At 43.6% G+C, this 103030-nt stretch overlaps 5 protein-coding genes across 5 annotated transcripts; 2 read left to right on the top strand and 3 right to left on the bottom strand.

Annotated features, from left to right (window-relative positions):
• Positions 1 to 429: 429 nt before the first annotated feature.
• On the bottom strand, positions 430 to 11024 carry LOC115113290 (nuclear factor NF-kappa-B p100 subunit). Its single transcript, XM_029640801.2, has 24 exons — positions 10734 to 11024; positions 9804 to 9873; positions 7930 to 7972; positions 7719 to 7791; positions 7344 to 7384; positions 6887 to 6985; positions 6445 to 6599; positions 6130 to 6242; positions 5779 to 5937; positions 5504 to 5608; positions 5297 to 5382; positions 5020 to 5158; positions 4723 to 4842; positions 4385 to 4579; positions 4130 to 4271; positions 3894 to 4008; positions 3565 to 3772; positions 2983 to 3152; positions 2781 to 2883; positions 2346 to 2557; positions 2128 to 2209; positions 1875 to 2038; positions 1416 to 1527; positions 430 to 1230 (listed from the first exon to the last, which is right to left on the bottom strand). The coding sequence occupies exons 2-24, from the start codon at positions 9818 to 9820 to the stop codon at positions 1154 to 1156; spliced, it is 2730 nt and encodes a 909-aa protein (XP_029496661.1). The 5' UTR covers positions 9821 to 9873; positions 10734 to 11024; the 3' UTR covers positions 430 to 1153.
• Positions 11025 to 26318: 15294 nt separating this feature from the next.
• LOC115113288 (glutamate dehydrogenase, mitochondrial-like) lies at positions 26319 to 47565 on the top strand. The gene is made up of 13 exons (XM_029640799.2): positions 26319 to 26889; positions 35392 to 35472; positions 35597 to 35652; positions 36674 to 36737; positions 38086 to 38180; positions 39831 to 40010; positions 41113 to 41250; positions 41490 to 41627; positions 41831 to 41911; positions 43584 to 43707; positions 44627 to 44718; positions 45519 to 45581; positions 46452 to 47565. Exons 1-13 carry the CDS (start codon positions 26487 to 26489, stop codon positions 46569 to 46571), a joined length of 1635 nt encoding a protein of 544 aa, XP_029496659.1. The 5' UTR covers positions 26319 to 26486; the 3' UTR covers positions 46572 to 47565.
• An 11798-nt stretch (positions 47566 to 59363) lies between these two features.
• On the top strand, positions 59364 to 63325 carry LOC135565571 (glutamate dehydrogenase, mitochondrial-like). The gene is made up of 4 exons (XM_065012850.1): positions 59364 to 59512; positions 60419 to 60510; positions 61311 to 61373; positions 62221 to 63325. The coding sequence occupies exons 1-4, from the start codon at positions 59392 to 59394 to the stop codon at positions 62338 to 62340; spliced, it is 396 nt and encodes a 131-aa protein (XP_064868922.1). The 5' UTR covers positions 59364 to 59391; the 3' UTR covers positions 62341 to 63325.
• A 140-nt stretch (positions 63326 to 63465) lies between these two features.
• On the bottom strand, positions 63466 to 66460 carry LOC115113289 (RNA-binding protein cabeza-like). Its single transcript, XM_029640800.2, has 3 exons — positions 66315 to 66460; positions 64963 to 65190; positions 63466 to 63765 (listed from the first exon to the last, which is right to left on the bottom strand). The coding sequence occupies exons 1-3, from the start codon at positions 66382 to 66384 to the stop codon at positions 63647 to 63649; spliced, it is 417 nt and encodes a 138-aa protein (XP_029496660.2). The 5' UTR covers positions 66385 to 66460; the 3' UTR covers positions 63466 to 63646.
• Positions 66461 to 74053: 7593 nt separating this feature from the next.
• On the bottom strand, positions 74054 to 89235 carry LOC115113287 (synuclein-like). The gene is made up of 5 exons (XM_029640797.2): positions 88834 to 89235; positions 81148 to 81189; positions 80873 to 81000; positions 76607 to 76645; positions 74054 to 75486 (listed from the first exon to the last, which is right to left on the bottom strand). The coding sequence occupies exons 1-4, from the start codon at positions 88952 to 88954 to the stop codon at positions 76607 to 76609; spliced, it is 330 nt and encodes a 109-aa protein (XP_029496657.1). The 5' UTR covers positions 88955 to 89235; the 3' UTR covers positions 74054 to 75486.
• Between the last annotated feature and the right edge of the window lie 13795 nt (positions 89236 to 103030).

Raw genomic sequence — 103030 nt, 5'->3', positions numbered from 1 at the left:
AACTGAGTGCCCTTGCCTCAAACTATTATCTATAGGCTTTAGCTCAGCGGGCTAACAGTCTTGTTCCTCAGAGGACACGGTTCAAACTCAGTTGGTCACATTTAGCAATGTTAGCTGTCAGTGTAATTCTACAGGGACCATGACAGGGTAAGGCATGATATGTGCAGTCATGCAGAACGTCACAAATCACTTTTGGGTGTGTCTCTTTCCCCCAGTGTAAATATGTGAGGTGGTATGGTGAGAGACCATGGATAGACAGAATTACAAGCCAGAGTAGGGCTTCTGTGATATAAAAACAGGGGTTATAATGTCACACCCTTTTACACTTTGGCTTAGATATTCTACTTCAAGAGTAGGCCCTATTTCTTTTCTGCTTATCAGTCAACTTGGTCTTAAGTATTTGTCAACAAAAAAAATATAGTATACTGCTTCATGTAGAGGTTTTTACTGGACCCCATAGACGCTGCATCTGAATGCAACTTATTTCTTTCATTTCCCATTAGCTGTACATATTGTCAATAACACATTAAGATTTTGCGCTCTGTGAAATATACTAAAATGGTTTGTATGTTTGGGGCAGATGACAAAAATAAACATTTTGAAAAGATCCATTTGTCAGGAAAAAAAAATGCATTTGATTCAACATTGACAAGTTTTCAAAACATTATATAGCAAACCTTCCACATACATTTGAAATAAGGCTGTATAATTATATTTGGTTGAATGTTAAACCAAATGAATACACAGTATTAGTAATATTGTCAGCCAATAAATATGAGTTAAATTGATAATTCCATTGATCAATTTGATGTTGCACATTTAAGAATTTTCATTTATACTGGGACTTTTTGAAAGGCACAAATGGACCATACATTTTTTTTTTTAACTTTCAGTCACCATCAAAAATAACGGAACAAGATAACGCCACTTAAAATTGTACATTGAGATTTTCTTCCCTTCAGCTCGTTAGGAAAATTCAAACTGGTTGACTGTCAGTCATGGCAGAGAGAGAATTCTGCATTTATCAGTAGAGGCTTGGGTATGACATCAGATTCCCAATGTGCGTGCTGAACAGTTAGTCATATCTCCATGATGAAACGTTGGGGTGAAACCTCCCTCACACGAGGGTCTTATCCCTCACCCTTCCTGCTGCTCACTGGTTGGCCACGGCTGGCTCCTCCATCTCCTCCTCCATTGGCTGACTAGCAAAGCCACTGTCCACTGTCTGATCTGATTAGCAGAGATAAATGCTTATTTGGTCTTATTTTATAAGGCATAAACAGTCAAATAGAATACAATTATCTGTTTTTGGAAAGGAACTACATACAGTATGTATTTGCAAGGTCAAGTGTATGGTAGAGAGATCATGTTTATGACTATATTAGTGGTTCTACAATGTAGGATGAGTTCAGTACCTGTGTTCTGTTTGTCCTCTCTCAGCTCAGCCTGTCTCAGCAGTCTCACTCCTTCAGTCAGACCCAGAGACTGTAGAGCTTCCACCAGGCCTTCCACTGGACCGCCACCCAACTACACACACAGAGAGATACTGTCAGCTTGGGCACTATTAGCCAAATACTCATCAAGCACAGTCTTGCCGTTCTAAAACGGCATACTCAGGGCTCGATTCAATCCATATCACTGAAGATCAGCACGATTTAAATGTAAATGTAGTGTTCCAACATTCGGAGGCTGTAGCCGCGGTAAACACCGCGCATGTCGGCTCAATCAGAAATTACCTTTAACTTTCAAGTGCGCTACAGTGCTGAACTCTCGGCGATATGGACTGAATTAAGCCGTTAATTAATGCATACTTACCCCTAACTAGACTGCCTGTGCGCATGCGCAAACGTGCATTAAAAGCCCCCTTTGCTCACCTGGTAATTCTCCAGCAAGTTGTGACAGGGCAAGGGACTCTCCTGATATAGGTGTGCCAGTGAGAGCATGTTGAGTTTCTCTGCCAGCTGTCTCCAGGGCACATCGTTCAGACTGAGGAGCTCACACAGCTTACTTAGCGTCTCACTGTCTAGCTGCCCTCTTTCTGCGGAGGGGAATGGGAACAGCAGTTAGATTACTAGGCAGACCACAGGTAAATGTTCAGAGTCAAAATGGTGATATGAAAGTTCTTACCTTCCATGCTGCTCGGTTTAGGCTTTTTACTTGATTGTTGACTGGGCTTGGGACTCTGTCTGGTGTCTAGAAGGTTTCTCACCTGTAGCAAAGGAAGCTTTTATGTTAGCGCAATGGCAAAAAACTCAGCCTCTCCATCCACACCACAACCAGTACTGTTTGGAAATCACTTTTTCCCTGACACAAACGTTGGGTTGATAAGGCTAAATCAATCTCACCTTATGACATTTAGCCAGGTCAAAGGGTGTATGTCCTGTTGCTGACCTCTTACGAGGGTTGACTTGATCTCCCTCTGAAAGTGGTGTTGTGTTCGGTAGCGGTTGGATCGCCGGCTCTCTGAAATCTCTTACTGGTCCATCCTCTTGCTCCTCATCTGACGAGGAGGAGCTGAAGAAGAGCGGCTCGTCGTTCTCCAGATTCTTGTCGGCTCCTGAGGAGAGACGGGAAAGTCGTCAGCGTTCTGTTCACGTTCATTTACTAGCCATTTAGCAGACGCTTTTCCAAAACAAAAACACCCCGGCGATCCACAAATTACTGCTCACGCACTAGAATCTGGACTTTACTGTAGCCCCTTTTCAAACAGACTGAGATAAAAACATCCCATGGATATGACATGCATTGGATGGTTAGCAGGGGGTATGCATGCATCTCACCTGCAGCAATGAGCATGGAGCAGAGGGGGGGGGAGCTGCGACTGGCGGCCAGATGGAGAGGAGTGTTCCCTCCAAACGTACACATGTTTACATCTGCTTTCAGCTGTAGGACAGGAGGGGACGTGCCAGGTTAGATAACAGAGTCGGAGTAAGAATAGTATGAGTAGCACAGTTTATATAAGGTGTGTGTCACGACGGGTACCTCTGTGATGAGAGTGCAGGCCACTTTGAAGTAGTTCTCTCTAACAGCCAGGTGGAGGGCGGAGCATCCACTCTTCTGCTCCGGGGCGTTGATCTTAGCCCCGCCCTCCACCAGCAGACGCAGACAGCGCTCTCCTCCCTTACAAACAGCCAGGTGGAGAGGATGGAGACCTGAGAGAGAGAGAGAGAGATTAATACAATGTACTACATCAATAAGCACATACTGCTCAGCTGTAGTTTTTCCAACTTAAGGCCGGGATTCAATCCAACCGCGCTTGTAGACAATGAGTCTTCTAAAAAGGCATTGTTCCTGCACATGTCGGCTCAATCGGAAATTACCTTTAAAATGCTAAGTGCGATATAACGGAGATCTAATGCGGATTGGATTGAATCCCAGCCTTAAATGAACAGAAATACTACAGCTGAGTTTATTACTTCTGAGACTAAGCAGCAACCATAAAATGCCTTGTACACCATTGCTTGATTGGTAATTCACATAGAGTTAAAAAACAGACGGGCCATTTATCATGTTAAAGTCTCTCATAAGCGGAATAAACCCCTTCTTTCCACCATCCCAAATCACCATGATAGTCGGCCATGTTGACCAGGTGGAGGTAGCGTTCTCCTAGGTGGCCCAGCAGGACCCGGAGTGTGACGTCGTCCCCGGCCAGCGCTGCCAGGTGCAGGGCGGTCCGGCCGTCCCGGTCCAGCAGGGTGGGGTCTGCTCCGGCCCGGAGGAGAACATCCACCACCTTAACCTGCCTGGTGATCACCGCCAGATGAAGAGGAGTCTTCAGAGAGAGAGATGGCGGACACAGTCAGGAGGGAAGACAAGGGCACGTTGGGAATTATCGCGTCGACACTGAACAGCTAGCGGTCTTGTCCAGGTGTGAGAGGAAGAAGGACGAGTACCTGGCCGAGGTGGTTGAGCTTGTTGAGGACTTTGTGTTGCTGGATGGTGAGGAGTGTATGAACCAGCTGCTGGGTCACAGCTGACTGCTGGTGAATGATGGCCAGGTGCAAAGGCCTGTGGGGAGACCAAACACACAAGTGAGGCACAGAAAACACATGTATACATAATGAAGGCAGACATTCAACTCGGATATTTAAAAACAAAAGATTTACTGTGAAGCCAGAGTTCGACTCACGTGTCTCCGTTTTTATCCTGGACCCCACATAGGTGTCTCTGCATTGCCAGAAGGACCCGGACGTCCCCAGTGGTGCAGTACTGTAGTAGAGCCCCAGCTGTCTTCTTGCTCATCTGAGTGGCCCTGCTCTGGAGAGTGGCAGCTGGACACAACAGGATTGTCTCATTAGCACAACACAACTCTAATGACTATTTTGCCAACAGCTAGCTAGCTTTAGTTTCCCCCTTCCCCAGCACTGCTCTAAATGTGGCTTACCAATCTGGAAGAGCTGCTGTTGTAGTGGTGAGGATGTCTGTCCTGGCGTCTGTCCGGCCATCCCTCCTGCCTGTTGCTGCTGGGTCCCCTCAGCCTGGGCAGTGGTGCCTGACATCTGGGCTCCACCGCCCCCAAAACCAGAGAATCCACCCCCCATCCACCCCGTTCCATTCATCTGCTGGTTAAACTGGAAGCCTGTGGATAGGAAAGAAACGATTAAGTGCCGATGACATAGCTGCCACAAGGGTTAACGGATGAGGCCAGCGTTTCATCTAATAGCAACGAGACGAAGGGCCGACAGAAACAGGAGTTCAAGTATGTACATCTAGGTTCCTCACCGCTACCACCACCTGCTCCGCCTCCGAATCCTCCGGCCCCTCTCCCTGCACCCCCAGCTCCTCTCCATTGGTCATTATAGGAGAAGGACTTCTGCTTTTTACGCTGCACCTCCTCTTTATCTAGGTTACACACACACACATAGAGGAGCGATGGAGAGAAGAGAGGGAGAGAAAAGAGAGAGGGGGGGGGAGAGAAAGAGTTGAAAGGGTTTGATTCAATCCAACGGGGGTCTCTGGCTCTGCATTTCGACATTCTTCTCCCGTACTAAAGGGATTGTGAGTAGCAGACTAACTCACCTTGAACTCGGGGAACGTAGGTAAACTGCTTGGGGTCGCTGCAGTCGCCGCCTTTCTTCCTTTTCAACTGGAGGAATACAGTGACTTGACGCTCGATCTCGGCGCTGTGGTACGGCGGGGTCTTAAACACAATGGCGTACTGCACAGGTGGGGAGCAAGAGCAGCGACATCAACAAGAAAGTTATGAGTAGGATGACACATGATGCGACGTCAACTGATTCCAAATACTTAAATCCTCACCGACACACACACACACGTCTGAGTAAAGACTCTGTACCTGCTTGTGGACATCAGTTGGAGAGAAATCACCAAAGGCCTCCCAGCTTCCATCATCCTCTTCATAAAAACGGATCTCAATGTCATCTGGAAAGTACACCAAAATATGATAAATGAGTGAAATTGTGTAAATTGTTTTCCACACAAACTATTGTAAAATCAGTGCGGGGTGAATCGGCCCCCATATAGGTAGGAGTTGGTCCTTCACCTTTCTGTACTTTGTCACACAGTAGGAAGATCTCATCTCCTCCCAGCACAGACCCACTGGTCTTATCCATACGGGAGATCTTCAGGTTCGAGGCATTGGGTGACTCTGAGTAGAGAAAACATCAAGTTAATTACTGATAACTTGAAATAAAAATACCCCAGGGTGGGTACTGGGTATTCACGTTGAATAACGTGGATTAGTGCTGGACTGGAACAAAAGCCTGCACACCCAGGACCAAGTTTGAAGAACACTGAGTTGAAGGGGGCTGTACTCACTGCTGTCATAGATGGGGTTGGAGACCACCGGCTTCAGGGCCCTAGAGAACCCGCCGTTACTGTCCTGGAGGTAGGCCGTGAACTTTAACCTCACTATGTTCAGGTCCATGATCTTCCCAAGCTCCTTGGCTTCTCTCCCTATGGCTTGTTCCTCTGCATCTGTGTGAGGTAGACAGAGAGAGGGCGTGTTTTGTTGCAGTTTTCACAAAGAAATGTATTTATGTGTGTGTAAGTCGTGCATTAAGATTTGCACAAATATGTTGGTTGCACATAGTATATCTCAAGTTCGGATTCCTTAGTAGATTTCCTCATTTTAAAAAAGGACAGTGGCATAGGGTTTCAGGCTCTTACCAGTAAAATGATAGTGCTGCCCCCCTTGCCTCCTCTTCTCATCTCTTAGTCTCTTGCACAACACTTCCCCCACCCCTCTCTTAGTGACATGAAGGATGCCCAGGTTACTGAACCTACAGAGAGAGAGAAATGGAAACTGGAAGTTAAGAGAGATGTTGACATTCGCCAGTCATGTTGCAGCTATTGTACACATATTCCATTCACAGACCATGTTAAATTAATCCAAGCGGTACACATCTAGCTTGTTATTATTATTACTACTACAGTCTCAACACAATAAGATATGACAATGCTAGACAACCCATCAGTACTCACTGTGCTGTGAGGTCGTTTGGGCCCACATCCATACTGCATATGCCACTCTCCGTGCAGCACTGCCTCCCCACCAGACTGTGAGCGTGGACCTGGGGGGGGTCTGAGTGGGTCACTAGCTGCACCTCCACCCTGGCAATCCCCACATAGTTAGACACCTGGGGGGTTAGACTATTATTAAAGAGAAACATGTCCATGCTCTATAATGATAGACTTTCTCTCAATACTCTATGACACTAAAACAATTGTTTTTATTCATAACATGCGTCTCAAATAATCCTAGCATGTCAATATATCACATATACACTTTCGAAAGCTTATCGGGCTGAAAGCAAGGCATCTCAACTCCCTTGAACCAAGACGCCTGATGAAAAGCAGACCGAGCCAGTCAAACTAAAAGACAGCCAAGTATCCAACCCTGTGTACTAACAGTACAATAGCTGACCTTGACAGTTGGATAGGTCCTCCTGTTCCTCTCGCTTGAGGCCCCTGGGAGCCCACCGTGGGACGGACCCTCACACTCATAGCGGAATCTGAAGCCTCTCTGCAGACACAGGGGGACAAGGAAGTCAAGGGATAATCCCCAAGAGCAGTGACAGCGCTTACTGTAACTTTATAAATCCTGGACTTTCCAACCCACCGTCATATTCTAATGCCATTAAAGACCGGAGGGTTATTTATATTTGTACATTCCATTCTAGTTCAAAGGGCATCTTCTCTGGGAGAGTCCAGTTCGATCTAACGTACCGATATCATTATTTTTTGTGGTGTGAATCAACCCGATTATGTAAATGTCCTAGTTTCACAATGAAAAGAGGGAGGAGCTTCTGTTCAGTCTTATGCACTTATTTGAACAGAAACGACGACGTCATTCCACTGTTTCGAGAAACTCTTGAGCTCACCTGTTTGGGCTCCTCGATGATCTGAATGTAGGGTCCATGAGCTGTGACAAAGAAACAGAGTCACTGTCACTGGAAGGGGGTGGCTACATAGAGGTTCACATCCAAGCCCTTCAAATAAACCAGGGCAGAGAACCCACCGAACAGAAATACACAGACAGCACATGCATTACATAGTGTAAGAAAAACAGTTTCAAGTGTGTACGACGTCATAATAACCATGCAGAACATGTGCGCAGTTCTGAAAGTCATATAAAAAAAACGTGTGGTGAGATCACTTCCACTTGAGTGCACAGTACCATAGCCACATCAAGTTGCATCACTACGACTCGCGTATGCTGTTACCATGTGTACGTAGGGTAGAAAGTAGAAACTCACCGGTCTCCGGTACATAGGGCTCGATCTTGACATCCACAGGGGGCATGAACTCATAGGACAAATTCATCATCAGCTGGGGAGATCACACGTGTTGTTATTGGCGCGTTGTTTTACCGCTTCATTTCTTTAACGCTAACATAGTGTCTCATTTTATTTTTTTTCTAACACAGCCAGCAAAAAAAAAAACATGTCAATATACTGTAGGTCTTACCTCATTTTCAATCATTTTCATGCTGTACTGAGCTTCATCCATTCTGAAACACGAGGAATACAAATGACAAAATGTACTGGCTTGCAAGTCTTTCCTCCTTTCTGTTCATGAACAACTAGTCACCCGACCTGTCAGTTATGTACTGTAGAGACGTAACAGACAGGAAGCGGTTTACTTCAGTACTACTCAATGCTCACTTGACTCAAGTGTAATTTTTCCCTCCCCCCACTCAAAAACAACAATAAAAATAAAAAAAAATTAAAAGATAAACGTTCAATCCCATACACTGGGATACAACCACTCAAACATTGTGGTTTCACTTTCTCATAATTTACAGTAAGTGAACAAGGAAGGGTGTTGTAGTGTTCTATTCTTTCCCCTCCCCTCCCCTCTACCTCGCACATCACTTCAAGGAAGTTGAGTGGGGGGGTGAAACAGAGGAAAGCCCCCAGAATACCAGCTCAGTGCTGCCACTGATGTCAGCTTGATGCACTACACCAGATACAAAAGCTTGATGTTTGATGCTTGATGTTTTTTATTATAAAAAGGCCTCAGCCTCTATATTTGTCTCTTTCCCTCAGATAACATCCAACCTTTAGTGTTCCGCCTCTTCAGCTTCCTGAAGGTTTTTCCTTCAGTAGCTACCATTCTAAATTGACTCGCAAGCGCAGAGAAAAGTTTTTTTTATATTATTTTTTTAATCCTACTGAATTTAAGTACTATAGAATAAGGCTACTTGGATAAAAATCCTGACTTAAACTGATGTTAAATGAGGGTCGCTCTGGATAAGAGCATCTGCTAAATGACTTGCCTGAAACAGTCTTCCGACTCTGAACAATAGGGACAATCCCTGCCAACAAAGGACCTTATTCTAGAATAATGAAACCTTCAGTATGCATCTCATGTGCCCATCAGGTTCTACATTCTTTGTCAGTTGCTTCCACTGACTGGGCCGTGTTCATGTTGTAGGTATATATATATATATATATATATATATATATATATATATATATATATATATATATGACATGTGTAACATTGTCATGCAAACTGTCAGTGTCATGATGATGAATTGACAGTAAATCTGAGGTTTGATCAATGCCAGCAGTGACATCTGCCATCTAGAACAGAAACTGTGGTTGTCACAATACTAGTATCGCGATAAGGAAGGAAGGACAGGAAACAAAAACATGAAGCAGACTTCATTTCTTGAGGCTAACGGTGCCAATTTTGTCCTAAAACAGTCCTAAAAACTGCCTTATGGTTGTCACCCAGAGTCAATTGTTTATTTTGCAAAAGTAGGTTTTAAAAAAAGGACCACAAGAGTGAAATCTGCTTTGTTTTTCCGCCAAGGAAAACCTGGTATCGTAGCATCGCAATAGAGGTATCGTGACAACACTAAACAGAACCGAGCCCTTACATTCCGAGTGGCATAAGAGAACGACGTGTGGGTGTATCAGAAGACTCAAGAACGTGCAATTGTGCATGACCGGATGAATACGGCAAAGACTACAACTAGATAAAAGTTGGCAAACACCACCGCAGCAGCAGGAAGATGAACATAGCCACCATTAACTCTCAATACGTTGGATAGGCCTACTCCACCTCAGCTATCAAAGCTAGAAAACAGCAGAATTAGCCAAACAGTAAAATTGTATGTGTGTAACTTAATTTTACACCAAAACATGCAACCATTTCACAGTCCATTCCTTAAAAAAAAAAAAAAATAAAAAACAGACCTCAGGTCCTTGAACTGGACTCATAGTCCCAGTCTGTTCAAAAATGACCCCAATCTTACTGGAGAGAACAATCAGCTGTCAAAGACTGTAGAGGACAACAAAAGCAGCACAACAAATCACAGCAGCAGTACATACCTCAGTGCTCCAGACATGATGCCCCTCAGTGGATCATAGATGATGATATTTCAGGCTCACTGTCACCTCCCTGCAATAAAATGAACCTGCTGTTATTAGTCCATTGGGTATTTCCTGTGGGTGTAACGTCATCCTACTGTCTGCCCCTACAACCTCCACTAGTAGCTAACTGCACAGCAAGTATGTGTGTGTGCTCATATCCAAATGGTACAGACTAATAACAGAATTTCCAGGCCCTGCTTGCTGAGATGGGGACAAACCCGCAACACACTTTTCCCCATGAAACAATCCTGAACAAATTATAATGCAAATCACAGACAATCAGTTGGATGCAAAGTCTTTATTCGGCCATTAAAGTTGTATCATAAACCATAATTTATACAATAGCCACAACTTTCTAGCAAGATGGGCTTCTTGACAAACGAGTTTGAGTGACAACAACTGTCATCGATTTGGGAAATTCCACAATAGGAGTGTCACTGGGGCTCCCTGATTTTTCACTTTAAAATATATTTATTCGAATAACAGTGCAGATGCAAAGTTGGGTAACAGAATTACGGTTTGTGCAATCATCCTGTTACGTAACTTCGCATCTGCACTGTTATTCGTGTACGTGTTTTCGTAAAATGTTCTGTAGACATTGTTAGAAGTCGTCCTTGTGCATAAAGTTGTATTGTTTGTTTAACTTTGCAATCATTGGTTTTTATTTGACATACATCTAAGTGAGAAAAAAAAAACGAGTCTCCGCATCAATGTTACCACGGAATGGCCCCATTACCCTTGCATATTATAAACTATCACTATCCACTGTTTTTAATGTAACGTTATATGATTATAAACCTGTAGCAGGGAACAGACTACAATAGGCCACAATACACATCAAACTGCATTTTGGCCCAACAGACAATAACTGTTAATGCAATTCCGTACCTTTGAACTCCTTGAACTTGATCCACCTCTACGCAATGAACAAGACAGCACAACAGCTGCTGTTGTAGTCGATCAACCCGATTGTAGAATGTCACCGCGTACCCTCAAAAGCACACTGCACACAGTGGTATTCACTTCAGTGTCAGCTGAAATCCGGGATTTGCTCCATGCATTTCTGTTCCATGTATTTCTCCATCGAGTCAACCGTTGATTGTATCCAATCTATCTGGTTAGTTAGACTGTTATGATCGCCTGATCGCATACCGTCTATCAGTCAGCCGGAAAGCCCCGGAGTGTTGGGGGAATTCCGCAGACACACGTGTCAAACTCGAGCTACCGATTGGTTGTGGGAAGTGACAAAATCATTTATATATACACTGGATGACTAATAGGGGGCACTGTGTTGAAGCCACTGACTACATCTTGGCAGCCCCACCATTGTAAAACATATTTTGGAAGCTATAGAAACGCTTTTATTTATGTCTACATTCGTTTTTGCCACATTTATTATATTACAAACACCTTAATACTTTTAAATTACATTGTGAGCTAAACATTTTTTTTTTTTTTTTTAAATCTATCCTTAAAGTATCATTTTTTAGATTACGAAGGTTACTTTCTCCATTACAACAAAACACTTAAATCCATGTAATTTTGTCGATGAAACATTTCATTGAAATACTGTAGAATCCCATTCATTCCTATAGAGGACTGCTCCTACTGGGTAGTGCCAATATGGCCGAACGGTGGTTGTCAAAGCCTCTCAATAACCCAATACATAGCATTAGCAACTAAGTGATTATATACATGAAGGGAAGTGGCTTGCCTACAAATTCCCACCTTCATTTAAAAAGCTATAAAATGACGTGGCTTGCATTCAAGAGGTGCAAGGAAGAACACATTGAGGTTTGTATGTTTCTGTAATAAATGTTGATATGACCAAACAAAATATGCTACGGCACTATACTGCAAAATTTGTACACAGAAAATGACTTTGTATTTCACACGAGGCAAAGTTATTAATATTCCAACCAATTCATACAAAAATAAAGTCAATTTACATATCAGACTAGTACTTTCTGGGATTGTGCCTGAATACCCCAAAGATCTGTGACTATGATGACTGCACTGCTACATGTGTTCTCGATCAGAACCAAATATCAAATCTCGAGCAGTCTGGTAGGGTAGTTCAAACACAGCCCTTGTAGATCAGTCGGTAGAGCACGGCGTTTGCAATGCCAGGGTCATTCCCATGTAGAATTCCGTGTAGGGATCAGTATGAAAATGTATGCACTCACTACTGTAAATTGCTCTGGATAAGAGTGTCTGGTGAAATGATATGACATTTGGAGTTGAATCAAGTGAGTAGAGATGACTTACAAATCTAGCAGTAAGAAGACCCGGGCAGTGGGGACACTGCTCTCATCAGATGGTAAGGAGGAAGGTGTGTCTGAGAATGACAAGTAAGGAGTAGAGCATCTCAACCAATACCTGCACTAATCTGTTGCTGTGAGAAAGAAATAATACTGACGGTGAGACCGTCACAAACTGCAGATGAGAAAGAGATATGATGCATGGGTTGAAAGACATTGGGGAAAAAAAGAAAAAAAAAGTCCACCAAATATTCAGACACCTTGACTTTTTCCACATTTTGTTAGGTTACAGCTGTATTCTAAAATGAATTTGTTTTTCCACCTCGTCTATCTGCACACAATACCCTATAATGACAGAGCAAAATCTGTTTTTATTTTATTTTTATGTTTGCTTCTCCCATTAAGAATGATGGACGACACTGTGTTCTTGGGGACCTTCAATGCTACAGAAATGTTTTGGTACCCTTCCCCAGATCTGTGCCTCGATACAATCCTGTCTCGGAGCTCTACGGACAATTCCTTCGACCTCATGGCTTTGTTTTTGTTCTGACATGCACTCTGGGACCTTGTATAGACAGGTGTGTGCCTTTCCAAATCATGTCCAATCAATTAAATTTACCACAAGTGGATTCCAATCAAGTTGTAGAAACATCAAGGTTGATTCATAGAAGCAGGATGCACCTGAGCAACATTTTTTTTAAATAAAAAAATATCTTCATCCCCAAAAATTGATTTTATTTTGTCATTATGGAGTATTGTCTGTAAATTGATGAGGAAAAACATGTATTTAATCCATTTTAGAATAAGGCTGTAGCAGAACAAAATGTGGAACAAGTCAAGGGGTCGGAATAATTTCCAAATGCACTGATAAAAGCAGGAGAATTAAATTCAGGATGAGTCGCCAGGCAAACATTTTGGTGCCTTGCCCAACCAAAAAAAATACAAGTATTTTTAATTTTGATCCTATTGTATTTTCCTGTGACCCACCAAATAAAGTAATGTTTCTGGCCACAGCCCAGTCTTCTGTAGGAATTGCAACGGCCATGAGTCACACGAGTAGGCCCCAACCCACCATTTGGCAAACAAAACCTGTTGTAGCTGCTCACCAGTGTACTTCTGGGACAAGAGTGCTAAGGTCTGTCTCCAGGCTGGTGCTGCTATGTTTGGCACAGGAGCCCCAGGGGGGGTGGAGTAGAGCTCCAGCAGGCCTGACGTCATACTCTCCCTCACCAGCAGCACCCTGAACTCCCACACAGCATCTGCACAGGAGTAGGGGGCGGCAGCTCACGCATTAAGCATGATCTAAATAGTTAAATAGCTAGTTGGATTATGTAATGCATACAAGTAGAACGATTTCTAGCACTTTGCAAAATGTTTAACAAAGTTACTGTAAAAATCCCTGTAACTAATTTTTACTTGTCCTGGCTTTACTTTTGTTCCTGTTGATGCGGCTGCATTGCAGCCAGGTCAATGCAGCTCCCCAGAGCACCACTGCCCCCTGCTGTCTATCCCCCTGCTCTACAGTCAGCACAGCCTTCAGTACTCCGCCAAGGCTTGCAACACTGGGAGACACAAACAGAGCCAGACACACAGGCTGCTACTGTCTCACTCATGTAGTGATGGCTGTAATGATGTCTCATGTAATAATGTCCATATAACCACCTTCCATATCAAAGTCAAACAAAATGCATATCAGACAAAAGGGATAGATTCAGACGTGTGTGTATATTCTGGTTTGAGTGACAGCTGTGGTAATCTCTGTCCATGTGACCATGCTATGTGGTGTGCATATACATTATGCAATCTCCTAGTCTGAGGCGTGACCTGTGACCTATGACCAACTTAGTGTGTGTGACTCAGAGCAGTGTCTGTGTAACTGATGTGAAATGGCTAGCTAGTTAGCGCTGGTGCGCGCTAATAGCATTTCAATCGGGTGATGTCAATCGCTCTGAGTCCTGAAGTAGTTGTTCCCCTTGCTCTGCAAGGGCCGCAGCTTTTGTGGAGCAATGGGTAGCGATGTGTCAGGTAGGGGAGACTGTTCACCCGATTGTTGATGTGTGCAGAGGCCATTTCCATCAGTTACACAGTTCGAGCCCAGGTAGGGGCAAGAAGAGGGACGGATGCAACACTGTTACATCTGCACCAGTGTGTCTGGCCTCAGAGTCCTGAGACGGGTGTAGGGGATGGCATTAGGATTCTGAGGGACGTGAGGAGGAACGGACACCAGCAGGGAATCTCGCACAGGTAACCACAGCGACCGGCCATTCACACGCTGAGAGACTGCAGAACACAGAAACATTCAATCAACTCTAGATGTAATGTGGGATTTTTGTGACTCAACGGTCAAAGATTAACATGTGCAAGGGGCTTTCACAAATACTGTCACGTAAAGACACACCCTCTGACACGCATTCATTGTTTCATCCATCACTTATCAGAAAGCTATTTGGATGATCACACTATGCCAAGTGCAGAAAGCAATAGGGAGTGAGTGAATCTACACCATCAATAAAGAAAACTGTGATATTAGAAATTCTACAACTTCTAGGAAGGGGTGATAAATATGCCACAAGCTACATTTTAAAAAGGCACTTGAGAAATCATGGTGTAATTCCCCATCTAGTCACCAGATTGGGCGAAGGCCTAAAAGGTGCCCAGGTTGGAATAAGTACTGTCCAAAAATATATATAAAAACGCAAAATGTAAACTGTTAGTCCCATGTTTCATGAGTTGAAATAAAAGATCCCGAAAATGTTTAATACGCACAAAAAGCTTATTTCTTGCCAATTTTGTGAACAAATTTGTTTAGATCCCTGTTAAGTGAACATTTCTCCTTTGCCAAGATAATTCATCCACCTGACAGGTGTGGTATATAAATAAGCTGATTAAACAGCATGAGCATTACACAGGTGCAACTTGTGTTGGGGGACAAAAGACAAAAAATGTGCAGTTTTGTCACACAACCAAATGCCACAGATGTCTCAAGTTACGGGAGCTTGCAATTGGCATGCAGATTGCAGGAATGTTCACCAGAGTTGTTGCCAGAGAATTTAATGTCCATTTCTTTATCATAAGCCACCTGCAATGTCGTTTTACAGAATCTGGCAGTACGTTCAACCAGCCTCACAACCGCAGACCACGTGAAACCACGCCAGCCCAGGAACTTCACATCCAGCTTCTTCAGCTGCGGGATCGTCTGAGGCCAGCCACCCGGACACCTGATGAAACTGAGTTTGCACACCAGAAAAATGTCTGCAAAAAAAAAAGAAACCTTCTCAGGGAAGCTCATCTGCAAGATCCTGAGGCCTATAGTCATGCCATTCATCTGCCACCATCACCTCATATTTAAGCATGATGATGCACAGCCCCATGTTGCAAGGATTTGTATCACAAGAGGTTGATGGCACCTAAATTGGGGAGAACGGGCTCGTGGTAATGGCTGGGGTTGAATTAGTGAAATGGTATCAAATACGCCAGGTGTTTGATGCCAGTCCATTGCTCAGTTTTAGGCCATTATTATGATCAGCAGCCTCCACTGATCCGTCTACAATTCCTGGAAACTGAAAATGTCCCAGTTCTTCCATGTCCTGCATACTCACCAGACATGTCACCCATTAAGCATGTTTGGGATCCTCTGGATCAACGTGTATGACAACGCGTTCCAGTTTCCACCAATATCCAGCAACTTCACATAGTCATTGAAGAGGAGTGGGACAACATTCCACAGTGATGAGTAGCACATCTCCAGGTGAGGTCTGTTGGGTATGACTGCAGGTCAGACCTAGGGGCAGACTCAAGCCCTGGGTCCTGCTGCCCGATGGAATATCAGCTGCTGCCCTCTCAGTGACTCAGAACACAGGTCCTCATCATTGCCAACTGCTTGCTCATTCTGGGCAGGTGAGCTCTCCAAAGGGCCCAGGACAGCCCGGTTCTCTCTCTAAGGGAGATCCGGTTTGGGTCTCAGGACCTTGGAGTCTGGTACCATGCTTGCTGGTACTGGGCACCTCGCCGGGCTCGGATGAGGCGTCAACCCAATCTCGACTGTCAATTCCATGGATCCTACCCTCATACATTTCTAATGTTAATACAGTTCTTAATGTGGATTGGAAGCCTAGAAGATGTGTGAATTCACCTTGGAGGGGTTAAATACTGTAACGTCTGTGGAATTTTACTTTCTCTCTTCAAACAGGGCACATTTGTCATAAAAACTTCCAAGGAAATATGATAAAAGCACAATACATTTAACTTTTTCATCAAGTCAACATGAAATTTGTTTTTAAATGTATAACACACGAGTCAGCAGAAGAGGTGATTTGAACAACACATGGTAGAGCACCCATGTTCTGAAAACCCAGCTTCACAGGGACTAGTGCAGCAGAGGTATACAGCCCCACACCTGGCAACAATAACAGAGGTCATTTGTCAGAGACAAATGTACACATTCCTGGCATGTGAGGTTTTTTTTCCTGTGGAAAAAAAAAGACAAAAAAAGGCAGTGTAATTGGGAAACTCCACAGAACTCACCAATCAGAAGATGGGCGTTGTGAGCACATGAGCCAATGAGACACTAGAACCGTGCTCTTTGAAACCACATCGAGATTCATTGCAGCCCTCAAACTACAGAATGGTGGGGTGAGAGACAGGAAAATATGAGAGCGAGAGAGAAGAGAGAGAGAGAGGGAAATGAAAGGATATACAAGTGTGGTCAATGAAAAAGTATGTTAAGACTTAGAGAGAAGGAAGCGAAAGTTATGAAATGACTGAAGTGTGCCTTCTGATTATCAATGTTATGAGTGTGCTTATACTACAGAAAAACTGCCAAAGTTTGTGTGCAATGTGTTCCGAACTCATGAAAATAAAAATAGAGCACTTAGGTCACAAATACATGGAAATGCCAAATTGTATCTAGCTAGAGCAAAAACAATGGCATTTTGTACTGGGGAGTGCCCTAGTCTGATCCCTTAATACCATTCAAATCCATTTGCTGCAGGTTAAAACAGGTTTAATATCTCCTGGAGTCGCGTCCTGAGGTGTACTTGTCTTATTTCATTAAACGTCACCACTTCCTATAGTGATGTGAAAAGAAGAAGCACCTCTCCCTGACCTCATGACAATACCATCACGACCCAGTTAATATAATATGCACACACAAACTGGCCCATCATGTCTCATACAGTCATTTGGCCAAGGCCAGTCCTTTAGTAGTCTTACTGGTTGACACACTTCTCTTCCAGAAGCCCCTGGGAAAAGAGCTGTGGTTGATCATTGCTAGATTTCTAATTTAAGCAAGCGTGGTGGACTGTGTGTGTGTGTATGTCCGACCCTAGGGGTGATCTTATCTATTTACTCAGGGTAGAGTCTACAGCAAGGGGGTCGGTATTCCCTACACAACTAACACCAGTTTAGAGGTAGTAAGGATTTACAAAATGAAACAGCTTTGTATAGCAAGGATGCAACATGCTACCTACTGTTTGATATCAGGTTGCATCAGCCAGTGCTGGGTCTTTGGAGCCCACTGAGGCTTGCGGTTGGACACACTCAATCTCAAATGATTAGTGATAGATCTACATCCAGACGTCAGATTGGGAGTCACCGGTACAGATGTGACACGACATCCTTCTTTCCTGCCATCCTATGGTTTCAGGAGGACACCCATAAAACACACCAACGTGCATTGTCTAACTATAAGGGACACGGTCTGCCTTGGTGTTCATTCCTAAAAATTGGGCTGTAGTGGTGTATGACTTTTACAGTCTCTACAACTGCTAAAGTCTGCAAAATAACAAAATGTTTTTTTTAAAAGCAGCATATGGAATATATTCTCCATAGTGCTCTTCAACGTTACTCCTGTTCCATGGGTGAACCTGCTGTCTTTCAAAGTGGCATGACACTTTTTGAAGGCGGTTTGGGGTCAATTTGATGGTGCTGCAGGTCAGAAGAAAAGACCCAGAATGTGTATCCCAATCCATTTCCTTTTCATAATTCAGTATTTCCTGTATAGCCCACGCCCCTTGAACACACCCCTCCAACTCATTAATATATATAAAGTACCACTGTATGAGTCATAAAACCCATAAAAACTAGCAGTCAAACAGGGAAATGGTTACAATAGTTTTCCCACCATTTATTTTTCCTATAGGGGAGTTTAGAAACACTTAAAAAGGGCTGTGTTTCATGTAGGCTTTCCCTGGCATGACATTATGTTAACCGTGTAAATCTCTTTAGGACAAGGTGGCTTTTATCAATATATTCACCTGTATCCCCCCCCCCAAAAAAAAAAAATGATATAATGCAAATTAGCAGTGTTGTGTTTGAGACCCCCTAAAGCGAGACCAATTCAAGACCAGAGCAAATCGAGTCCGAGTCAAGACCGAAGGAGGGGGGGGGGGTGAGTGCGGGAGGGGACAAGGATCCAAGAGCAAGTCAAGACCGAGACCAGAAAAATGCAAGTCCAATTCAAGACCACGATTGTAATTTCGTCAAATCGCCAGCATAAGAGCTCAAAATGTCCAGTATTTCTGTGTTCATATTTCAGAAGAACATACGGATTCTTTAGAAATTCAGAATGGTGAGGGGGAAAGAAATCCATGCTGAGGGAAAAAAGAGCCAATATACTAATTATTACTCATCCAAAACACAGTGGGGAACAATGAAGTCCTTCTACACCTTCAGAGAAGGGCAAATTACATATTTTTTTAATAATTCTAATAATAATTCTAATTACATTATTTTTTTCAATGGCCTTCTGATTTAATCTATTCAGTTTTTGTTGGAAATGAAAGGGTTAACACTGATGAGAAAAAAAGATCCAATCAGGATTTCTCTTTGGTGGTCTCTGGGGAGATAAATCTAGCTAGCTAAGTCAGCCATTGGTTAGGCCATCAGAAGCTAGATAGAAGGCATCTGCCATTCAACTGTATTAGGGAAACATTTTGGAATGACTGTAGAATCAACCAATCACATTTTTACTTGTAATGGGTGGGACCATTTTTACAAAACATTTATGAAAACGTCTGCCTTCTCAAAGAACAACAGGCCACTGAGCAATAGCAAGCAGTCGTTTTCCCACAGCACACCAACATCAAAACCTCATCCCAACTGTAAAGTATGGTGAAGGGAGCATCATGGTTTGGGGCTGCTTTGCTGCCTCAGGGCCTGGACAGCTTGCTATCAGATTGAAAAATGAATTCCTAAGATTGTCAAGATATTGTGCAGGAGAATGTAAGGCTATCTGTCCGCCAATTGAAGCTCAACACAAGTTGGGTGATGCAACAGGACAACGACCCAAAACAGAAGTAAATCAACAACAGAATGACATCAGAAGAAAATACGCCTTCTGGAGTGGCCCAGTCAGAGTCCTGACCTCAACCCGATTGAGATTCTGTGGTATGACCTCAAGAGAGCGGTTCACACCAGACATCGTAAGAATATTGCTGAACTAAAACAGTTTGTAAAGATGAAATGGTCCAAAATGATATGGTTGAATCGTCAGCATACATGGACACACATGCTTTGTTTAACGCCAGTGAGCTGCCCTGTGGTACACCACACTTTACATGTTTGACATTAGAGAAGCTTCCATTAAAGAAAACCCTCTGAGTTATATTAGATAGATAGCTCTGAATCCAAAGACATGTTTCTTCAACAACAGGTTATGGTCAATAATATCTAAGGCTGCACTGCCATCTAACAGCACAGCTCCCGCAATCTTCTTATTATCATCAATTTCTTTCAACCAATCATCAGTCATTTGAGTCAGCGCAGCACATGTTGAGTGCCCTTCTCTATAAGCATGCTGAAAGTCTGTGGTTAATTTGTTTACAGAGAAATAGCATTGTATTTGGTCAAACAATTTTTTTCAACAGTTTGCTAAGAGCTGGCAGCAAGCTGATAGGACTGCTGTTAGAACCAGTAAAGGCTGCTTTACCACTATTGGGAAGCAGAATGACTTTGGCTTCCCTCCAGGAATGAGGACAAAGACTTTCCTCTAGGCTCAGATGAAAGATAGGCGTGGTTATAGAGTCAGCTACCATCCTCAGTAGCTTTCCATTTAAGTTGTCAATGCCAGGAGGTTTGTCATTATTGATCGATAACAATTTTTTTCACCTCTCCCAACCTTTGAAAATTGAAACTTACAATGCTTTTCTTTCATTATTTGTTTTTTTTGTGCATAAGTACGATTGCTCACTGTTCGTTGTTGGAATTTCCTGTCTAAGTTTGCTCACTTTGCCAATTAAGTAATCATTAAAATAATTGGCAACACCAAATGGTTGTGATGAATAAGCCATCTGATTCGATGAAAGATGGAGTTGAGTGTCTTTCTGCTCATAATTTCATTTAAAGTATTTTTTTTTCTCCATAATTCTTTATATAATTAATCTTGGCTCCATAATACAGTTTCTTCTTCTTTTTGTTGAGATTAGTCACATCATTTCTCAATTTGCAGTAAATCAGCCAGTCAGATGTGCAGACAGACTTATTAGCCTTTTGCACCATCTCTTTCAACCATACAGATTTTCAATTCCTCATTAATCCATGAAGCCTTAACAGTTCTAACAGTCCGTTTCTTAACAGGTGTATGTTCATCAATAATTGGAAGAATCCATTTAATAAAATGTATCAAGTGCAGCATCTGGATGTTCCTTATTAATCACATCAGACCAACATTTTTTTTAAAACATCATCCACATAAGAGTCACAGCAAAATCTTTTGTATGATTGCTTATACACTATTTTAGGCCCAGCTTTTAGATGTTTGGCTTTCCTGGATATTAGCCAATATATTATGATCACTGCATTCAATGGGCACGGATGCAGCTTTAGAACAAAGTTCTGCAGTATTAGTAAAAATGTGATCGATACATGTGGATGATCTTCTTCCTGTAGTGCTTGTAAACACCCTGGTAGGTTGATTAATAACCTGAACCAGATTACAGGCACTGGTTACAGTAAGAAGCTTCCTCTTGAGCGGACATCTTGAGGAAAACCAGTCAATATTCAGGTCCCCAAGAAAGTAGACCTCTCTGTTTACATCACATACACGATCTAGCATTCACACATTATTTAGACACGGACTGTCAGCACTTGGTGTCCTACAGCAACATCACAAAAGAAAAGGCTATAAATGTGCCAGGTGAACCTACAACCACAACACTTCAATAACACTTGACTTAAGATCTGCTTCTCTAAGCATTATAGGGATATGGCTCTGAATATATACAACACCTCCCCCATAAGCATTTCTGTCTCTCCTATAGATGTTATATCCTTGTGTTGCTACTGCTGTTTCATCAAGTCAATTATCTAAGTGAGTCTCAGAAATGGCTAATATATGAATGTTATGATGTTAGCAAGTTATTGATTTCATGAACCTTATTCATGAACCTTATTTCTAAATCTCCTTCCAAAATCATGGGCATTAATATGGAGTTGGTCCCGACTTTGCTGCTATAACAGCCTCCAGTCTTTTGGGAAGGCTTTCCACTAGATATTGGAACATTGCTGTGGGGACTTGCTTCCATTCAGCCAGAAGAGGTGAGGTCGAACACTGATGTTGGGAGATTCGGCCTGGCTCCGCAGTCTGCGTTCCAATTCATCCCAAAGGTGGTCTATTGAGTTGAGGTCAGGGCTCTGTGTAGGCCAGTCAAGTTCTTCCACACCTACCTTGAAAAAACATTTCTGTATTGAACACACTTCATGGGCAGAATCGTCTAGAATGTCATTGTATGCTGTAGCGTACAATGGGACCTAGCCAGAATCATGAAAAACAGCCCCAGACCATTATTCCTCCTCCACCACACTTTACAGTTGGCACAGTGCATTGGGGCAAGTAGCATTCTCCTCGCATCTGCCAAACCCAGATGGTGAAGCAAGATTCATCACGCCAGAGAACGCGTTTCCACTGCTCAAGAGTCCAATGGCGGTGAGCATTCCACATGGTGATCTTAGGCTTGTGTATGGCTGCTCTGCCATGGAAACCCATTTCATGAAGCTCCCGACGAACAGTTCTTGTGCTGAAGTTTCTTCCAGAGGCAGTTTGGAAATCGGTAGTGAGTGTTGCAACCAAGGACAGACTATTTATGCGCTACGCACTTCAGCGGTCCTGTTCTGTGAGCTTGTGTGGCCTACCACTTCACAGCTGAGCTGTTGTTATTCCTAGAAGTTTCCACTTCACAATAACAGCACTCACAGGTGACCGGGGCAGTTCCATCAGGGCAGAAATTTGACGAACCGACTAGTTGGACAGGTGGCAACCTATGACGGTGCCACGTTGAGAGTCACTGAGCTCTTCAGTAAGGCCATTCTACTGCCAATGTTTATACATGGAGATTGCATGGCTGTGTGCTCAATTGTATACACCTGCCAGCAACAGGTGTGGCGGAAATAGCCAAATCCACTAATTTGAAGGGGTGCCCACATACTGACTGGGATCAATTATTTCCTCTTCTGGCACACAGCTTCAGGTTAGTCCTCATTGAGGAAGATGTACATTCCTCCCAAGTTCTTGGCTCTTTCCAGAACAGCTACGTTGTCCTTGAACCTCAGGAACTGGACCACTATCGGGCCTGTCACCTGGGTTGGTGGTGGGTTTTCCAGTCCTGTGGGCACACTCCATTTCAATCTTCCTGTGGTCCATCTTTAGTTTCTCCAAGATTATTTACCTCACTTTGTCCCCAGACTCCATCCAGGGCTCGTGGAGATTCTGAAATTCCGTTGTTGTTGTTGTTCTGCCTGGACTGTCCCTCGAGATAATCTGATTTCTCTGTCATTGTTATCATGAATTCACATACAGAACTGATGTCCTCGCTCAATGATTTACAGATTGCTGTCATCTTGCCATAAAAACAGGAGAACTTTTCAGGTCGTCTTTTATTAGTTGACTCCACTAGTATTTGGACAACACAAAATAGTTCTACAACTGCTTGTAGAACTATTTTTGTTTGTTTAAAAGATCCTTCACCTGTGATAGAGAGACACCACTGTCCTCAATGATACTCCCGCCGGCTTTGGTCATGGTAGCAACGTACTCCTCGCCATTCCAGAGGAGCAGGTTACAGGGAAGATAAGAAACAACAAACGGCAGGGATCTAGACAGCCACAAGCCCAGGACACGGTCCCAGCCACAACGGCTAACTGCGGCGTGGGCTGCGTTCAAGCCCTCAAGAAAACCCTGCTAGCTTGATAGGCAGCTAGGCTAGCTATTTTTATTTTTTATTTTACCTTTGTTTAACTAGGCAAGTCTTATTTTCAATGACGGCCTAGGAACAGTGGGTTAACTGCCATGTTCAGGGGCAGAACGACAGATTTTTACCTTGTCAGCTCGGGGAATCGATCTTGCAACCTTTCGGTTACTAGTCCAATGCCCTAACCATTAGGCTACCTGCCGCCCCTGAACATGGCAGTTCCTCAGACCCGGCCTTGGTCGGCAGTATCACTGGACAGATAGAGAGCCGAGCAACTTATGCCAACCGCGTTGTAGGATCCAAATTCAAAAAGGCAGCTAGCTAGTTACGAAACTTTTTCAATAGACTTTAAAAACTTTCCAAAACAACAAACTGAGCTCTCCCTCGTTCAATGATGTGCCATAAAGAACCTCAGAATCGAGGCAAAGGTAACAATATCTGGATTAACTATCTAATGTTAGCTAAATGTAGTTATGAATAAATTGGCAAAATGTCTTTAAATTGACAATTCTGTGAACCTGTTAGCAAAGGTGTCAGCTAGAGATGACGTGCAGGAACTTGCAGGGATTTGTAGTTTTGCATGATGTCTACTTTGATGCTAAGTAGCATTTTTGAATCAGAGTAAATAGAGACGAATATATTGATAAAAGTCACCTTGTCAGAGTAAGATTTACATGGTTATCAAAACGTCACACCAGGGTAAGCCTACACAAAACACAGACCTTATTTTAAGTGTTTCTAAAAATCCCCTATGGAAAAATGAATGGAACCATTTCCCTATTTGGCCGCTAGGTTTTATGGGTATTATGACACCTCCACTGTGGGGTTCTATTCTACAAATGCAAATTAACCCTCTATGCTACCACATAATTCACTGTACAGGATTATACAAAAGTATTGACATTTAGCTTTAAATTAACATCAAGACAACAGGGCCATGTTCAGTAAGAGAACGTTGTGGAGGTTGCAGATAGAAATGCCAAGACTAGAGCTGATGTGATTCCTTATTATCAGTGGCAATTTTAGCATGTAAATCTAGGTGGGGCAAACTCAACATATTTTTTTATTTTATTTTTACCCCCAATTCTCCCCAATTCTGTGACATCCAATTGGTAGTTACAGTCTTGTCTCATCACTGCAACTCCGGTACGGACTCGGGAGAGACGAAGGTAGAGAGCCCCTAACCCGGACAGGGCTGGGCCAACTGTGCGCCGCCCCATGGGTATCCCGGTCGCAGCTGGCTGCAACAGAGCCTGGACTCGAACAAGGATCTCTAGTGGCACAACTAGCACTGCCTTGCCACTGCGCCACTCAGGAGGCCAAACTCAACAATAAACAATACATTAATTGCACTATAACGGTGACAAACAGTGCCTACATAAAGCTGTTCCATAAAGATGTTCTTTTCATCCCCATGGAGTGAATCCTTACCACCGCTACAGCTGGCTATCAGCGGATCCTTGTCGAAAGAGTTCATTCAGCCTCATTTACTGCCTTTTTAAAAACATAGCTGATAAGGCTGACTTTCTTAAACAAATGTGGTTTCTACTGACAATTGAGATGTACAAACTATGGCATAAGGGAGCAATGAGCAATGCGTAATTTTGATTAAGACATTAATGAGTGAGCTAAGACGGACAGAGTCAATGTAACAATTTGTTTAGCACTTTTGAACGTACAGCGACAGAATTCAGAACATGGGCCGTTCTTACAGTATTCTCCCTGTACACCAAGTCAGAACCGTAGTATAAATAAAGGGGGCCTATAAGCAGACAATGAAATCTCTTCCAATAGTTGATGATGACATTTCTCTAAAGCAGGCTATAGGCTACATGTGCAACACCAAGTCAGAACAGTAGGCTAAGTTATGAGGGGAAAGGGACCAAATTATTAGGGTGAGGCACATGGGCTACTAACAGCTTACTACACAACATAGACTTAGTATTACTTTCTTTGCTACAGTACACATATCACATAATTTATGCAGTAGCATACATGACATTTTCGGACCCTTGTTCTATGCTCACTTGAACAGGAAGGTGGTGCAGAGGTCCTTCTTGTGGGCAAATTGTCATCAACTTTGTCATTCTCTGGATTTATAGTGCATTCAAGACAACTGGGAACTCGTAAAAATAAAAATAAAAGTAAAATCATGACATCAGTGATCTTCAGGTCGGAGCTCTTGAAAGACTCTTGAGTTCCTGACTTGGATAACCGTTTTACCCAGTCTGAGCTCATTTTTCCGAGTTCCCAGTTGTGAGTTTACAGTTGTTTATTCAACCCTTTCTGGTCCATGGGGTTGCATGTGAATGTGTATCCTTTAAAGCTTGAAAAAGACTTGAACCACACACCCTCTCTACTAAATAGCAGGCTAGTGATTGCTTTGCAACATTTGCAGTTTGCCACTGACTCCAAAATATGAGTGACATAACACTGAGCCAATCACAGCGCAACTAGAGAACATAACCAACCCCTCCCTACTCTTTGTATTTTTCTGCTGGCTGCTCCACCACCACAGATTGGACTGAGCTAGCCTGAAACACCTGCATTTTGGAACTGCCTTACTCTAGAAAGCAAAAAAAGATACCATGTTTTTATGCGATTTCAATAACTCAAATGTTTTTTGTTACACTGTTTGCAAACTGATATGTAACACCTTGAATGCCAAAATAGCATGCAAAACAGACAAACGACTTATTTTTTGCTAAACAGGTGGGGCTCAAAACATGTGGGGCTCTGCCCTGTAATGGGGTATTCATTACGCCGATTCTGTTGGGAAAAAAACGTTTCTTAACCGAAAGCAAACTGAACGAAACTGGGTGGAAACTACCTGAATTTGTCCAAAATAAATGATTGTGCTAGTTGCAAAACGGAACGTTTCCAATTGTTTGGCTAATGATTCACCACTACACACCTGCGGAACGCTTCCCAGGGAGCGGAAAAATGTGTCGCGGAGACGCGCATTACTTCGCATGCGCGTTCAAGTGGAACCCTCCCCAGTGAGGTGCGCATACACACAAACACGCCTGTTCTCTTAAAGAAGCGGAATGCACGACTGCTGTCAGATCAGTACGAAACAGGACCAGAAGCGGAGCAGTTGTCTCGTTACACGTTTGTTTTCCCCCTACCCATTTCATTGTCTTCCCCTCACTTTGCTTTAAGTTTCATTCGTTACTAACGCCTTAACTCAGTGAAAAATGTACAGGTATTTCGGAGAATTACTTACTCGTGGAGCAAGCAGTGCTCTAGCCTCGGGATGTGTCAAGTCGGCTCTTCCAGTTTCCGCGTCGCTGATGCGGATGCGCCACTACAGCGAGGTCGCAGGAGAGAAAGATGCAGATGACCCCAACTTCTTTGGAATGGTGGAGGGATTCTTTGACCGCGGTGCAAATATCGTTGAGGATAAACTGGTGGAGGACCTCAAGAACAAGGAGACGCCAGTGCAGAAGAGACACCGAGTACGCGGAATTCTCAAGATCATCAAGCCCTGCAACCATATACTGAGTGTATCGTTCCCTATCAAGCGAGACGATGGCGAATGGGAGGTGATTGAGGGATATCGTGCCCAGCACAGCCAACACAGGACCCCCTGTAAAGGAGGTAAGCCGGCGAATGGGTGGTGCTGAAGCGGAGTATAGCTAGCATGCTATCTAGCCTATCAAGCTGAGAAGCGGGTAGCTGCAAACAAATGGCCTAAGGTTTTTAGAACTAACCCAACTGGACTACACCCTGTCAGTTCCAATTGGAACAAGCGTGCTTAGTTCTGCCCACTATGGCTCAACCTAGCGAGATCCCATTGGCTCGATCTACTATCGTCTGCATAACAACGCTATTTAAAAACAACTTAGAAAAAAAACTTTTCATAAAGATTCTAGTTTTGGGAACATCAAACTGTATTGCGATCAAATGTTTCATCGTTGAGAACATTTGCAGAATGTCGGCCAAAATCCATCTCGTTTCATCTTCTCCCACTTCCATATTTGGCAGTGAGTGGAAACGCCAATTGGATGCTTCACATTTAAACATCCAGTGAAATATCTGTCTCATTGTTCTGTCTGTGATAGGGCGGCTGGAGTACGGGCGAGTGGGTGTGTCGAAAGCGCTCCACTATAGAGGGAGTTATTTTATGCTGTCCAGGTTTGAACCGGGCAATGGCCCATGTCATCTGGCGAAAAGGGTGGGTGTCAACCAGGCAGCACGGTGCATCTTCCAGAAACAAATCTCTTTTGTAATAAAATAAATGTTTGAATTTTCATTTGGAAGGCAGATTAAAGAACTTATCAAAAGCGGTCACTTTTGCATGGGAACACAGAATCATACTAATTACTATAGTGCTTAATTATTTAACGTTTGGTTTTTGAGAGGACATGGCCACCTGACAGAGCGGGGCACCAAATAAGATGTTCAGTTTAAAAAAGGTTAAGGATACAAGAATATGTACATATCTGGCTGTGTTGGCAAAATCATTACATATCCCATCTAGCCAGGCTGGGAGAGGCTTCCTGTTGTCACAGTTCCAAGACAAGTCATGCCGTGTTCAAAACAACTGGGAACAGGGAACTCGTAAATCTTCAGGCCTCTTTTTAGAGCTCTGACTTTCAGACCTAGAGATCACTGACCTCAGGATTTGACCTCACATTTTTCTGCGTCCCCAGTTGTCTTGAAAGCACCATAATATCTGAAAATGTAGCTAACACGTGTAATAGGCTGACCACACCGCTCGCACATGCTTTGCAAAATAAATTTAGAAGTCTGTTATTCAATTATTGCACCCACACTGCTCGTGAGTGTCTGCGTTGCCAAGGGCTAAAATAGAACTCCTTTCTATTTCTGACCTAGATCGTGCTGCAAGTCCTGTCTCTCCCATCTCCTCATTGGTTTATAGAAGCAGGTACCCACATGCCATCTCCTCATTGGTTATACCCACGTGGGTGATTGAAAGATGAACTGTGTTGCTGGTTGTCGTGGTAATACACTGAAAGTTTAGACGCCAATCACCATATAAATTCAAGGATGAAAAAGCCAGGAAGGAGGAAACATGACTAGAAACGATTCGATTGACCGTTTTTATGTGTGGATTAACCTCTCTAGGATATGTGGTTCGCCAACAGCCAGTGAAATTGCAGGGCGCCAAATTCAAACAGAAATCTCATAATGAAAATTCCTTAAACATACAAGTATTATACACCATTTTAAATAAACTTCTTGTTAATCCAGCCACAGTGTCTGATTTCAAAAAGGCTTTACGGCGAAAGCACACCTTGCGATTATGTTAAGTCAGCGCCTAGCCACAGAGAAACATACAGCCATTTTCCAAACAAGGAGAGGTGTCACAAAAGTGAAAACTAACATTAAAATTAATCACTTACCTTTGATGATATTCATCTGATGACACTCCCAGGTCTCCATGTTAGACAGTAAATGTTTGTTTTGTTCGATAAAGTTCATCTTTATGTCCAAATACCTCCTTCTTGTTCGAGCATTTAGTCCAGTAATCGAAATGCACAATGCACACTCACAAATAAGACATTTTTTTTCATCATAAATCTTCAATAATATTCCAACCGGACAATTCCTTTGTCATTAGAAAGGAAAGGAAAGGGAACGGAGCTCACGCGCGATAAACAACTCAAGGCTTTCAGCCTGACCACTGGTTGAAACCGCTCTTATTCGCTCCCCTTTCACAATAGAAGCCTGAAACAACTTTCTAAAGACTCTTGACATCTAGTGGAAGCCGTAGGAAGTGCAATCTGACACCATAGACACAGTATATTAGATAGGCAAAAAAAACTACAAACCTCAGATTTCCCACTTTCGGGTTGGATTTTTCTCAGGCTTTTGCCTGCCATATGAGTTCTGTTATACTCACAGACATTATTTTAAGTTTTGGAAACGTTAGTGTTTTCTATCCAAATCTATGCATATTCTAGCTTCTGGGCCTGAGTAGCAGGCAGTTTACTCTGGGCACCTTATTCATCCAAGCTACTCAATACTGCCCCCCGTTCCCAAAGAAGTTAATTGTCGGAGTAGAGGACATTGTGCATTTCAGGTAAAATAACAACCGAATGTTTATATCCCAGGACAAATTAGCTAGCAACAGCAAGTTAGCTTGCTAGCTAATTTGTCCTATTTAGCTAACTAGCTAAATTGCCATAAATGTTTAATGCTTTTTGACCTGTCCCCAATTTAATGTAATTGGTTCAGAGTTTGTTTTGATATTTTAACCTGTGTGTCGTGATTGCATTTGGTGTAGGTGGACAAAATACATTTATGCACGATGGCGCATGCGCTCAGCAGGTTTGGGTTCCATGTTAGCCCTTGGCAATGCAGACCCTCGTTGGCGCAATAATTTAACATAGATTTCTAAATGTAAGCGACGCGAGCGGTGTAGTCAGCCTGTTACCCATATACCTGGATGAACTCTTCTCCTCTGTCATGGATGCCATGGTTGCCCTTAGCTAACCAACTGCATTCAATGTTGGCTGGCTAGCTAACATTAGGCTTTAACTAGCAATGTAAATGGCTTTCTGAGATACCAATAATATTACTACACAGGTTGTAGAAAAGGCCCATGGAGTTGGTGGAAGAATCCCTTAAGTCATGGCCACTTGCTCAGCTGGGCCAGGGGAACTTTAATTAGGTCAGGTGGAAATGTCAGACAGATCTCAACTCATTAAAAAGAGAAAATCGCCATCGCCCGATCTCGCTGCTTTCTCTTCCTTAACTCCGTCTAATCCAAACGTTCTGTGCGTCCATGAATCAACAGACTACCCAGTAAATATACCACTTCATGGTTAAAGGAATTCCTGCCTCAGTCTCATCCATTCCTGTCACCTGACCTGTGACCACCTGTTCACCTTCACTGTCAGTCTTCCTACCTGTCCACTAATCTTTCAATGGTCCTTCGAGCAGGATGATAACTGAACCAAAGACGGGTGAAAAGGAAATGGAGAAGGAAGAATTGTCTGATTCCGTACTTGATCAAGTACAGAATCTCCTGTCCAAAGGGGATTCAAGGTCCGACAATGGGCAAGTAACAGAGCGGAGGTTATCCAGCACCTCCCGCCACAAGCCAGGTCCAGTAGTAGTGAACTATGGCTTTCGCAGTCTGGCGCTAACCCACAAGAGCCCACTCTAGGACTGCGATGGAGCTGCATACCAGATACCGTGGGGCACAAGCACTGCTCAGCCCTGAGTACGGAAACCCCCACTCTGCGCACCATCTATCCGAACCTGGCCAGTCAATACAATCCCCTTGGGTATATCCTGCCATACACAACCCAGGCCAAAGTCTTAGTCCAGGACCTGTGGCAGACCAAGAGGGACTGGGATGAACCAATCCACCCGGCTGACCTAGTAGAACGATGGATCTGTTGGGAAACAGAGTTATCGGAACTCTCTGAAGTCCAAATGCCAAGATGTTATGTACCACCCTGTGTTGACCAACTGGGATCATGCTTGGAACTGCATGTGTTCTGTAACGCTTCGGAGTGCATCTAAGAGTGGAGGATAAGGCAGGCCACACCCATGTCTCCTTTGTCATGGCCAGGTCCAGTGTCGCACCCAAGACGCAGCTGTCAATGCCTAGGCCGGAACTCAGTGCTGCCCTTTCCGGAGCCCAGTTGGCCTCTCGGAGTCAGGCAGGTATAAAGTGTTCGTCGGAACTCGCATTGCGGAAACCCAAGACCTAACAGAAGTCCAGGACTGGGGGTATGTTGACAGCATAAACAATCCTGCTGATGACGTTACTCGTGGTAAAACCCTTAAGGAACTGGCTCAACCCCATCGCTGGAACTTGGGACCACCATTTCTGTCCCAACCAGAGAACGAGTGGTTGACAGCTCTGTCGTGCGGCCCCTCTGCAACCAACTGAAGCTCATGAGTTAAGGAAGTCCGCCCAATGCTACAGCGGAACCAACAACCGCTCTCCCTGACCTAGCACAATACCTAACACTGCCGGATCTGATCGCCGCCACAAACCGGACCTCAGATTGGGTGGCTTCCATACCCACCTCCCTCGCGGCAGAGACACTACTCCTCCAGCATGCACAAGCAGTTTGCTTTCCTGAGGAGCTGAAAGCCGGTAGGGAAGTGGCTAAGGACAGCCATCTTCTCTCTTGCCCCAGAATATGACCAAATCCTCGGTGATCAGAGTCGGAGGGAGGCTGCACATAATGTTAGCCAGCGAGCCAGCCAGCTAATGTTAGCTAGCTAGCTAACAGTACGCCTTAACTTGCAATAAAAACTCTCTGACAAAATTAGAATGTATAATATCTGAAAATGTAGCTAGACTCTTACCCGTATACATGGATGAACGCTGCTCCCTCTCTATCATGGATGCCATGTTTGCCCTTAATTTGAAGATGTAATCTGGAGATTTTATACGACAGCCGCCCGTGTTCTCTTTTCGACTCTCACCGCATTGGCAATCATACTCTGATTCAAACAAGCATTCCACTGATTTCAAAACTTGATCAACTTCCTCCATGACAACACTGTTGATAGCTGTTTCTTCCCCATCACTGACATCAGAAGACTCTGCAATGTTTGATTCAATGGAAATGTTTTTACCTAAATCGGATTTCCTCGTTGTCTGATTCATTCAGAGTAAGAGAGTCAGCAAGGCATGATCATCCTCCAGAAAATAGTCCATCACAACATTTTCCCACTGCACTGATCTTTGTCGATAACACCTGTTAAATTCAGTTGTGAGCAGCAGAAACACTTTTGCATTTTTGTATGATATCTTTTTTTTAAAGCTGTCTTACGCGGCCTCCTGAGTGCCACAGTGGTCTAAGGCACTGCATTGCGGTGCTTGAGACGTCACTACAGACCTGGGTTCGATCCCAGGCTGTGTCACAACCGGCCATACCAGGAGTCCCATAGGGCGGTGCACAATTGGCCCAGCGTCGTCTGGGTTAGGGGAGGGTTTACGTGGCTCATAGCACTCTATGCCTCTCCTGTGAAGTAGGGACGTGCCTCATACGCCTAGCTTCTGAAACGGGTTGCATTTTGTCTTGTGCTCTTTCCAGGGGTCACTCGTAAACAAAGGGGGAGAACAGATTACATATTGTCCCTGGTGGCCTTTATGACCTAGTCATATAATGAAACCCATTCCAGCTCTGGTGACCAACTCAAAGGCAGGAAGGGTGATCCTGGTTCCTGTGTTAATGTGTAATTGTAAATCACCCCCGTTGTGCATGGCCTCCCGTGGGCCCTCGTAACAACACCACATTACCTACAAAACCGACACACACCAGAGAGCGAGGGAGAGCAGCACAATCACCAGATGGTGCCACAAAGTAGTATGGGTTGCACCTCTGTCACTAGGTCGCATCATTGCCATTGTTATCAACGTTCCACAGACGCTGCAGCCACATTGGTGTCCAAAAGTAGAACGGGGGCTAATGACTGTTTCGCCTAGTGATGTAGTCGAGTCACTAAACTAGAGTCCAAATCAATTCCCAAGTCCCCTGTACTCAAGACCAAGTGACTCGACCATTGGTGACTGACAAGTCATAGTCCCAGTGCTCGAGTCCTGGTCTGAGTCACTGGATCCACATGAACTCAAAATAAAGTCAGATATAGTGTAGTGGTAAGAGGAATTTTGTCAAATTGTTTTGTCTTTCCTTTCTTTCTGTGCCACCACGTTTGCATATAGACTACTGGTAATGTTACCAGGCCCACATTCAGTTGCAAAACGTTCTTGAACGTTACAGGTAGAAATACCATGAATAGAGCCAACGTTATTCCTTATTCAACATGTCAGAAGTATGCTTGTTCTACATAGCATATTTCTATCTGAACATTAGTCTTGCTGACCGCACCCCAGGTTGTTAGCTATAGCTAGCTAATGAGGTAACATGACTGAACAAGGTGTAGCCTAAACCAATGATTAATAGTCCAGTCCGCAAGTAGCTTACTTTTAGAACGGACCACGATATGCTTTATGAATGTAAAATGCAGTGCCGCTATTATGGGTCATATATTTTGAACGTTAAGGGCTAGAATCAAGACGTTTTCTCTTAGGAAAAGATGAAGACTTGGCTACAGAACCTGGCCATGAAATGTAAGGGGGAGGGTTGAACGCGACTACAAAGAGTCTACTTTTCTATACTTAAGGGAGAGAAACATAACTAGACAGTTGTTTTACTATTAAATCCAATGCATTTTTTTTGTTATTAAGTATAGCAGCTGGTGTTTCTTAACCAGGCGAAGGGTAGCTAACTAGAAGGCTGGTGGTGACAAATTTTAGTCACAGATAATTTAGTCTTGTTTTAGTCAACTAAAATGAAATTAAATATACTTTTTTTTTTCTGGATCTATTTCAGTTAGTCTCGTCAATCGCCATTGAAAAATAGGTCTTTGGCGATTTATTTATTCACTGTTTTTGTTTGACGTGATCAACAGTGCGTAGACTTCAGTACATTAAGGTATATTGTACTGAACATATCTACTTTACAATGGTTTACTGTGCTGAATTGTCTACAATGGGAACTCATAGTAGTCACAAACCACAGTTGGGTCACTTGTCCATATGTCAACTGACATGCAGTAGGTGTCTGCCTATTGCCTATGGCAGATTGTTAAGAATGAAATCTGATTTGTTGAAGGAAAGTGGTGGTGATTAAACTAATCACACCAAACCACAATTATTTCCCCAGGGGAAATGCATTAATCTCCTATCAATTCTAAATCCCGTTTGGTCTTATTTTGTATAGAACACCTTTCCCAAAATCTGTTCTCTGCATCAAGTTTTAACCATTAGCTTCATATTGCACTAATTAGAAATATCCAACTTTTTATGCAGCTATTAAAAGCTTCAGTGTCTTCAGAAGTAGAAGGGTTTGTGAGGTAATATGTGTAGTATATAGTGGTAGTCAGTGAACAAGACAAACCTACCAGGACCACACCCAGTTTCCATCTCACTATGTTTTTCCTCTTTGTGGAGGAGAGGAGTGGAGGGGGCCTGGCCTGCGGTCTCAGGAGTGAGGGAGTTTTTTTAAGCTGGCCCCGGGTGGGTGGAGTTTGCACTGGGTGAAAAGTGATTGATGGTATTAGCTTTAAAACCTGGTTGCCTTCCAGGCGTGAGAAGGGCGCCCCATTCAAAGCATTATGGTGAAGTCTACTCAACAAAGTGACGTATATCAGACACATGGAGTAGTGATTTAGGATTCTGAGTTTTTGCATGCGAAAGTGTTTTGTTTTTGATTTAAAAAAAGGGGGGGGGCTTTATCTGCCTTCACAAGGAAAACTAGTTTGAAAGTTTAAGCATACACTTGTGTTTCTGAACAATGCACCATACTGCCTGGTTGACAATAGGACCGGGCGGAGCAGATTACTGTTTGAGAAGGCCGCTCCTACCTCCCTGCTTTTGCCCGGTCGCATTACAGGCCATAGCCTAGTGCAACCCGGTTCAGCCTAATTGAATCCCCTCAGTGAGTCATAGCGCTAGGCGGTGTGTGGTTTCTACCTCCCTCAAATGCAAGCGTCTCCTCTCCTACGGAGCTCTAGTGTAACTCTCAGACACTGGGCAGCTGCAACCATTTTGTGCATTTCCTAAAACTGCCTCCCTGCGATAACTACAAGAGGCCTAGTATGAAATGGAGTATTTGGATTTTGTAAAATAAACTAAACGGGGTCTTGTTCCAGAGCTGACTGGGCTGGCATAGACAAGGACTAGCCTACATTGGACAAATTGTGCCCTCATTTTCTCTCCCGCTCATACTCCTCTAACAAGTTCATTTTTTTATGAGTGGTTCTAAGACCGGTTAAAAGCTTAGTAATCAGGGCGCAAAATTACCCCCCTAGCTTGTGATTGTGTGCAGTAGGCTAATTGCATTAATCCACCTCCTTGTGTTGGAGAATACAATCCCAAACTGATGAAGCTAGTGGGATCGCTGGTTTTATTGTACAGCAACTTATTAAGACGTATTGTTTTCATCATGCAGAAAGTATAAAGTTAAAGTATACCATTTTCCTAATATTCTTATACACACGTACTCTAGCTAGAGGTGAAAATGGGAAAACGCAACTTTTTTTCAGCCATGTCTGATATCACAGGTTTCGCTCTACTAACTCTGTCATGTTGTGTTTTTCCAGGTATCCGTTACAGCACCGATGTGTCTGTCGACGAGGTGAAAGCCCTGGCCTCGCTGATGACATACAAATGTGCTGTCGTGGGTAAGGGCTTTTTCTAAGCCTACACAGTATATTCTAGACACAAGTCCTCCAGACATAAGTCATTTTTTATATGGCCTATTGTTGTTCTTTCTGTTGCAACCCCGTCCATTTAAATCCTTTACAGATGTGCCGTTTGGAGGAGCCAAAGCTGGAGTGAAGATCAATGTAAAGAATTACACTGTGGGTATTCGTTTGTTTCTGGATTCGCCAGAGTATTTGATGACATACTTATTGTTGATGTCCTTTCACCCAGTCACGTGTCACTTTCACATTAGCTTTAGGGTGTGTTCCCTTTCAACAAGGCCATTTGGTCTTTTATTGTGAAATGGTTTATCTGTGATTCTCAGAGCTTAGCATACAGGCTCACATTACCAAGTCATCTAAACCAGTGATTAGAGTGTTGTCAAGGCATTTAATTTTTACCTCACTTGGTTCGTTGCTCTGTATTTACCCCTGGTGCAGGATGTTCTATTATGTGACCATTCAGTGGAGTTTGTTTTCGCAGTGATAGGAACAAGGATGAGGGAATCCTCCACCTTCAATTTTGACCCCAAAATAGCTGAGATTACTTATAGAAAATATGCGTATCCTGCACTTAAGGTTCTCTTTTGAATTTGCAAATGACTTGATTAAGTGCAGGTTGTACATACTCTATCAGAAGTTATTAATATAGTGAATATCTTGTGTAAAATAATAGATCGCCCCATTCAGTGTTCTATAGAGCTCTACACAGGAAGCTGTTAGTCAGTGGGATCTCGCTCCCCTTCCTGTTGCCAGCCCAGTGCTGACCCATCCCGTCTGTTGTTGCCAGTGGCCCTAGGGCTCCATTAGGCATTGGCAGCTCTGCTCTGGGGGAGAACTGCTGAGCCATCAGCTGGTAGACATCATGACTGGGACACCCACCCCCCTCTTATCTGCTAGGCTGCTGGTTCTGAAAGTTGAAGAATTTTAGTCACTGATACTCAAGGGCTTTCTGTCCTTGAGCCAGGTGGATGAGTGTCACTTGGTGTTCTTTTGAATAAATTCAAGTAATCTCGCTTTTAATTTAGTCGTATTAACTTACCTGAAGACTATGTTGCTTCTTAATATTTGAGTAGGAAGTTTTTGTTCTGTGATAGTAGTGCCTTTACTTCTTTTGTCTGGCTTTACTACCAGTGAAATATGCAATGCCCTTTATCATACTGTTATACTCTGTGTGCAGGACAATGAACTGGAGAAAATCACCAGAAGATTCACAATTGAGCTGGCCAAGAAGGGTTTTATTGGTGAGTAGTGTCCAGGGGAACATTGAAGGCTGCTGGTGAAAGATAACTGGCGGTAACGTCTATGGCGCATGAACACATGGTCCCCTGGAATGGGTCTGGCTTCCCCCTAGCGCATACTGTCAGAGGCAGGGTTTCATGAGCCCAAAGTGCAGTACACACAAATGGCCACGATGCGAGAGGGGTTAAACAAAAGGCTTGACAAGGCATGAAGGCAGCTTGACCTTCCAGGAATCACAAGGGGAACCTCTCAGGATGGGAATACAGGGAAAACGGGTACACCAGAAACTATCTAAAACGCAATAATCGACTAAATATTTTTTTGGGGTTTTGACATCGCAATTAGAGAAGGAGTTCACATTAACATAACAATTCCCCATCACTACCGAGGTCGTCCGCTTGTTTAAGAGTTATTTTAGGGTTATGCATTCAATGCTTGAAGTGCCTGTGACCTATTAGGGGCTTCTAGCATGACAAGTCCACATCGTTTCAAAAGGCAATAATTGCTCTCTTTGTCGCTATTTGTTATCCAAAGCTGTAAATGTGGTCCACATGGTCACTAATCAGCAAGGTATCAGACCAGTCCAGAGGAGCCTGTTATTAAAAGGCATCCCCAACATTCTCCCATAGAGGGAGGAGGGGACTGTTTGTATAGCTACATGTTTTAGAATAGACTGACGAGTTTCAGAAGAAAGTCCTTTGTTTCTGGACATTTTGAGCCTGTAATCGAACCCACAAATGCTGATGCTCCAGACACTCAATTGGTCTAAAGGCCGGTTTTATTGCTTCTTAAATCAGAACAGTTTTCAGCTGTGCTAACATAATTGCAAAAGGGTTTTCTACTGATCAATTAGCCTTTTAAAATGATGAACTTGGATTAGCTAACACAATGTGCCATTGGAACACAGGAGTGATGGTTGCTGATAATGGGCCTCTGTATGCCTATGTAGATATTCCATTCAAAATCTTTCGTTTCCAGCTACAATAGTAATTTACAACATTAACAATGTCTACACTGTATTTCTGATCAATTCAATGTTTTAATGGACAAAAACAAGGACATTTCTAAGTGACCCCAAACTTTTGAACGGTAGTGTGTGTTTGTGTGTGCTTAAGTGGTGTGTAACCCTGCATGGCAACCATACCCTCTGGTACTGTGTCTTCCGTACACTGCCATAGCTTCAAAGTGGGCCATGAGTGCCTCTATTGTTTCACAGCAATATATTTAGATGGTTCTGCATGTTTCAGTAAGAGTTTGTTGGTGTATTGGTTGTTTCTTCTTTACTGAAGCCATTTTAGTTATCCTGTAAGTTTACTTTAAAATGACATTATTTTGTCTTTCTCCTGTCAGGACCTGGCATTGATGTCCCTGCCCCTGACATGAGCACTGGAGAGAGGGAGATGTCATGGATCGCTGACACCTATGCCAACACCATGGGCCACCATGTACGTGCTCCCTGTATAAACTCACTGCCCTCTCCAACAATAGACATTGAGTTTTCCCCAGAACTTCCTATCAACTAAGTTAAATGGCTTTTAACAATTACTGTAAACCACTGAAATGAAGGAAAATGAAATGCGTATACAGGTAACTACCAAAATACAGAAAAATGGCAACACAAAAGTGTCTTATTGGGGTGTTGGTCCACCGCAAGCCGTCAGAACAGCTTCAATGCGCCTTGGCTTAGATTCTGCCTGGAAGGGATGCAACACCATTCTTCCACAAGAAATTCCATAATTTGGTGTTTTGTTGATGGTGGTGGAAAACGCCGTCTCGGGCGCCGCTCCAGAATGTTCCATCAGTGTTCAATTGGATTGAGAGACACGCATACACCCATTAAACCACCTATGCTCCTTTGAGACCCGCTTTCAACGTCACCGAGATCTCCTCTACTAGCAACTGGCCATTTTTATACATGACCCTAAGCATGATGGGATGCTAACTGCCTAATTAACTCAATAACTACACTTGTGTGGAATAACCTGCATTCAATATACTTTGTATCCCTCACTTTCTCAAGTGTTTGCTTTATTTAGGCTAGTATATATGTAACTTTCTCAGGTGTTCCTCTGCTTTGCCTATTTTATCACCATTAATCTGTTCATGTCTTATCACCCTGATAACGAAGCGATTGTTACACAACCGCAGACCACAAAGCTGAGCTTATCTGTGTACGGTTGCTAAGTTGTGATTATTCTGTTTGCACACTAGCCATCCCTATTGTCTTTGCTGAGTAAACTTCTCCACTATGTCACTGTTTGTTTTCCCCTATCCCTTTTGTTGATTAGCGTTTTTCCAGGAAGTTCTGCTGGCCTCGTAACCCCCGCTCCTTGGCTCCAGACAGTATTCTGAGATCCATTTCCAATTGCCCTGGCGGTAGAGGAAGTGCTTTGACTTTCCATAAACTGACACTTCTACCAGTATTTTCTTGTCATAAGGCTACTGTTCCAGTTCTAATGACAGCGTTTCGAAAGACGAAGCTCAACCAGTCTCTTGCTGTAATGCATGCTCATATATGTTTTGTTGATTGTCAGGGAAGAGGTCAGGGAGCACTCCAAAAGGTAAAGCATTTCAACTGTACACTACAACTTCTACCCTATAGCCTAGTCATAGAAGTTGGTCTCAGTCTAAAAACAGCACTATGAAGAGACATGTGCTCTTGTGCTGTCTAGGATTAGGCTTATCACAGTTTGAGGACAGGACAGTGCTGTGGACGATACCAGTATTGTGATATTTGTTAGTATCGTGGAAAGGAAATGAAACACGAAGCGGATTTAACTTCTTGAAGAAAACCGAGAAGATGGCACAGTGTGACTTTTTTGGGGGGGGCATAGTCATCGACTGCAGATTGCTAATTAGATTTGTTTCTGAGTCAAATATTTCTTTAGTGGAGTCTCGCTAGATCCTTATCTTTTCCCCTTGAAAGAATTTGTCTTCAGTAGATCCCAACATATGTTGTCTACACTGTCCAGAGTACCTAATACAAGGTTTACAAAATATGTATAATCAAATGGCCGACTGAGGAATTAGTTTTCTTTGGTGAAGTTGCTAATTCCACCACTAACCAACCACACGCTCCTCTCCTCTGTGTCCAGGACATCAACGCCCATGCCTGTGTGACTGGTAAGCCCATCAGCCAGGGGGGCATCCACGGCAGGATCTCAGCCACCGGGCGTGGAGTATTCCACGGCATCGAGAACTTCATCAACGAGACGGCCTACATGACCCAGTTGGGCCTGAGCCCCGGCTTCGCCGACAAGACCTTTGTCATCCAGGTACACAGACACGGCACTTATTGATTAGGAATGGCATTTCAAAGAGTCTTTCATCACGTTTCAAAGCAATAAGAGGTTTGGCTCTGCACCTAACAGTGTCTTCTGTTATGGCAGCGCTGTTTTAATGCAAGGTATGCATCTACTTCAGCACTGCTTATATGTCTACAGAATGACTGTACCTTTTGGCACTGAGACCAAGCATTAAGCCTTTATGTTCCACATATAGATTCCCTCCCTCATGTTGACAAGATATCAGCTGTACGTGATTCAGTGCAAAATTGGCCAGAGAATCAATTCCTCTGTTCTGCAGCCTTCTAATGTAATTATGGGAAATGTCATTAGGAAAACATCTTGGAGGCAAGATTTAATTCGATCCAGATGCCTTTTTTAAAAAATGTGTCTGTAATCTAACGCATACTTATCCCTTGAAATCCATACCTAACGAGCATGTTTCTGCTCGACCTGGAAAGACCGGGGGGAGGGAGTGCCGTCAGTAATCTAGGTTGCTGACTTGTCTTTCTATTGGCCGCTGCTGTAGTGGAGCTGCCTACTTTCCTCATGTCATAAATAATTGATATCTGAGTGATGTATGAATGTGTTCCGGATGTTAAAAGGTATTGGAATATCTACTCTGCTTGGTTGTCATCAGATCAAGCACAACATGTATTTTCGTTTTGGTTAGAGGTAGCAACATTCGAGAGTACTATTGGATGGAACCCACGAGGTCGGTATAATCACGAACAGACGGGATAATGGCTCGTTAGCAAGGTGTTCCATTTGGATGTGTAGAGGACTGTCCTCCCTCCCTACAGTAGAACACATTGCTACTGCTAATTACAATCTCTACTGATTACTGTGTCCTCATTAGCGTTAGCGAACAATAAACTCATTGGACCAGAAGACGCTACATGACATGTTTACTGTGCCAACCGAGCATGTGTCTCATGAACAAGAACATAAACGTAAATGGACATTTGGTGCAAACAAGCGGAACAGGCTTAGCAACTCGTGAATGATCTACCACAGGGCACCCAGGTTGGAATCTCTTTGGCCCGTTTTCTCTCTTTTATTCTGAAGCGTGTCCTTCTTCCTCTCCTCCCAGGGTTTCGGTAACGTGGGCATGCACTCCATGCGTTACCTGCACCGTTTCGGTGCCAAGTGTGTCGGTGTTGGAGAGATGGATGGAAGCATCTGGAACCCCAATGGCATCGACCCCAAGGAGCTGGAGGACTACAAGCTGGTCAGTACACAACTCCTAGCTACGGTCAATAGCCTGCAGGTTGCCCGACCTCTGGCTGTTCCCTGTCCTTGTGGGGAGCACAGCGGAGCGTACTGTCTAAGGCTGCCACCTAGAGGACGTACAGTGTCCCTACACTCTGAAAGTCCCCCCCCACAGCCATCTGAGAAGGATGGCAAGTGGTACTGTCTACTTTATCTCTCTGTGTCTCATTCTCTCTCGTCTCTCCTCCTTCTCACCAGCAACACGGCACCATCGTGGGCTTCCCCAACTCTACACCGTACGAAGGCAGCATCCTGGAGGCCGACTGTGACATCCTGATCCCCGCCGCCAGCGAGAAGCAGCTGACCAGGAACAATGCGCACAAAATCAAAGCCAAGGTCAGACCAGCATTGGGCGATGTGCAACGATTCCACATGAATGTGTTTGTTCCAGTCAGTTTGACCCAAGCTAATTGGGGGGTGTTTAGTCATGTTTATGTAGGTTAGGTAAAACGTACACAATCATCACTAACAGTAAAAACACATTTGTGGAGGGCTGGATTCTGTATGTTGATAGTATTTAAATCCTCTGTTTGTTCCAGATCATTGCTGAGGGAGCCAACGGCCCCACCACTCCGGACGCTGACAAGATCTTCCTGGAGAGGAATATCATGGTGATTCCGGTAAGAGGCTGCAATCATATTTCAGACTGCATATGAATTAATTATCCACTTGTGTAGTTGGGAAATATTTATCATGTTTGTATATTATTTATACCTCACATGCGTAATAAGACTGTAGCGTGTATGCTAACAAATTCTATTAAGTTAATTATCTGACTCCATAAAGATGATTTAGCAATGTGCAAGAGACTGTAGTTGAGTTAAAGTATTAGAAAGGTCTGGGAATGGAATTCTAAAGGCTAATTGATTTAATTACATTGTAAAATGAATGAATTCACATACAAGGCTTAAAGGGATACTTTGGGATTTTGTCATTGAGGCCCTTTATCTACTTCCCCAGGGTCAGATGAACTCGTGGAGACCATGTGCTAGCAGTTTGGAGTTGCTAACTAGCTCTAAAGCAATTGCTAACTAGCGTCAGCGCAGTGACTGGAAGTCTATGGGTATCTGCTAGCATGCTAGTAGATTCCCAGTTTTCAGCTGTACTAACATAATTGCAAAAGGGGTTTCTGATGATCAATTAGCGTTCTTAAAATGATAAACTTGGATTAGCTAACACAACGTGCCATTGGAACACAGGAGTGATGGTTGCTGATAATGGGCCTCTGTACGCCTGTGTAGATATTACATACAAGATCAGCCATTTCCAGCTACAATAGTAGTCATTTACAACATTAACAATGTCTGCACTGTGTTTCTGATCAATTGATGTTATTTTAATGGACAAAACATGTGCTTTTCTTTCAAAAACAAGGACATTTATAAGTGACCCCAAACTTTTGAACGATAGTGTAGATACAGGGCCTCATTGCCAAAATCCCGACATATCCCTTTAAGTTACAAGGCATTACTAATATTTCAAAGCATTATTCAAGGCATGAGAGGGAGAGAATGAGACAAAGAATCCATTGCTTGTGCCTTAGCTCATGGGAGAGGGAGACTGAGAGAGAGACGTCATAGCCTGAAAAGCCACGCCCCAGGCATCCCTGGGGTGGCGAGAGAAAGAGGGCGAGTGTATCTCACCAGCGCAGGTCAGGAACAAAGAGAGACACAATGAAGCCAAGACCCTTTTTATAACCATTTGAATATGTTTATATTTAAATCTGAGTTAACTCAACAGTAATCCTATTGGTCAACTTCCAATCAGATAGCAGACCTACCGGATGTTTTCACAACAGAACCTACTGCTTCACAGAGATGTAAGAAAATGGGGAATGGCAAGGGCAACACGGAGAATGCTGAATTCTTGAGAAGACAAACCCTCTTACTTAGAGTTGATAGGAGTCCCTTCAGGGGCTGGCACGCCCTACACCTGTAGCAGGTTCCATTAGATTCTGTTGGTCCTGGAGACGTAGATATTTTTAGAGTCGGTATCACAGACCAAGATCAACAACAGAAAAATACCCTGGAAGTAGGCCAGGTTCGGACATGTTAAATATACATGAAGACTGGGATTTCAGGAACATTGAGTTGGATTGCATACCTCTGGGTTCCAGAGTCTGACTCTACTTCTTTGAGTGGAGATGAATCATAGTCCAGGGATATTTTAAGACCATGCATACAATAGCAATTATCATACATTTGATTTAGAAATCAATATAGTGCGGATAGTTGCTTCATCTGTCTCTGTGACTTCACAGCTCTTGATTCGCCCTCTCTCTTGTTTATTTAGGACATGTACCTGAATGCTGGTGGAGTGACTGTCTCCTACTTTGAGTGGCTGAAGAACCTGAACCATGTCAGCTACGGTAGACTGACCTTCAAGTACGAGAGGGACTCCAACTACCACCTGCTCAGTAAGTCTGACATTTCTCTACCTGTAGCAAAGCACTCGCTTCTACTAATTTCAGCCTGCTCTCTGTTATGTCACAAAGATGGATTGTTGTTGATCTTGTATTATACTAAAGTGTAAATCTTTAATTACTTCCCCGTGTCAACGGGGAGATTTGTTAGAATGGGAATGAGAACTATTCGAAATGTCAAACCCGAGACTGATTAAACACAATGTTTTTTTACAGCTGTGACTCATGTTGCACATAAAAAATGTATTGGACTGCAGAGTAGGCACGCAGACACACACACACACACACACACGCACAGCACACAGAGTACAGCCCCTCCGTGCCTGGTGAGCGAGAACATTATTGTCAGTCACTTTATGTAGGGTTTCCAGGAAGAGGTGGATGCTGACTGTCTGCAGGCCTTGTCTAACACTCACCCTCTTTCTCTCTTCCCGGTCTATCAGCAGCATCAATGAGGCAGTCTGATATTGTGCACATGCATTTTCACACAAAAGCCCCTCAGAACATGTATGTAAATTCGGTTTTCAGTACATTGCAGTGGAGGACTGAGCTGGGGTTAAGCTTGTCGCTGAGTGGGATGGTTTCTGAATATTTCAGAAGCTAAAGCCATTCCCTAGTCTCACGAGAGTGGCAAGACTGGGCAGTGTTGGAGATGTGGAAAAGAGCTCAGAATAGATACGGCTGTGAATTGCCAAACCATAACGTTTTTGTAGAAGGAGAACATTTATACAAGATTATTAATGCTGGTGAACTAACGATAAAATTACCTAAAAGTGAATATGTATAAGCTGTATCCTTCATGATGGTTCAATGAGGATTTAGTCAGATTCATATCCATATTCACTACAACATAATATACATCATCTAGTCATATATATATATATATATATGAACTGTCTGTGGTCTCCCTCAGTGTCCGTCCAGGAGAGTCTGGAGAGGAAGTTTGGGAAGCACGGAGGAGCCATCCCTGTGGTTCCTACCTCTGAGTTCCAGGCCAGGATCGCTGTGAGTACAACCCTCCCCACACTGGTCTTTCTATGATCCTGGATTACTCTCCCTTCAATCAAACAATATTTTATTAAGATATGATATACACTATATATACAAAAGTATGTGGACATCCGTTCAAATGAGTGGATTTGGCTATTTCGGTCACACTCGTTGATGGCAGGTGAATAAAGTTGAGCACACAGCCATGCAATCTCCATAGACAAATGTTGGCTGTAGAATGGCCTTACTGAAGAGCTCTGACTTTCAACGTGGCACCTTTCCAACAAGTCAGTTGGTCAAAAGTATGCCCTGATAGAGCTGCCCCGGTCAACTGTAAGTGCTGTTATTGAGAAGTGGAAACGTCCAGGAGCAACCGACTCAACCGCAAAGTGGTAAGCCACACAAGCTCACAGAACAGGGCAGCTGAAGTGCGTAGAGCGTAAAAATCATCTGTCCTTAGTTGCAACACTCTACATGGCCAAAATGTAGCACTACATGACCAAGAGTATATGGACACCTGCTGGTCAAACATCTCATTCCAGAATCATGGCGGTGAGCTCTACATCACTCCAGCCGACGCTTGGCATTGCGCATGGTGCCCTTTGGGTTGTGTGCGGCTGCTCGGCCATGGAAAACCATTTCATGAATCTCCCGACAAACAGCTATTGTGCTGACGTTGCTTCCAGATGCAGTTTGGAACTCTGTATATCACAGTTAAGCTGCATTTCTCCAGAGATGAGTAAGGGTTTAGTTTAGTGGGCTAAATGTGAGCTCTGAGCCCTATTTTCAATGTATTTTTCTCTGTTTGATTCCAGGGAGCTTCAGAGAAGGACATTGTGCACTCAGGACTGGCCTACACCATGGAGAGGTCTGCCAGGGTAAGAGGCCGATTGCTTACATGATTATCTGGGCTAAATGGTTCCTCACAGGTCCAGGGACAGGGATTTTATTCAAAGGAAATGCTGTGTTAATCCAACACAAGGTCCTGAGGCATCCCATTACTCCTGTTCGGGGGAAATGAAGTCTTGAAAGTTGAAGTCATGCTTCAACGGTCCAGTGACAAGCTCCATTTCTGTTTTCACATCTCATTACCCAAACAGCACTAAGCTCATATTGCCTTTTCACTGCTATCTTGCCACCATTTTTTTTGTTCCTCATTCATGCTCATAAAATAAATCGCTCTCGAACATGGTACACACACACACACACCCACATCCTCTCTCACCGGTTTGCTGTGCATGCGAGCAGTGGTAACTGGAGCAGCCAGGGCTTTGTTAGTCTCTCATCATTGCTAAGGCCCAGCACTGATGCCAGAGAGAGCAGAGATAGGATGAAGATTCAGACCGTTACCCTGCTCCCCTCTACCATTAACACACTATCTATCCCACAAACACGGATGACTTTAATGTCACGTCTGACTGAGGATCCAGCCTTTGTGGAATGACATCCCCCTGCATCATATGGGGTTGCCTATACCATCTCCCAGGAAATGTCGTACTCTGTGCAGACATACTGCATGAGAGTCTGCTGGTTTGTTACTTGCTTATTGCTCCCTGGGGGTTATTTCTTTAAAAGTACACAGAGATGCTTCATTATCCTGTGGAAATGGATCACTGCATTGATAATGGAACAATAGTGGTGTATTGCTGTAGGTAAGAAATGGAGGGGAAAATAATGATTACTTGAAGGGACACGGAGATGAATATCTTGGTTGAGTTTATATTCTTTGTTTTCTCTCCCCTTTTTAGCAAATCATGCGCACCGCTAACAAGTACAACCTGGGCCTTGACCTGAGGACGGCAGCGTACGTCAACGCCATCGAGAAGGTCTTCAAGGTGTACAACGAGGCTGGTGTTACCTTCACATAGGCGGCTCCTCACCACCCCGCCCGCCTCCGTCTGTCTGTCCGTCCACCCGAGCAGACCCAGGCCCCACCCCCACCCCCCCAACAATCACACAACATATCAAGTGTTTACATTTTACACATGACCATTAGCTTTACTCGTTGTATATGTAAAACCAGCCAAGCAATATGCACATTCTTTTGCGTTCTCATGTCTTCAAGAGAACCCATGTTCTAGCTTGCCTTAAATCCAGTAGGGCTGTTCTATGATGCTACTGTGTCTATGGTAATTTTTTTCCTTTACTGTAGAAACCTCATTTATTTTCTCAGTCATTCTATGGACTCCAACCCATTTATTCCTGTTACTATACTCTTATGTCAGTAAACACCAAAAATTCTGGTTTACAGCTTTCACGGGATACTGCTTTTATGAATCAGTGTTGTGCTTTTTCAGCATCTGTTATGGATCTACAGACAGATTTGAGTAAGTTAGTCAATATAATAGAATTTAGAGCGTATCAGAAACACACTTAAAGCCTTAATTGCACCGGTTTCTCCTGTGGTGAAATGGAGCAAATGTTTACCTAAATGGAGAAAGTTTTCTTACCTACACCAGAATGTTCTTTCTATTTAAAGTCTCCCAATAAGACTTCAGTGCGTTTATAAAGCAGTGCACAACGTGTGCTTCTACACTATTCAAGATTATATCATAAAATACATTTGTTACAAATACAGACTTATTACATGTTTGTAAGTAGGTTGGCACAACACTAAAACGCTGAATTCCAGAAGATTGTTCTGTTCACCGTTTCGGTGTCTTTGCCTTTGTTCTAAACCTGAACGCTTTGTCTTGCCTCAGAATTGGACCCATATCAGAATGGTTTCTGTGCTGAAGGCTACTGGAAGGGGAGATGGGAGGGAATATGTGAGAACGGCCTTGATTGACTGCTTTGGGATTCTATGTAAGAGAATTTGTACTGCCTTTTTGTTGATACAGAATTAAACTTTAAAATGCTCAATTGTTTTTATATAATTGTATTCATTGATTCAAACCATAAACCATGATTCCCCATGGGGTATGCAAAGATTTTTCCATTGAGGTAAATTCTGCGTATTTTGTATATCAATAGCTAGGTTTTGGTTGCGTAATCCCCACTAACTATTTCATCCAACATTAGCCTACTCAACAGACTTTTGAAATAAACATTTTTATTTATTTTTCAAATATAATACATAACATTAACATTACACAATGTAGCATAGTGATAATAATAGATTATGATGGTAAAATAATATATTCTTCATAGGCTATAACCAGAGGTCTGTCAGATTGACTGACAATGAGAGGAAGATAAACCACTTCAAAGTCTGACTCAGCCGAAGATACTTTTCCCAAATGACAGCACTTGGTCTGCGGCGCTGTTGTCCTTAGATTTGTCGTCACTCTCACCAGACATCTCTCCTGCAATGTCTCCCAGTGTGTCTGTCAGGTCTGAAGGATAAGCAGAGTTTAGCAGGATTGTAGAATTTATAGATAAAATGACCGGAGGTGGTGAGGCTACAGATGGAGCTCAACATGAATTATTGTCTAAACAGCATCAGCAAAACCAGCTGCAAAGCTTAAATCAGACAATAGATTTACATTTGAGGCATTTAGTAGAATATATTGTTGAGCTGCATGAGGCAAATGGTGGTCACACCAGATACTGACTGGTTTTCTGATTCACATCCCCATCTTAAAAAAAATATATATATATTCATCCACCTTGGCGTTTTTCCTATTTGTTGCATTACAACCTGCAATTTAAATGGATTTTTATTTGGATTTCATGTAATGGACATACACAAAATAGTCCAAATTGGTGAAGTGAAATTTAAAAAATTACTTGTTTCAAAAAATAAAAAAATAATGAAAAAGTGGTACGTGCATATGTATTCACCCCCTTTGCTATGAAGCCCCTAAATAAGATCTGGTGTAACCAATTACCTTAGAAGTCACATAATTAGTTAAAGTCCACCTGTGTGCAATATAAGTGTCACATGATCTCAGTATATATATATACACTGCTCAAAAATATAAAGGGAACACTAAAATAACACATCCTAGATCTGAATGAATTAAATATTCTTAAATACTTTTTTCTTTACATAGTTGAATGTGCTGACAACAAAATCACATAAAAATGATCAATGGATATCAAATTTATCAACCCATGGAGGTCTGGATTTGGAGTCACACTCAAAATTAAAGTGGAAAACCACACTACAGGTTGATCCAACTTTGATGTAATGTCCTTAAAACAAGTCAAAATGAGGCTCAGTAGTGTGTGTGGCATCCACGTGCCTGTATGACCTCCCTACAACGCCTGGGCATGCTCCTGATGAGGTGGCGGATGGTCTCCTGAGGGATCTCCTCCCAGACCTGGACTAAAGCATCCGCCAACTCCTGGACAGTCTGTGGTGGATGGAGCGAGACATGATGTCCCAGATGTGCTCAATTGGATTCAGGTCTGGGGAACGGGCGGGCCAGTCCATAGCATCAATGCCTTCCCCTTGCAGGAACTGCTGACACACTCCAGCCACATGAGGTCTGGCATTAGGAGGAACCCAGGGCCAACCGCACCAGCATATGGTCTCACAAGGGGTCTGAGGATCTCATCTCGGTACCTAATGGCAGTCAGGCTACCTCTGGTGAGTCTCCAGACTCTGTCACGTCTGTCACATGTGCTCAGTGTGAACCTGCTTTCATCTGTGAAGAGCACAGGGCGCCAGTGGCGAATTTGCCAATCTTGGTCTCTGGCAAATGCTAAACGACCTGTGGACGTCGGGCCCTCATACCACCCTCACGGAGTCTGTTTCTGACCGTTTCAGCAGACACATGCACATTTGTGGCCTGCTGGAGATCATTTTGCAGGGCTCTGGCAGTGCTCCTCCTGCTCCTCCTTGCACAAAGGCGGAGGTAGCGGTCCTGCTGCTGGGTTGTTGCCCTCCTATGGCCTCCTTCATGTCTCCTGATGTACTGGCCTGTCTCCTGGTAGCTCCTGGTAGCACTACGCTGACAGACACAGCAAACCTTCTTGCCACTGCTCGCATTGATGTTCCATCCTGGATGAGCTGCACTACCTGAGCCACTTGTGTGGGTTGTAGACTCCGTCTCATGCTACCACTAGAGTGAAAGCACCGCCAGCATTCAAAAGTGACCAAAACATCAGCCAGGAAGCATAGGAACTGAGAAGTGGTCTGTGGTCACCACCTGCTGAACCACTCCTTTATTGGGGGTGTCTTGCTAATTGCCTATAATTTCCACCTGTTGTCTATTCCATTTGCACAACAGCATGTGAAATGTATTGTCAATCAGTGTTGCTTCCTAAGTGGACAGTTTGATTTCACAGAAGTGTGATTGACTTGGAGTTACATTGTGTTGTTTAAGTGTTCCCTTTATTTTTTGGAGCAGTGTATATACAGTGGGGCAGAAAAGTATTTAGTCAGCCACCAATTGTGCAAGTTCTCCCACTTAAAAAGATGAGAGAGGCCTGTAATTTTCATCATAGGTACACTTCAACTATGACAGACAAAATGAGAGAAAAAAATCCCGAAAATCACATTGTAGGATTTTTAATGAATTTATTTGCAAATTATGGTGGAAAAAAAGTACTTGGTCAATAACAAAAGTTTATCTCAATACATTGTTATATACCCTTTGTTGGCAATGACAGAGGTCAAACGTTTTCTGTAAGTCTTCACAAGATTTTCACACACTGTTGCTGGTATTTTGGCCCATTCCTCCATGCCGATCTCCTCTAGAGCAGTGATGTTTTGGGGCTGTTGCTGGGCAACACAGTCTTTCAACTCCCTCCAAAGATTTTCTATGGGGTTGAGATCTGGAGACTGGCTAGGCCACTCCAGTACCTTGAAATGCTTCTTACAAAGCCACTCCTTCGTTGCCCGGGCGGTGTGTTTGGGATCATTGTCACGCTGAAAGACCCAGCCACGTTTCATATGCAATGCCCTTGCTGATGGAAGGAGGTTTTCACTCAAAATCTCACGATACATGGCCCCATTCATTCTTTCCTTGACACGGATCAGTCGTCCTGGTCCCTTTGCAGAAAAACAGCCCCAAAGCATGATGTTTCCACCCCCATGCTTCACAGTAGGTATGGTGTTCTTTGGATGCAACTCAGTATTCTTTGTCCTCCATACACGACGAGTTGAGTTTTTACCAAAAAGTTATATTTTGGTTTAATCTGACCATATGACATTCTTCCAATCTTCTTCTGGATCATCCAAATGCTCTCCAGCAAACTTCAGATGGGCCTGGACATGTACTGGCTTAAGCAGGGGGACACGTCTGTCACTGCAGGATTTTTTTTCTGGTGTCCTTTGACAGCTCTTTGGTCTTGGCCATAGTGAAGTTTGGAGTGTGACTGTTTGAGGTTGTGGACAGGTGTCTTTTATACTGATAACAAGTTCAAACAGGTGCCATTAATACAGGTAACGAGTGGAGGACAGAGGAGCCTCTTAAAGAAGAAGTTACAGGTCTGTGAGAGCCAGAAATCTTGCTTGTTTGTAGGTGACCAAATACTTATTTTCCACCATAATTTGCAAATAAATTCATTAAAAATCCTACAATGTGATTTTCTGGATATTTTTTTCCTCATTTTGTCTGTCGTAGTTGAAGTGTACCTATGATGAAAATTACAGGCCTCTCTCATCTTTTTAAGTGGGAGAACTTGCACAATTGGTGGCTGACTAAATACTTTTTTGCCCCACTGTATGTATTCACACCCTTTGCTATGAAACCCCTAAATAAGATCTGGTGCAACCAAACACCTTAGAAGTCACATAATTATTTCAATAAAGTCCACCTGTGTGCAATATAAGTTTCACATGATCTCAGTGTATATATATATATATACCTGTTCTGAAAGGCCCCAGAGTCTGCAACACCATTAAGCAAGGGGCGCCACCAAGCAAGCAGCACCATGAAGACCAATGAGCTCTCCAAACAGGTCAGGGACAACGTTGTGGAGAAGTACAGATCAGGGTTGGGTTATAAAAAATATCAGAAACTTTTAACATCCCACGGACCACCATTAAATCCATTATTAAGAAATGGAAAGAATATGGCACCACAACAAACCTTCCAAGATAGGCCTGCCCACCAAAACTCACGGACCAGGCAAGGAGTCCATTAATCAGAGAGGCAACAAAGAGACCAAAGATAACGCTGACGGAGCTGCAAAGCTCCACAACAGAGAATAGCTGTCCATAGGACAACTTTAAGCCGTACTCTCCATAGAGCTGGACTTTACGGAAGAGTGGCCAGAAAAAAGCTATTTCTTTTAGAAACAAATAAGAAAACACGTGTTTGCCAAAAGGCATTTGGGAGACTCCCCAAACATATGGAAGAAGGTACTCTGGTCAGATGAGATGAAAATTGAGCTTTTTGGCCATCAAGGAAAACGTTATGTATGGTGCAAACCCAACAGCTCTCATCACCCCGAGAATATCATCCCAATAGTGAAGCGTGGTGGTGGCATAATAATGCTGTGTGGATGTTTTTCATCGGCAGGGACTGGAAAAATGGTCAGAATTGAAGTAATGATGGATGGTGCTAAAAACAGAGAAATTCTTGAAACCTGTTTCAGTCTTCCAGAGATTTGAGACTGGGACAGAGGTTCACCTTCCAGCAGGACAATGACCATAAGCATACTGCTAAAGCAACACTTGGGTGGTTTAAGGGGAAACATTTAAATGTATTCTTGAATGGCCTAATCAAATCCCAGACCTCAATCCAATTGAGAATCTGTGGTATGACTTAAAGATTACTGTACACCAGCAGAACCCATCCAACTTGAAGGTGCTGGAGCAGTTTTGCCTTCAAGAATGGACAAAAATCCCAGTGGCTAGATGTGCCAAGCTTATAGAGACATGCCCCAAGAGACTTGCAGCTGTAATTGCTGCAAAAGGTGACTCTACAAAGTATTGACTTTGGGGGAGGGGGGGGGGGGGGGGTGAATAGTTATGCACGCTCAAGTTTTCTGTTTTTTAGTGTTGTTTCTTGTTTGTTTCACAATTAAAAAATATTTTGCATCTTCAAAGTGGTAGGCATGTTTTGTAAATCAAATGATACAAACCCACCCAAAATCTAGTTTAATTCCAGGTTGTAAGGCAACCAATTTTTATTTATTTATTTCACCTTTATTTAACTAGGTAGGCTAGTTGAGAACAAGTTCTCATTTGCAACTGCGACCTGGCCAAGATAAAGCATAGCAGTGTGAACAGACAACACAGAGTTACACATGGAGTAAACAATTAACATGTCAATAACACAGTAGAAAAAAAGGGGGAGTCTATATACAATGTGTGCAAAAGGCATGAGGTAGGCGAATAATTACAATTTTGCAGATTAACACTGGAGTGATAAATGATCAGATGGTCATGTACAGGTAGAGATATAGGTGTGCAAAAGAGCAGAAAAGTAAATAAATAAAACAGTATGGGGAAGAGGTAGGTGAAAATGGGTGGGCTATTTACCAATAGACTATGTACAGCTGCAGCGATCGGTTAGCTGCTCAGATAGCTGATGTTTGAAGTTGGTGAGGGAGATAAAAGTCTCCAACTTCAGCGATTTTGCAATCTGCTCCAGTCACAGGCAGCAGACTACTGGAACGAAAGGCGGCCAAATGAGGTGTTGGCTTTAGGGATGATCAATGAGATACACCTGCTGGAGCGCGTGCTACGGATGGGTGTTGCCATCGTGACCAGTGAACTGAGATAAGGCGGAGCTTTACCTAGCATGGACTTGTAGATGACCTGAGCCAGTGGGTCTGGCGACGAATATGTAGCGAGGGCCAGCCGACTAGAGCATACAAGTCGCAGTGGTGAGGGGTATAAGGTGCTTTAGTGACAAAACGTATGGCACTGTGATAGACTGCATCCAGTTTGCTGAGTAGAGTGTTGGAAGCCATTTTGTAGATGACATCGCCGAAGTCGAGGATCGGTAGGATAGTCAGTTTTACTAGGTAAGCTTGGCGGCGTGAGTGAAGGAGGCTTTGTTGCGGAATAGAAAGCCGACTCTTGATTTGATTTTCGATTGAGATGTTTGATATGAGTCTGGAAGGAGAGTTTGCAGTCTAGCCAGACACCTAGGTACTTATAGATGTCCACATATTCAAGGTCGGAACCATCCAGGGTGGTGATGCTAGTCGGGCATGCGGGTGCAGGCAGCGATCGGTTGAAAAGCATGCATTTGGTTTTACTAGCGTTTAAGAGCAGTTGGAGGCCACGGAAGGAGTGTTGTATGGCATTGAAGCTCGTTTGGAGGTTAGATAGCACAGTGTCCAATGACGGGCCGAAAGTATATAGAATGGTGTCGTCTGCGTAGAGGTGGATCAGGGAATTGCCCGCAGCAAGAGCAACATCATTGATATATACAGAGAAAAGAGTCGGCCCGAGAATTGAACCCTGTGGCACCCCCATAGAGACTGCCAGAGGACCGGACAGCATGCCCTCCGTTTTGACACACTGAACTCTGTCTGCAAAGTAATTGGTGAACCAGGCAAGGCAGTCATCCGAAAAACCGAGGCTACTGAGTCTGCCGATAAGAATATGGTGATTGACAGAGTCGAAGGCCTTGGCAAGGTCGATGAAGACGGCTGCACAGTACTGTCTTTTATCGATGGCGGTTATGATATCGTTTAGTACTTTGAGTGTGGCTGAGGTGCACCCGTGACCGGCTCGGAAACCAGATTGCACAGCGGAGAAGGTACGGTGGGATTCGAGATGGTCAGTGACCTGTTTGTTGACTTGGCTTTCGAAGACCTTAGATAGGCAGGGCAGGATGGATATAGGTCTGTAACAGTTTGGGTCCAGGGTGTCTCCCCTTTGAAGAGGGGGATGACTGTGGCAGCTTTCAATCCTTGGGGATCTCGGACGATATGAAAGAGAGGTTGAACAGGCTGGTAATAGGGGTTGCGACAATAGCGGCGGATAGTTTCAGAAATAGAGGGTCCAGATTGTCAAGCCCAGCTGATTTGTACGGGTCCAGGTTTTGGAGCTCTTTCAGAACATCTGCTATCTGGATTTGGGTAAAGGAGAACCTGGAGAGGCTTGGGCGAGGAGCTGCGGGGGGGTGGAGCTGTTGGCCGAGGTTGGAGTAGCCAGGCGGAAGGCATGGCCAGCCGTTGAGAAATGCTTATTGAAGTTTTCGATAATCATGGATTTATCGGTGGTGACCGTGTTACCTAGCCTCAGTGCAGTGGGCAGCTGGGAGGAGGTGCTCTTGTTCTCCATGGACTTCACAGTGTCCCAGAACTTTTTGGAGTTGGAGCTACAGGATGCAAACTTCTTGCCTGAAGAAGCTGGCCTTAGCTTTCCTGACTGACTGCGTGTATTGGTTCCTGACTTCCCTGAACAGTTGCATATCACGGGACTATTCGATGCTATTGCAGTCCGCCACAGGATGTTTTTGTGCTGGTCGAGGGCAGATCTGGAGTGAACCAAGGGCTGTATCTGTTGTTAGTTCTGCATTTTTTGAACGGAGCATGCTTATCTAAAATGGAGAGGAAGTTACTTTTAAAGAATGACCAGGCATCCTCAACTGACGGGATGAGGTCAATGTCCTTCCAGGATACCCGGGCCAGGTCGATTAGGAAGGCCTGCTCACAGAAGTGTTTTAGGGAGCGTTTGACAGTGATGAGGGGTGGTCGTTTGACTGCGGCTCCGTAGCGGATACAGGCAATGAGGCAGTGATCGCTGAGATCCTGGTTGAAGACAGCGGAGGTGTATTTGGAGGGCCAGTTGGTCAGGATGACGTCTATGAGGGTGCCCTTGTTTACAGAGTTAGGGTTGTACCTGGTGGGTTCCTTGATGATTTGTGTGAGATTGAGGGCATCTAGCTTAGATTGTAGGACTGCCGGGGTGTTAAGCATATCCCAGTTTAGGTCACCTAACAGAACAAACTCTGAAGCTAGATGGGGGCGATCAATTCACAAATGGTGTCCAGGGCACAGCTGGGAGCTGAGGGGGGTCGGTAGCAGGCGGCAACAGTGAGAGACTTATTTCTGGAGAGAGTAATTTTCAAAATTAGTAGTTCGAACTGTTTGGGTATGGACCTGGAAAGTATGACATTACTTTGCAGGCTATCTCTGCAGTAGACTGCAACTCCTCCCCCTTTGGCAGTTCTATCTTGACGGAAGATGTTATAGTTGGGTATGGAAATCTCTGAATTTTTGGTGGCCTTCCTGAGCCAGGATTCAGACACAGCAAGGACATCAGCGTTAGCAGAGTGTGCTAAAGCAGTGAGTAAAACAAACTTAGGGAGGAGGCTTCTGATGTTGACATGCATGAAACCAAGGCTTTTTCGATCACAGAAGTCAACAAATGAGGGTGCCTGGGGACATGCAGGGCCTGAGTTTACCTCCACATCACCCGCGGAACAGAGAAGGAGTAGTATGAGGGTGCGGCTAAAGGCTATCAAAACTGGTCGCCTAGAGCGTTGGGGAAAGAGAATAAGAGGAGCAGGTTTCTGGGCATGGTAGAATATATTCAGGGCATAATGCGCAGACAGGGGTATGGTGGGGTGCGGGTACAGCGGAGGTAATCCCAGGCCCCGGGTGATGATGAGAGAGGTTGTATCTCTGGACATGCTGGTTGTAATGGGTGAGGTCACTGCATGTGTGGGAGGTGGGACAAAGGAGTTATCAGGGGTATGAAGAGTGGAACTAGGGGCTCCATTGTGAACTAAAACAATGATAAGTAACCTGAACAACAGTATACAAGGCATATTGACATTTGAGAGAGACATACAGCGAGGCATACAGTAATCACAGGTGTTGAATTGGGAAAGCTAAAACAGTAGGTTAGACAACAACAGCTAATCAGCTAGCACGACAACAGCAGGTAAAATGGCGTTGACTAGGCAACGGGACCAACAGATAATACAAACAAGCAGAATGGAGTACCGTGATTAATGGACAGTCCAGCGTGCATCAGCTATGTGGCCAAGAGATCAGTGTCCAGGGGGCAGCGGTGGATGGGGCAGGGAAGCTGGACTGGCGAGTGTTATCCAGGTTAAAAAAACTAACAATGACTAAATAGCTTGTAGTTAGTTAGCTGGTTAGCTTCTGGAGGTTCTTGAGTGTGTTCTAATTTTTTTTTAAATAATAGTGATTCTGTATCACATTGGGTGAGGCAGGTTTCCGGAAGGTATAAACAAATTAAAAATCAAAAAGAGAGAAAGTAAATATGGGTGTTTGGGACGCGGCGATGCAGACGGTTAGCAGGCCTGTGCTAGCAAGCTAACAGTTTGTAGATAGCTAGATAGCTAGTTGTGAAGATCCAGCTGAAAAATGTTTCGTTTGCGGTGGGAATCCGGGGAAGAATCCGGGGATGAAAAATAAATAGGTCCGTTATGCTCTGGTTAGAGTCGCGTTGTTCGAACTGGTGAGAGCTTTCCGGGCTGAAGGTTAGCTGATGACCGGTTAGCTGAAGACCGCTAGCATGGCTGGTGGTTAGCTGGCTAGCTTCAGTTGAGCTTCAGTTGAGGAGTTCCGGTTCCGAAGTAAATATAAATACTTTAGGAAAAATAGCTACATTGGGTGAGGCGGGTTGCAGGAGAGTATTTGGAAGCTTAGGTTTAGCAGAAAGTTTTTAAAGAGATATGCGAAGAAAAATATGTAAAAAACGAAAAAGAAACGATATATACAGGGGACACGACACGACAGGACGACTTACTGCTACGCCATCTTGGAATAGGAAAAATGCCAAGGGGGTGAATACTTTCACAAGCCAATGTATCTGTGACCAGCATATATGTATTCCCTGTCATGTCAAATCCATAGATTAGGTCATAGTTAATTTATTTAAATGGACTGATTCTGAGTTAACTCAACAGTAATCCTATTGGTCAACTTCCAATCAGATAGCAGACCTACAGAATGTTTTCACAACAGAACCTACTGCTTCACAGAGATGTGAGAAAATGGGGAATGGCAAGAGCAACACGGAGAATGCTGAATTCTTGAGAAGACAAACCCTCTTACTTAGAGTTGATAGGAGTCCCTTCAGGGGCTGGCACGCCCTACACCTGTAGCAGGTTCCATTAGATTCTGTTGGTCCTGGAGACGTAGATATTTTTAGAGTCGGTATCACAGACCAAGATCAACAACAGAAAAATACCCTGGAAGTAGGCCAGATTCGGACATGTTACATCTACAATGAAGACTGGGATTTCAGGAACATTGATGAGTTGGATTGCATACCTCTGGGTTACAGAGTCTGACTCTACTTCTTTGATTGGAGATGAATCATAGTCCAGGGATATTTTAAGACAATGCATACAATAACAATTATCATACATTTAGTTTAGAAAGCAATTTAGTGCAGATAGATGCTTCATCTGTCTCTGTGTTACTTACTCTTTGACTTCACAGCTCTTGATTGCCTGTACAGTCGTGGCCAAAAGTTTTGAGAATGACACAAATATTAATTTTCACAGTCTGCTGCCTCAGTTTAGATGATGGCAATTTGCAAATTCTCCAAAATGTTGTGAAGAGTGATCAGATGAATTGCAATTAATTGCAAAGTCCCTCTTTGCCATGCAAATGAATGGAATCCCATCATTGCTTTGCACAAAAAGGGCTTCACAGGCAAGGATATTGCTGCCAGTAAGATTGCACCTAAACCAACCATTTATCGGATCATCAAGAACTTCAAGAAGAGCGGTTCAATTGTTGTGAAGAAGGCTTCAGGGTGCCCAAGAAAGTCCAGCAAGCGCCAGGACCGTCTCCTAAATTTGATTCAGCTGCGGGATCGGGGCACCACCAGTACAGAGCTTGCTCAGGAATGGCAGCAGGCAGGTGTAAGTGCATCTACACGCACAGTGAGGTGAAGACTTTTGGAGGATGGGCTGCTGTCAAGAAGGGCAACAAAGAAGCCACATCTCTCCAGGAAAAACATCAGGGACAGACTGATATTCTGCAAAAGGTACAGGGATTGGACTTCTTAGGAATGGGGTAGTCATTTGCTCTGATGAATCCCCTTTCCGATTGTTTGGGGCATCCGGAAAAAAGCTTGTCCGGAGAAGACAAGTTGAGCGCTACCATCAGTCCTGTGTCATGCCAACAGTAAAGCATCCTGAGACCATTCATGTGTGGGGTTGCTTCTCAGCCAAGGGAGTGGGCTCACTCACAATTTTGCCTAAGAACACAACCATGAATAAAGAATGTTACCAACACATCCTCCGAGAGCAACTGCTCCCAACCATCCAGGAACAGTTTGGTGACGAACAATGCCTTTTCCGGCATGATGTAGCCCCTTGCCATAAGGCAAAAGTGATAACTAAGTGGCTCGGGGAACAAAACATCGATATTTTGGGTCCATGGCCAGGAAACTCCCCAGACCTTAATCCCATTGAGAACTTGTGGTCAATCCTCAAGAGGTGGGTGGACAAACAAAAACTCACAAATTCTGACCAACTACAAGCATTGATTATGCAAGAATGGGCTGCCATCAGTCAGGATGTGGCCCAGAAGTTAATTGACAGCATGCCAGGGCGGATTGCAGAGGTCTTGAAAAAGAAGGGTCAACACTGCAGATATTAACTCTTTGCATCAACTTCATGTAATTGTCAATAAAATCCTTTGACGCTTATGAAAAGCTTGTAATTATACTTCAGTATCCCATAGTAACATCTGACAAAAATATCTAAAGACACTGAAGCAGCAGACTTTGTGGAAATTAATATTTGTGTCATTCTCAAAACTTTTGGCCACGACTGTATGTTACATTAAGCTGTAATATTGGTGTCTGTAAACGTTCACCATCTCTTGTTTATTCAGGACATGTACCTGAATGCTGGTGGAGTGACTGTCTCCTACTTTGAGTGGCTGAAGAACCTGAACCATGTCAGCTACGGTAGTCTGACCTTCAAGTACGAGAGGGACTCCAACTACCACCTGCTCAGTAAGTCTGACATTTCTCCACCTGTAGCAAAGCACTCGCTCCTACTAAGTTCAGCCTGCTCTCTGTTATGTCACAAAGATGGATGTTGTTGATCTTGTATTATACTAAAGTGTAAATCTTTAATTACTCCCCCGTGTCAACGGGGAGATTTGTTAGAATGGGAATGAGAACCATTAGAAATGTCAAACCCGAGGCTGATTAAACACAATGTTGTTGTTGTTTTTTACAGCTGTGACTCATGTTGCACGTAAAAAATGTATTGGACTGCAGAGTAGGCACGCACACGCACACGCACAGCACAGCACACAGAGTACAGCACACAGAGTACAGCCCCTCCTCCGTGCCTGGTGAGCGAGAACATTATTGTCAGTCACTTTATGTAGGGTTTCAAGGAAGAGGTGGATGCTGACTGTCTGCAGGCCTTGTCTAACACTCACCCTCTTTCTCTCTTCCCGGTCTATCAGCAGCATCAATGAGGCAGTCTGATATTGTGCACATGCATTTTCACACAAAAGCCCCTCAGAACATGTATGTAAATTCGGTTTTCAGTACATTGCAGTGGAGGACTGAGCTGGGGTTAAGCTTGTCGCTGAGTGGGATGGTTTCTGAATATTTCAGAAGCTGAAGCCATTCCCTAGTCTCATGAGAGTGGCAAGACTGGGCAGTGTTGGAGACGTGGAAAAGAGCTCAGAATAGATACGTTTTTGTAGAAAGAGAACATTTATACCAGATTATTAATGCAGGTGAACTAACTATAAAATGACCTAAAAGTGAATATGTATGAGCTGTATCCTTCATGATGGTGCAATGAGGATTTAGTCAGATTCATATCCATATTCACTACAACATAATATACATCATCTAGTCATATATATATATATATGAACTGTCTGTTGTCTCCCTCAGTGTCCGTCCAGGAGAGTCTGGAGAGGAAGTTTGGGAAGCACGGAGGAGCCATCCCTGTGGTCCCTACCTCTGAGTTCCAGGCCAGGATCGCTGTGAGTACAACCCTCCCCACACTGGCCTTTCTATGATCCTGGATTACTCTCCCTTCAATCAAACAATATTTTATTAAGATATGATATACTCTATATATACAAAAGTATGTCGACATCTGTTCAAATGAGTGGATTTGGCTATTTCAGTCACACTCATTGATGGCAGGTGAATAAAGTTGAGCACACAGTCATGCAATCTCCATAGACAAATGTTGGCTGTAGAATGGCCTTACTGAAGAGCTCTGACTTTCAACGTGGCACCTTTCCAACAAGTCAGTTGGTCAAAAGTATGCCCTGATAGAGCTGCCCCGGTCAACTGTAAGTGCTGTTATTGAGAAGTGGAAACGTCCAGGAGCAACCGACTCAACCGCAAAGTGGTAAGCCACACAAGCTCACAGAACAGGGCAGCTGAAGTGCGTAGAGCGTAAAAATCATCTGTCCTTGGTTGCAACACTCTACATGGCCAAAATGTAGCACTACATGACCAAGAGTATATGGACACCTGCTGGTCAAACATCTCATTCCAGAATCATGGCGGTGAGCTCTACATCACTCCAGCCGACGCTTGGCATTGCGCATGGTGCCCTTTGGCTTGTGTGCGGCTGCTCGGCCATGGAGAACCATTTCATGAATCTCCCGACAAACAGCTATTGTGCTGACGTTGCTTCCAGATGCAGTTTGGAACTCTGTATATCACAGTTAAGCTGCATTTCTCCAGAGATGAGTAAGGGTTTAGTTTAGTGGGCTAAATGTGAGCTCTGAGCCCTATTTTCAATGTATTTTTCTCTGTTTGATTCCAGGGAGCTTCAGAGAAGGACATTGTGCACTCAGGACTGGCCTACACCATGGAGAGGTCTGCCAGGGTAAGAGGCCGATTGCTTAAACATGATTATCTGGGCTAAATGGTTCCTCACAGGTCCAGGGACAGGGGTTTTATTCAAAGGAAATGCTGTGTTAATCCAACACAAGGTCCTGAGGCATCCCATTACTCCTGTTCGGGGAAATGAAGTCTTGAAAGTTGAATTCATGCTTCAACGGTCCAGTGTCAAGCTCCATTTCTGTTTTCACATCTCATTACCCAAACAGCACTAAGCTCATATTGCCTTTTCACTGCTATCTTGCCACCATTTTTTGTTCCTCATTCATGCTCATAAAATAAATCGCTCTCGAACATGGTACACACACACACACACACACACCCACATCCACACCCACATCCTCTCTCACCGGTTTGCTGTGCGTGTGAGCAGTGGTAACTGGAGCAGCCAGGGCTTTGTTAGTCTCTCATCATTGCTAAGGCCCAGCACTGATGCCCTGCTCCCCTCTACCATTAACACACTATCCATCCCACAAACACGGATGACTTTAATGTCACGTCTGACTGAGGATCCAGCCTTTGTGGAATGACATCCCCCTGCATCATATGGGGTTGCCTATACCATCTCCCAGGAAATGTCGTACTCTGTGCAGACATACTGCATGAGAGTCTGCTGGTTTGTTACTTGCTTATTGCTCCCTGGGGGTTATTTCTTTAAAAGTACACAGAGATGCTTCATTATCCTGTGGAAATGGATCACTGCATTGATAATGGAACAATAGTGGTGTATTGCTGTAGGTAAGAAATGGAGGGGAAAATAATGATTACTTGAAGGGACACGGAGATGAATATCTTGGTTGAGTTTATATTCTTTGTTTTCTCTCCCTTTTTAGCAAATCATGCGCACCGCTAACAAGTACAACCTGGGCCTTGACCTGAGGACGGCAGCGTACGTCAACGCCATCGAGAAGGTCTTCAAGGTGTACAACGAGGCTGGTGTTACCTTCACATAGGCGGCTCCTCACCACCCCGCCCGCCTCCTGTCTGTCCGTCCACCCGAGCAGACCCAGGCCCCAACCCCACCCCCCCAACAATCACACAACATATCAAGTGTTTACATTTTACACATGACCATTAGCTTTACTCGTTGTATATGTAAAACCAGCCAAGCAATATGCACATTCTTTTGCGTTCTCATGTCTTCAAGAGAACCCATGTTCTAGCTTGCCTTAAATCCAGTAGGGCTGTTCTATGATGCTACTATGGTCATTTTTTTCCTTTACTGTAGAAACCTCATTTATTTTCTCAGTCATTCTATGGACTCCAACCCATTTATTCCTGTTACTATGTTCTTATGTCAGTAAACACCAAAAATTCTGGTTTACAGCATTCACGGGATACTGCTTTTATGAATCAGTGTTGTGCTTTTTCAGCATCTGTTATGGATCTACAGACAGATTTGAGTAAGTTAGTCAATATAATAGAATTTAGAGCGTATCAGAAACACACTTAAAGCCTTAATTGCACCGGTTTCTCCTGTGGTGAAATGGAGCAAATGTTTACCTAAATGGAGAAAGTTTTCTTACCTACACCAGAATGTTCTTTCTATTTAAAGTCTCCCAATAAGACTTCAGTGCGTTTATAAAGCAGTGCACAACGTGTGCTTCTACACTATTCAAGATTATATCATAAAATACATTTGTTACAAATACAGACTTATTACATGTTTGTAAGTAGGTTGGCACAACACTAAAACGCTGAATTCCAGAAGATTGTTCTGTTCACCGTTTCGGTGTCTTTGCCTTTGTTCTAAACCTGAACGCTTTGTCTTGCCTCAGAATTGGACCCATATCAGAATGGTTTCTGTGCTGAAGGCTACTGGAAGGGGAGATGGGAGGGAATATGTGAGAACGGCCTTGATTGACTGCTTTGGGATTCTATGTAAGAGAATTTGTACTGCCTTTTTGTTGATACAGAATTAAACTTTAAAATGCTCAATTGTTTTTATTTAATGTATTCATTGATTCAAACCAGAAACCATGATTCCCCATGGGGAATGTAAAGATTTTTCTGCTTATTTTGTATATCAATAGCTAGGTTTTGGTTGCGTAATCCCCGCTGTACCTAATTCAACAGACTTTTGGAATAAACATTTTTATTTACTTTTCAAATATAATACATAACATTAACATTACACAATGGAGCATAGTGATAATAATAGATTATGATGGTAAAATAATATAATCTTCATAGGCTATAACCAGAGGTCTGTCAGATTGACTGACAATGAGAGGAAGAGAAACCGCTTCAAAGTCTGACTCAGCCGAAGAGACTTTTCCCAAATGACAGCACTTGGTCTGCGGCGCTGTTGTCCTTAGATTTGTCGTCACTCTCACCAGACATCTCTCCTGCAATGTCTCCCAGTGTGTCTGTCAGGTCTGAAGGATAAGCAGAGTTTAGCAGGATTGTAGAATGTATAAATAAACATGACCATAGGTTGCAAGGCTACAGATGGATCTCAACATGAATTATTGTCTAAACAGCAGCAGCAAAAACAGCTGCAAAGCTTAAATCAGACAATATATTTACATTTGAGTCATGTAGTAGAATATCTTATGCAGAGCAATTTAGCTAGGTGACACAACCATATATCACTCTCTCCATCCAATTGGCAACACATTTTCATGCTGAACATTCTAAAATCTGCATTAAAACAATAGGGCTATGCACATTTTCCCTTCCAGAAATGTATTTCCATCAAATTGACCTGTTGCGGATAAAAGCCTGTGTTTGACAGTGCACATAAAAGTGCACATAAAAGGTTGGAGACAGGTTTTGAGACGTTTTCGGCCGTCCTCCCTGACCAATGATATGTATTAAACCTAGATGACAGTCAGGGGGTGCTGTTTGGAAGCTTCATCACAGCCATTTTGTACTCCTCCATTGTAAAAAAAAAAATGCTATACTTTGGAGCTTTTTTGAAAAGACACCTTAATGCAGACTCTTAAATGATATTATGTGAACTAAACATAAACATGTTATATAAAAACATTCCATTTTTAGAGAGTACTAATGTTATTGTCCCCACTACAACAAATGCATACTTAAATACATGTCATTTTGTCACTTTTTTGAAATACTGTAGAATTCCATTCATTCCTATAGAGGGAGGACTGCTCCTAATGAGGGTTACCAATATGGCGGCTTGTGGCTTCAAAGCCTCTCATTGGTGACAGTAACATAATCAATCCAGGGTTTATACACATAGTTGGTCCTGACATTAGGGTGAAGTTTTTTCAACGATTTGGGTGCCAGGTCAGACAAGAGTTTTGACAGGGTTTTGTTTAAAAGGGATACAGCTTTTTTCTAGATGGACTTTTCGTGGCCTTAAGATAGGGGTTTTTCTAAATTGACTTTAAGTAGCCTTAAGATAGGGGTTTTTCTAAATTGACTTTAAGTAGCCTTAAGCAGTAAGGGGCAGTGCTCCTTGCTTCATGTGGAGAATATACAGGAAATACAACATACAGCACACCTGAATAGGATGCATGAGGTTTGTACTTCATAATACTATGTCATTTGTACATTATTGTACTATGTAATGTAGGGTATTTATTTATTGCCAAAAGTTGATTTACCTCTGTTACCTCCTCCGGCCCCACCTGCTCCAGTACTTGACTCTTCTTTCTCATCCTTGCCAGAGAAGAGACTTCCGAAGCCGCCTCCCTCTTTGTCTTTGCCCTTGTCGTCATCCTTTGATCCTCCAAACAATCCTCCAATACCCCCACTGCTGCCCCCGCTGGACTCCTCCTTCTTTGAATCATCCCCTCCAAGCATGCTCTTCACCTTTTCTTTGGCAACTTTAGCTGTGAAACATCACCAACTGTTTAGAAATCTGACCAGAAACATATATGATGCATGAAACTAAAATGTGATTATTATTATTATTGTTGTAATGACACCCTTCTACTGTATTTTAACATTTAATAAACTGTGTGATGTCGTATTTGAAGATATTTCAGAGACAGCAACAGTCTACGATATAAAATACATCTGTGGTTTTATTTATTTGGTCGCAGATGCCACATTCACAATGACCTTCTATGGGTGTAGCTTTACATAGTGGACTGGCAGCATTGTCAGACAACATTACAAGCAAACATTTCTTAGGCCTACATGTTGTTGACATCTCGGTAATTACACTGTAATGCAGCTAGTTTCAAGGATATGCACATTTAACAAACAGGACAGGCATATTTGAACATAATTGTGGCCTAGCTTCCAGTACATTACTAAAAGACAAATGCCATGTATTGCATTTTGTATGCTTCCCGTCATGAGCTGTCCATAAATGACATGGTTAATAAGCACAAGTTGAGGCTGATGCCGAGGTTCCAGTTGCCAGTCAAATCCAGAAGGATTCATCACACTTTCTCTGTAACATCTAATTAGAGTAAATGAGAAACTGTGAAAACAGAGGATCAGATTGATTCAAAGCGTGCTGACATGCTTACAAAGAGTTTAGAGGAGAGATGGTCTGATCATTATTTACTGCAGCTGAAAGAGGAATGTCATTGAGCTGAGTTTACACGCTGATCTGAGCGCAGAGGCCAAGGCAATGGAAAAAATGACAAAAACAAGTCAGGTCTGTCCAAGCCTAGCAACTGCCCTTAAATGCCAAGGTTTGTATGACAGAGGCCCAACTTATACCAAAGGATGCTGAGTTTTAAAAGTAAACGTCAGTTTGTGTGTGTTTATGTGTAAAAGTGTATATTTAGAGGAAAGTGAAATGAATCTATGTTTAATCATTTCCAGCTGCTACCAGCCTCACTCCAGCCTATGCAAAGTAGGACAGTGGAACGCTCCACAGAAATGAATCACGCAGAACAAAAGTCAAACAAACCAGTTCCAGCTGTGCGTCACTCCCTTCTCCTCGCTCAACCCCATCTCCTCCCCCCTTTCCCGCATCCCCCCCCCCCCCAATGCTCACCTGCCGTATCCACTGCCTGGTCCACATATTTGTCAGCCGAGTCACCCAAAATGCCTGAGAGGAAAGACATATCTCTGAAGAGTAGTCAGCGTCTCTAGAGCAGTGTGTATGAGTCTGAGAGAGTATGTCGGAGTAGTGTGTGGGGGCGGAGGAGGGCATGGAGTCTTATAGAGGTTGGCACTCTCAGTCCCTAAGCCTACGCCTCTCATAGCTCTACCGATTGGCCAGAGAGTTCAGGATATGGCAAGAGGGTGTAACTCAGGACGGTAGGAAGGGGGAGGGAGAGGGGGTGGCTTGCTTTTGAGAGTGAATTCCATGACTGCTTGCCTTTCCCCCCGAATAAAAGCTTCTTTGTAGAGCTCGGTAGCTACAACACAGTACAGGAGTGAGTAGCCTGTGAATGTGTGTGTTGGGGAGGCTGGCTCTTGGAAACTGTGAAAGGAAAGTTTGGCACGCTGCCCTGTCTCCACCCTCAGTAGGAATGCTCGAAATGACCATAATGATACTCTCTGTCACAGACGAAGAGATGAAAGAGGCCTAAATGCAGTAGCCAAAATACAAGTCTGCCCATTGGAGCAGAGCTCCGTTTTGAGTCTGTCTTCAAAGTGCACCATGAAGAGTGGTGGGAAAAACAAGAAACTGTCCATCTGCCATCATTCGTGTGATTGGTTCAACATTCCACTAGCTCATGAGTAACAGAAAAATACTGCATCCACGAGACCTATGCTCGCAATGAACAATGTAACAAAGTAAGAAATCAATCGGCCATGAGGCTACTTACCTCTCATCAATATTTGATGATGCATTGTTGTGGATTCGATTCCTGTGGTTGTGCCAAATGACTCATCAATTTGCAATGTACTAATATCTGAGTTTGCATGGGATCTGAGGTGGGATGGTGCATTCACAATTTCCTTTATTTTTTATTTTTTTTTATCTCAGACATGCTTATCCTGACTTTATCTATAATTGTATAAGAGTGCCTTCTTTTTGAGTAGATGTAGACCTACACTGTACACATAATACAAGACAGTTAGACAGGAAGGGGGATTCGACACCAGTGGGAGCAGAACATATTTTGGGTATCTCAGATTGTTCTGGCAATTCTCACATATGATAGTAAATTGTCAAATACGGAGTATGTCTAGATAATGAAACACCATTTCCACATTCATTTATTCAACATTACAAATATGAATATCTCTAAACTACCCTTCTTGACTATTTTTAGATATTTCCTAGTTCCGACTAGCACATGAATGCAACATAAGTCTCAAAAGCCAGACCCTAGACAACACAGTGACTGAAGTTTGGTTTCAATGATAGACCCTCTTGGCATAAAGGAGCTATGTCACTGCCTACGTCGATAAGGGAAAAGGAATCATCACGAGGTATGTCTGCCAAATCACGAGGCAGACATGCCAGAACATTGCGATTCAAAACACAGGTTTGCAGGCAAAATCTTTGCAGTGGTTTTAGTTAAGGAAGTTGATGCAAACTAGCCATTTGCCAAAAGCACTCCATAAAAATAACCTCAATGATCTGCATCTTGCTAGCTTTTTAAATTTTTTTTTTAACCTTTATTTAACTAGGCAAGTCAGTTAAGAACATTCTTATTTTCAATGACAGCCTAGGAACAGTGGGTTAACTGCCTGTTCAGGGGCAGAACGACAGATTTGTACCTTGTCAGCTTGGGGGTTTGAACTTGCAACCCTTCGGTTACTAGTCCAACGCTCTAACCACTAGGCTACCCTGCCGCCCCTAGTTACTACACTGAACAAAAATATAAATGCAACATGCAACAATTTCAATCATTTTACTGATCATAAGGAAATCAGTCAATTGAAATCAATTCATTAGGCGCTAATCTATGGATTTCACGACTGAGAAAACAGATATGCATCTGTTGGTCACAGATTCCTTTAAAAAAAAGCTAGGGGTGTGAATCAGAAAACCATCTGGTGTGATCTCCTTCGCATAGAGTTAATCAGGCTGTTGATTGTGGCCTGTTGTCCCACTCCCGTTCTAAGGATGCGCAAAGATGCTGGATATTGGTGGGAACTGGAAGACACTGTCATACACATCGATCCAGAGCATCCCAAACATGCTCAATGGGTGACTAGTCTGGTGAGTAGGCCAGGGGCGGATGAATGGCACGACAATGGGCCTCCGGATCTCGTCACGGTATCTCTGTGCATTCAAATTGCCATCAATAAAATGCAATTGTGTTTGTTGTCCGTAGCTTAGGCCCGGCCATACCCTAACCCCAGCGCCACCACGGGGTACTCTGCTCACAATGTTGACATCAGCAAACGTCTCGCTCAAACGAAGCCATACACGCTTTCTACCGTCTGCCCAGTAATGTTGAAGCTGGGATTCATGTGAGAAGAGCTAACGTCTCCAGCGTTCCAGTGACCATTGAAGATGAGAATTTGCCCATAGAAGTTCGTTGTGAAGCCAAACTGCAGTCAGGTCAAGACCCTGGTGAGGACGACGAACACGCAGATGAGCTTCCCTGAGACAGTTTCTGCAGAAATTGTTGTGCAAGCCTACAGTTTCATCAGCTTTATGGGTGGTGGTCTCAGACAATCCTGCAGGTGAAGAAGCCGGATGTGGAGGTCCTGTGCTGACATGGTTACACGCGGTCTGCGGTTGTGAGGCCGGTTGGACATACTGCCAAATTCTCTAAAATGACGTTGGAGTCGGCTTATGGTAGAGAAATGAACATAGTATAGAACAAGAAGGCCCGCAAACCGTTAAAGCTCCCAATTCACCGCTTTATTGGCAACGTTTCAATCCGAAACCAGAAATGAACATACCCTTTTCTGGCAACAATTGTGGTGGACATTCCTGCAGTCAAATTAAATCAAAATCAAATCAAAATGTATTTGTCAGATGCACGAAATACAACAAATGCAGACCTTACCGTGAAATGCTAACTTACAAGCCTTTAACCAACAGTGCAGTTCAAGAATAGTTAAGATATTTACCAAATAAACTAAAGTAAAAAGTAATAACAATGACCAGGCTATATACAGGGGGTACCGGAACCGAGTCAGTGTGCGGTGGTACAGGTTAGTTGAGGTCATTTGTACATGTAGGTAGGGGTCAAGTGATATTAAACAGCGAGTAGCAGCAGTGTACAAAACAAATGGAGGGGGGTGTCAATGTAAATAGTCCGGTGGCCATTTGATTAATTGTTCAGCAGTCTTATGGATTGATGTTAGAAACTGTTAAGGAGCCTTTTGTTCCTAGACTTGGCGCTCCGGTATCGCTTGCCGTGCGGTAGCAGAGAAAAAAGTCTATGACTAGGGTGACTGGAGTCTCTGACAATTTTATGGGCTTTCCTCTGACACCGCCTATTATATAGGTCCTGGATGGCAGGAAGCTTGGCCCCAGTAATGTGCTGGGCCGCACGCATTACCCTCTGTAGCGCCTTATGGTCAGATGCCGAGCAGTTGCCATACCAGGCAGTGACGCAACTGGTTAGGATGCTCTCGATGTTGCAGCTGTAGACATTTTTGAGGCTCTTGGGACCCATGCCACAACTTTTCATTCTTCTGTGGGAGAAAAGGTTTTGTCGTGCCATCTTCACGACTGTCTTGGTGTGTTTGGATTATGACAGTTTGTTGGTGATGTGGACAACAAGGAAGTTGAAACTCTCGACCCGCTCCGCTACAGCCTTGTCGATGTTAATGGGGGCCTGTTCGGCCCGCCTTTTCCTGTAGTCCACGATCAGGTCCTTTTTATTGCATGCCAATTGCACGCTCCCTCAAAACATGAGACATCTGTGGCATTGTGTTGTGTCATTTATTGTCCCCAGCACAAGATGCACCTGTGTAATGATTATGCTGTTTAATCAGCCTATTGATATGCCATACCTGTCAGGTGGATTGATTATCTTCGCAAAGGAGAAATTCAAATTCAGAGGGATTTGTTGCCAAAATTTCAGAGAAATAAGCTTTTGTGCGTACCGAATGGAACATTTCTGGATTTTATTTCATCGCATGAAACATGGGACCAACACTTTACATGTTTCATTTATATTTTTGTTCAGTGTTTTTTGTATTTTATTCAAGAGGGGAAAGTAGTAACATAGACAGTGACATAGTTTTTCTATGCCAAAAATCATTGAAACCAGTCCCTAGTCCCTGTGTTGCTTAGGGTCGAGTTTTTGAGAATATTTACCAGTTACCACTGTGTTGGTGGTGCTCATAATATGTGATGTATATTGTTCCAAACAATATAATTGAACAAAATAAAAGTAGTTTGAGATATTCACATTTTTTATGTTGAATACATTTAGGTGAAAAATTGTTTTTCAGAATCAAGACATACTTTATATTTTAGAGCAGGAGTATAATGACACCAAGATGTTGTCTGTTTCATGTACGGTTCACAGATCAAAGGGTCTTATAGGAAGCATGTATGGGCCTAAAATGGCCACTTTCATCATGCTTTTCTCAAAAATGGTTTGTGATACAAATGTAAAAAGGATTTCAAACATCCTTCTCCCAATGAAATTTATATGTGAGAATTGCCAGAACAATCTGAGGTACCAAAAATATTTTCCGCTCCTGCTAGTGTGGAATCGACCCCATTAAGCTCATGTTATTGTTTGGTGATGTAGGACGGCTGTGTATCTATTTGGCCCTGATGAATATTTGATAGTAGGGAGCAGATGGACCTGGGCACAGGGAGAATGAATAGGAGGGTGAGTGCTGTGTTGTACATTAGGTCCTGAATGTGTCATCTCAACGGCTGCTCTCATCATGCCGGAGGTTCAGATTGGCGGTGTCGGTATCATCAGATGCATCGCCTGGTAACCTATCCTTAGTGCAGTGGTGCTAAGTAATACCTTAAAGTACTACTTAAGTGGTTTTTTGGGGTATTTGTACTTTACTTTACTATTTATATTTTTGACTACTTTTACTTTTACTAAACGACATTCCTAAAGAAAATATTGTACTTTTTACTCCATACGTCTTCCCTGACAACCCAAAATGGTCAAATTCACGCACTTATCAAGAGAACACGTGGTCATCCCTACTGCCGATGTTCTGGCGGAATCACTAAACACAAGCGCATCTTTTGTAAATAATGTGTTGTGTTGGGTGTTGGGAGTGTGTACGATGTTTATATCGTAACACTAGATATTTTAACATTAAAGTTAAGAAACTGCTTGTCTCAACCTTGATTCAGTGTCATTTTGATTATGCCTGCTCTGCTTGGTATAGAGGGCTATCGAAAAAGCAGAAAAAGATCATGCAGGTTATGCAAAATATTGTTAGCAGGAATATGCTGAATGTCCCCCCTAGGACCCACATAGGGGTACAGGAGTTCCGGGAGGTGGGCTTGTTGCCTTTGGAGTCCAGAGTGGAGTGGACCAACTTAAACTTAATCATATGTTTGACAACTTAAATGATCATGCCCTAGGTTACATGAAAAACCACATTGATATGGTCTATAACCAACACAGTCACAATACCAGAGCTAGTGTTTTTCCATACAGGCATTTGTCTATGGAATAGCCTTCCCTTGGAGATCAAGCAAATAAAATAGCTTTAAAAAGCAGGCAAAGGTTTTAATTTGGATAAGGTTGTCTAAGGGAAACCACTCCTCTGTCCCTTGTGCCCCCTACTGCTGGTCAGGTGTATTTATTTAAAGGATCGGTATGATGTGAAATGAATATGGTTGATTTTTAAGGTTAGGGAGAAGTGCAGTGAATAGTGTCACTTTTTAGCATGTCAGTATAAATACATGTATTTATGGTTGTTTGTAATTTTGTCTTGTGTTTTAATCATTATGTGTTGTTGTTTTTATTAATAGCTTTTTAAGTGATATCCTCTGGGTCCACATTGTCCATTTGGTTGTATATGTCTGTTGCCAAAAATACATTCACTTCAATTTAAAACAAAAAATATAATATAAGACATTTTAAATTATTTACACTTTTACTTTTGATACTGAAGTATAATAGCAATTACAGTTACTTTTGATACTTAAGTATATTTAAAAACAGATACTTTTAGACTTTTAATAAAGCAGTATTTTACTGGGTGACTTCCACTTTTACTTGAGTAACTTTCTATTAAGGTATCTATGCTTTTACTAAAGGACTTTTCTCCAACACTGCCTTAGTGCCTCGTGACCTGACCAGAGAATAACTACAGACCATATCAAGGGCCCTGAGTTGGTCAGGCCTCCTGGGACTACCATCCTACATTGTCCACTGAGGGATGAATGCTTACACATGCTAAAATCAGGACAAGAATACACAGAAGTGTCACTGAGGGAACAGAAACAGCCCCTCTGGTGAACAATGTGTGTGTGTGCACAGTATGCGTGTGACGCAGACGGACCCGTGTGTGAAAACATTCTCACCGCCCTGTCTCCTGTGTATGTTTGTGACTTTTTGTGTGTGTGTGTGTGTGTGTGTGTCCTCTCAGTGGCTGCCTTTACTGATCTTTTTTTCCACTAATTGGTCTTTTGACCAATCACTTCAGATCTTTTCACATCAGATCTTTTCAGCGCTGATCTGATTGGTCAGAAGACCAATTAGTGAAAATAGATCAGAATTGGGCTGCCTGTGTGAACGCAGCCTTTGTTGCAGAGTTTAATTGGTGTTTGTTGTTTCCGGCTGAGCTGGTCCAAACACTGAAACAATGAATAATATGCATAGCATAACAAGCATAAACATGTCCGAAGATGAATTGTGATAACCAGGTTGAAGGACGGGGCAACATCAATATTATTTCTAGGAATGTCTCCATAGCAACTTGATTCAGGATCGGGTTTTGCAACAAACCTGCAAAGTACATAAATTACCAAATTGCCTCATGGGTGGAATGTTATTAATATGTTTAACAGTTTCGTAAAAATCTGTTTTTCTTTTCTATGTCAAACACTTTTGTTATATTTCTGTCTTCTGTGATGTCCTGTGTGGCTCAGTTGGTAGAGCATGGCACTTGCAAGGCCAGGGTTGTGGGTTTAATCATTCCCACAGAAGGCCATTAAAAATGAAAACCTGTCCATTCACTACTATACGTTCCTCTGGATAAGAGCTTCTGCTAAATGACTAAAGTGTATATGAAGCGTAATATTGGGACTCAACGTCTTATACATTTCAACTCTAGTTCTGACATGTTTACGTGTGTGTGTGTGTGTGTGTGTGTGTGTGTGTGTGTGTGTGTTTGCTATCCCTGGGGAATCACTCTCGGAAGCAAATGGAAGTGCAGGGCATGTGGCTTAAATAAGTAATTGCTCTGTTGTTGTTTTCAACTAGAGCCAAGCGGACCACTCTGCTTTTCACAAATCAACACCAGGTGGCAGTTGAGAGTCTGTGACGACGTTCTGTCTATTACGGCAGCTGCTCTGCTGTTCGTCTCTCTGCAGGTCATCAGTACACCAGACAAAGAGTCAATAAAGAACCCTGCTTCAATAGCATTGCAGAATGACCATACAGTTTACAGCCCATTTCTTTCTAGGGGCATTCATTAGGCTCCACTGCACAGATAGTCTGGTGAGTATGGAAATAGAAAGGGAAAGAGAGAGAGAAAGATGGAGAGAGAGAACAAGAGAGAAGACAGAATAATAAAGAATATCATGCATGAGAGAAAATGTAAATAATTAAATGAGCAGTCTATTGGTGTTTGCCCCAATTTTGTATTGTGTCAGGCTTGAGAATAATTATTATCCCATAATGAAAGAGAATAAAACAAGACAGATACAAACAATCATTTTGGATTTAAATAAAATTGTATTTATTTCAGTTCAGTTGTACTGTTTATAAAAGAAGCAGTCTGCTTTGATGCCAACATATATATTTTGCATTTTTGGATGAACGTGTGTGTCAGTGTGTATGTAACCTCTAATTCTTGGATACGTGTGTGCAATAGGGGAATTTGAATTTGTCTGAGGTTGTGTTTTTAGTCCCATGAATGTGTGTCTGAGTCTATGTGTCTGGATGTTAGTAAGGCAACACGCAGTCTCGTTTGAGACGGCTTCAAAGGACAAACACCGTGATGGTTTAAAAGACCTGTTCAAGTCACCGAAAGCAGACAGACAGGGGAGGGGGGCAGGGTACACTGTTGAGTGACCTGTAGGCGTCGCTTGGATGAAGGATCAGAGTGAAAGCATGATGAGGGGGTGGAGAAATTGTATTCCTCGAAGACCAGATGTACGGGATGTCAAGTTATTTGACCTGTCGACTACTCGTATTCACGTCTGAGGTAGGCATGTGCGAGACGGCCTGGGTCATATGATGGGGGAGCTGTTAATCCATAACTTCACCTTCACTCTGACCCTGAACCCTGTTTGGCAACGCTTTATTTGGATAGTCTGTAGAGTATCGACAGATGGACCATCTATAGACTATCAGTAACATTTCAACTAACTATCTACTAACCCTAACCCGTATTCTAAACCTAACCCTAGCAGTAACCTTAGCAAGATAGTTTGCTGATCGCATGACCATCTGTAGAGCGTCTACAGATGGAAAATCTAAATAAAGTGTCACCCTCTGTTCTGTCACAATAAGGATGAGGGGACGTCAGGCATTAAGACACAAGGGGTTAAATTAACTCACTTCAAAACACATCTTCATCAACGAACCTGACCAACGCATACACTGACATAAGTACATCTACTGTATAAGTACCGGTGTTACATTATCTGACAGAGTGCACACTACCAGGAAGTCTCACATTGCCAACCCTCTCGGAGAGGACTAAAAGTATTGTTCTGCGAAGTCTTTCTCAATGTCCTGGTGTGTATGCATGTGTGAACTGTATGTTTGTGTATGTGTATGTGTGGTATCGTGTAGGATGACCTGGAGTGGTGGGCAAAGGGAATGGGGGGGGGGGGGGGTCACAGTGGTAAGGTGGGTAATAGTCAGGGGTGAGGGACATGGACGGTAAAGGTATACGGGGCAGGAATGTGTAGCTTGTATGGTGAGGGATGTTGTGGATGGGGAGGATCTTTCAGAATGTTTAGTTTCAATCGAGTCACACAAAGAAAGCATCAGAGGGGGGGGGGCACACCGGGGTAGTCCTCCCCAGAAACAAGAGTTGGCAATGGGAGACGCAGGACGAGCAGCATCTAACACGGTATTTCTTCCGGAAGAGAGGACGAGGGAGGCTGCTGCAGATCTCTGATGTCAAAACCAACACTCCTGAGGTAAGGAGAGAGAAAGAGAGAAAGAAAAAGGAAGAAAGAAAGAGAGAAAGAGAGAAAGAGAGGAAGAGAGAAAGAAAAAGGAAGAAAGAAAGAAAGAAAGGGTAAATATTGTGAATGAGAGGAGCAGAAGTCACATATTTCCACTGCAGATGGTACACATCAGTCCACGTTACGTTCCGATGAAGCGATTATAATGGATATAGGCTATCCAATGTGTCTGTTTAGGCAGAGTGTTGGATTATCTGGCAGTTTTGGGTGCCACCCTCATTTCGTGCCCCATTTTAGACAGTGGACGTTATATAAATGCAGTATATAAAAAGGTCTGCTTCAATTTACGAGAGCATATAGTTCCTGCTATAGGGTATAAGTGAATGATGCACAGGTGTAACAAATCCCCCAGCTCACATCTAACCCCATATCTGGAGCTGTGGGGTCATCGTAACCGCTTGGGTCTTTGAGCTAAGGCTTTTTTCCCCACGGCCTCTCGAGTAAAACTAAACCTTTTCACATTAGTAGATCACTTCTTTTATTTGAACACTAAATCAAATGTCACAGCAATATTAGAACCCCCTTAAAGTGGCAATCAGCAGTAGAAATAATATCAAAGCAAGCTCCCCAGCCCTGTTTCGGTAAAAAAAAGCTGAAGGATGGGGCTGGAGAAATGTAACCACTCTCAAATTCATAGGCAGAGCTATGGACGCAAGGACTGACCATCCATAATATCAAAATGATAGTTTTAACCATGTTTTGAGACTATACAGTGTTTGTTTACATGTCATTTGTTTACAAACGCTGGAGTAAAACAAGCTGATATCTTGAGTTCTGATGGGGTACGACAGTTGAACTAAGCTCATGATGCGTCTATAAGTTATGTTCTTCAAGAATCAATGGGTACATATGATTCATTTCTAAGTGCCAAAGATTGATGTAGCAACCGCTGATTGCCCCTTTAAGCAGTTCACATTAGCATATGGCTATTCCAAGAGGAGATGGGTGTTATACCACCTTACACCTGGTCATACATGAACACATGCACATAGGTATACTTCAACACGCAAAGCACACACAGAACCCACCCCTTTATACACCTCTACTGTACAAACAAACACACTCACCTACTGTCCTGCCTGCTCAGCTCCCTGAGAGAAGTCACTCTGTGTGGTACAAACAGAGAATGGGGATCAGCATGTGAATGAATAGATACCGTCTCTACTCCTATTGCTGCGGCAGCCGCCTGTTGCTGCTACAGAGGAGGATGGCGATGACAACTTCCTCTGATGTAATATCCAGCTGAGCATGTGAGTAATGGATTTGGAGGAGGGTTAAGCTGGAAAGAAATACAGATGTCCGTGTATTTAAACCACAGGTTTTGGTTAATAGACATGCACGGGCATCTCTTTAGTAGGGGAGTTGAGGCTTCAATGGGAGAACATGCATTGCGATATTACGGGCTCAGGCACTTAGGAAAAAAGATACGTCCTAGACAGTTTCCTCGCGAGTTTATTCATGCCCAACAATTACCTTTGCAATCATCTCTACTAGGATATCAATTATAATTATGACTCCCGGCATGGCATTAATAGTTTGGTGAATGGTCTAAAATGTGATAATCAAGTTTGATTCTGATCATTCATGGCAGTGGTAATATTGCCTGATTTGGTTGTAGAAATGTTAATATAATTAAAGTTATTGCTGTGGGAATAAATATGACCTCAATCCCCAATATTATAATGATTATAATTCATACGGGCAATTCTAGCAGGAACTGACTTTAATCATGTCCTAACCACATAATATATCAGAGACTGAGATTGTGAAAATGAGAGTGATTGTAGCATGTCATCGGGTATGGATATGGTTGTTATACATGACCTTGCCTCTACTGTACTCTCTCCCACAAAAGGCTTTTAAGTGCCTTTGAAAATGGCACATGACAGAGCTGTGAGAGCGAGACGGAGAGATAGGAGATTGAAAAAGGGAGGGGGTTGAATGTATGCTGTGGAGAGGAGCGATGGACAGATGGTTTGAGCTGTGGATGCAATTACAGATGGATCTTCTTGATTTACATTATAAAGAGCCTGAAAGAAGAAAGGACACACACACACACACACACACACACACACACACACACACACACACACACACACACACACACACAGGCTCAGGGCATTCATATTATTCTGTACGTAAATCGGAGACACTCCATTTAGTATGATATATTACGTTTCGTATGGTAAGTATTCATTTGTGGACGTCCATCACCCATTACGGGAAGGGTTAGCTATAAGGGTTAAGGTTAGGGTTAGGGAAGGGTTAGCTATAAGGGTTAAGGTTAGGGTTACGGGAAGGGTTAGCTATAAGGGTTAAGGTTAGGGTTAGGGAAGGGTTAGCTATAAGGGTTAAGGTTAGGGTTAGGGGAAGGGTTAGCTATAAGGGTTAAGGTTAGGGTTAGGGGAAGGGTTAGCTATAAGGGTTAAGGTTAGGGTTAGGGAAGGGTTAGCTATAAGGGTTAAGGTTAGGGTTAGGGGAAGGGTTAGCTATAAGGGTTAAGGTTAGGGTTAGGGAAGGGTTAGCTATAAGGGTTAAGGTTAGGGTTAGGGGAAGGGTTAGCTAATAAGGGTTAAGGTTAGGGTTAGGGTTAGGGAAGGGTTAGCTATAAGGGTTAAGGTTAGGGTTAGGGGAAGGGTTAGCTATAAGGTTTAAGGTTAGGGTTAGGGGAAGGGTTAGCTATAAGGGTTAAGGTTAGGGTTAGGGAAGGGTTAGCTATAAGGGTTAAGGTTAGGGTTAGGGGAAGGGTTAGCTATAAGGGTTAAGGTTAGGGAAGGGTTAGCTATAAGGGTTAGGGTTAGGGTTAGGATTAGGGTTAGGGAAGGGTTAAGGTTAGGGGAAGGGTTAGCTATAAGGGTTAAGGTTAGGGTTAGGGTTAGGGAAGGGTTAGCTATAAGGGTTAGGGTTAGGGTTAGGGAAGGGTTAGCTATAAGGGTTAAGGTTAGGGGAAGGGTTAGCTATAAGGGTTAAGGTTAGGGTTAGGGGAAGGGTTAGCTATAAGGGTTAAGGTTAGGGTTAGGGGAAGGATTAGCTATAAGGGTTAAGGTTAGGGTTAGGGGAAGGGTTAGCTATACGGGTTAAGGTTAGGGGAAGAGTTAGCTATAAGGGTTAAGGTTAGGGTTAGGGTTAGGGTTAGGGGAAGGGTTAGCTATAAGGGTTAAGGTTAGGGTTAAGGTTAGGGTTAGGGTTAGGGGAAGGTTGGCTAACATGCTAAGTAGTAAAACATGTGTAAGTAAGAAATAAAATGCTAAAGTTGTCAATGATGAGATTTGAACTCTCAACCTTTGGGTTACTAGACGTTCACATTATACGCTCGTCCATCGACCCCGACCAACCATCCTACTTTCATTTTTGCCTTAAGTAACCATCTGTTAACATACCTAACGTAACATATCATACTAATTTGAGTGTCTCGGATTGACATTTACTATGTTACGTCAAGTCTACACATGCACAAATGCACACATGCACCCACCCACGCACTCAGGCATACATAAACGTACACTCACCCATGCCTGCATGTTCACCCACAAACACAGAATATAGATTTAGAGTGGAATTAGTCATTTTGCACCCGAGTGGTGCAGCGGGTCTAAGGCACTGCACCTCAGTGCTAGAGGCGTCACTACAGACCCTGGTTCGATCCATGGGCTTTATCACAACCGGCCGTGATCGGGAGTCCATAGGGCGCCGCACAATTGGCCCAGCGTCATCCAGGGTTAGGGGAGGGTTTGGCTGGGATAGGCCATCATTGTAAAATAAGAATTTGTTCTTAACTGACTTGCCTAGTTAAATAAAGGTGAAATAAAATCTGCATATCTAAGCATCTTGAGCAGTCTGGATCCTCCTGACTGGTCATTCTTTTCTTTTTTTTAAGGAACATAATATGCTTCTCTGCATCTCTGCTATGATCTCTGGGTAAAAGATGGGAGAAAGGAATGTGAGTCTTATTCAGTACATTCATTTTCCAAAGTCCGCCAACCTAGTTAGACAAGCTAGCTACTCTAACTTGATTGATAGCCTGAAATGGCTTCTTGGTAGCTAGTTATGAGGTTGGATCTATCTGGGCTAGCTAAAGCCAACTTCATCAAATTGCTAGGTGGCTATTAGTATTACAGAGATACAAACAAACAAAAAAATTGTAAATACATTTTTTAAACAAGACAAATCTGAGGGAGCACGTGCCCCTGTGCCCCTGTGCCCCTGTGCCCCCTCTGGGCATGATGCCTCCGACTGTAATATAGCGGGGACACAGCTGCTGTATCTTCACTGCAGTACAAACGACCACAACACAATAATGAATAGAGTATTCATACTCTACCTTGACATGTGTTGTGTTATTTCATGTATATTTCATGTATATGCATAGAAAACAATTACATGGTCTACATTCCTTTGAATTCATTGTATGATTTGTGATTGGAAATGTTTTCTCAATGTGATCATAAATTCCTAGCTTGAGGAAATATTAGCTCATTTGGAGCTGACCGGTCGCACGCCCACCTGTCCACCCTCAAACCAACCAGCACCCAATCACCACTGCTGCCTACCTGCCAGCACCCAATCACCACTGCTGCCTACCTGCCAGCACCCAATCACCACTGCTGCCTACCTGCCAGCACCCAATCACTACTGTTGCCTACCTGCCAGCACCCAATCACCACTGCTGCCTACCTGCCAGCACCCAATCACTACTGTTGCCTACCTGCCAGCACCCAATCACTCCTATAGACTACTGTACCAGCCAGCACCCAAGTTGACAGCGTATTACTGCATATAAAGGCATGGTGCTTCAATGAGAAGAAGACAATAAAGGCAGCAAGCATCATGCCGTGCATTCATTCATTCATTCATTCTACGAAACTATCCACCACACACCCCTTCAGAACCAGAACCAGCCACCTCAGGCTTAGCGTCCAGAGCTACAGCTTCTTCCTGTTCCTGCCAGGCACAACAGTTATGGGTGGAAGGAGAAGAAATTATACAAGTTACCAACAATACGCACAGACAGACACACACAAACATAAAAGACACAAGTAAGCGTTGATCCTTTTCCTCGGCATTCCTTATAACAGAGACACTAAAATCAGAGATATGCACACAAACATTAATACGACAAGTCAACTTGGAAAAATGTGTCTTTTTGAGACCAGGATAAGATTGTTGAAGGATGGACCTGTTGAAGTCTCTACTCCTGTAATCGCAAGGCTGATCTCAAGTCTGTTATAACTGTCTCTATTCCAACCACCTCCAACCGTCCAGCCCACAGTTCCCCGTAGTGGAGAGGGGTTTGTAATAATCTTCACAATATGAAAAGACAGGATGTGACTCACCTGGTTCACCAATCCGGAGTTCACCGCTGCGTTCTCCATCCCTTCCACTGTTTGCTGAGACAGCTCATTGGCTCCGGCGACCGTTGCGTCCCCGACAATATTGGCTTGGTCAGTTGTTCTCTGGGCCACTGGGAGAAGGGGGACAGGGGGTTGTCACACTCTGTCCTCGGAGAACCGATGTTTCACCTCAGAATTTGGTTTGTGAAAAAAGCCTGATCCCTGTATACTTATGAAATGTAGCGCAGGATACTTTCTATGGGTAGTGTTGCGTTTACCTGTGTTCACACCTGCTACCATTCCGTCCTTTGTCTTGTTCCCTTTAAAGGAGAGAAACAGATGCTAGATGATTTATGTTTAAATGACGTTTCTCAAACTCCAAGTACTGTAAACTCGGACAAAACAGAGTTGCTAGTACTAGGTCCGAAGAAACAAAGAGATCTGCTTTTGGATCTGACAATTCATCTTGATGATTGTACAGTCGTCTCAAATAAAACTGTGAAGGACCACGGCGTTACTCTGGACCCTGATCTCTCTTTTGACGAACATATCGAAAATATTTAAAGGGCAGCTTTTTTTCCATCCTTCGTAACATTGCAAAAATCGGAAACTTTTTGTCCAAAAATGATGAAGAAAGGCTAATCCATGCTTTTGTCACTTCTAGATTAGACTACTGCAATGCTCTACTCTCCGGCTGATAAAGCACTAAATATACTTCAGTTAGTGCTAAACACAGCTGCTAGAATCCTGACTAGAACCAAAATATTTGATCATATTACTCCATTGCTAGCCTCTCTACATTGGCTTCGTGTTAGGCTAGGGCTGATTTCAAGGTTTTACTGCTATGCTACAAAGCATTACATGGGCTTGCTCCTACCTATCTCTCCGATTTAGTCCTGCCTTGCATACCTACGTGTACGCTACGGTCACATGACGCAGGCCTCATTGTCCCTAGAATTTCTAAGCAAACACCCGGAGGCAGGGTTTTCTCCTATAGAGCTCCATTTTTATGGTCTCGACCATTAAGTCATTACTGAAGACTCATATTTTCCGTTGGTCCTATGATTGAGTGTAGTCTTGCCCAGGGGTGCGAATGTGAACCACAAGGAACTAGAGCGACGAACCACCCTTGCTGTCTCTGCCTGGCCGGCTCCTCTCTCTCCCCTGGGATTCTCTGCCTCTGACCCTATTATGGGGGCTGAGTCACTGGCTTACTAGTGCTCTTCCGTACCGTCCCTCGGAGGGGTGCGTCACTTGAGTGGGTTTTATCCTGGTCTTATCCTGGTCACAGACGTGATTTTCCTGTCCGGTTTTGCGCCTCCTCGGGCTCGTGCGGTGGAGGAGATCTTTGTGGGCTATACTCAGCCTCGTCTTAGGGTAGTAAGTTGATGATCTGTTGATATCCCTCTAGTGGTGTGGGGGCTGTGCTTTGGCAAAGTGGGTGGGGTTATAACCTGCCTGGTTGGCCTTGTCCGGGTGTATCATCGGACGGGGCCACAGTGTCCCCTGACCCACCCCTGTCTCAGTCTCCAATATCTATGCTGTAATAGTCTATGTGCCGGGGGGCTAGGATCAGTCTGTTATATCTGGTGTTCTCCTGTCTTATCTGGTGTCCTGTGTGAATTTACGTATGCTCCCTCAAATTCTCTCTCTCTCTCTCTCCTGGAGGACCTGAGCCATAGGATCATGTCTCAGGACTACCCGGCCTGATGACTCCTGGCTGTACCCAGTCCAACTGGTCGTGCTGCTGCTCCTGTTTCAACTGCCCTGCCATGTTCACCGGACATTCTACGTTCGACTCTCTCTCTTTCTACCACACCTGCTGTCTCGACCTCTGAATGCTCGGCTATGAAAAGCCAACTGACATTTACTCCTGAGGTACTGACCTGTTGCACCCTCTACAACCACTGATTATTATTTGACCCTGCTGTTCATCTATAAACGTTTGAACATCTAGAAAAACACTCTGGCCTTAAATGGCCATGTACTCTTATAATCTCCACCCGGCACATCCAGAAGAGGACTGGCCACCCCTCAGAGCTTGGTTCCTCTCTAGATGGATTAACATTGAATGGGGGCACTCAGCTTCCAAATCAAAAGGCAAATTGGAATAACTTAGCGAGGACACCAGGATCAACATCTCCAGGCTTCCCTAACACTTCAATACTTGATGAATTAGGCACAGAGAATCAGTCTCCCTCTCTAATGGTTATTACATAGGGCCAGATCCTTGTTGTCTGTCCTAAGAGCAATGGGTTCTGCTCAGCTGGTCCAGTATTGTCTGTTCTCTCCCAGGCTCTGTCACAGTGCTCTGCTCTGTCTCTCTGGGCCCTCTGGAGCTCAGCCCATCTCTGGCTCACAAAGACTCCTTGAGGAGAGAAAAGGTCAGCCATTCCTTCAGCCATAGAGCTGTATGGGTTGAGGCCTGCTGGCCGGCCAAACCCACTCAACCTCCTCAATACAACTGGCATGGAGCATTGGAGTGGATCTTTCACCCCCCTCTCTCTCTCTCTCTCTCTCTCTCTCCCTCTCTCTCGCTCTCTCTCTCTCTCTCTCTCTACCTCTCTCTCTCTCTCTACCTCTCTCTCTCTACCTCTCTCTCTCTACCTCTCTCTCTCTCTCTCTCTCTCTCTCTACCTCTCATGCAAATCACCAGCACAACAAGCCGTTGCTCTGTTCCCCCTGCTGACCCTTTGAGCTGGGCGTTTTTGAAAATCCCTCCCCAGTCCCCACACACAAACACATCGCTCAAGTCAAGCGTGTCATTGTTATTTAACTCCCTACACGACAATGGGCTAATTTAGTACTAGGGACATGGAAATTGCCATGAGCTAAAGTCCAACTGTCCAATGTAGAACACAGGAAAAAACACAGACACAGGAGCCAGGCTATTGTATTGTTAATGCTGTAAAATCAATAGAGAGGATGGTAACATCAGCAGGCAGCCATCAATGTTGTAACTTGATGTCAGTTTTCGTGAGGAATCTAACATGACTTCATATCAGCAGAGGGATATTGTGACTGTGGCTACAGTTACCTCCCCTGCACCTGAGATGGTAAATACTGTTACTATAATACATGACTACACACCCACAAAACATCCTGTTCGCGTGTTTATATTCAAAGATAACAACTGAAACACAGGACCTCATTGTCTCATCAGAATGCTATAGCATCTTTGATTCTGTGTGTAGTAATCTCGGCACTCAGAAACAAATCTCACATGCGTGCTGGCCAGCTAAATGTTTTGTCTGCCATGAGAAATGTATTGGTGGGTTTCATTGCATTTTCTTCTCCCTCTCTCTCCATCCAGTCTCTCTCTCTCTCTCTCTCTCTCTCTCTCTCTCTCTCTCTCTCTCTCTCTCTCGCTCTCTCTCTCTCTCTCTCTCTCTCTCTCTCTCTCGCTCTGTCTCTTCTCACTGCTTCTGATTCATCTACACACATCTTAATCCTTCTTTGGTAAGATGGTGCTCATTCTGTAACCATAAGAAGAAAGAGGGAGTGGGAAGGCAGCGGACGAATGAGGAGGAGGAATAAGAAATATTGCATTTTAACATTGTTTATCAATTGAAAGACACACACTGTACAGCTCAGTTATCGTTTGATGAACAAAAGAACACTGTGGCTAAATGAATGGAGAGCAGTACAATCCAGACATAATGGGATCATTACCTACCATTGTGTGTGTGTGTGTGCACATGTTTGTGTGTGTATGTGTGTAGACATACGTACGCAACTGTGTGTGTGTGTGTACATGCGTACGTGCAACTGTGTGTGTGTGTGATGGCGGTAGTGGTGGTAGTATATTCACGTCTCAGCTGTGATGTGAGGGGACACTCTGGCACACTGTGACCTCTCATCTGTGATTGTGGGAGACAGCCTGCGCCCTCCCTCCCTCCTCTCAGTTCTGCACACTCCCTGTCCTGGAGCACTGGGCCTCGTGACTGTCTGCCACCCACCCAGCAGCAGCTGAGCATCACATACACACACCATTATAGATACATGCCTGCACCATTGCACATGTACACACACACACACACCTACACCTCACGTCAATATATAGATACATGCCCGCACATACACACGTACCCCCCACCCCCCCCACCACACACACACACACATATATATATATATAAACAACACATAATGCACCTGGTCAATGTCTAGTATGTTGTAATAAGTCCATACCACAGGAGGCTGCTACCATTCCACTGATTCCGCTCCAGCCATTAGCACCAGCATCCTGTGGACCACACAGTAGTGAATTCACACTAGATCGCCTCACACGATAGTACACTGCGTACAGACATCAGTCAATCCCGCACTCACTGAATAAAGTGCTCACACTCAAACATATGAACGTAGTCAACGAACACAGGCACGGGCAGACATGGACACACACACACACAGGATAAGGGCTCACTGAGAGGCTGTGCAGATAAACAGAGGCAGCAGATCAGGGTTAGGGGGGATTCGTGACAAATCTCCTCCTTTAAAAAAAAAAACATAATCCATTCTCTCTTACACTCTGTAGATGACTCACACAGTAACGTGTGTGATGGAGGCCTGGTGGGGCTTGGCTGTGTGTAAAAGCCTCAGTATGCTCCGCACGCTCAACTGCTCCAACAGAACTGTCTCAGAGCACTCAGTTGTTTTATCACAGATCTGATGGGGGGGGGGGGGTAGTACGCTACACCCTTCTCTCTCAGAAGAAGGAGAAAGAACAACGAAGATGAAATAATAGAGGAGAATAGACCGACATGTAGCTTGGTCATGCTGATGAGATATCTGGCTGTGCAGTAGAGGTTCAATGATCTCTTTACAATGCTGTGAAGATCAATACAACAATGAAATGTGATGGGCTCTGCCCTCTGTGGCTGAATGGCTCCACTAGGTCGTTCAGCAGAACGGGGTGGATGACAGACCGCCTCCGTGTGGTGGGGATGATTTATGATGATGGATGAAGATGGATACAGCCTCCTCTGTCTCTGCTTATTGACATCCAATGAATGATAATCCCACGAACTGGATTCTGAGTGCACCACCCACTCATTCATAATCTCGTTCCCTCGCTCTCATTCTCTCATCTCTCTTTCTCTGCCTCTCTCTCTTTTTCTTTTTTCTTCCCATCCTCTTCTCCTCCCCCCAGGAATCACGTCACTCTCAAATGTTTCATTTATTAATTCATTTATCCTTTCCCTCTTGTTTTCCTTCGTTCTCTACCATTTCCTCTCCGCCCCTCTTCTCTAGGTTGTTTGTGCTGTAATATGGTACCCAGACACTTCCGCCCCAGCGTGTGAAGAGTCTGGTGGACCAACTCGTCAAACTTGGCCTTCGTTCTCCAACTGGCGGCACTCGAGACGAATTTGGCCAGCGGGTGGTTTCAGTTGGCCCTACAAGTTTCATTTTTTATTTTCTTATTTTCATTGATGGACATGATTTTAATTCAAGAAATCTCTTCAACTATTCCCACGCATAATATGGAGACGTGATCGTATACAAATGTAAGAATGGTTTGAAATTATTATATTTTAGTCAAATATTATACATGTTTGGGCTTCTTGAGGTCAATTTGCAGTCTACAAATGATTTTTAATTATGTTCCGGACCCCCAAATGATGACAAATACAATTTATATACAAAAGCATGTGGACACTCCTTCAAATTAGTGGATTTGGCTATTTCAGCCACACCCGTTGCTGACAGGTGTATACAATTGAGCACAAAACTATGCAATCTCCATAGACAAACACTGGCAGTAGAATGATCCGTACTGAAGAGCTCAGTGACTTTTAACGTGGCACCGTCATAGGACGAGTCAGTTCATCAAATTTCTGCCCTGCTAGAGCTGCCCCGGTGAACTGTAGTTGCTGTTGTTGTGACGTGGAAACGTCTAGGAGCAACAACGGATCAGCAGCGAAGTGGTAGGCCACACAAGCTCACAGAACAGGACTGCTGAAGTGTGTAGCGTGTAAAAATTGTTGCAACACTCACTACCGAGTTCCAAACTGCCTCTGGAAGCAACGTCAGCACAAGAACTGTTTGTCGGGAGCTTCATGAAATGGGTTTCCATGGCCGAGCAGCCGCACACAAACCGAAGATCACCATGCGCAATGTCAAGCGTCGGCTGGAGTGGTGTAAAGCTCACCGCCATTGGACTGTGGAGCAGTGTAAACGCGTTCTCTGGAGTGATCTGGCAGTCAGACGGACTAATCTGAGTTTGGCGGATGCCAGGAGAATGCTACCTGACCCAATGCACTGTGCCAACTCTAAAGTTTGGTGGAGGAGGAATAATGATCTTGGGCTGTTTTGATGGTTCGGTCTAGGCCCCTTAGTTCCTGAGAAGGAAAATCTTAACGCTACAGCATACAATGACATTCTAGACGATTCTGTGCTTCCAACTTTGTGGCAACAACTTTGAATTGTTGATATCTGTATGAATCAGTGTTCTAATGTGTCAGTGTTCTGTATGAATCAGTGTTCTAATGTCTCAGTGTTCTGTATGAATCAGTGTTCTAATGTGTAAGTGTTCTGTATGAATCAGTGTTCTAATGTCTCAGTGTTCTGTATGAATCAGTGTTCTAATGTGTCAGTGTTCTGTATGAATCAGTGTTCTAATGTGTCAGTGTTCTGTATGAATCAGTGTTAGAATGTGTCAGTGTTCTGTATGAATCAGTGTTCTAATGTCTCAGTGTTCTAATGTCTCAGTGTTCTAATGTGTCAGTGTGTCAGTTCTAATGTGTCAGTTCTTCGGCTGTCCACATAGGTGAATCCTTTGAAGAACCCTTTTTGTTTCCTGGTAGAACCCTTTTGGTTCCAGGTAGAATCATTTTGAGTTCAATGAAGAACCCTTTCCGCAGAGGGTTCTACAGGGAACCCGAGAGGGTTCTAGCGGGAACCAATAAAGTTTATCCTATGGGGACAGCCGAAGAACCCCTTTGGAACCCTTTTTTCTTAGAATGTATGTGTCAGTGTTCTGTATGTGTCAGTGGTGCTCAGGGCTGCAGAGCTGGGCTGTGCTATATTGTGCTGTGTTGGGTTGGGCTGGGTTGACGGGGGGTCCAACAGTGGAGCTAGCTGCATTAGTCACTCTGAGAATCCGAGACGCCCATGTTAAATCTCACTGCTGCAGCGGGCTGACAGCCAGGTGGGTGGTACAGCAGAGATGAGCTGATCTGAACTATACTCAGAATCATAGACCTCTCCCCAGCACCACTATACTGTATTATCACATACGCACCGATTGGGGAAAATATGTGAACACACACACAGTACAATCACCTCCCAGTGCTCTACAATAGGATTTTCTCATCCATGTCCCCCTGTCACATTAAGTGGGTGTACTGTATGTGTAACAGGTGTACTGTGTGTGTGTGTGTGTGTGTATATGTGTGTGTGTGTGTGTGTGTGTGTGTGTGTGTGTGTGTGTGTGTGTGTGTGACCATCAATATTGTTTGTCAACGTTCTGTTGGTCATTACACTCTACATAATGAATAGAGTACCTCAGTACCACTCAACCAGACTTTTCGCTCTTTGAATAGAACATCTCTTGCCTGAGGCATATGCAATCTAAAATACATCAATATCTTTCTCTCCCTTTCTGACCCTTTTTTCTGCTTTTCTCCATTGTCTTGCCTTCAGTCCTTTGCCATCATTCTCCTTTTCTTGTTCAACGTTCCCTTCCTATCTGTATCCATGTTTCCATCACCAGCCATATTTAGCCCTGCCTGGTTGTCTGTCCCATTTTATTCAAACCTTGCTGAACAATTAGTGCACTCACCCATCCCTCACACATCACTCATCCATCACTCATCCATCAAATACAAGCACACCAGGAGGGCTTCACAGGATCAAAATGTAAGCCAGATTATCCCACATAAAAACTGTGATGTACTATTTTCAGCTAACCCTCTCCACCGCTGTCTATCCTCCACACCTTTCCCCATCATCACTCCTGTACTCACCCACATACATTACCCCCTCCTTGGTTTTGGCAGCTGCCCCCTCCACCCCTGCCTTGGTCTTCTCCGCTGCAGCCACCGCGCCTTCCTTGGCCATGGAGAATCCCTTCTTCAGGTAATCCATGCTGGTCTGCTGTTACAGGGCTGTGTCTTTTAGCTGGCTCTGGCTGTGTCTTGGAGCTGGTAGATGAGGTTGCTCGGTGTGCCCTTCTGTGCCTGCGTGTGTGTCTGCGTGTGTGTGAGCGCGCCTGAGGTTGTGTCTCTGCGTGGTAGGTGGGTGTGTGCGCGAGTGTATGTGCATGCGCTGCTCTTATGAGAGAGAGAGCGAGAGAGAGAGACAGAGAGCGAGAGAGACAGAGAGCGAGAGAGGGGCTGGACTGATCTGTGCTGCTGAGGCAGATTGGGACACCCTTAACAAGGAGAGCAGCTGAGCGAATGAAATGGAGAGAGGGAGGGTAGAGGGGGGGAGGGAGGGACATGGGGAGAGAGATGGAGAGAGGGAGAGAAGAGGTGGAGAAAGAAAGAGCAAGTGGGTGAGGAATGCAGAGATGGATGCTGCAGTGTTGCTCAGTTATGCTGCCCCATTTCTTCTGCTGTCATGCACACAGAGGCACAAATACACTCACAGGTTTAGTGGATAATTCAAGCCTGGATTAATCTGTCTGTCAAACCTGGAATGACACATTTTAAATGCTATTCAACACCAAAACTGCAAATTCTCTGCTCCCCCTCTTTCATTACCCCCTAAGATTCAATGACATGCCATCCTCAGCAGTATGCGATACAGATACTGATACTGATATGATGCAATGTAATATAGCAGTAAGATATATGATCTTACACTTTAATGCCCAATTTGATTTAAAAAAATAGTTTTGTGAAGTTTACAACACATCAAACAGTATAAATCAAAACTGGATAGTCTTCAGAGATGGGAGGGGTTGAGTGGAGCTGAAGGATGGGAGGGGTTGAGTGGAGCTGAAGGATGGGAGGGGTTGAGTGGAGCTGAAGGATGGGAGGGGTTGAGTGGAGCTGATGGATGGGACTAAAAATAAACAAAAGATAACTCATGTAAAATAAGCTGCGTCTGAAAATGTTTTATATAATATGTAAACTCAGCAAAAAAAAAAAGAAACGTCCTCTCGTTGTCAACTGCGTTGATTTTCAGCAAACTTAACATGTGTAAATATTTGTATGAACATAACAAGATTCATCAACTGAGACATAAACTTAACAAGTTCCACAGATATGTGACTAACAGAAATGGAATAATGTGTCCCTGAACAAAGGGGGGGTGGGGGGTCAAAATCAAAAGTAACAGTCAGTATCTGGTGTGGCCACCAGCTGCATTAAGTACTGCAGTGCATCTCTTCCTCATGGACTGCATCAGATTTGCCAGTTCTTGCTGTAAGATGTTACCCCACTCTTCCACCAAGGCACCTGCAAGTTCCCGGACATTTCTGTGGGGAATGGGCCGATCAAACAGGTCCCAGACGTGCTCAATGGAATTGAGATCCGGGCTCTTCGCTGGCCATGGCAGAACACTGACATTCCTGTCTTGCAGGAAATCACGCACAGAATGAGCAGTATGGCTGGTGGCATTGTCATGCTGGAGGGTCATGTCAGGATGAGCCTGCAGGAAGGTCACCACATGAGGGAGGAGGATGTCTTTCCTGTAACGCACAGCGTTGAGATTGCCTGCAATGACAACAAGCCCAGTCCGATGATGCTGTGACACACAGCCCCAGCCATGACGGACCCTCTAAATCGATCCCGCTTCAGAGTACAGGCCTCGGTGTAACGCTCATTCCTTCGACAGTAAACGCGAATCTGACCATCACCCCGGTGAGACAAAACCACGACTCGTCACTGAAGAGCACTTTTTGCCAGTCCTGTCTGGTCCAGCGATGGTGGGTTTGTGCCCATAGGCGACGATGTTGCCGGTGATGTCTGGTGAGGACCTGCCTTACAACAGGCCTACAAGCCCTCAGTCCAGCCTTCCTCAGCCTATTGCGGACAGTCTGAGCACTGATGGAGGGATTGTGCGTTCCTGGTGTAACTCGGGCAGTTGTTGTTGCCATCCTGTGGAGGTACTGTTACAAGTGGTCTGCCACTGCGAGGACGATCAGCTGTCCATCTTGTCTCCCTGTAGCTCTGTCTTAGGCGTCTCACAGTACGGACATTGGAACTTATTGGCCTGGCCACATCTGCAGTCCTCGTCTCTCCTTGCTGCATGCCTAAGGCATGTTCACGCAGATGAGCAGGGACCCTGGACATCTTTCTTTTTGTGTTTTTCAGAGTCAGTAGAAAGGCCTCTTTAGTGTCCTAAGTTTTCATAACTGTGACATTAATTGCCTACGGTCTGTAAGCTGTTAGTGTCTTAACGACCGTTCCACAGGTGCATGTTCATAAATGGTTTATGGTTCATTGAACACACATGGGAAACAGTGTTTTAAACCCTTTACAATGAAGATCTGTGAAGTTATTTGGATTTTTACGAATTATCTTTGAAAGACAGTTTCTTTTTTTGCTAAGTTTATAAGCTAGAAGTAGAAGCCTTATTGTTGTTGTCAATTAGTTTACTCCAATTAGGGGAGGGGTGGTAGGGTTGGTTGAAAATAATAAAGAACAAAAATAGCAAACAAAAGCAGCACAAAAAATAGCCCGTATACACACCACACTTACTTGTACATTGACAGGCAGGTTTTCCCCTAATAGAAATCGAGATGCCACTGCGATATTTCCCATTAATAATACAGAAAACCATAGAGGCACTAATGAGATTTAAGTGGCCACTCTAATCCAGCTCGCTGTATTTGATCTCATTGGCAGCAGGAGGACAGGGATCATGAAGCCCAGAGCTATAATTAGCGCATGTGAAGTTAGTTACATATGGCTCCTCTCTACATCAAAGTGAATGGCAAAGAGAGCCCCTTTAGAGTGCTTTACCTGGAAAAGCTATCCATAATCATGGCACATACTAAAAGGTGGTGCAGATATAGTATCACATTTAAAAAAATAAATATGTAGAGATAAATTGTATATACAGGAGATACGGTTTCGTATATTTATGCTTCAGTTAAATACAGCTCCGGATGTTCTACAAGGAGAGTTGAGGGAAAGACCGGAAAGCGTAGAAGTCAAAATCAAAATCAAATCAAATTTATTGGTCACATACACGTGTTCAACAGATGTTATTGCGGGTTTAGCGTAATGCTTGTGCGTCTAGCTCCGACAGTGCAGCAATATCTAACATGTAATATCTAACAGTTTTACAACATATACCCAAAATACACGTAAATCTAAGTAAGGGATAGATTAAGAATATATACATATTTGTTAGAGATACAGTGACATAATATAGAATACAGTATATACAGTGCCTTGCGAAAGTATTCGGCCCCCTTGAACTTTGCGAACTTTTGCCACATTTCAGGCTTCAAACATAAAGATATAAAACTGTATTTTTTTGTGAAGAATCAACAACAAGTGGGACACAATCATGAAGTGGAACGACATTTATTGGATATTTCAAACTTTTTTAACAAATCAAAAACTGAAAAATTGGGTGTGCAAAATTATTCAGCCCCCTTAAGTTAATACTTTGTAGCGCCACCTTTTGCTGCGATTACAGCTGTAAGTCGCTTGGGGTATGTCTCTATCAGTTTTGCACATCGAGAGACTGAAATTCTTTCCCATTCCTCCTTGCAAAACAGCTCGAGCTCAGTGAGGTTGGATGGAGAGCATTTGTGAACAGCAGTTTTCAGTTCTTTCCACAGATTCTCGATTGGATTCAGGTCTGGACTTTGACTTGGCCATTCTAACACCTGGATATGTTTATTTTTGAACCATTCCATTGTAGATTTTGCTTTATGTTTTGGATCATTGTCTTGTTGGAAGAAAAATCTCCGTCCCAGTCTCAGGTCTTTTGCAGACTCCATCAGGTTTTCTTCCAGAATGGTCCTGTATTTGGCTCCATCCATCTTCCCATCAATTTTAACCATCTTCCCTGTCCCTGCTGAAGAAAAGCAGGCCCAAACCATGATGCTGCCACCACCACCATGTTTGACAGTGGGGATGGTGTGTTCAGGGTGATGAGCTGTGTTGCTTTTACGCCAAACATAACGTTTTGCATTGTTGCCAAAAAGTTCAATTTTGGTTTCATCTGACCAGAGCACCTTCTTCCACATGTTTGGTGTGTCTCCCAGGTGGCTTGTGGCAAACTTTAAACGACACTTTTTATGGATATCTTTAAGAAATGGCTTTCTTCTTGCCACTCTTCCATAAAGGCCAGATTTGTGCAATATACGACTGATTGTTGTCCTATGGACAGAGTCTCCCACCTCAGCTGTAGATCTCTGCAGTTCATCCAGAGTGATCATGGGCCTCTGATCAGTCTTCTCCTTGTATGAGCTGAAAGTTTAGAGGGACGGCCAGGTCTTGGTAGATTTGCAGTGGTCTGATACTCCTTCCATTTCAATATTATCGCTTGCACAGTGCTCCTTGGGATGTTTAAAGCTTGGGAAATCTTTTTGTATCCAAATCCGGCTTTAAACTTCTTCACAACAGTATCTCGGACCTGCCTGGTGTGTTCCTTGTTCTTCATGATGCTCTCTGCGCTTTTAACGGACCTCTGAGACTATCACAGTGCAGGTGCATTTATACGGAGACTTGATTACACACAGGTGGATTGTATTTATCATCATTAGTCATTTAGGTCAACATTGGATCATTCAGAGATCCTCACTGAACTTCTGGAGAGAGTTTGCTGCACTGAAAGTAAAGGGGCTGAATAATTTTGCACGCCCAATTTTTCAGTTTTTGATTTGTTAAAAAAGGTTGAAATATAAAAAAAAGGTCGCAAAGTTCAAGGGGGCCGAATACTTTCGCAAGGCACTGTACATATGAGATGGGTGATGCAATATTTACACACAATTAAATTGACTAAAATACCATAGAACAGTATAGAGTACAGTTTATACATAAGAGAGGAGTAATGCAAGATGCGGAGACATTATTAAAGTGGCTAGTAATTCCTAATCTATGTCTATAGGCAGCTGCTTCTCACAGTTGAAGTCAGAAGTTTACATACACCTCAGCCAAATACATTTAAACTCAGTTTTTCATAATTCCTGACATTTAATCTTAGTAAAAAAATCCCTGTCTTAGATCAGTTAGGATCACCACTTTATTTTAAGAATTTAAAATGTCACAATAATAGTAGAGTGAAGGATTTATTTCAGCTTTTATTTCTTTCATCACATTCCCAGTGGGTCAGAAGTTTACATACATCCATTTAGTATTTGGTAGCATTGCCGTTAAATTGTTTAACTTGGCTCAAACACTTCGGGTAGCCTTCCACAAGCTTCCCACAATAAGTTGGGTGAATTTTGGTCCATTCCTCCTGACAGAGCTGGTGTAACTGAGTTCGGCTTGTAGGCCTCCTTGCTCGCACATGCTTTTTCAGTTCTGCCCACACATTTTCTATAGGATTGAGGTCAGGTCTCTGTGATGGCCACACATACCTTGACTTTGTTGTCCTTAAGCCATTTTGCCACAACTTTGGAAGTATACTTGGGGTCATTGTCCATTTGGAAGACCCATTTGTGACCAACCTTTAACTTCCTGACTGATGTCTTGCGATGTTGCGTCAATATATCCACATCATTTTTCCTGCCTCATGATGCCATCTATTTTGTGAAGTGCATCAGTCCCTCCTGCAGCAAAGCCACCTCCACAACATGCTGCCACCCCCGTGCTTCACGGTTGGGATTCTTCGGCTTGCAAGCCTCCCCCTTTTTCTCCAAACATAACGATGGTCATTATGCCAACAGGTCTATTTTTGTTTCATCAGACCAGAGGACATTTCTCCAGAAATGATCTTTGTCCCCATGTGCAGTTGCAAACCGTAGTCTGGCTTTTTTATGATGGTTTTGGAGCAGTGGCTTCTTCCTTGCTGAGCGGCCTTTCAGGTTATGTCGATATAGAACTTGTTTTACTGTGGATATAGATACTTTGTACCTGTTTCCTCCAGCATCTTCACAAGGTCCTTTGCTGGTTGTTCTGGGATTGACTTTTCACACCAAAGTACGTTATTGCTCCCAAGGATGAACCAGATTAGTAGAGGTCTACAAAAAAAATTCTGATGTCTTGGCTGATTTCTTTAGATTTTCCCATGATGTCAAGCAAAAAGGCACTGAGTTTGAAGGAAGGCCTTGAAATACATCCACAGGTACACCTCCAATAGGCTAATTGACATAACTTGAGTCAATCAGAAGCTTCTAAAGCCATGACATCGTTTTCTGGAATTTTCCAAGCTGTTTAAAAGCACAGTCAACTTAGCATATGTAAACTACTGATCCACTGGAATTGTGATGCAGTAAATTATAAGTGAAATAATCTGTCTGTGAACAATTGTTGGAAAAATTACTTGTGTCATGCACAAAGTAGATGTCCTAACGGACTTGCCAAACAAGACATTTGTGGAGTGGTTGAAAAACAAGCTTTAATGACTCCAATCTAAGTGTATGTAAACTTCCGACCTCAACTGTATGTGCTAGTGATGGCTGTTTAGCAGTCAGATGGCCTCGAGATAGAAGCTGCTTTTCAGTCTCTCGGTGCCAGCTTTGATGCACCTGTACTGACCTCACCTTCAGGATGATAGCTGGATGAACAGGCAGTGGCTTGGGTGGTTGATGTCTTTGATGATCTTTTTCTTCCTGTGGCATCGGGTGGTGTAGGTCCAGGAGGGCGGGAAGTTTGCCCCTGGCAATGTGTTGGGCAGAACGCACCACCCTCTGGAGAGCTTTGCAGTTGTGGGCGGTGCAGTTGCCATACCAGGCGGTGATACAACCCGACAGGATGCTCTCAATTGTGCATCTGTAAAAGTTTGTGAGGGTTTTAGGTGTTAAGCCAAATGTCTTTAGCCTCCTGATGTTGAAGAGGCGCTGTTGCGCCTTCTTCACCACACTGTCTGTGTGGGTGGACCATTTCAGTTTGTCAGTGATGTGTACGCCAAGGAAATTGAAGCTTTCCACCTTCTCCACTGCAGTCCCATCGATGTGGATAGGGGGGTGCTCCCTCTGCTGTTTCCTGAAGTCCACAATCATCTCCGTAGTTTTGTTGATGTTGAGTGAGAGGTTATTTTCCTGGCACCACACTCCCAGAGCCTTCACCTCCTCCCTGTAGGCTGTCTCATTGTTGTTGGTAATCAAGCCTACTACTGTTGTATCATCTTCAAACTTTATGATTGAGTTGTAGGCGTGCTTGGCCACGCAGTCATAGGTGAATAGGGAGTACAGGAGGGGGCTGAGCATTCACCCTTGTGGGGCCCCAGTGTTGAGGATCAGCAAATAGGAGGTGTTGTTTCCTACCTTTACAACCTGGGGGCGACCCGTCAATAAGTCCAGGACACAGTTGCACAGGGTGGGGTTCAGACCCAGGGCCTCGAGCTTGATGATGAGCTTGGAGGGTACTATGGTGTTGAATGCTGAGCTATAGTCAACGAACAGCATTCCTACATAGGTATGCCTCTTGTCCAGATGGGACAAGGCAATGTGAATTGTGGTGGTGATTGTGGATCTTTTGGGGTGGTAAGCAAATTGAAGTGGGTCTAGGGTGGCAGGTAAGGTGGAGGAGATATGATTCTTGACTAGTCTCTCAAAGCACTTCATGATGACAGAGGTGAGTGCTACGGGGCGATAGTCAATTAGTTAGACAATTAGATAGTCAATTGAATCCCAGAGCTGACAAGGTAAAAAAACAAGGCAGTTAACCCACTGTTCCCCGGGAGGCTGTCATTGTAAATAAGAATATATTCTTAACTGACTTTCCTAGTACATTTTTAAAATTAAAATACCATCTGGGCTGGCAGCCTTACGAGGGTTAACATGCTTAAATGTCTTACTCACGTCGGCCTCAGAGAAGGAGAGCCCACTGTCCTTGATAGCGGGCCGCGTCGGTGGCACTGTATTATCCTCAAAGCTAGCGAAGGTGGTGTTCAGCCTGTCCGGAAGCAAGACGTGGCTGGTTTTCCTTTTATAATCTGTGATTGTCTGTAGACCCTGCCACATAAGTCTGGTGTCTGAGACATTGAACTGGGACTCAACTTTGTCCCTATACCGACGTTTAGCCAGCTTGATTGCTTTGCGGAGGGAATAACTACACTGTTTGTATTCTTCCACATTCCCAGTCTTCTTGACCTGGTTAAATGCGGAGGTTCGCGCTTTTTTTTGCTCGAATGCTCCCATCTATCCACGGTTTCTGGTTGGGGTAGGTTTTAATAGACACAGTGGGTACAACATATCCTATGCACTTCCTGATAAACTCATTAACCGTTTCGGGTATATGTGTCAATATTATTTTCTGAAGATACTCTGAACATATCCCAGTCAGCATGATCAAAACAATCATGAAGAGTGGATTCTGATTGGTCAGACCAGAGTTGAATAGTCCTTACCACGGGTGCTTCCTGTTTGAGTTTCTGCCTATAGGAGGGGAGGAGCAGGATGGAATCGTAGTCCGATTTGCCGAATGGAGGGCGGGGGAGGGCCTTATATGCATTCTGAAAGGTAGTATAACAATGGTCGAGAGTTTTAGCAGCGCGAGTACGACAATCAATTTCAGGAGCCTTTTCCTCAAATTTGCTTTGTTGAAATCCCCAGCAACAATAAATGCAGCCTCAGGATATGTGGTTTCCTGTTTGCATAAAGTCCAGTGAAGTGCTTTGAGGTCCTTCGTGGTATCGGCTTGAGGGGGGATATGGACTGCTGTGGCTATTATTGACAAAAATTCTCTCAGGAAATAGTACGGTCGGCAATTGATTGTGAGATATTCTAGGTTGGGTGAACAGAAGGACTTGAGTTCCTGTATGTTATCACAGTTACACCATATGTCATTAATCAGAAAACATATACCTCCACCCTTCTGCTTCCCGGAGAGCTGATTGTTCCTGTCGGTGCGATGTACTGAGAACCCAACAGCCTTTATAGAGTCAGACAGTATATCTCGAGAGAGCCATGTTTCCGTGAAGCAGAGTATGTTACAATCTCTGGTGTCTCTCTGAAAAGCAACTCTCCCCATGAGCTCATCATCTTTATTATCCAGAGATTGGACATTAGAGAGTTATACTCGGGAGGGGTGGGTGGTGTGCACGCTTCCTAAGTCGAACCAGAAGACCGCCCCGAGTACCTCTCCTTCGCCAGCGTTGTTTTGAGTCAGCCTCTGGAATAAGTTAATTGCTCTGGGGAGAGCAAACAAAGGATCTGCTCCAGGGAAGTCGTAATCCTGGTCGTAATGCTGGAAGTTCTGGTGAGTTACTGCCGCTCTAATATCCAATAGTTCTTCCCGGCTGTGTGTAATGACACAAAACAATTCCTGAGCTAATAACGTAAAGAAATAGCACATAAACAAACAAAATACTGCATAGTTTCCTAAAAGCTAGTCATGATGCTGCCATCTCCGTCAGCGCCATCTTCACGGACGGCAGACAGGGTGGGGTGATAGGTCACGGCAGGAAGAAGAACTATGCGTTGCACATTATGTGTATGTGCAGCTGTTAGATAAGAAGGTCATGTAAGGAATTTGAATATGGTGTGTTAAAGTAGTGCTTAAGGAAAAATGTGTAAACATGTTTGCGTGTGTACCCAAGAAGCCTGGCTCAGGGACCCAGAGTTAGGCCTTTACCTGTAACATTCAGGACGGGGTTGAGGGTCATCATGACTCATCTCAACTCAACGTTATCAAGCAACAAACAGAGTTCCGTGACACTCCCCTCTGTGTCAGCAAGGAAGTAGGATGGGGATATTTTCTGCAGTGGTGTTACCGTTGAAGCTGATTCATGTCTGATTGTCTGTACTATGCCTGTGACGTGAATGTACGAATGAAACAGACATTGAATGAGAAAGAGAATTAAGGGGGAAAGGAGGGGCTGAGACAGACATTGCTGAGAGATGTTGAGGTAAGGTGTATGGGAGATTGGGGACTTGAAGTCGGCTAGGTTCGGGGTTATTGGGATAAGAGGGAATCGGAGACCCAGGGTTCTAGTCCCAGGGGTGTGGGTGTCCATTAGAGGGTAAAGAGGCACCATCCTCAGGAGTAATGAATTGGTTCTATGGACACATTCAGACAACCAATGATCTTGTCTATTAATGACAACCAGAGGATTGCCTTCCACTGTGATGATGGGTTTTACTGTATTGCCTACTACAGCTCTGGCCTTTGATATACAGTGTTGGTACAGAAGGCGTGCCAGACATTATCCCCTAACCACATTTGACCAACATGTTATTTAAAGTTAAAAGTAAAAATGATAACATCGAAAATAAGTATCCACTAATATCAATGGAAAGAACTTTGAGTTTGAGAAAATATCTTTGGATCTTTTTATTCAGGGGAAGGTTGATCTTTGTGATCAGAAGAAATGGCCAATTGAAAAGTGAATAAAGAGCTGCAAATGGAGAGTGATAATTGGATCATTTTGCACCATTATCAGTGCTGTTGTAAATCAGTTTGTTGTCTCTTCGGCTCCACTGCAGTCGTCCATTTAAACCCGAACAGGCTGAATAAAGCTGACGTTTCACCCTGGGTTTGTTGGCCAGATGCCTTGCATAGTCCCGGTTTTGCAGCTGTCTCCCTCCCCTCGTGTCCTGACTCCTGGGCAGAAAACAGGGTGACTCAGCGAATAACCTCTAGCAGTCAGCCCCAATACCCGACCAGCCTCCTCCAGCCAGCTACCTCTTTCTCTCCTTCATGCAGCCTCCATCTCTCCTCGGATTGGCTAAGGGCCAGCGCAGGGCTATTTTTAGAGGAGCTAATTTCTCGCATAACAATGAGAAAATGTATAGTGACATGGGCCCCTATGGGTCTCTGGATAGCAGATCGCCCACCCTACATGAGGTCAGAGGAGCAGTGACCAATACAGATCATGAGGCTCTCTGCGGTGTGTTGCTGTGAAATATCCCTCTCTTTACCCCCTCCCATCTCTCTCACCAGCTGGGAGTGGCCACAGGAGCCAAGGCCTATTGACCAAGACAGGAGAAGGAGAGTGATGGATGGCCACAATCTCCACATCCACCACAGGCTGAGAGGAGCTGGCGATCAAGCAGACATACCATGATTGCAAGTCCTTCATCAGGATCCAGTTCTCCCCGCCCTGTGGTCTAAGCCTTTTATGTAGCTCATATTCAGTGGAGCATTTCAGATACAGTACAGCACCCCTGCGTTGAGAACACCCAGCATGTTCCCAGTCCAGTCAAGCCTGGTCATGAGACAGTATACTAGAACCAAGATCAGTCAGCTTTTGTTTTGTATTCTTTCTTCACCCAATTTGCTTGGAGAAGAAACAAAATGTTCCCAGAATATTTGTGCCAAAATGGGTCAGCAAGTCGCACTGAAAACTCAATACAATTGAAGACATTTGAACTATGTAGCACTTGCAACCTAAGTGACCTGTCATTGGTCAAGTGGATTCTTTAGAAAATGAGGGCCAGAGGGCTGTTTTGAGTATATTGACGTATTAATCAGTATACTCTGTTGATTACGAGGGCCTGATTGAGGAGATTGTCCTGGTCAATCTATATCGCGGAAGCGTAAATTTAAAGGTAATTTCTGAATAAGCTGACGTAGGCAGCATTTACCGTGATTGCAGTCTCCACAAACACAGGAAAGTTGCCTTTAAATTTCAATCAAACTGTAATGCTGAACTTCCGCTATATGGATTGAAGAGAGCCCTAAGCAGTGTTGGAAAAAGTACCTAATTGTCATACTTGAGTAAAAGTGTAGATAACTTAATAGAAAGTTACTCAAGTACCAGAAAAAGTCACCCAGTAAAATTCTACTTGAGTAAAAGTCTAAAAGTATTTGGTCGTAAATATACTGAAGTATCAGAAGTAAAAGTACAAATAATTCCAAGTTTCTTATATTAAGCAAACCAGATGGTACAATATTTTTAAAATTTTATTTACATTTAGCCAGGGGCACACTCCTACAATCAGACATAATTTACAAACAATGCATTTGTGTTTAGTGAGTCCCCCAGATAAGAGGCAGTAGAGATGACCAGGGATGTTCTCTTGATAAGTGTGTGAATTGGACCATTTTCCTGTCTTGCTAAGCATTGAAAATGTAATAGGTACATTTGGGTGTCAGCAAAAATGTATGGAGCAAAAGTACGTTATTTTCTTTAGGAATGTAGTGAAGTAAAAGTAAAAGTAGTAAAAAAAATATAAATAGTAAAGCAAAGTACAGATACCCCAAAAAACGACTTAAGTTTAAAATATTTTTACTTAAGTACATTACACCACTGTCCCCAACCCACTACACTATCATACACTGCTAATGATATTCCAAAAGGTAGGCCTGCTATATGTAAAACCTCAGATTAAAAATTAATAATAATCATTTCACCTTTATTTAACCAGGTAGGCCAGTTGAGAACAAGTTCTCATTTACAACTGCGCCCTGGCCAAGATAAAGCAAAGCAGTGCGACAAAAACAACAACATAGAGTTACACATAAACAAATGTACAACCAATAACACAATAGAAAAATCTATGTACAGTGTGTGTAAATGTAGAAGAGTAGGGAGGTAAGGCAATAAATAAGGCATAGAGGCTAAATAATTACAATTTAGCATTAACACTGGAGTGTCACATTCTGATCTGTTTCACATGTCCTTGTTATTGTCTCCACCCCCTCCAGGCGTCACTTGTTTTCCCCAGTGTATTTATCCCTGTGTTTCCTGTCTCTCTGTGCCAGTGTATTTATCCCTGTGTTTCCTGTCTCTCTGTGCCAGTGTATTTATCCCTGTATTTCCTGTCTCTCTGTGCCAGTGTATTCATCCCTGTGTTTCCTGTCTCTCTGTGCCAGTGTATTCATCCCTTGTTTCCTGTCTCTCTGTGCCAGTGTATTCATCCCTTTGTTTCCTGTCTCTCTGTGCCAGTGTATTCATCCCTTTGTTCCCTGTCTCTCTGTGCCAGTGTATTCATCCCTGTGTTTCCTGTCTTTCTGTGCCAGTGTATTCATCCCTTTGTTTCCTGTCTCTCTGTGCCAGTGTATTCATCCCTTTGTTTCTTGTCTCTCTGTGCCAGTGTATTCATCCCTTTGTTTCTTGTCTCTCTGTGCCAGTGTATTCATCCCTGTGTTTCCTGTCTCTCTGTGCCAGTGCATTCATCCCTTTGTTTCCTGTCTCTCTGTGCTAGTGTATTCATCCCTGTGTTTCCTGTCTCTCTGTGCCAGTGTATTCATCCCTGTGTTTCCTGTCTCTCTGTGCCAGTGTATTCATCCCTGTGTTTCCTGTCTCTCTGTGCCAGTGTATTCATCCCTGTGTTTCCTGTCTCTCTGTGCCAGTGTATTCATCCCTGTGTTTCCTGTCTTTCTGTGCCAGTGTATTCATCCCTTTGTTTCCTGTCTCTCTGTGCCAGTGTATTCATCCCTTTGTTTCTTGTCTCTCTGTGCCAGTGTATTCATCCCTGTGTTTCCTGTCTCTCTGTGCCAGTGTATTCATCCCTTTGTTTCCTGTCTCTCTGTGCTAGTGTATTCATCCCTGTGTTTCCTGTCTCTCTGTGCCAGTGTATTCATCCCTGTGTTTCCTGTCTCTCTGTGCCAGTGTATTCATCCCTTTGTTTCCTGTCTTTCTGTGCCAGTGTATTCATCCCTGTGTTTCCTGTCTCTCTGTGCCAGTGTATTCATCCCTGTGTTTCCTGTCTTTCTGTGCCAGTGTATTCATCCCTTTGTTTCCTATCTCTCTGTGCCAGTGTATTCATCCCTGTGTTTCCTGTCTCTCTGTGCCAGTGTATTCATCCCTTTGTTTCCTGTCTCTCTGTGCCAGTTCGTCTTGTAAGTCAACCAGCAGTTTTTCCCGTTCTCCTGCCTTTGCTATTCTCCTTTTTCTAGTCCTCCTTGTTTTGAGCCTGTGTCTGCATCTGGGTCCTGCCTTGTGCCATGATATGGAGTGATAGATGTGCAGATGATGATGTGCAAGTAGCGATACTGGGGTGCAAAAGAGCAAGAGGATAAATAACAATATGGGGATGAGGTAGTTGAGTGTGCTATTTACAGATTGTCTGTGTACAGGCACAGTGATTGGTAAGCTGCTCTGACAGCTGATGCTTAAAGTTACAGAGGGAGATATAAGACTCCAGCTTCAGTGATGTTTGCAATTCGTTCCAGTCATTGGCAGCAGAGAACTGGAAGGAAAGGC

This window comes from Oncorhynchus nerka, linkage group LG28 (genome assembly GCF_034236695.1).
Source record: "Oncorhynchus nerka isolate Pitt River linkage group LG28, Oner_Uvic_2.0, whole genome shotgun sequence".
Classification (NCBI taxonomy): Eukaryota; Metazoa; Chordata; class Actinopteri; order Salmoniformes; family Salmonidae; genus Oncorhynchus; species Oncorhynchus nerka.
The sequence above is the reverse complement of the archived record's forward strand: the minus strand, read 5'-3'. Positions and strand labels throughout refer to the sequence as shown.

Coding starts and splice junctions, on each gene's coding strand:
- LOC115113290 (XM_029640801.2), bottom strand. Junction 5,938..6,129: donor GCAGCACTATCATTTTACTG/GTAAGAGCCTGA, acceptor TACCTCACACAG/ATGCAGAGGAACAAGCCATA. Junction 4,843..5,019: donor CTACGTTCCCCGAGTTCAAG/GTGAGTTAGTCT, acceptor TGTGTAACCTAG/ATAAAGAGGAGGTGCAGCGT.
- LOC115113288 (XM_029640799.2), top strand. CDS start 26,487: ATGTACAGGTATTTCGGAGAATTACTTACTCGTGGAGCAAGCAGTGCT. Junction 35,473..35,596: donor ATACAAATGTGCTGTCGTGG/GTAAGGGCTTTT, acceptor AATCCTTTACAG/ATGTGCCGTTTGGAGGAGCC. Junction 43,708..44,626: donor CTCCAACTACCACCTGCTCA/GTAAGTCTGACA, acceptor GGTCTCCCTCAG/TGTCCGTCCAGGAGAGTCTG.
- LOC135565571 (XM_065012850.1), top strand. CDS start 59,392: ATGTACCTGAATGCTGGTGGAGTGACTGTCTCCTACTTTGAGTGGCTG. Junction 59,513..60,418: donor CTCCAACTACCACCTGCTCA/GTAAGTCTGACA, acceptor TGTCTCCCTCAG/TGTCCGTCCAGGAGAGTCTG. Junction 60,511..61,310: donor AGTTCCAGGCCAGGATCGCT/GTGAGTACAACC, acceptor GTTTGATTCCAG/GGAGCTTCAGAGAAGGACAT.
- LOC115113289 (XM_029640800.2), bottom strand. CDS start 66,384: ATGTCTTTCCTCTCAGGCATTTTGGGTGACTCGGCTGACAAATATGTG. Junction 65,191..66,314: donor CCAGGCAGTGGATACGGCAG/GTGAGCATTGGG, acceptor GATGTTTCACAG/CTAAAGTTGCCAAAGAAAAG. Junction 63,766..64,962: donor GGCCGGAGGAGGTAACAGAG/GTAAATCAACTT, acceptor CTTATCCTTCAG/ACCTGACAGACACACTGGGA.
- LOC115113287 (XM_029640797.2), bottom strand. CDS start 88,954: ATGGATTACCTGAAGAAGGGATTCTCCATGGCCAAGGAAGGCGCGGTG. Junction 81,190..88,833: donor GGAGGGGGTAATGTATGTGG/GTGAGTACAGGA, acceptor TCTCCTTTAAAG/GGAACAAGACAAAGGACGGA. Junction 76,646..80,872: donor ACTCCGGATTGGTGAACCAG/GTGAGTCACATC, acceptor TGTACCACACAG/AGTGACTTCTCTCAGGGAGC.